The 136,299-nt window shown below is 35.2% G+C and overlaps 8 protein-coding genes and 3 long non-coding RNA genes across 11 annotated transcripts; 5 read left to right on the forward strand and 6 right to left on the reverse strand.

Annotated features, from left to right (window-relative positions):
- Positions 1-289: 289 nt before the first annotated feature.
- Positions 290-3,889, reverse strand: LOC136808219 (luciferin sulfotransferase-like). Its single transcript, XM_067064755.1, has 6 exons — positions 3,640-3,889; positions 3,351-3,450; positions 3,047-3,188; positions 2,642-2,821; positions 2,077-2,256; positions 290-713 (listed from the first exon to the last, which is right to left on the reverse strand). The coding sequence occupies exons 1-6, from the start codon at positions 3,848-3,850 to the stop codon at positions 546-548; spliced, it is 981 nt and encodes a 326-aa protein (XP_066920856.1). The 5' UTR covers positions 3,851-3,889; the 3' UTR covers positions 290-545.
- An 8,336-nt stretch (positions 3,890-12,225) lies between these two features.
- On the forward strand, positions 12,226-12,938 carry LOC136808273 (uncharacterized). Its single transcript, XR_010846852.1, has 2 exons — positions 12,226-12,303; positions 12,616-12,938. It is a non-coding gene; the product is annotated as an uncharacterized lncRNA (long non-coding RNA).
- Positions 12,939-15,504: 2,566 nt separating this feature from the next.
- LOC136808218 (luciferin sulfotransferase-like) lies at positions 15,505-19,848 on the reverse strand. Its single transcript, XM_067064754.1, has 6 exons — positions 19,538-19,848; positions 19,246-19,345; positions 18,138-18,279; positions 17,139-17,318; positions 16,401-16,580; positions 15,505-15,831 (listed from the first exon to the last, which is right to left on the reverse strand). The coding sequence occupies exons 1-6, from the start codon at positions 19,746-19,748 to the stop codon at positions 15,664-15,666; spliced, it is 981 nt and encodes a 326-aa protein (XP_066920855.1). The 5' UTR covers positions 19,749-19,848; the 3' UTR covers positions 15,505-15,663.
- A 4,273-nt stretch (positions 19,849-24,121) lies between these two features.
- LOC136808220 (collagen triple helix repeat-containing protein 1-like) lies at positions 24,122-26,448 on the forward strand. The gene is made up of 3 exons (XM_067064756.1): positions 24,122-24,270; positions 25,480-25,896; positions 26,021-26,448. Exons 1-3 carry the CDS (start codon positions 24,202-24,204, stop codon positions 26,378-26,380), a joined length of 846 nt encoding a protein of 281 aa, XP_066920857.1. The 5' UTR covers positions 24,122-24,201; the 3' UTR covers positions 26,381-26,448.
- Positions 26,449-28,888: 2,440 nt separating this feature from the next.
- On the forward strand, positions 28,889-64,012 carry LOC136808223 (progesterone-induced-blocking factor 1-like). Its single transcript, XM_067064759.1, has 15 exons — positions 28,889-28,952; positions 41,256-41,928; positions 42,552-42,671; positions 43,516-43,649; positions 44,451-44,559; positions 45,508-45,689; positions 45,906-46,130; positions 46,396-46,561; positions 52,146-52,296; positions 53,008-53,098; positions 53,460-53,562; positions 54,696-54,826; positions 55,343-55,427; positions 55,634-55,819; positions 63,870-64,012. The coding sequence occupies exons 2-15, from the start codon at positions 41,260-41,262 to the stop codon at positions 63,951-63,953; spliced, it is 2,436 nt and encodes an 811-aa protein (XP_066920860.1). The 5' UTR covers positions 28,889-28,952; positions 41,256-41,259; the 3' UTR covers positions 63,954-64,012.
- LOC136808224 (uncharacterized) lies at positions 46,953-49,589 on the reverse strand. Its single transcript, XM_067064760.1, has 2 exons — positions 47,956-49,589; positions 46,953-47,753 (listed from the first exon to the last, which is right to left on the reverse strand). The coding sequence occupies exons 1-2, from the start codon at positions 49,525-49,527 to the stop codon at positions 47,031-47,033; spliced, it is 2,295 nt and encodes a 764-aa protein (XP_066920861.1). The 5' UTR covers positions 49,528-49,589; the 3' UTR covers positions 46,953-47,030.
- Positions 56,201-57,704, reverse strand: LOC136808221 (succinate receptor 1-like). Its single transcript, XM_067064758.1, has one exon. It carries the CDS (start codon positions 57,381-57,383, stop codon positions 56,247-56,249), a length of 1,137 nt encoding a protein of 378 aa, XP_066920859.1. The 5' UTR covers positions 57,384-57,704; the 3' UTR covers positions 56,201-56,246.
- Positions 58,654-62,209, reverse strand: LOC136808222 (uncharacterized). Its single transcript, XR_010846844.1, has 3 exons — positions 61,872-62,209; positions 60,045-60,107; positions 58,654-59,495 (listed from the first exon to the last, which is right to left on the reverse strand). It is a non-coding gene; the product is annotated as an uncharacterized lncRNA (long non-coding RNA).
- A 23,720-nt stretch (positions 64,013-87,732) lies between the features above and the next one.
- LOC136808225 (uncharacterized) lies at positions 87,733-90,195 on the reverse strand. The gene is made up of 2 exons (XM_067064761.1): positions 89,044-90,195; positions 87,733-88,740 (listed from the first exon to the last, which is right to left on the reverse strand). The coding sequence occupies exons 1-2, from the start codon at positions 90,157-90,159 to the stop codon at positions 87,841-87,843; spliced, it is 2,016 nt and encodes a 671-aa protein (XP_066920862.1). The 5' UTR covers positions 90,160-90,195; the 3' UTR covers positions 87,733-87,840.
- A 26,899-nt stretch (positions 90,196-117,094) lies between these two features.
- LOC136808274 (uncharacterized) lies at positions 117,095-121,302 on the forward strand. Its single transcript, XM_067064815.1, has 4 exons — positions 117,095-117,205; positions 118,385-118,738; positions 119,105-119,278; positions 120,684-121,302. The coding sequence occupies exons 1-4, from the start codon at positions 117,160-117,162 to the stop codon at positions 121,139-121,141; spliced, it is 1,032 nt and encodes a 343-aa protein (XP_066920916.1). The 5' UTR covers positions 117,095-117,159; the 3' UTR covers positions 121,142-121,302.
- Positions 121,303-130,765: 9,463 nt separating this feature from the next.
- LOC136808226 (uncharacterized) lies at positions 130,766-135,605 on the forward strand. Its single transcript, XR_010846845.1, has 3 exons — positions 130,766-131,553; positions 134,101-134,197; positions 135,007-135,605. It is a non-coding gene; the product is annotated as an uncharacterized lncRNA (long non-coding RNA).
- Positions 135,606-136,299: the final 694 nt, after the last annotated feature.

A 136,299-nucleotide genomic window follows, 5' to 3' on the forward strand; every position in this document is an offset into this window, starting at 1 on the left:
TATCAAAAAATATCAAAAGCTTATCTGTTTTGGGAACAACTCGGAACAACTTGGATTAAGTCTTCATTGTGTAAATTCAGCTTATTTGTATATTATGTCCAAGTATCGTGAACAATGACTGAGATTAAATTAAAGTAAAGTGTTTCAAATTTTTTTTCAAGTATCCTCGATAAAAGTCGAGTTACAAAGAAGACAAATTCGGAGAAAGTATATTATTAGATAAAAAATTTTCGATTTTTTCTGAAATTACAAAACTACGAAGCTCGAAATTACAAAACTGCATAGAAAAATTCCAAAACTGCGCAATAAAATACAAAACTGCGCGGAAAATATTAAACTGCACAAAAATTACAAAACTGCGCACAACAGTATCTTATTTAATAGACGATATCGGCTTTCCGAATTCTCCCCGAATGATTACCCATGATGCATGCGCAAAAAAATTCACGGAAAGTCGATATCGTCTATTAAATTATACAGTTTGTTCAAACGAACAAGAATTGATGATGATGCTTGAGGGCGTTACCTTCTTTCATACCCATTTTTTATAATTCGTAAATGAAGGAGAGTCCAGTTCCTTCTAAATGTTTCTTTTCCCATTCTTCAAATCTTTGAATAGTTTCTTGAGTGAAAGCAGTCTTCCAACCACCTGTTTTGCCTTTGTTGATGAATGTCCCTTTTTCTTCTGTGTTGTTTTGTGAACGTTTGATCATCTGAAAGATTCAAAAGTAGATATTATTAGGGCAGATTCTAGACAATCCTATCATTTACACAAGATCACTAAAAAGGGAATAGTTTAGTAGGCGGGAAAATTTACGAATGAGTTGTTAGCCCGGGGCGGAGTAAACAGTGGCGGAGGTGTTAACAGTGCTCCAAACTCTACTGCCACTATATTTTCTGTTAACCCCTCTGACGCCCTGATGCCCTGACTCTACTGCGCATATATATATATTTTTAAATTCTCATTCTTTCACCACTCTTTCCATCTTATTCTTTGAACTGTAAAATGTGTGTGAGAGCCACAGGGTTGGAAAGTGGCAATCCAATCCCAGTTCTTTCTCTTCTAGTATGCTTTCTTCAACGCTGTGGCAGAAACGTGTCAAAGGTGTGGCAGCTTTGTCTAGTAGTACTTCTTTTCTCAATGTTATTTTAGTTTCTTCGGCTGGTTCCGTGGTTTTTACGTTTTAGTTTATTCTATATTGTTGCGCGCGTTTTATACTTTCACTAAACACATCTTTTTACTATCTTTTATCTGTGGTGATGTCTAATTAACACTGCTTGGCCTACCTACACAACCCTATTTCCATCATATAGGAGGATATTTTCGTTAAAGGCCGAAATCCTGTGTAGGTCGAAAACTGAGGAACATATTATTAGGTTTCTTGAAATATTTTTTGACTCATATTGAGTTACTTCTTTCCATCTTAACTCATATTGAGCTGCTTTCTTCCTTATAGTCATTTTAGATCACTAGTTTTACATTGACGGATTTCTATGTCATTACATGTTTCTTTTCAACTCCAACCTGATCGATTTTCTGTGAATGTTCATTCTAGATTTTTGTTGCAATTCGTATTGTCTTTTTTTTGTGGGTTTTGTCTTTAGTGTTTCCACTTTGAGTAGTTGAAGGTTTTATACTTCTATAAACTATATATTTTTTTTCTTCCTGCGATTACTATCCCTCTATCGTATAAGCAGATCCCTGAATCAATTAAATAGATCTGGTTGAAGACAAGACACAGTTTGAAAAGCTCTTGAGCTTTCTTCCTCCATATATTGAAACTGCACGGTATATTGGGTTCATTAGCGTGGTAGGCAGACCAGATATGTGTCACACTGCGGAGGCAATATGCGAAAATTCTGACTTTGGCGCCTCCTTCTAAGAGTAAATTATCTTGTTTTTTTGTCTCACGGATTGTAATATCAGATAAAAATCCTTTTAAATGAAAAACAGAATTTCAAAGATCCAAGCAAATAAATCTGAATCACTCTTTTAAAGTAATCATTATATAATCCTTTCCAACATGGACAGTTCGGAATCAAAAGTATATAATAAAGAAATATTAACACTCTTACATTGATTCGTTCTTCCAGGTTACTCATGGGATTTTTCTTCATATTTTCAATGTTGGTGAAATCGACAATCTTTGCTACATCCTCATCTGTTATTTCTTTACCAAGAAAGTCGGCAATCTTTCTGATCACTGACGCCAAATCTTTCTTCATTTCTTCATAGGAAACGATCAGAATGTTATCCTAAAGAAAAGAATGAAGGGACTAATTTGGTTAAATTCTGATTGAAACGTCAAACTCTAGTAGTTTTTCCAGTTATTCATAATCAAGTTTGTTGCACTATTCACATCCAGTTGGATTGGGTGATGATCCCTACTGGTTATTCACTACCTGTTATCTCCGGTTCAAATAAATCAAATAAAGTTCGTGAAATGAGATCCTTGGAAAAAATACTCCGAAAATGAGAACTTGTATTTTTTCCTTTTTGATTTTCTCTAGCACCTACAAACTGACTTTAACCTTCATTCGAAAAGCTGATAAAATTATCTTTCCAACGATGTATAGAAACCTTTTGAATATTCCTATTAGGTTCACCTAATTTTTGATGAGGTTCGACTCAAATATATACCTGTTCTCGACGGCTCCAATAGCTTAAGACGTTGGTGAAATGAGGTCCATAGAAAAGTCCAACATCACGCATATAAACATCAGCCAGAAGTTCAACACCTCCTGTGTATTTGTCGGTCAGTTTGAAGTGATGACAGAATGAAGCACAAATGTCACGAGGATTCCGAATAACTGAAACGATCTGAGGAAAAAAAAGTGGAATTATGGACTCGTTAAATTGTAAATTCCCGAATGAGTCTCCGGGAAAGGTCTATTCGATAGACCAGGGTACTAAAATTGCGAAAAATCATGAGTTTAAATCTAATTCCAATCCTCATATGATGTTGATATGTCCTTGTAATTTTCATCTTCAGTCTAAGAAAAGCCTAGAAATCAAAGATATGATAAAAGGGTTATTTTGTCTTACTTTTCCTTTTTGGTCTTCGTGAAGAGATTTGGGTAACATATCATAACAAAAATGTGTATTGATAGTTCTTGGTCCTTCCATCTTTGAGATTCTTTCAAAAAAATTTTCTGTAAAGGCTCCAACCGGTAAAACTGCTTTCGCGCTGAAATTAAAACAACCGTAAAATGGATTGGCTGTGATTTTGTTTATTGGCCCAATAATTTAACAAAATAGTTTTGGAAAGACACGAGGACTCATATGTAAGCCGGTATATTTTTATAGGCAAGGTAACGAAGCCCCAACGAGGTATTTTAGTTTCACGTACTCTAAAAAGGGTGTCCTAACTTGTAAGGAAACCTTGTTGGCTTTCTCGAAGTCACAATCATTCCGTAAACACCACAAGACTTCTTGCATCCAACGCGTACCTGAAATTATAACACAAACTTATATATACATCTTTATGATACTGTCAGCATGATATTTGAAAACTATCTGATATGAGTAATCATATCATTTATTATAGGAAGCAAATGAAAATTTTTCCTTATAATACAGTATACGTCTTCGTTAGAAATTATAACCCTTTCCACTTTGAAGTAGTATTAAGAATTCACCTGATTTGGGAGCAGTGCATATGAATACGTCATCCTCTCTTGTTTCGAAATTCTGTATATCATCGTGTATCTCCATATAACCTTTACGAAGGACTTGATTGTAAGGTTTGATCATTCGCAACTCGTCCTCGCCTATACTGTACATGTGTTCAACCCATGCTTTGACTTTCTCGTCTTCAATTGGTACTGCTGTTACTTTTTCATTTGTCATTTTGATTTTATATTACTTTTACACGTGAATCTTCTATCTATCTATATACTAAAAGTCTAATTTTCTATGAGCCGTGGGGGAGCCATTATGGATTTTTGAGATGGGGGTTCGAGAGTTACGTGACCGACTGTTTGGATGGGTGTGGGTGGGTGGTTGAAAACGAAAGCAAAAGTGGTCAGGGGAAGAGTGTGAAAATTAGCGTTTTTGTGAAGAAGTCGTTGCAGTGTCAATCTTTCGCAAATTTAAAAACCCACTTTCCCGTGGAAATAATTGACGTTTTTTGGTTTTTTGGGACCCTTGGGGCATAAGCTACCCGTTGGCCGCAAAAATTTCAAAATTCGCGAATTGACCGTTGACAACATTAGGGGTAAAGGGACCCAATGACGTCACAGATTTGGGAAAAACTTCAAAATGCGATATCTCGAGTTTGAAAAGGAGTTGGGAGGTCGGTGACCCCTCATTGGATCGATAATTTTATGGAGAATAAGATGGGAGGGGTTATAAGGCTTGAGTGCGACTTTAAAATTTGGCTGAATTTTTAGGCGTTTTCAGTTCATGACGTCATCAAAACAGAAAAAATGCGATATCTCGAGATTGGAAAAGAGTTATGAGATGGTTGACCCCTCATTGGATCGGAAATTTAATGGAGAACAAGTTGGGAGGGGTAAGAGTGGGTATATAGAGACTTTCGAAAATAAATATATTCAAACTGAGGCATTTTGGGTCCGATGACGTCATCAAAACCTGAAAATCTGATATCTTGAGTTTGAGAAGGATTTAAGCAATGATCGACCCCTCACTGGATCGGAAATCATCTAGATAATCTTTTGGGTAAATAATCAATTCATTTCAAAGAAGTGAACAATTCATCAGTTTTCGATGACGTCATTTACGGCCCAAATGACGTCACCAAACATTAAATATGCGATTTCTCGAGCTTCAATCAGTCATAGGTGGTAATATTTCGTTCTTTGGACTTAGAATTCAAGCCTATTACCCTCCCTCACCATCCAAAGGGCTTTTGATGTGTTCAACAACACTCTACTCGGCGGGTGCGACGCCGGGTGACGGCTAGTCTATATACTAAAAGTCTAATTCTCTATGAGCCGTGGGGGAGCCATTATGGATTTATTTTCCAAGTCTCTTTTTAAATCGAGCTCCGAGCGGGAAAACAGTAGAGTGTTCTTTTTTCGAGGCGGAGTACATTTCTTTTGAGACACGTCACCGGAAAACAACCCTACGGTTCCTTGCCGATCGGGAAACGTCGCCCGGTTCGGAAGCGTATCTCCGTTTTCGAAATTCTACTTTACTGGTAATTTTCGTAAAAGTAAATAAAACATTGAATAGCAAGAAGTTCGACAGCTATTTTGCTTTTTCTTTCTTTGGTTTCTTAATATTGATTGATTGATCTGGTCTCTCTGCTCTGGTCACTGGTGCCATCGTTTGTACATGGATAGGGAATGGTTTAATGGTTATGGTATCCTGTTTCTTATAAATAGAGAACATTTTGTTATGGATTTGTACAGTTGTTCTTCAGAAATTATTATGGGGCTTATCGCAACCAACAATCTTAACAAAATAAACAAAGACCAAAGACCGACCAATGAAAACATTTACTTTAGCCCTCTTGAAAATTGAGAGTGGCATATTTTTGCTGCATGGTAATACATCCAAGTAATTTGGTAGTCTTTTCTTTGTAGGCGGCAATCACAAATATGTTCGTATCCACGACCGACCGGCCGACTCACTTTGTAGACCAACGGACCGCCTCACTTTGTATACCGACCGACCGCCTCACTTTGTAGACCAACCGACCGCCTCACTTTGTGGACCGACCGACCGACTCACTTTTTAGACCGAGCGACCGACTCACTTTTTAGACCGACCGACCGACTCACTTTTTAGACGGAGCGACCGACTCACTTTTTAGAACGACTGACCGACTCACGTTTTAGACCGACCGACCGACTCACGTTTTAGACCGACCGACCGACTCACTTTTTAGACCGACCGACCGACTCACTTTTTAGACCGACCGACCGACTCACTTTTTAGACGGAGCGACCGACTCACTTTTTAGAACGACTGACCGACTCACGTTTTAGACCGACCGACCGACTCACGTTTTAGACCGACGGACCGACTCACTTTTTAGACCGACCGACCGACTCACTTTTAGACCGACCGACCGACTCACTTTTTAGACCGACCACGAACCGACTCACTTTTTAGACCGACCGACCGACTCACTTTTTAGACCGACCGACCGACTCACTTTTGTAGACCGACCGACCGCCTCACTTCTAAGACCGAGCGACCGACTCACTTTTATTTTAGACCGAGCGACCGACTCACTTTTTAGACTGATCGACCGACTCACTTTTTAGACCGATGGACCGACTCACTTTTTAGACCGATGGACCGACTTACTTTTTAGACCGACTGACCGACTCAATTTTTAGACCGACCGACTCACTTTTTTAGACCGACCGACCCACTCACTTTTTAGACCGACCGACCAACTCACTTTTTAGACCGACCGACCGACTCACTTTTAGACCGACCAACCGACTCACTTTTTTAGACCGACTCACTTTTTAGACAAACCGACTCTTTATTTTATAAGAACACTTTATGTTCCATAATTTTTATTATGTTGTAAATAGGAAAAGGTTATTGTTATTGACACCATCATATGATAAAATGAATCATTCTAATTTCATTCAGATTTATATACATTAAATTTATCACTAGCACCTCTTCAATTAACACTAAACCTCATTATAAAAATATTGACATTATCCTATCTTCCATTTCTTTGGGTTCCTTTAATATTGAGCGGCTGATGTTTTCATTTTATACCGTACCAGTTTTTTGTCCTCACTAAATTCATGTTTTCTGTCTAAATGATTTTGGCCTTCGAGCTTAGCTTCTTGCTTTTAAAGTATTCAGTTATTTATATGTCTATATAAAAAGTAAAATGGTTAATCGGGAGGGAAAAATTGGAAAAATAAACTTTTTCTAATTTGTGACACATTTTTGTTCCTTGTGTTTTGTTTATATCGGGAATCCGCCATTTTTCTTTAAATCCGTTCACATGGCAACGTGATAGACCGTATATTTTATAGCCCGGGCTTTTACGGAAGAGAGCTAAGAAACTTAACAAGTCGATATCTCGAGATTGGAAAGGAGTTAAGAGATGGTTGACCCCTCATTGGATCGGGAATTTAATAGAGAATAAGTTAGGAAAGGTAAGAGTGGGTATAAACGTCTCTGGCTTTATGGGTCCGATGACGTCATCAAAAACGGAAAAATACAATATCTTGAGTTTGAGTAGGATTTAAGCAATGGTTGACCCCTCATTGGATCGGAAATCATCAAGAGAATCTTTTTGATAAATGACAAATTGATTTCAGTGAAGTGAAAAGTTTATTACCCTTTCGATGACGTCACTTAGGGCCAAAATGACGTCACCAAACATGAAATATGCGGTTTTCCGGGTTTTGATCAGTGAAAAGTGGTAATATTTTGTTCTTTGGGCTTACAATAAAAAATTTTTACCCTCCTCCACCATCCAAAGGGCTTTTGATGTGTTCAACAACACTCTACTCGGCGGGTGCGACGCCGGGTGACGGCTAGTATATGCTAAAAGTCTAATGTGAGTGAGCCGTGGAGGAGCCACTATGGATTTTTGAGGTCGGAACAGGTGAACCAATCCAGAAACCGCTTGTCATGAGCAAGTACAATAAATACATGAGTGGTGTAGACGCTAACGATCAGTTATTGAAATATTCTCATTTATCAAAGAGAACAATGAAATGGTGGAAAAAGGTTGTTTTCAGACTTCTAAATGTATGTATGGTAAACTCGTACATATTATATAAAGAACATAAAATCAGACATGGTGTACCGATCAAAATTATACAGTCTGCTATCTCATACTGATTTTCGATTGTCAGTAATTCGTCAGCTTGTAAATCAATCAGTTTTGCATAAAGTCAGAAATAACTTGAACAATACAACAGCAGAGGATTATGAGAGACTGACATGCAGACACTTTTTAACCAAAATACCTATGTTCCTGAAATAAGCACAAGAAAAAGTTTTTACAACGCGTTTGTAAAGTTTGTTCAACCACAGAGCTGGAGTTTCGAAGGTGTAATGATGAACCTAAACGTAAACGGAATGGCCATGAAACGATCTATGAATGCAAAACATGCAAATTATCTTTATATACCAGAGAACTGTCATGAAACTTGGGAAGATATGGGACCCGAAATACCCCCTGCTAGCACTTTTCTGTGAAATATTGAAAATCTAAATTTTTACTGAAACCGGGGGTTATGTTATCTTTTTTTGAACAGTGCAATTAAAAATTGGAAAGTGTTAAGTGTTGATGCATTGGTATCATTGATTATTTCGAAACGAATTGAAATCACAATTTGATTGTTTTTATTGAAATTTTAAGCATATTGAACTTGTATTGCCTTTGTTATTTTTAAGTAATTAAAGAACTCTGAAACTTCCCAAAACACTAAGCACAGTTTTGGCTATGAGGTCATTATCGTAAAAAGATCGTAAAATGTGTTATGATTGAAAAACGGTTTTATCATCACTACCCCCGTTTTTATTAAAAAGATGGAGATTTGATGTTTCACACGAAAGCGCTAACAAGGGGTATTTTGGGTCCCATATCTTCCGAAGGACTTTTCCGTTTGCCTTCCAATTTGACAACCTTCTTAACCTAAGGTTGAACTACCACTGGTGTAAAAATGAACGTGGTAGCATAAGTAAAAACAAAAGCTCAATTTTTGCAATCGCAAATTTAACCGCTAAAAATCGTGAATTTTCCAACCAAAAATACATTCAAATATAGAGCTTTTTATTCTCTAAACCAAGCAAAAGAATTTTTCGCAATTATATCGGACTATCAAAAGTTACAGGCATTCTTGTTTCCACTGCCAATTATATCTATACACTTTAGTTCAAGTTTTCCAAGCTTTGACATATTTTTAAAGCTAGTTTATTTTCTAATTCGTAAACTCAAACGAAAATAACTTTATTTATCATTTTACTTTCATCTCTTCTTATCACGTTAGTGGGTCGTCTAGAAAGCCCGAAATGTGCAAGATAATAAAGTAAATATAAATGTATATTTATAAATACTATTGACAATAACACTTCTTTATAGATCAATATCATATAATCCAATATATGTAGTAATATATTAATACTATGGCACTAAAGCGGTCAAAGACTAGACTCTTTGAAATCAGAGAGACTGTAACGACGTAATAGCTTAACAAGTGGGCGGGCGGGCGGTTTCGTAACAATCTAACAACCTGTGAATAGCTTCGGACAGCCGCCCTTTTTAAAGTCTAACATCACGTGACTATGAAGCGCCAAAAGAACAATAATAAATTCATTTATTTTCTAATTCGTAAACTCAAACGTGTCATGTGAACACTTGAATACAGAAAGTGTTCCTACAAAAAAAATGTAAAAACTTAAAAATCAATTAAAAATTTCATTTGTTTGTTTAATTTTACTGTCAATTAATTTATATGTCATTCACACTTTAGATTTATTTTCTTTTGTTTTATAATTACTCCAGATACTTTTTCTCACTTTAATGAATTTATATAATTAGGGAGCAATTTTCTCTTTTCAGTTTTTTTAATTTATTCAATTTTTCATTTTTTTCATTCAATGTTTGAGCTTTTTTTACAGTAAGGTTTCAAGAGAAGTTTCTTGTTGTGAACAGAACTTTCATTTTTTCTATTTTGCATGTTGGTTGAGTGTTGAGATTTCACTCAGAATTTTCAGTCATTTTCATGTGTTTAACCCAGTTGGTTATACACAACCTGGTCACTCATCACAGTGATTCACATTGGGCCAGCCGGTAAGCTTTTGTCCTTTTCTGTTTTCTTTTGTGGACTTCAGTTGGCTCAACTTTGCTAGATTTCACATCTGCCCTTTTGGCACAGGCTTCTCACTTCTTTGTCAGTGACCACTAAGGTTAGGATAGTTTAGGCTAGTTTTATCTAAATTATGTTTATTTCTGATTTTCATCTTCTAAAAATACGATTAATTTAAGTTAGGTCAATTCATTCAAGTCTTATTGTCATCCATTTTAATTTCTACTTTAATTTTGTCAATCAAATATTTATTACTCTTAATTTATTTTCATTCAGTTTGAACGCTAAAGACATTCACGTAAATCGAATTCATTCTTCGTTCCAAACCTTGTCAAGTGTGTTGCACTAAGACCACAAAACGAAAATAACTTTATTTATCATTTTACTTTCATCTCTTCTTATCACGTTAGTGGGTCGTCTAGAAAACCCTGTAAATAGTTGTAACAGAAGAACACGATTGAAAAATATAAGAAATAACACCAGAGGCCTAGCCTCGCAGAATTAGACATCAAATGCTCTAAATAATCATTATATACTGTAAAACTTTTAGAGGCCTAGCCCCAAAGAAACAGACATCAGTTGTTCCAGATTATCATCTAACAGATTTCCATCTAACCGTGTTTCTGGAAAAGACGATCCTTTACCCCGTTGTTGGCGGCACATGTGGCTCCTCCACGACAAATGCTGTGGGTCCCAAATAGCTTTTCATTGACCTCAATTCGTTTCATAAGACTTGGGACTGCTGATCCTCCTCAATAATGGATTCGTACACTCGTTTCAGGCTTAGAACAAGTACGTTTTGCTGCCTCTAAGGCATAACTGGCCAATACTGAATCAGTTGGGTCAGGTTGGTTATTGACATTATGAGTGTGTTTGATTGCGTAAAAGCAGCTTTCGAACACTGAGAATGATATTCCTGACTGTATGAGGCTGACAAAAAACAGCACCACGTGTACGTGTCTTTGGCAGGGAATTCAACAACTTCATCGAACTTTGCACTCCAGTTTGACCAACACTTGAAGTAGGTAGCATATTTTCTAATCGTGTTATTCGCTCTTGATTTCGACAGCACGTCTTGTAAACCGTGTGCTAGTTACTTCAGGTGGTCATCCTGTACCTGGTTAACGATTTGAAGCGAGCTGGATCCTAAAAATGCAGAATTAGTCAGCTTGGGTTAAATAACCTGATAAGGCCAATTTTTCTTACAAAACCTTCTGAGCAAGTGGCCCAGCCACGGTGTAACCCAGTTACACTTTTTATTTCTCTCAACCCGGTTGAGCATAGGAGGACCCCATCTAGTTTCTAAAATCTAAGGAATAATGGGTTACCTCTAAGGCTAACCCTGCCCAACTGGGCGAAAGTACTTGGGAAGGTGGGGCAGCTTATCAAATAGGCCCAGAACCCAAAACTCGACTCTTTATTAAAAATGCCACAATTCTCCACGATAATGTGGAGAACCGAGAAGGGAATACTTGTAGTTGCCCAACTTCAGGATACCAGCAGTAGCTTTGAAAACCATATGATCGACTACAAAACTTCAAAATATCGGTCCGTTTTGAAGCAGTCACCAAAATGGAGCGGAACGCAAATACGGAATTATCAAAACTACTCTAATACCATACGTAGATATGATAGTTCTCAGCACCCGGGTGATTAAATTAGCCGGGGGAACCCAACGGTTGTTTTCAAAACGCCAATCCTGCGTAAATGTATCCACCGCTTCCGTCCCAGGAACGTAGAATTTCGAGTTGAATCGCTCACATTTAGTGTTATTATAACTAGCAAATCTATCAATATTCAGGGGACCCCATAAACTATCTATAAGTTCAAAGAATTCGTCTGTGATCTCCCAATCATCGGTGTCTACTAACTTAGAAATGTAGTCAGCAGAGACATTGAAACGTCTAGATGATATCCAGCGTACTTCTAAGTCTATATTGAAAAGACTTGATAGATCGTTAATATTTATAGCTAGAGACTGCTACTACCACTCGAGCAAATAAATTTTTTGCTGCCATATTTTCGGTTTGCCAAGAAATAGACTTCCCTGATATCTTAGGTTTGCCAAGAAATAGACTTTCCTGATATTTTAGGTGCAAAGGATTGAAGACTAAATCGAATAGCTTCAAGTTCGCGCCAAGTCGAGTTTTTAGATACTTCTCCTTCGTCAAACATACGAAAACATTCTTTTCGTCCACTTGCTTCAAATAAAAATAGCACCTATACCATGATCGCTTGCATCAGACTTTATAACAATTTTGTTTTGACAAATGCTAATTGTGCTCCTTTTGTTTAACATAGACATATTATCTCTCCAAAATATAATCTCAAAATGTTCAGTTTACCATCCCAAGAGGTTACCGCAATACATCTGTAAATGCTTCTAGTTTGCAATCTAATTAGGTTTGACAAAACAAATTTCATTGAAACTACTTTTCCAGCAACACGAGAAAGAATTCAAGCAGTTTTAAGAGGATTATTTAATAACTTAGCAATCGAAGAGAGGAGAGAGGAGACACGCTCCTCTGTAACTTTGTAAGTATTTTCAAAAGTATTTAGCTCTATTCCTAGCCAGGTCATTCTTTGGGTGGGCTCCCATTCCGATTTTTCTTCATTTACTAGTAGACTAGTATTATCTAAGAGGCTTTTCACTAACTTCGAAGGTTGAACGGCAGATTCGTACGGGTAGTTTATACAAGCTCCGTCATCCAGGTAAACAGATAATTTTACGCCTTGTGAATGCCATGTAGAAACGAGTGGTCTTAAAAGTTTCGTAAAAAAGGCTGGGGCCGTAGATAACCCAAATGGTAACACTGTAAGTACAAAAAATCTTGGCTTCTTTTCCAGTTCCCAAGAAAATCCCAAGAAAATTTGGAAAGAAAACCGTCAGGACGTACAAAATGTTGGAATTCGCGCCAATCGTCAAACTTAATATGCTCCTTGATCAAAAATCTATTGACATGTCGAATGTCGAGAATAATGCTTGCCAGAAGGACGAGTATCTCAGTAACTAATCCAGATTGATGAAATTCATTTATCGACGACGTCACAAAAGCAGTGTTGTCGAAAGCAGAATGATTATTTGAACGAAAACTTTCGGTCGGAGAGGATAGAAAAGGCAATTTTGTAACCTTCTTTTATAACGCTCAGAATAAATTTATTAGCTCCTATCTATAATGTTGTTTCTTAAGCCTTCCTTTAACAGCCCCTGAATCTAATTCAGTGCTATCAAATGCATCAAATGCATTTCTTAAAAACTTTAGTTTAAAATCAAAAGAAAAACACTTATCTTTTGTGTCATCTGAGCTGTCGTCTGCCACGCTATCTGAATCGTACTCCCTAACAGTGGCCCAGCCAGCTGGAGACTTATCAGCAATCTTTATCAGCTAATTTCGATGATCTGCTTGGCCAAAGTGGAAGATCTCTTCTTTGAACCAGCCTCAATCAGCCCCAATAAACCCTCGACGTCCTCTTTAATGTTGTTATTAAACTCAACTTGTTTTTGCTTCGACTTGAATTTGAATTCTGATTCACGTTCTCGCCAACCTTAAGATCCTTATGTAAGGACCTAAATTTCACGTCAAAGTACTCTTTGTGCTCTTTCCTGTTCATCTTGCACTTCGTAACAATCTAACAACCTGTGAATAGCTTCGGACAGCCGCCCTTTTTAAAGTCTAACATCACGTGACTATGAAGCGCCAAAAGAACAATAATAAATTCATTTTTTTTTGAATCGATGAAAAAAATAAATTAAATTTTTTGGTAAAATTAGAACACTTATCGCAAGAAAAACCAAATTATCATTATCTGGCAGGTTGGAAACTTAACTCGCAGCAAAAGTATTACATATGATTTTGACATTGATCGTATCATGTACAAATACAAAATTAAAATGTAGTGTTAGAATTAAGAATGGAAGAAGTTATAAAACTACCCCCTACCAGAAGGGCGTTTTCTCATGAGCAAAATAATATTATAATGTATTATAATGAAAAAGTGGACTTTCTTGGAATTGTTTTGGTAATTTCATGTGACTATTTCATGTTTTCTAATAGAGTCAGGGTAAATATCTGGTAGAATCTTGATTAGTGAATTCAAATACAGAAAATATTGTCTTTACCAAAACTATCAGACACTTGAACTTTCTTCAACATCTTCAACAGTAAAATAGGTTTTCTATCTGAGAAAGGCAAGTGTTACATGTATATGTAGGGTTAAATCTTGAAAGTACAAATGGGGAAACAGCCTTGATTACTTGTATTGTGACATTAGCGGATGCTTATACCAAAGATTTATTATACACTGGATAAACGACTCATAAAACGATGGAGAGCGATCATTGTATTTTTATTGTTTCAGAAAACAATTGATGTTCAAGCTTTGTCCGCAAAGGACAACTGTCATGGTGGCTCGAAGATGTCTGATTTAAAAAAATGTTTATCAGTCTTATTTTAAAAAAGTTCTCTAGCTCTTTCTTTTTGTACATTTACAGAAAAAAAGTTTGAAAGTAAGGCTAACATACCAAGCTGGATACATTTGTGAAATCTGGTGTGAGAAAATCATCATTAGACAAGAAATTCAGACAAAATGCTTATAGTGACACGAAATTTTCAATAGCGCTCCGCAACGCATACGTCATATTATTACTTTTCACTTTTTTTGACATTTGTACGAGTTACAATCCCATAATTCAATGCGGCTCAATTAAAAATACGTGCAAGCTGTTATATATCTTTTGTCAAACGATGCAATTAACGTGCAAAAGAGATCAACGCAAAGGTTGATGGGATTGAAACTCGTACAAACACATCGAGAGTAATGATTATGTCAAAAATGAGATCTATATTTAGATTCAGCGCGGTGCGCTATTGGAAATATCTTTCCAAGACTGTCCCCAGAAGAGCTGAAATTAGCATACATAAGACTTGAGTGTCTTGGCTCCACTGTGGTATGAAAATCCTTTGGAGGCACGTGGTGGCAAGGTGGTTTTTATGAGGTTGAAGTTTGAAAATTTCCGGTGTTAACATTCAATTTCTTATACACAACACGTCTTTTGCATCTTTCTCACAGCTTGAAACGTCACAACGACTTATAATTATCAATTAAGTGGAAGAATCTGACTCTCACAGGAAAGTTTTAAGTCTCTTTTGGGAATTGGATGAGTGGTTTTCGATAAGAAATGCAATAAAAATCCTTCGAAAAAACATTTAATGAGGGAAGGAGAGTGAACAATAATATCATTACTGCGGACATAGCTAGTACACGAGAAATCGGCAAAAATCTGTTACTTGTATATCCAGTGTATAATAAATCCTTGCTTATACTACTTTAATTCTGATAGCATGTCACTGGTGATAATTAATAACCTTTGTACCCAAATGATCACTCGCTCCAAAGTTATAGAAAGCCACGAATGGGTTATTCAGGCAAAATTGGGTAAGTAGACGTGCCGCTGGTCAGGGTATTTTTCAGGTTCTGAAGATATCTGTCAGGGTCCCAACTTTAATAATCGTAAAGATGTGTATCTGACAGGGTCAACTTTTGGTGGTGACTTTAGGACAATTATTAGGGTTGAAATCTTAGATTTTGTCGTTTACTTTTCAAAATTACCAAACATTCATATCTGAAAGGGTTTACTTTTCAAACTTTAGGTATAAAGGGAGAAGGACATATTTTTTACTATGTGCACTTCAATTTTGTTATTGCAAAAATTATTTTATTCTGTGTTATCAAATATTATTTTAACAATATTCATTTTATTATTATTCAAAATTGATGAATTGTATCTTATTTATTCAAATTATACTGTTTGTTCCAACGAACAAGAGTTCTTCTCTTTATATAATGTGATTTTTCTTAAGGCCGTTACCTTCTTCATTTGCTATACCCACTTTTCTATAATTCGTAAATGAAGGCTAGTCCAGTTCCTTCTAAATGTTTCTTTTCCCATTCTTCAAACCTTTGAATAGTTTCTTGAGTGAAAGCAGTCTTCCAACCACCTGTTTTGCCTTTGTTGATGAATGTTCCTTTTTCTTCTGTATTGTTTTGTGAACGTTTAATCATCTGAAAGATTTAGAAGTAGATATTATTAGAGCATATCCTAGACGATCCTATGGTCTACACAAGATTACTAAAAAGGCAATAGTTTAGGAGGCGGGAAAAATTTTGGAATTAGTGGTTAGCCCGGGGCGGAGTAAACAGTGGCGGAGGTGTTAACAATGCTCCAAACTCTACTGCCACTATATTTTTCGTTAACCCCTCTGACGCCCTGACTCTACTGCGCATATTATTTTTAAGACGCAGTTTGAACAACTCTTAAGCCTTCTTCCTCCATATATTGAAACTACAATCACGGGTATTGGGTTCATTAGCGTGGTAGGCAGACCAGATTTGTGTCAAACTGCGGATGCAATTCTCAAAAATTCTGACTTTGGCCCCTCCTTTTAAGAGTAAAATATCTTGTTTTCTTGTCCCACGGATTGTACTATCCGATAGAAATCCTTCTAAAAGAATTTCAAATATCCAAGCAAATAAATCTGAAAAACTCTTTTTAAGTAATCATTATATAATCCTTTCAAACATAGACAATTCGGGATCAAAAGTATATAATAAAGAAATATTAACACTCTTACATTGATTCGTTCTTCCAGGTTACTCATGGGATTCTTCTTCATATTTTCGATGTCAGTAAAATCGACAATCTTTGCAACATTCTCATTTGTTATTTCTTTACCAAGAAAGTTGGCAATCTTTCTGATCACTGACGCCAAATCTTTCTTCATTTCTTCATAGAAAACGATCAGAATGTTATCCTAAAGCATGAAGTATGAAGGGATTAAGTTTTTTTTAATTCTAATAGACGATATCGGATTTAGATAAATGCAATGCACTCTGGTTTCTAGGGACTCTCAAAGGAATTATAATAGATCAATTACAATAGATTATAATTCCTTTGAGAGTCCCTAGAAACCAGAATGCATTGCATTTATCTAAATCCGATATCGTCTATTGAAACGTCAAACTCAAGTAGTTTTTCCAGTTATTCATAATCAAGTTTGTTGCGCTATTCCCATCAGTTGGATTGGGTGATAATCCCTACTGATTTTTCACTACCTGTTATCTCCGGTTCAAATAAATCAACTAAAGTTTGTGAAATGAGATTCATGGAAAAATACTCCGAAAATGAGAACTTGTATTTTGTCCTTTTTGATGACGTCACCTACCACAACTTTTTTCTTCAGCACCTACAAATTGACTTACCCCTCATTCGAAAAGCTGATAAAATTATCTTTCCAGCGATGTATAGAAACCTTTTAAATATTTTTACTAGGTTCACCTAATTTTTGATCAGGTTCGACTCAAATATATACCTGTTCTCGACGGCTCCAATAGCTTAACACGTTGGTAAAATGAGGTCCATAGAAAGGTCCGACATCACGCATATAAACATCAGCCAGTAGTTCAACACCTCCTGTGTATTTGTCGGTGAGTTTGAAGTGATGACAGAATGAAGCACAAATGTCACGAGGATTACGAATGACTGAAACGATCTAAAAAAAGAGTGGAATTATTAGCTCATTAAATTGTCAATCCCCGAATGAGTTTCCGGTAAAGGTTTAGTCGATAGAGCAGACTACTAAGATTACGAAAAATCATGAGTTTGAATCACCATTTCTCACAGACTTGGGAAGATTGTTTCGGCCTATAGGGGTTAAAAATAAGGACCAAAACTCGATCAGGATTGATATTTCCGCGCTTTTTATGGCTGGGAATTTGAATCCCATTTTTTTCGAGCCAGAAAATTCAGTGTGGAAATATCGGACAATATTTTGCAGTGAGGATTTGCTTATCTGATCATCTTCAGTGGAGACAAAAATTAGAGCTTAATTTTCCACTGAGGGCGACATTTTGGTAAATTTTTTCAGTAGGGGTCCCAGTGGGACTGTGAGAAGGGGGTACTACGTTTAGGTCATTGCGCTGTTGATAAGTCCTCGTTGATGACATGAATTACGTATCATAGTAATGTTGTCTGAATCGCTACAAAAAACCACAAAAGTATATAGGAGCACAAATCCGTTAGAGGATGCAAGTGTGAGAGAGAAGTGAGAGAATGAGAGAGAGATTCCTACACATTCATTACTAACCAAAGTAAAGACAAGAACAAAGGAGATCTTGCCGGAATTAAACCTCTTAAATTAGTTTCCTTTCCCTATAATTGCTGCAATTCTCTTACTAAGATAACCTAACAGTGAAGATTTTCAGTATCATTTTCTTCAGGTCAAATTAATTTGTTTCAATTTGCTTTCTAAATTGAGTCTCATTAGAACCTAGAAATAAAAGATATGATAAAAGGGTGTGTTTTGTTATACTTTTCCTATTTGGTCTTCGCGGAGAGATTTTGGTAACATGTCATAAGACAAATGTGTCTTGATGGATCTTGGTCCTTCCATCTTTGAGATTTTTTCGACGAGATTTTCTGTAAAGGTCCCATCCGGTGCAACTGCCTTGGCGCTGAAATTAAAACAAATCATAAAATAGATTGGTTGTGATTTTGTTTATTGCCCAAGAATGTAACAAAATAATATTTTTTAAGACACGAGGACTCACCTATGTATCGAAACTGAGCTACTTATGTACCTTTACAATATTGGTACCAGATTTGTCATTTTATTGGATTCGTCTTATATACTTTGTAAGTCGGATGGACATAGTTACTAAGGTTTGTGGCATTGGCTGGATGGGTGTGTACTAAGTGGCAGTTTTTACACTAGGCTCGGATAGTGGCATAATTCGAGTATTGTTTTGAACTATTACCATCATTTTATTTTTACCATTGGTTTTGCCGTATTATTTTTTTTCCTTGGATTGTTTTTGCTAGTTATTTTGGGTTCAGCTGTCATACATTTTCTTTAGGAAAAGTGGAATTTGGACTACATCAACAGATCTGTATTGCTTTTTCCTTATCCTGTATATCAGCTTTATTCTTGTAGACAAGGTACCGAAGCATACTGCATTATATTTTTTTTTGCCTGCGAGACAGTATAAAATATTTGAATCAGATTTTTTTTGAGCGGGAATTAAGTGATTCTATTTCCCATTGGCGATAGTCTTTCAGTTATTCTTTGTTGTTTGTGGTGCCAATAATCCATACTTGGTATTCTTTATTAGACTATCAAGGGTGCTCAAAGCATTGAGTGCTGAGCTAGCGTCAACTTGAAATAAACTATTACATACATACATACATACATATATATTCGCTTATGATGAGCTGGAGAAAAAGGGTCTGTGCTCAACAACAAAGTCTATGAATTGCTTATAAGATTATAAAGGTAACTATTTTTGAGTATCATTACAGTGAAGTGTGAAGTCCCTGTAACTCTAATCTCTATAATTTGAACAAGTCGGCGACTCCATTGTACGTGTTCGATCTAAGGAGACTTCACTGTGGAGATAAAAAGATATTTTAGTTTCACATACTCTATGTAGGGTGTCCTGAAATCTAAGGGAACCTTGTTGGCTTTCTCGAAGTCGCAATCATTACGTAAACACCACATGACTTCTTGCATCCAACGCGTACCTGAAAAGGTATACATCTTTATGATAATATACATCTTTATGATACTTTCAGCAGGTTATCTGCACATCATCTGATATGAGTAATCATATCATATATTATATGAAACAGATGAGCAATTTTCCTTATTATATAGTATACGTTTTCGTTAGAAATTATAACCCTTTCTACTTTGAAGTAGTATTAAGAATTCACCTGATTTGGGAGCAGTGCATATGAATACGTCATCCTCTCTTGTTTGGAAATTCTGTATATCATCGTGTATCTCCATATAACGTTTACGAAGGACTTGATTATAAGGTTTGATCATTCGCAACTCGTCCTCGCCTATACTGTACATGTGTTCAACCCATTCTTTGACTTTCTCGTCTTCAATTGGTACTGCTGTTACTTTTTCATTTGTCATTTTGAACTTTATATTACTTTTTTTGTACACGTGAATTCAACTCTTAAGGTTTTGTTTATTTTTCGGGCCCTCTGAAACTTATCAATAAATGAGCTCACATAAGGGAGTGCTCAGAAAGTATCAACTATAGGGGGGGGGTGGAGGATTTCAGGGGGTGTTCAAAAATTTCTTTGAGGGTGTAGGGGGGGGGTTCCAAAATATTTTCAATGGAAAAGGGAGGGTGCGAAATATTTTTGGGCAACTCAAGAGATAAGTCAAAACGTCAAATATCATGATTTTCAAGATTTGAAGATTTACACCTTACATCCTACATTATTCATATTTCGTATTATTGTTAATTCTGTATTCATGAAATATAATCTTGATAGCCTCACCATTTCGGTTCCTATAGATCTTAACATTGTGTAAAAATCGGTTCAGTGGACTATAAGAGAATGTTTGTTAAGGGTACCCCCTCTTACAATTTCATATTTCAGCATAGTCTAGATTAAAAAGAGCTTAAAATACAGTGCTTTTAGCGAACAAAGTGAACAAATTGAAATTGTTCTCCAGTCGTCGCAAACCATGATTGCGCCTCCTTAATCTTTGATAACATTATTACTTTTAAATACAACTCAAAATATTACTCATGAGATATTAAGATACTGTATATGCAAAAAAACAACTTTACTTTTAAATTCCATATGATACAGACATTGAAATGAAAGACTCATTTCTGAGCAGAATCAGTCCAAAAAAGAGCTTTGTTTGAAGGAAATCAAAATTTTCTCTTGTCGCTTTCAACAAATTTGCGGTAATCTTTTTCCCTTTTTGCTATACTTGAAGATAAACCAATTTACTTTTCATTACTACAAATTGTACAAAGCTGCACTATAATACAGTCACAAAAATGTACTAATTGATAAAAGTCTTAGTTCGTCCTTATCAAACAAACACACGCTGAGAATTGATCCACAAAAGATTAGCCTTTTGATGAGCAACGTTTGACATCACAAATTATACCAGAACTTTGCACGAAAATTTGATATTTCGATACAAGTTCATAAAACGAATCCCAGTTATTCATCAACTTTTTGTTTAAGATGTCTATAATATTGAATTTCATGAACGTTTGTACAAATACGCTTTGTAATTTGATCGACTTGATTAGATTTATGAATTTTCTGACCTTTTTGTCAGTTCCATGAGTATCATATGTTTCTTTATTTGAATTAGGATGGAAGTTGGCAACCTTCACGTGTTCCATCCTGCCAGTACTATCGTCTGATCACTATTGCAATCGTCAGGGGAAACCAATGCCAGTACCTTAGAAGTCGGCATAAACATATGTCAATCCTACACGAGCCAAATTCAACTAATCAACCGCATCCCTCTAAAACTGTATGAGCAACTAATTTACAACAGGATTTAACCAATTACAGAATCTTTCCTTCCAAATGAATAGGCTGGCTTTCATCCGCAACGATCAAGCCTCAATAGGTTACACTGCTTACTGGGGATATCGAACATTTTTTCAGGCAGAAACTTAAGGCTGGTATTGTGTTTGTCGATCTTTCTGTAGCATATGATACAGTTTGGCATCGTGGTCTGACACTCAAGTTGCTTAAAATCATCCGAAGCCACCACATGGTCCATGTCATTATGCCATTGATATCACAGCGCCGCTTCTAGTTGCACATTGTTGGCAAGAAGTCCCATTGTCGTACCCTGATCAACGGTGTTCCACAAGGCTCCGTCCTACTCCACTGTACACACACGACCTGCAACCCACAACCAGCAAGAAGTACATATACGCAGATGTTCTTGACATTCTTGACATAAAATCTACCCACAAGGATTTCCCTGAGATAGAAATGTTCTCTTCCAAGATATTGATTCCTTGAGGACTATTTTACTAACTGGAGGCTTAATTTAAACACAGGAAAAAACTGTCTCGAGTATGTTTTATCCATCGATCGGAAAGCTACTTACGAACTCAACGTTACGACCAACGGCGAGAAACTACGCTTTGAGATGAATTCTGTCTACCTTGGCGTGACGCTAGATCGTACCCTCTCCTTCAACCAGCACCTTACAAACGATTTTTCGAAGGTTACGAAATACGCTGCAATCTTCTTCGAAATCTTGCTGATAGCCGCTGGGGTGCAGACTTTACCACCCTCCGCACAACTGCACTAGCTCTATGCTATTCAACGGCAGAATTTTGCTTGCCAATCTGGAGTTACAACAGGTCATTGTAAAAAGGTTGACCTTTCTCTAAACAGCGGATCCATCAAACCCACACCTGCTTATATCCTTCCGGTTCTTTGTGGCTTTGATGTATTTATTCGTCTTGCTAGGACTCGTCAGCACTGCATACTGCATATATTCTTTCCTATTTTTTACGCCGACTGTCAGCAAAAAAACAGTTTATGGCGTTTATCAAGAGAAACTTTGAAAACGAATCTCAGAAGAAAGACCTTTTTACAAGTAAAGATCATCACAAATATTATTGATAACTTTGATCGGTGTCATCTCATTTTCAAAAATCTGAAACTTTTTGGTCAAAACGAGGAAAACTACCAAAATTTTAAGAATTTTGGGATCCTTTGGAGGGCTTTTTCTTTTGAGGGACGAAAATCGTGATTTTTTATGAGGTTTTCCCTTTTTTCGTATCTCTTTAAGGGGGAAAAAGATAAAGCATTGCCTTCATACCTATTGATAGTAATTTGATGTCGGTACTATGCTTTTTGATTAAGATATTTCGAAAAGCTTCCATTTGGGGGGCCATTAGAAAAATGTGACTCAACTTTGACTGAAAAAAAATCATACAAAAACCTTTATTCTAAGAAAATAATATTTTGGGAAAGAAACTAGACATGAAGCTTAATTCACAAGAAAAACTTTTAACTTTCCAATTATTAGATTTTGTACAATGGCTTTTCTATGAAAAATACTGATGTATACGATAAGCTCTCATATGAGTTTATCCTGGAAATTGACATCAGTTTCTAGTCATCTTTAGATATGAATTCAGATCTTACAGTATGTGGCCCCCAAAACGTCGATCAAATTTAAAATTTCTCTCAAATCTAGAGGAAAAGAGGTTTTACAAAAGTTTTTGCTACATGAAAAACTTTAATATCTCTACTTTATTTCCCGGAAGTTCTTTTTCAAGATTTTCAATTTCAACAATATTTTTCAATCGCTTTAAAAATAGGTAGCTTTTTTCTAATTGCCCCCAAAACGGAGGTTTGCAATTTTAGCGATTTCTGGAGATATCTTTAAGATATGAATACAAAGTTTTGTACAAATTTTGTACAAAATACAAAATGTGATTTAGAGGATTTTGGGCATAAATTTGTTTGATAAAATTTTTACAGTATACCCCTGGTTGTCAAAACGCAGGTTTAGGGCCCCCAAAACTTAGGTGTAGTGAAAACCAAATTATTAAGCTCAGTGATAATATGGGAAGAAATTTTGAATATATTTGTGTTTTCCCTTAAACTTACGACCCGATGGATGTAAAATTTATGATTTTTATAAAATATTTCAAGATTTTCGATGATGCAAAGTCCAAACTGAAAATTTATAAATTTTCAAAATGACAATTTCGATCCAACGACTTTTTGATCAAGTTTCTGAAAACCAATTTCTTTTGAAAATAGTTCCATTCATGTATAGAATATGCTGTGAAAATTTTAGAAAAACAGCTTAACTGAAACTGAAAATATTAACTTTTAAAGGTATTTTTTTCCTATATTTTGCAAAATATGACAGAATTTGCCGTTTTTGCTGATTCAACAAAAAATTTTATATATAGTGTTAATTTTTTGTTATAAACTATTAACTCAAGCTGATAGGAATGGAATTCCAAGATTTTTTGCTGTTTCTCATATTTAGAATAAAAATATGCTCATTTTTAAGTATGACAATCATTCTTTCAAAATAAACAAAAATCGTCTAATTCCGATAAATCTACAGGTCAGAATCCTCATTTTAATGACGACCTACGTTTTGGGGGCCGTCTCCATTTTCGGGGCCATATACTGTATATAAGTTAGAAATTCTTGGAAAAACACAAACATGCTTATGCTTTGCATGACAAAATAATCAATTGTAAATACCCTTATATTTCCTTCTCTTGCAGTTTCCAAAAAATAAAAGATCAAAAAACTTTATAAAGATTTGGTATCAGCACGATATAAAATATAATCGGATGATAAAATTCATCAAATTTTCAGGAAGTGTAATTCTTTTTCGTGAGCAAAAATTTGTCATTTTTCTATTGCTAAGTATGGGGCGTAATAAAAGATCTTTTAAAGCAATGATGTAGAATAAAGGAAAGAAAGATAATACTTGATAATATCAAAATGATTGCTATAAAAGAACATGTTCACTAGCCTACTTTCAAAAATATATCAAAATCATTGTGGTCCTGAAAGGATATCGAGCAATAAAGCAATCAATTTGGATGACCATGAAGACTGTTGTCTTTATTCTATTAGTGACAGTGCTAGCATGTACACAAGCAATGAAAAATGTAGGCTAACTATTTATTCAATGCAATACTGCAATACTCCTTTTCTTTTGGGAAGATGAAATGTGATTCGCAGGTGGCAGGGGATGCTTACTCTATAGGTACCGCACCTGATCTGAGACTTCGGTCTTCATCTTTCCATATTTTTTCCATTTTTTTTTAGACCAGCAAAAAAGGCCTAAAAATGGTTTTCGTAGGGCACCCCTTAGATCAGGGCAAGTTTTTGATATTATGCTCCTAATAGGTATGGGTATATCCAAAAATGGTATGGTTTGTCAACTTTCGATGTCTAGATCTCGAGATAATTTATTTTTAAAATGGATAGATATGCTGAAAAACTGCTGACTCAGCAAAAAATATCGATAATTTTCAATATTTGAACCAAAATATCTCGAGATCGAAAGTTAACAAACCATACCATTTTTGGATACTACTAATTCAGGGCTATCCAGCTGTGATTTTTTCTGATAATGCTCCTTGGAAAATCCTGACATCATTGGAAAACGCCCAAAATGTCGTTTTTTCGGCACCAAAATTCCATTTCTCGGCACCAGGTGGTCGAAACTTAACAATTAACCCCATTTTCTTTATCTACTTTTCACGCTGAATCCGTTGGTAGCCTCAAATATTTNTCTGAAGGGATTTGATTAAAAAGCAATTTATAAAGGTAATTCTTTGTTGAAAGTGTTAAAGAACCTAAAACATAACTTTTATGTTCAAATACTAAAATCATTTTCCGACTATGGTCAGAGCCCTTAAGGGGTGCTCTACGGAATTCACTGCCTCGGCCGCTGGTCTATTTGGTTTAAATCTCTTTTCATTTTAATAATTGGGAACCTATTCGCTAGAAATTTGTTTTTAAATTATTCTAGTAATGTGTCTCTAGTGAAATTTGGTTTGTTTTGACTTTTGTCTTTTAGGATTTTGGGTTCTTAAAATTCATTAGTTAAATTTATTGTTGTCATATGATGTGGGAAAAGTTTAGTGTTTTCTGATACTTGATTAGCTTTTTCAGATATCAGTGGTAGCGGGCGGTTCTAATAATTTTGATGATGTTACATAGTTTGGCATAGCTGGCCACTCTAGAGTCGTTTTTGTAGCGTTTTTTTTTCATTGCCGCTAACGATTTGAACGGATTTAAACTGTTTCGACATCTGGGATCACTAGTCTAAAAACGTCTCAAAAAGCTTGTTTTTTTTTTTAACTCAAAAGGACAACAATGGTTTATGTAAAGATGGGCGTGACGGGCGTGATGGAAAAGATGGAAAAGATGGAATCGGTTTAAACGGAAAAGACGGAAAGGATGGCAGAGATGGTCGGAACGGAATCAATGGAAAGGATGGGAAAGATGGAAAGCAAGGATTGAATGGAAAACCGGGAAAAGACGGATTGAATGGGAAAAATGGAAAAGACGGACTGAATGGAAAACCTGGCGAAGACGGAAAGAATGGAATTGATGGAAGAGATGGAAGTAATGGGGCACCAGGAAAAGACGGCTTAAATGGAAAAGATGGAAAGGACGGAATTGATGGAAAAGATGGAAACAACGGGAACGAACCGTCAAAGAAGAACTGGAAAGAATGCGCTTGGAACCATATCAATGACGGTAAAGATAGTGGCGAGATCAAGGTAGGTACAAGGATTTCGGTGTCAAAGCGGTAGACCAATTCTTTCTTCTAGAGGGTTAAAATTCCTACAAAAAGGCTGACGTTTTCCCAAAGAAAGAAAAGTAAATAAATTCTTCTATTTTTAGCATTGCTTATTCAAAAAGAATTCAATCAAATCATACTTGAAAGTCGTGGCATCTTCAAATATGAGAATAGTTAACTGTAACAGTTGCTGTAAACGTTGGTTTGTCACTTTTGATGGACATGAATGTGCATCTGTGCCGATAGACGGTGTAGTCTACATGGATTTGGGTACTGGAAGTCGTCAAAAAAACTTACATCGACCACGAGTTGTTCGTGGACATTGTAAAATTTCGAAAAATCATCAAGTCAAAGTGGCTCTCAATGTTGGTAATTGTCATGGTTACGGGAATGCCGACGCATACACAGGGTGGAATTCAGCAACAAGAATTTACATCGAAGAAGTTGACGAACCCCAATCTTAAAACGATGGTGTCTTTTTTTATCTTAAAATTGTTTTGTTTTTCTCGGGTAAGTTATGGCATGTCTCAAAAACTGAAAATTACCATAATTTTTAGATCGCATTAGTCGACAGAAAATGACCAAACAAATGACTGAACATGAAGGGTACTATGATGAAGTTTCTAACCTGATGTGTAACCTAATAGTTTTTTCGCTGATTTTCGCGAAAAACCTCAAAAACTGATTATTACGTCATAATTGATGACGTCATAGAAACTAAAAATTGAATTTCTCAAGAATGGTTTATCCAATTGTCTTTAAACTTTTACCAAAGATGTATCTCACCAAAGTCAATCATTTGAGAAAAATATTTTTTCGAAATTTTGATGACGTCAGCAGAAATTAGTAAAAAACGAAAAATCCTATTTGTTGCTGACGTAATCAAAATTTCGAAAAATTTTTTTTTCAAACGATCGACTTTAGTAAGATACATCTTTGGTAAAAGTTTGAAGACAATTGGATAAATAATCCTTGAGAAATTCAATTTTTAGTTTTGATGACGTCATCGATTATGACGTAATAATCAGTTTTTGCGGTTTTTCACGAAAATCAGCGAAAAAACAATTAGGTTACACATCAGGTTAGAAACTACATCATATTACCCTTCATGTTCAGTCATTTGTTTGGTCGTTTTCTGTCGACTAATGCGATCTAAAAATTATGGTAATTTTAAGACATGCCATAACTTACCCGAGTTTAAGAACTATCCTTAAATTTCTTATAACAGTTTTTTTTAGATAGTGTGGTAGAATAAGCTCCCAAAAAGCTCTAACCTTCTTTTTATCTAGAAGATCACGATGATGAAAAAATTAGGGATGTTTAGGCCCCCTGTGGTCTATCTGCATTGGCCTACAATCCGTCATATTTCCTTTAGACGTCATCAGCTATCCACTGAAATGATGGACATTAAAGCGTATTAACTAAGAATGACAAGCTAAAGGATTTCAACGGCGCAATCAAGAGATATTCAGCTCATTTTACGATATTTTAGCTTATTGAGCAAAACTTTAAATCTGAATAAATATCACACGGTCTAGCCATTGAAACCCTGTAAACTCAGCTTTTTGTACTACAAGATCCATTTTTGTGTCACCTTTGAAAATTTAAGTTTTACTAAATATCTGATGACGTCACGAGAGAATACGCCCGGTTTCGAACCATTTCGGACATTTTAGGGAGAATAACATACGAATCTTTAAAAACGATCCCTTCTACTGTTATCTACTTTACGAGATTAGAGTTGAATTGAAATTTACTTTTTTGTCAAATATTTTAAATTCTGTTAGCTTTAATTTGTAGTCTTGATAATATTGAACTTTGATAATTTCTTATGTTGTCGTTATTAACATTAAAAACAAAGAAAATTGTCAGATCAGGTGTTTTTAATTGTTAGATTAGAATAGATTCCAAAAAAATACAACTTATCCTCTATCGATCTTGGTCTAAAATCAACACCTGTGAGCAGGCTATGAAATTTATTGCCTATTTGATAAATATGTCTCAATTACGTTAAAATAGGCCTTTTTCATGAATTACGTAACGATCAACTCGAGCCTCGTTTTGGAAATAATGCAATGCCAACTTACCGTTCTTACCTATAAAATTCCAAAAGCCTTAACAATCAAAAGCACCATAAAACCTTAAAAATTCTGGTATTTGCTACCACTTTTTGCGTTTTATTACACGTTTCGTTAATTCTGTTAGCTTAAGTCGTCAGTGGAAAAACATCCTAATATTGTGAATTGAGTTTCTTTCCAAAAAGAAATCTTCCCTATTTGACTCCCATATGTTTAATTAACAGTGATTACCAAGTCATTGTTAAATTTTAAATCCTAGTCATCCTTTAATATTAATACACCGTAATACTGACGATACTGATCCAATAAATCAGTTGGGCTTGGGGTGAATCCGGGGGGGGGTACTAGGGTTGCGAGCTGACAGGGGGTGCCGCCCGACTTTCGACCCTCGGGGGACCCTTACCGGGACTAAAAAGGAGAAAACAAAGGAAAATCTTTGTGAATTTTACGACCCTTAATTTGACCAATTTTGACCAAATTTCGATCTTTCTGGGGGTAAAAAGTTGAAATTTTCCTATTTCTCCTCTACCCTTAGTCCTAACATAGATATAGTCCTAAAATTTGATTTTCTGATTTTTCTGACGCTTAGCGGGACTTTGGAAATCCAAAAAAGATACCCGTAAGAGCGGCACATACCGTACCCTCCATTTGCCTAAGTATACCCTCCCCCGGGGGTGAATTCACACTGTTGCTTGAAAGTTGCTTGAAATAATATGGGAACAAAGAATTGCACGATCTTCTCCTTTGTCTCTTATTTTATTATTTAACGTGGGCGGCCGCCAATCCGCCATCGGAATATCAGATAAGACAAGGCAAGGCAAGTAGAAAGTACGCCAAAGCGCCAAAATTTAAAAATGGACGAATGGACACACAAGTTCAGAGACACACTTCTTTCTTTTTTATACAGATAGGCACTAGATATATACAGATTATAAACTGAAGGCAATCTAATTTGCTTGTAAGTATGAATTAATTGTATCTGAACTGCTAGAAAGTATTTGAATACCTACATCTTATGTTAATTTTTACTTTGATTTTATAATAAATGATTTTTTTCCTTGCTTTCCTTGTATATACCTTGATGATTGGCCCCCGGGGGGGGGGGGGTACTAGGGCAAAATGGGTTACAGGGATGCTCCGCTGGTCAGGGTACCTTTTTGAACCTCCACGAGTCCCTGGTAGGGTCGCAAAAACACCAAAATAGAAAAACCAGTCCCTCGTAGGGTGCCTATTTTTGGAAAATTTGGGGAAAAAGTAGAAAATTTGAGAAAATTTTGGACTTTCAGTCCCATTCAGGGTCACTTTTTTCGCAAATTTCGAGTCCCACGTAGGGTCCATTTTTCGAACCTCGGCGGAGCACCCCCGTCGGTCGACAAGGTAGTACCCCCCCCCCGGGGATTGGCCAAGGAATCAACAAATGCTTTTGCGGTTAGACCTTTTTTCAAAGAGGACGTCCTGTTGAATAATTATGTAGTCCAGCCATAAAAACAATGATAGAGCCATGCATAATTACTGTATCATGCATATTGTAATAATTATGCATGGTTTTATCATTGTTTTTCTGCTGGACTACAAAATTATTCAACAGGGTGGCCTCTTTGAAAAAAGGTCTACTTAAAATTTTTTCTAGCCTCGGAAATATATTTTTTTTCCAGTGGTGGTCGAAAATTCCGATGAAAATCCATGTATATATTTCTTCAAAATGCGTCGGAAATTCCACTCTTTTTTGCCTTTTTTAATTCAATCTGATTCAATTGCTGTGGAAATTCATACATTTTCCTCTCTCGCCTTGGAAATTTTGAATTTTGGTGAAAACTTTTGCCCTGGAAATCCTGTGCGTGTCGTCCCCCCCCCTGTTTCAGACAAATTCTGGAATGGCCCATTGCAGTATTGGAACACAATTTAATAATACTCTGACTGTTCAATCGAGATTCTATTGTATTATAATTTTTGTTTCAAACTTGTTCAATATATAATTGTTTTTTTTGTTTTTTGTGATTTTATTTGCTATTTTATATATCCAGACGTCCGCGCTCGATAGGATCGATCATCGGAACGGCTCGATGACGGATCGATATGTGATTGATGGATTACTTAACGATCCGGATGAGGGATCGATGGAAGATTCAGCCATTAAAAAGTCTTTAGTATCGATTCTTCGTTGATCCATTATCGAGCTAGTATTTCAATCGAGTATATCGATTCGTCATCGATCATTAATTGATTCGTCATCGATCGTTAATTGATTCGTCATCGATCGTTAATTGATTCGTCATCGATCGTTAATCAATTGGTCATCGATCGTTAATTGATTTGTTATCGATCGTTAATCGATTTGTTATCGTAAATCGAGATCGATAAATAATCGATAACTCATCATAAGCTTAAACAAATCTTGAGTATCGATCCTCTATCAATCTCCTATCCGGATCGTTAAGTAATCCATCGATCACATATCGATCCGTCATCGAGCCGTTCCGATGATCGATCCTATCGAGCGCGGACGTCGTCTGGATATATATAAGTGGATAAATTTTTGTGGACAGGTATTTTTGCAAAACAGTTAAAAATAAAAAGATTAATCTTTGCAGGGTTATAAACCTTGACGGTTTTTTGGCAAAACTACTGGCCTTAAAATTTTGGCTACTTTTATTAGCATTAAATTTCACAAAACTTGTGAAAGTGTCAAAAAACTCCCGGTTTTCTGATTTTCCGATTTTCCAAAATTGGAAATCGGGGAAACTTTTTTCTGAAAATCAAATAATCTGGGAAACTTTTTCCCAAAAACCGAGATATCGTGGAAACATTTTTCCCAAAATTAGAAAATTATGGAACTATTTTTTTAGAAACCGGGAAATCAGAAAATCAGGGAGACTTTTTGCCACAATTCAGGAAATTGGAGAAAGTGTTTAAAAAAATTGAAATGTGTGAGATTGCGTGAGAAATCAAGTTTTTCAAAAATTGCTTGAGACAATGTTGTAATGCATGATTGTCACGCTCAATGCGTGAGAGTTGGCAGGTCTGCATTCGTCATCTTGTTTTGAAGCCTCTTTGAAAAAAGCACTCTCCTAAGTTCATTAAGTCAAATTCCGTATGTTTGGAAAAATTAAAATGGGTACTAACTGGGTTTTAGGCTGAATTTGAATGAAATTGCACCACTGGCTATATCGTTGCTGTACAGTAGAATAAGAAAGCCATATCTCTATTTTCATAATTTTCAGAAAGATCCAAAAACTTCAAAGCTGTGAGTCTATTTCTTGGAGTTACGGTTTTCTTCCTCTACAAATGTATTCTTGATGCATCGCGACAGCCTTTTTTAGAAAAAGAAAGCCGTAACTCCAAGAAATGGAGTCACAGCTTTGCAGTTTTTGAAACTTTCTCAAAATTATGAAAATGGAGATATGGCTTTCTTATTCTACCAGTGGATACCCCTTAAAACCTACAACAAAAAAAGTTACCCTCTATATCCTGATAAAGAAAACAGTAAGGGCTGAAACTTTTTCTGGTGAGTCTAGGCTATCTATGAATTTCTTCCCTGGGTATGGTTTTTTTAAAAGCTGCTATAAAGAAAATTTTTATTGCTTTGTGTAATTGTGAAAAAATACAATTTTAGCTATTTACCCCTACCCTATTAGCCCCAGGGGGGGGGGTAGAATCTACCACGCTGGAGTTCTTTTGTTTATATCTCCGAGAAAAATTTTTCAAATGAGTTGAAACTTTCTGACTTTTAATAAAATCTTATTAAGAGTACTTGTACAAAATTTTAGGGTCATAGGTTGTCCAGATCAGGTTTTATGACTTTATTGTGAGAAACATGACATAAAACCCAGCTAAAATCCTTAAAACTCAAAATTTTAAAGTGCTGATAACTTCTAAACTATTTATTCAATCATTTTCAAATTTTGACACGTGATAGGCATTGATAATACAAATTTAAAAAATCTAAAGAAAATTTTTGAAAATGATGAATTTATGACGTCATCAAATTTTGAAAATTTTACTCATCTTCAACATAGATTTTGAGAAAAAATCTTCATGGAAATTGCAAAACCGGCAATTATGTTAAAGAACAGTCTTATACCTTTCAGAATCTTCAAACAGAATTGAAATATCTTTATTGGTTCAACTGTAATAGACATTTTTGTAAACCATATATTTGGGCTTTTTTCCGACAGGTGGAAATTTTGTGATGACGTCATCAGTTTTTGAATGACGTCATCAATTTTTTTTTTCTTCCTGGAAAATTGTATCATGATGGAGAACATCTGTATCAAATTTCATGGCCATAGCTCTTCTAGATCGAAAATAATCGAGGGTGGTAGATTCTACCCCCCCTGGGGATACAAAAGTCAAAAAAGCTCGGGGCTAATAGGGTTAAAACCTACAAAATGGTTTTCTTGAATAACTTTTTATAGATAGTCCTTTTGGTCTCAAATTTTGAACAGTGATTCACTGCAAAGTTAGTAATGTAACAATTAGATCAATGGTACCTAAAAAATTTTGAAACTACGTTAGAATCAAATTACACCTTAAAACCTACACTATCATGGTTTCTGCCCCCCCCTCCTTAAAATAAGGGGGGAGCAAAAAAATTTTAAAAAAGGGGGGATTTTTGTAATTATTTTAAGATAAGGGGGGATCCTTTATCAAGGGCTGCAAGAATCTATTAAAACAAGAACAAAGGGGGGACTAAAATTTGAAAATTGTTGATTGAATTTCAGATGTCATGTCTTTGGTTTTATTGATAATAATTTTCTTTATCTAATAATATCTTCTTTCCTGTTTTCGTGCTCACAATTTCATGCCCACTTTTTTGCAGACCATGCTAAATTGAAAATTATGTACATTAGAACAACTTTTAACAGCCCAAATAAAACCATAAACCCATTATAATGTTGATGGCATTGATATCAAACCAATCGTTGTACTTTGTTATTGTCAAACTCTGAAGATAAAAATCTGAGGGGGGGGACTCGACTCTTTATTTTTTATTTGAAGGGGGGGACATTCTAACAAGGGGTACTGGTAATTTCTGTTCGATTTAAGGGGGGAGTTAGCTTAAGGGCAAAATTGCATTTTAAGGGGGGGGGACTGAAAAAGTAGGCAGAAACCATGACTATTACTCTTAGGTTCCAAATAAACAGGCCCCCCCCGCTTGTTAATTTTTTGATTTTTTGTTCCCCCCCCCGGACCTTATTAGGACCCCCCCCGTTTATTAATCTCTAAGAATATTTTCAACTGTCAAAGAGAAGGCCCCTTATTTTGGTCTAAATAGCCTGATTTTAGCCTATTTTTACCTTATTTTTGGGTTTTAGAAGTACAATTTCCAACCCCCCCGGCAAATAGGTCCCCCCCCCGTTTATTAAAATCTAGAAAATTTTCCACCCCCCCCCCCCGTTTATTTGGAACCTAAGAGCACACCTTAATTAAAACCTACAAATATTAACCCCTTGCTCACAACTTACTGAAACTGTGAAATTGCAATTCAGGTGCTGAACCGTGATTCAATTGATCAAATACTTGCTAGATTCCATTCCCAAAACAATATTTGTATTTTTCAGGATTTCATGCCCATAATGCAATTGCACCTGTTTTTTGTGTCAAAAAAGGGCTTTGAAGGGTTAAAACTTTTATTCACTTCATTTTTAACGTGTTACTAATGTTTTTCTAAATCTCCATCAAATTTGTGACATTTTGGTATGCAATGACCAAGTTTTGAGAAAGTCTATTTTTAGATTTTATTAGCCACTACCATAAATCAAAAAGAGCTTTAAAATAGAATTTTGAGGGCCTTACGATTTCTTTGGGGTGAAATCATGGAGAAGAAAATGATTTTTCCGTATCTACCATTTAAGTATAGGTACCTAAAAAGTATACGTTTTATGACCTTAAATTGATTTGTGTGATTTGTAGGTCAGAAAAACTTTTTTGAAGGGATTTTGATAAAGTTTTAATAACTTCGAATTTTACGACATTTTACAATAATTGAAATTAGATATTTTATGAAAGTACATAGGAATTAGAGATTGTAAAAAAGTGAATTATACAATATTAAATTAGATTTGGTGATTAAGAGAGCCCAAAACATAACTTTTTAGGTTTTAAGGGGTATCCACTGGTACAGCGACGATATTGCCTAGAGTTTGTAAACGGCGGAGAGTGATGGTGAAACACCATGATAAACACCAGATCAGCTTCCCGATCCTCCGATTCCTAGGGTCAGTCGTGGTCAGTTGGGTGATGGGAACCAAGCTATGTTTATGAACGGCCTATCTTGGAGGAGTCTTTTTTTAAGGCTCTGGTTCAGAGTGAGGCAAGGGGCACTAACTGTGACAGCTGACAGAGACCCTATTATCAAATTAAAATTTAACAGTGATAGACCTTTTGGCCTTTCAATCCGCCATCTTGAATTGTATGCAAAAAAATCATGGTGAATTTGCCGTGGTTAGATCTCATTGAAAAATATGCAAAACCTATGCAACAATATTATCATTAAATAAAACTTGCATGAATCATATTAACATTATATTAAAGTGTAATCTTGTTGAAGAAAGATTAAATTTTTTCTCTTGAAAAGCTAGAAATAATTACATTTGCTAATCTCTTAGAACAAGTACTTCAAAAAACCATAACATTAGACATAAACTCAAGCTGAAAAATCGTCTGCAAAGGTACAAGAACAATCCTTATTCAGCTGACAGTAAATTATTCTCCTGGGAATAGCATCGCAAAATGATCAAATCAAAACATTGATCTGAACCCCCGATTTTACAGCGGCTTTTACTAACATGTAATAATTTATTTATTTATTTACAGTAATATATTTCCCAGGTCTATCGACCTCTATGAAATAATCATGCTTAACATTTTACAATTTATGGAGATCTTTTTCCCATTCTGTGAGCAATTTTTCTTTGAAGTTGGCGACAGATGTTGCAGCTACAACATCAACTCCAAGACCATTCCATATGTCAATACTTCTGTAGAACAACGAATTTGTTTGATACCCTCTGACACCATCATTTGCAAAGTTTCTTTGTAGTTCGTAATCGTGCTGACGTTTCGGGCGTTCGCAAAGGACAAACTTTTGACAGGCTGATGATTTATCATAAACGTGAAGATGTTTATATACTTCAACCATATCGCCAATTTTACGTCTGATTTTCAGTGTCGGAAGGTTAATCTTACGGAGACTGTATTCGTAAGATTTGTTCTTGTACCCGCTAACCAGTCTCGTGGCCCTTGGCTGAACACTCTCGATGGCATCGATGTGTTTGATGAGTCGTGGAGACTAAACGGCTTGAGCGTACTCAAGATGAGGTCGGACGAACGCTATAAAAAGAGTGCGGAGCATTTCTGGTGAAATAAAGTCAAAACTTCTGCTGATCAGACCAACGATTGAGTTAGCTTTCTTGATTTTACCAAAGATGTGTTCTTCAAAATTCAGTTCCCCGACGATAATCACTCCGAGATCTTTTTCTTGATCCACGTGCTCCAGGATTAACCCGTCTATGTTGTATGGATGGGCATGTTTGATGTTCCAAAATTTTCCCAGTGTTAGCACGTGGCATTTATCTGGGTGGAATCTGAGTAGCCAGTCCTTTGACCATCTTTCCATTGCATTGATATCATGTTGCAATCGAATGGCATCTTCAGCACTATTTATCTCCTCAACAAGCTTAGTGTCGTCTGCAAAGAGGTACATATCAGAGCTTGTAACCTCAGGTAGATCGTTGATATATAACACAAAAAGTAATGGACCAAGAACACTTCCCTGTGGGACATCGCTGAGTACTTTACCTTCCTTGGATAGTTTACCATTTACCTTGACATACTGATATCGATCCGACAGAAAGGATTTGATCCAGTCTAACGTGAATCCTTTGATACCGTATGCGTCGAGTTTCTTGAGTAATCTGCGGTGTGGAACTGTATCGAAGGCCTTGGCAAAGTCGAAATAGATAACATCTACCACTTTACTTTCTGATATTGAGTCTGAACATTTATCAAGATAACTCAATAATTGTGTGACTGTTGATCTTTTCCCCAAGAATCCGTGTTGCTTGTCAGAAAGTAACTTTTTGTCTACTAGGAACTTCATTATTTTGATCTTTAACAATTCTTTCCATCAATCTACAAGCAATAGAAGTCAAGCTAACTGGCCTGTAATTTTCTGCCAAGTTCTTTTTTCCTTTCTTATAGATCGGGGATACGTGCGCAATTTTCCAATCATCCGGCAGTGTACTTTCTGCGAAGGATTTGGACATAACAATGTATAGGGGGACAGCAATATAGAAAGCTAACGCCTTCAACATAGTAATTAATAATAAATAAATAATAATTCTAAATGATACAATTCTATATTAATTAAGATTTGTTTTCTTGCTAAAGGCCGGCATGCCTTTTTCTGATGTTGGATGAAATGTTGGACTGGTTTGCGTCAATTCAAATTTTTGGAAAAAAATGAAAATTAAAAAAAAGAAGAAAAAAATTGTGTTGGACGGTGTTAGATAAAGGTGTTAGATGAAGTTTGATCGCCATCAAACATTTCATCCAACATTTGCGGCAAGATCAAAGAAGCTCTCTCATTGAATTGTGTAATTTTTCGTGTTCGATTGTTTATGGTGGTACTTTTCTTCTTCCAACATGTCTCAAAGAGCTGTGAATTTGGAACAATGAAACGTTCAAATTTGATAATTGAATGTTTTAAAAATGTTTGAAATTGAGAATGGAATGTTTTAAAAACTTTCGAATTTGACAATGGGATATTTTGATGTGTTCGTAATCGATCAAAACGTTACAGCAGACTAGAGCAGTATTCTGGGCTAAATTCCCTACACATTCATTGAAACTTTTCTCTGAAGCCAAGTCTGTCCTCGATTTTTAGCTCCATGGGAATATTGTGGAAATATCCCTTTTGGATTATTAAATATTTCCTATCTATATTGGAAATATTTGTTAAAACGGTAATATTTCTTCTCCTTCTTCTCCTTCAAGTCTAACGCTCGGTTTTGGTCAATTTCGTGAGTTTGTTCATGAGTCCCTTTTTAAATCATGCTCCGGTGGTAAAAATAGTAGAATGTTCTTTTCTCGAGCCGGGAGACGTCATTTCTTCGAGAAACGTCTCATAGTGTCCTCCCCCCCTGGATTCATGTTCTGAGGTCAAAAAGACGTATACGGGGGAAAGAATTTTTTTTGAAGCCAGGGGGGGGGAATGGAAAATTTTCATTCTAGGCATGGGGGGGAACTCACCAAAATCAATTCAAAATTGAAAAACATCTGGTTTTATTAGATGATATAGCATAATGCTTAGTTTTATTAATATTATGGTTTAAAAACAACCATCCTTTCCATATATTCTTGAATTAGAACTATCTTAGGGAAAACAATAAGCGTTAAGTTCATCAAATTACAGCTTTTTAATTTTATGCTTGAGGGGGGGGGGACAGAAAAATTTTTGGAGGCAGGGTGGGGAAAAATGAGGGGGGGGGGGGAATGGAAAATTTTCATTCTAGGCATGGGGGAAGAGACCCTGAAGGACACTATGCGTCTGTGGTAAATATCCGTACGGCGCTCTATTCTCCTTATCGATCGGGCAACGTCGGCCGTTTCAGAGGCGTATTGTTGATTGGACCATACTGCTTTGTTTCTAACTGTCAAAGCAAAGATGGCAGAAAACAGACAACAACTTTTGCTCTTTCGCTACTATTTTATATTGGATCATGATTTTTGTACGATTGTCACAAGGAATGGTCGATAGTGAACTTTTCTTAATATTCCTTTCTGGATTTGATGTTTCGTTTACATTCTGTTGGTTTGGAATGAGCTGGAATGAGAGATGATACAATCTCTTGGTCTTGGAAAAACATCAACTTTCACAACAAACTAACTTCAATTTTGTTTGTATATTTACATAAATCGTACGAAGGCAAGTGACTGTGAATAAATCTGACCATGTTATACCTCAAAAATTACATACTTGCAATATGAAAAAAGTTTGCGCCCAACGAATTAATAATGCCGACAATGCAACAATGGCATGGGAATGGTTGTTGATGAACTTTAACTGGTTAATGATTGAATTTCCCTTGGTTTCTTTTATCTACAACAATGAATTAAACTGCTGGTTAGTGACAGTTAGTGAATTATAAATTTCGAATTTTAAAAGCTGATAACCGGATCCGGAACACCACGGCCCAAATATGAAGAATGTTATGTTATACTTTCTTAAAAGGTTTATTGCATTGAATATGGATGTAAATAATTTGAAATCACCTCACATGTAAAGTAAAATTTTTCTTGAACTTGGAGATTTTCTTCCCCGCGTGCATTTTGAAACGTGGAAAACTTTAGTTGTTAATTTAGAGATCTTTTACAACGTGTGTTTTAAACGTGGAAACTTTTGTCGTGAATTTGGAGATTTTCTTACCGTCAACTGCTCCAACTTGGGACTATCCTAACAAAACATGGGACGGCAATTTGGCCACCATTTCACCGAACCTCCAAAGTCATTTGATTTGATTTAATGAATGGCATATTAAAAAAATGGCAAAACGATGGAGCTTTTGATGCACTCGCGCGTTATTTGTTAATCCCATCGGGCGATAAGCGGTTATTATCATCGGCGCTATCAGTGAAAGTTATCGTGACATGTTATGAAAAAAAGTATGATTGATAAACTTGGTGGAGTTATCAAAACAAATTTGTTGTCAAAGAGATTTAACAGTGAAAATACAGACCAGATATCAAACAGTCCCATGTTTCGACCAATCGTCCCAAGTTAAAGCAGTTGACGGTATGTACATTTAAAACGTGGAAACTTTTGTGATAAATTTGGAGATTTTCTTACACATGCATTCAAAACATGGAAAACTTTTGTCCTGAACTTGACATTTTCTTCCACATGCATTTAAAAAATGAAGAAAACTCAAGTGATTTCCTGGCATGACAATTTATTTGATTTTCTGACATTTTTTTGGAAATTTTGATTGGGCGAACCCTAAAAATATTTTTGTTTCTGCTGACGAAAAAAACACTCACCCGGCCGGCCTCAAAAAATTTTTTTTTGCTTAATTTCGATCCCAAAACTCGATTTTTTAAAGCGCTCGTAGAAGTTAAAATGATGCTCTTCTTTACCTTAAATCTGTAGTAACTTGACACCGCTACAGGCTTCGGCATAAGAAAAATTCACGTGTGATCATCGCACGCCTAGATTTTGATTTATAGTGGTCTAGGCGTGCGATTATTCAAATACTTAATTTTCATCGTTTATATTTTCAATTGTGTTACAATATCTCTAAGAACTGGACACTCTCTTTCATTTCAAATATTTATCTTCAATTGCTAAAGGCTCCAAACTGTGATAACGAAGTTAACTTTTTTGAGAAAAAAGTAGAGTGAGAGAAACATTTCCCCAATTTTTTAAATCCTCACTTTATGAATGTTTCTTTTTATTTTACTTACGAGTCAGCATGATTCCTTTTATAATAAAACAAAGCTGTTTACTTACTGAAAAGTCCCCACTTTGTGAATGTTTCTATTTATTTTACTCACAAATCAGCATGATTCTTTTATAAAAACCAAGTTGTATATAAAAAAAAAACATTCTTAAAAGTTGAGTTGCAAGCAAGAATTAACAAAAACAATGCAGGGTTTAGTTTGAGATGAATAAAATTTCATTTCTATAACAATGATCAGGATAAAACCTTCATCCCAAGTGATTTCTAGGCGTGCATTTTACAGTAGAATATAAAATATCACGATCACGTGCGATAAATCACACGCCTCAAAAACTGATTCACGAAAGTTTTCCAAACAAACAAACTAACCCTAACCCTAACCCTAACGATGATGTACGAAAAAAATGCGGCCGGGTGATGACAAAATAAATTTTCACCCGGCCGGTGGACCGGAAACAAAAAATTTTTTCGGGTTCGCCTTGTTTCCAAGTATGTGACATTTTTTGCTCTTGCAGCATGCTTTTGGAAATCATAAAATGGCTTCTGTTAGGGGAATATTTTCCTATCAACATTCTTTCAGATTATGAAATGTTTTCCAGTATATAAAAATGAGATTTTTTATTTTTTTTGCATTCTGTCGGAAAATATGAAATTGTTTCCCTGTTTTGAAAGATTTTTACTTTTTAGCACGTACCCTACATTATTTCAAAAAACTCCAAAAGTTACTTTACATTTTTACATTTTTTTACAATATTTTATATATGAAAGTATAATGCAAAATATTTCATCTCATTTTGAAATAAAATTTTCTTTGGTTTTCTTACTGTGAAATTTTTTTATCATTTTTTCATTTTAAGTATTTGCCCTTTTTGGCTATATAATATTTCTGGAAATCAGCGCTTGAAATAATAATTATATTATCAGGTCTTTTGATGTGTTCAACAACACTCTACTTGGCGGTGCGACGCCGGGTGACCGCTAGTATAATACTAAAATCCATTCTAAGTCCACCTAACAAAAATTAAAGTTCCAGCCAATTTGATTACTGCATTGTTGTTCTCAGTCGGGTTCAGCTTGGATATATTCCGTGATCCGTAGCTTTGAACCTACAGTCATCTTATGAATAATCCTGTAAATACTGGCAATAACATAAATGGAATTTTGAAATTCTTAGGGACTTGTGTTGATTGATGTTATCTGAGATTTAAAGCACTTTGAACCAACAGATCTATATATGTCACTAGCTCAACCTTTTATAGGTACTGGGTGGACTTTGATATTGGATGTTCTGTCTAAATTTGGCACAAGTTATGTAACTGTTGGTTTGAATGACCAGATAATGCCTTTCGTTTGCTAGGGCCATTAGCAGGTTACAAAAAGTTGATTATAGATTAAAATGGTCATTGCATATGATCTCAATCTCCCATGTTGACAGGCCATTTTTCATGCCCTTTAAGCGTCCGGCTATTGGATGCTGCCCCTCTTGAAATTACTGAAATACTGGTAAAAAAAGCCTTTTTAGTGGAAAAACACTGGAAAAAGTGCCTTTTTGGCCACCAACAGGCGCTGCCTTGCCTTTCTAAAATATGGCCTGGTTGAATCAATTATTTATACCCAATATATGAGATGACCTAGGATCAGGTCCTCATGACAATATCTGAGGTGTTTTCATTTTTTCAAAATTCTCCTAAAATCAAGCACAATTAGGCACGATTCTTAACTTTTTGATTTTCTAGTCAATCTTCTACACAATTGACTGAATCGACTGAAAGATTTTGATTTTTTACATGTTTTTGTTTTAGTAAAATGGATTCTGACTCAAAATTAACAGTTGATGCTCTAAGCAGCACAAATAAAACAAACGATATGGATGATGATAGCACATTGTTAACCACAAACATCACAACAACTATTGGTCAATCAACCAATGGACTCTCCAATATTACCGAATTGGAATCGACAAATATTTCTGGTACTTTAACAGATACTGCTACTGGTTTACTGTCCTCTTTAAATCTCTCCGAATCTGACATGGAAAGGTCAAGAAATGTTACCAAAGATTTGCTGTTCAGAAAACAACTCCTCCATGATATTCAGAAATTGAAGATCGAACTCAGCCAAAAGAATCTGATGATTGACACCTTAAAAGCAGAGCATTTGAACCAACTTGATGATTTGGAGGAGAAGCTTGCAGATGCAATTCATGGTAGACAATTGATGCAAGCCAAGTATGAAACGCAGTCTAGGTCTACCAAAAGTGAGCTTGACAAACATGTTCAGTCTCTGAAAAAAGATCTTCAAGAGGCTATGAAGTCACAGAAATACTACCAGAGAAAATACGAGGATGAAATGAATAACCAGCAAGAACTGAATACCTTTAGAGAGGGATATATTCCGAGAGTGCTGGATGAAGATGCGTATCTGGAATTGAAAAGTGAATGTGAAAATACACTATCAATAAAGAATTTGTTTGATGTAAGTTTTGATATGAATGTTTGCGTTCCACATTTTTATCCCTAAGTGGTAGACTTTCATCCTCTTATTTTTAGAATTTTTACCCAAAATATTTTTTTAAACGAGGTCATGAATTGATGTGGTTTATACAGTGGAGTCTCCACAGCTCGAACACGCACGAAGAGCACAAATTTGTTCGAGTTAAGGAAACTTCGAGTTATATGAAGTAAGGTTTATAAAGCATTGTTAACTGAAGGGACCATAAAACTTGTTTGATTTAAAGAAATATGTATTTAAACTGTATTTAAAAAAGGTTACATGAATTGATTTTAGGCTAATTTGGTTACTGTTGAGGCTCAGAATAATTGGGAAACTTTTTAACAGAAAACTTTTTTTTAAAGTTTTTTTCTATTAAAATAAACAGGAATCAAATACTGAACTTTTATCTATTTAGCGCCGGTCTCTATAGCACCACTCTTAAAGCTTTAAAGATTTAAAGAGCTCGCAGCGCTTGAAGAAATTCGTTATGAAAGTATTTTAAAAAAATATACGTTACTCGTTTGATAAGAGCGACGACAGAATTTTCAATACTAGCTTCCTTTGGAGATTCAATTTTGTCACTTTCTTTATAATTTATTTTTCAGGTGAAATTGTACGAGGCAACAAGACCTTTGAGGGTGGAAGTGGACTCATTACAACAGAGACTGGATCTTTTTACTAGTGATTTTCATGACAAGGAACAGGAATTAGAAGCCGAAAGAAATGTAAGCTTTTTCCCTTTGTTGTTGCAGTTCTCAAAATTTACATAGAGCCATGGCGTTCTAAATTCAAGGCCTAGCAAGCGTGCTTTGACTTCAAAATCATGTGGACCTAATTAATGATGTCATTGCAGTGTTGACGTCAAAAGAAAGAAAAAAATCTAACGTTCACACCCATTTTTGACGTCGTGCAAGAAAAACAGCACCGAAAAAATGGGTAGAAAATGCATTGCGCGTGGCTGCAAATCTAATTATAACAAAAGTAAAGCGTCGCAAAATGAAAATATACGAATCAGGAATGAAGAAAAATTAGCCGTTGGGAATTTGTATTTATAATTCACTCATAGGCCCATAAGATATTATCGAACATCTTTCTGAACAATTTCTGCAAATCGCAGACGCCTCGCTCCTCGAAGGAGACGAGCCAGAAAGTTCTAAAGCTAAAAGAAAAATGAAACATCTTTTTCTATCATCACACTCTGAGTGCATCCAGTTCTTTCAATTTTCTATAGATTATTTTTTTAAATAAAGTGTTCAGATTTCATTGTACTTAGGATATCGTAGTGAAAATAACAGAAATGATAAACTAACTTATTCCTAAATCATATGGTCTAGATAAACATTTTCCGTAGCTATCTCTCTGAAAGATTTGAAGTTTCATCATAAAACCTTGAGTTTTTTTCTTTCTTTTGACGTCAACACTGCAATGACATCATTAATTAGGTCCACAGGATTTTGACGTCAAAGCACGCTTGCTAGGCCTTGAATTTAGAACGCCATGCATAGAGCTAAAGAAGTATCTTAGCCACAAATGAAGCAGTCCTGGTACAAAGTATTCTTTTAACTGTAGGAGCGAGAAGAAGAAAGACATCTTCGAGCCGAACTGGATCTTCGTTGTCAACGATATCAAGTACAATTGGAGCAGCTACGTGGCCAAGTAGATCAAAAGTCTTACAAGCATCAAAATTATGATTTAGTTCAAAGGTACGTGGAATGGCTGTAGCTTACTGTAGTAAAGTTAAAATTCAGAATATATTAAATTTAAAAGCATTTCGGAGGCTACTCTCATAACAGATCATCCATTCTGTGCATACCACCTTCTGTTCTAAAGGGGTATTACTCAAAACATTCAGAATCGGGCTGACTTTTGCTTTTATAAAAACGTCAATTTTGGTGCCATTTATTTCGTTTTTAATCACTCAAAAGCTCATTTTAATATTCATTCCAAAATCTTGATGAACAAGATCAAAGCAGTGGGTCAAACTGGGTAGATTATTTTACAGAGCCATGGTCTTTAGGACAAATGCATGTCATGCAAATTAAATTAAAACTACTAATAGGAATTTATAAATTCAGATTATCTTTTAAACTCTGCCTTAATCTCGAGGGGGGGGCTCTATTTGACATATTTTATTGTGCTGTATTGTATATTACGTACTAGCATAAAATACTCTTACAAAATTGTCATAGAACCAAATATTATTTTGCTTGTTGTCTTTTTCAGGGACCAAATTTCAGCCGAATAGAACGAACTATTCGGTCAATATGTATTAAATAAATTTACATACTGGTCTGTAAAATACCAACCAGAAAGGTGGCGAAACCTGAAAATCATCCTCAAATATCTACCATTTGTCAAAATTTCTAGTTCCACTCTTGTCAATCTTGAGATTTAAGCCCCAACCCCTGAGATTCATTCTCTACTAAAAAATAGAGAGATGCATGGTAATCGGTTTTAAAATCCAATATTCTTTCCTATTATTGAATGGTCATTCTCTTTTACAGTGAAAGGGATGCATTGGAGAGACAGATAGTAGACTTGGAACGAGCGTGTACAGTTTACAAAGCAGAACTCGAAGGAAGGATGGAACAAAATGAAATCATTAGAAACCAGGTATTTATATCCGTTAAATCGATTCCATCATTCTATCAATCTTCATAACCTAAAATATTCGAACCTTTTATTAACAGATGTCTTTTTAAAAAGGATGATTTTGTTTCGACAGAAAATTGGGCTAGTAGCACAGATCTGTAAAGCCCGAAGGGCTAGATTTGCGGCTTTTATCGAAAAGTGAAGCTTAGATTTCCTACCAAAGTCACGTGACTAAAATATGCAATTTCACCGGTTTGAGAGATGTGAAATAGCGTTTGCCGCCTACTTTTTTTGATCTCGCGCTCCGAAAACAATTAAAATGCTAGATCCTATCCATCGGCACGAAATTTAAACAGTCAAAGTTTTACTTCACTTTTTTTTGCTGGAGTAAGCTTAAAGTTGCCTATCTAGCCCTTCGGGCTTTACAGATATATGTGGCTAGTAGTAGTATACTTTAACTTCGGAAATGTCTTAGCGGGTCTCATTATAAAAACACAATTATTCAAGGAATGGCTCTAAAACATGACATGGGTACATAATGTTTAGCACTTTACTTTCAACTGCAGTAGAGTCTCTTAAACTGGAACCTCTAGTCTATAACTCTGAATGTCTTCTTAACTCAAACAAGTTTTATATTCCCTTCAGTTGACAGAATGCCTATATAAACCTTAATACAATAATGACCGGTTACTGTATACTGAGGTCTGTACTGAGAAATATTGCCCGAGGTCAAGTAACGACTGAGCTTTGCCCGTCGTCAGGCGGAAAGAACCAATTGCAATGCGCAAAAAGCCGTGTAGCCCGCTTTGAAAAAGTAACCGGTTAACAATACTCTATAACTCTATCAATTTCCTCGAACTAACTCGAACAAATTTGTGTTCCCCTTGTGGGTTTGGGTGATACCTGTAGTTAAGTTTATTCATTTTTTTTTGTGGGGAATTGCAATTATCTATTATTCATTACCATTAGGTGTTGGAGCAGAATCAAACAGTAGCACTACTGAAGCAGGACAAAGAGTATCTAAGTAAACAACTGAATGAGTTGGAACCACGTCACAAAATGGTGGAAGAGAAACTGCACCACACAATGCAACAACTTGATGAAACCAAACAAGCAAGGGAATCGCTGTACGAAAAATATTTGAATTCAAGGTATGTTCGAAAATTTCCATAACGCTTTTCTAATGAAGCATGATTAATTTAGGTCCATGAAGAACTAAATAAAAGTTGCTGCGATTATATAAATTACCAAAAAAGTGCTCCGCGAAGATGATCAATTTTTTATATGGATGAGATGAAAATCATGTCGAGTCTGGCTGAGTACCAAAATATCGAATCTAGTATCGAAGTATCTGTTAATATTTACAGGGAACGCTATAAGCAAGAGTACGAAGAACGAATGAAAAGAGAAATAGACGAACTATCGAATAAAACGAATACAGAACTAGATCGAATCAAGGAAAACATGAAGGCGATGTACGAACGAGAAAACAGGGGATTAGTTGAAGCAAGAAACACTGCTCTTTTGGAGCAAGAACGTCTCCTCAACAACGAAAAGAACAATCAAATCAAATACAATGAACTTCTAGGAGAGTAAGTGATTTATTTAAACTTTTAATAACATATTTTTATATTACATTTTGTGCTCGGAAAGGAGATCTGACCCCTCCTTTCATACCACCATGACATCAAATGGGATTTGACTGCTACAGTTGCAAGTACGTTCTCGTGGACTAATTTGCTTAGGCATCTTTAATTCAAGATAACTTCATACTTTTCATTCTTTGCCAAAAATGGAGTTTCTAATTCTCAAAATTTGACCAAATTATTGACGGTGAACCGTTTAACTATTTTTTAGATTTCGCCAGTTGCAAATCAGTTCTGACAGTAAAGTATCAGACGTCCACAACGACTTCAAAATGAAAGCTTTCGAGCATGATCGCGTGCAACTGTTGTATGAGGAATCACTGAACAATAACAAAGCCTTGATGCAACAGAATGATGCTCTTTCGCAGAAAATCGAAGTAAGTTGTGTACCCAACTACTGATAACTTCTTGTCAAAAAGTGGACTGATTTTTTTGAGGATGTTGGCTTTTTTAATTTAAATTCCTGTGGATTTTCTCAAAAATACTTAAAATAATTACATTGCCTTCTTTACACACGACTAATTTCAAAATATACAGCATACTTAACTTATCATAAAAAAATCGATATTGATATCATCCCCATTAAAATGTATAGATGATACTCTCTAATCCGATCTTCAAGGGGATTTTCAATGAATCGAATAGTAGAGCGTAGTTAATAAGAGTTCCTTGTTGACGGTGACTTTCAATATTATCGAATAATGGAGCGTATCGAGTAGTAGAGCTTCGAATTAAAGAGCATCAACTGTATCTATAACATAATGGCGATTTACAACAAAATGGTACTGTGAAAATATTATTGTGTAGATTTTATTTTTAAATTATTCCAGTTCGTTGAATTTGTTTTCAATCACTGTCCTCGTCGCCATCGTAAGTTCTCTTAACAATGATGAGATTCGTGGTACATCTCAATGCGTAGTTACAATCGTGTAACGCTATACTGCCTCCTGCTCTTATAGTTTCAACCACAATCACTGTCGGCCACTCGAAGCCAAAAGACGTGAATTCAGAAACAATCAGTACGTTGCCTTCTTGGAGAAACTTGTATGGATTTCCTCCGTTTTTAAAATCGTATCTCCACTCGTGATATCCTTTCCACGTTTCGTTCAACTGGTCTAGAATGTTGGAATTTGCTTCGTCTGGTTTATCGTCTATCACCAGGATTCCTTCACTCGTTCGTTTTCGTGCTTCCCTTAAACCCTCTTCGAAGGTTTCCGCAAAGATCGGTGTGCAGCCGCTAGGGAAGTTCTCAGGTGGCATAATGATGCCTTGGTTATATCGATATTCGCTTGATTCGGCGATTGATTTGGCTGATTTGACGATTTCTCGACTGTTTCTAAAGTTCTGCGACAGATCTAGGACCTGGAAGCCAGTCAAATTATCTTGTTTGTGAAAATCTTTCAAAGAATCTGTAGAAGGGGCTATCCACAGATATTCAACGATTACCGTCACTTTATCTAACCAAGATGAGAGACTTGACAACAAATCGCATTCGTCTATAAATACTGCTTTGATGTCGCGGTCTTTGATTTTATCCAAGATAGCCTGGCGATCCTGACAAGCCTTTGCCTTAAAAATAAAAACAATAATTAAGTTAGTTATCAAGTCTGAGGGAATCAGAAGGTATTTTATTGCCACTTTTTAAAAATACCTCTAAGAATAAAAAGACCTTAGTCAAAGTCAAAGCCATTAGTCGAAGGTTGCAAAACTCTAGAACACTCTAGTCTGGTTTAAAATTGTTTTGTTGAGACGAATTTATTGTCGCACTTACCGAAAATTTGGGTGTAAGAACTCCTACGAATATTCCATATTTGTCTTGAAGTTCGACCTTTAAACGCTGGAGAAGCATGGGCTTCAGGGGTACGTATCCTTGACGACAAACCAGATACAGTAACTTGCCACGATATTTTGTTTTTTCATGTAATTGTAGGGCTTTCTGCTGGAGCAAGAGGCTCTTGCCCACACCAAATGGGCCGCGGATCACCACTTTGTTGTAGCGTGGATCGTCGTTGTTCATTATAGCTAACTGTTGATTCGAGTAGAACAGGATATTGTGGCTAGTCGAAACGTTTTCGATGGCGTTGCTTGTGTATTTAACCCACGATGATGTGGTAATGGGTGCAGCCAAATCCTTCTTTGAAACGTGGATTGCGAATATCAGGATCTTTAAGAGATCTTTGACTTCATCCAAAGGCGCTGGTTTTATATCGGTCTGGCAGGATGAGAAGCTATCGAAGATATTCTTCAACCATGGTTTAATCTCGGTATCCATTGTGATAAAATGATCGCTTTTGATTGAGAGAGTATCTATTTCAACACAGACTGTTGGAAAGAATGTCCAACCAGATCTCAACAGGTCACCAAGACTCTCTTCGAATATCTGATGGTTCGAATCTAACTGTTTGAACACTTTCTCGTCTGCAAGTGACCTTTTCATCTCAACCGAAATGACGAGTTTCTTCGGCCATGAAAAAATGAGAAAGTCTGTCTCTTTGTGATTTTTACTTTCCATATTGGTTAAGAAGTCGAGGGACGAGAGTACAACCGTGTCCTTAAGAATACCATCGCCCTTTAAAGATAAAAGCTGATCGTAGAACCAATGTTCAAGTCTTTCTCCAAGATTTACCAACTCCAATCCAAAAAGCCAACGAAGGTTCGAATCTTCACAAGGCGCGTTGTCAATTTTTCGTTTTATTAACTTTCGGAAGGTCTTTTTCGTATGGCTCTCTCTTAGAAACTTTTCGATGGGCGTGTTCTGGATAAGCTTTTCTGTACAGGCTTGGACGAAAACGACTAGCTCTGTAGTTGTCGCCGGCGGTAAAACCACGTGATCAGTTTTCAGCTCTCTGACGACCAGATACATCACTTGAATATTCAAAGCCCATTGGTCAAATGTCCTTTTATCAATACATTCGGCATCGTTTTGCGTTTCTAACAATGCTTGTATCTCTCTGGTCAGCCAATGGTCAGGCGAATGTTCTTTCAAGTTCTCTGCCAGGCGTTCAATGTCTTTTTTAACTTCATAATCGAGAATGGCGACGTCCGACTTTTTCGTGTATTGATTTGAAACGAACGTGGGTGGAATGAAAACACAAGCGTGCTCATCTTGACGAAACAGTGAACTGTCTCCGTATTCTCTCTCAAGGATGAATTCTGCTGCTTCTATCGGATTTTCAGTATGGTGAGTGTTCCCCAAGTTGAACATTCTCGACTGTCTTTCTGACGTTGCTTGGTTGTTCTTGATGATCTGCTGGTACAGTGATGTGCTTGTATTGCATTTTGTAGGGTCGATCAGCTTCGGCTGCAATAGCAATAATTTTTGAGTGATATTATCATTCATCATTCTTCCAAATCACAACAAACATAAAAACATAAACTTTTCTTTCTCGTGTAGAAATGATCGAATAAAACAACTAATTTTCTTAGATGATTGAACTGCGTCGATTAAATTTCCGGTTCAGACGAACGTTTCGAATTTCTCAAACCGTTTTAACAACTTTTTAGAACAAATCATTTAAATGTTGATGCATTCTGATGTTTTCATCCATCATAAAGATATAACATCAACAAGTCATTGTGTTTTGTTAATCCATACGCTTATAATAAACATGTCAAAAGTGAGATAATATTCAAAGTAAATTACGTCATCTACACACAATTACATGTAACTTGAAAAAGACACGTAAGGTGGTCGAAATATCGTGAAAGAAAAATGTGTTATGTTTTATCAGGTTTTATTTCAATTACATGTAAAAGTATAGATGAAAAAGAATTCCTTTATAAGCTTAATTTTATAATCACTCTCAATTATTAATAAGCCTTGACTATTAGAAAGAATTTTCTTTCTATCAAAGATTAATAAGAAGTAGCTCCAATTCCAAAGGAATCTTTAGAAAATAATTAATTAAGTGCGTCTTTTCTTAGCTGCAATCTTGCTCGAAGTATATTGAGACTTTAGTGTATTTTACCGTTTTTCAGAATTTAAAGTTCGGGCGAGAATTACTTTTTGAGGGTTCGGTGGTTTCTAGGCTATTATTCCAAGCCTTTATATTGAAACAATTTTGAGCTTTTAAATCCTGAGATCCTAAGGTCCTAAGGCTTAAGTCTCATGTTAAAACTCTACTTTCCAACTCTACTTTAACGCGCTTAAAAATCATTTGTGGTGTTTAAAATTTCACAGGGAAATCCCCTTTGTCTCAAATATTTTGTGTGGGATTGTAGCACCGACTTTGATAAGTGGCGCCAGTCCGTCACTTCAAAATATCAGATACGGGTAACTCTTGCTAATTCGAACTCAAACGGAACGAGTAGATTTGTTCGAATCGAAGAAATATTTAAAATATAGAGATAATTTTAAAATGTGTGCACTCACCCAATATGGTGATCTCTTAATGAGGTCCGGGACACTTTTTAAAAGGTTAAAGGTTTTATTTTTTCATAAGTTAAGTGTGCCCGTTTCATATCAGACACTTATTGCCGACCCAAAAAAATATCAGCGTTTTGATTGGTCGAGAGCATCGAGATATTTGCGATATTTCATATTTCTTTAGTCTGGAAATATGACCGCGTTGACTTTTGGGGGACTGGGTAAGCGGCGGGAGAAAAATCAAAACAAAACAGCCGAAAAGAACTGACTTTCGGAGAAACTGACTTGGGAATCAAAAGGGAGAAACGCAACAAAAATATGTTCAGATTAATTTTTACTTTGGAGTTCTTCCATAAAAGACACTAAAATCAAATCTGATGAACTAAGAATTTATTATAAAACAACTTTTGGCAAACTTGTCCGTGTGATAACCAAACAGTTTTTTATCAATGCATACAAAAAATTTGAGATTCTTGAATGTTTGCCAATAAAATTTCTCATAACATAACAAGGAAAGTGTAATGTCTTGTATTTAACCAAATGACGAGTGATTTTTATAAAAGTTCTCTCCTAATTCTCGTTCTCGACAACAACGTAGTCTACGTCCTTGACTTTTCAACTCAACAATCATTATACATCTTCCTTCTAAAATTCGAAACATTTAGAGCTTGACGATAATCAAGAAAGTATCCAAATTGTTTTGCTGTTGAAAAAATGTTGTTCTTTAACCATTTTTACAAGCATACATTACCATCATGGGACTCCTTTCCTCTGCTATTCTTTCCCATGGCCATGTCACCGAAACAAAAACATAGAAAAAGACTGAATGTTATCAATCTGATTAATCCATTGATGGAGGGTTTCTTCTCTATCGAAACCATACTGTACATCATCTGCATTTTGAATTATCAATCTAGAAACTTTCAAATACATCTCTAAAAAATCTGCAACTCTTCAAAACAAAACTTCTGGATCGAAAATGATCGAAAAATGTTTCTCTATTTTGTTTTTGTGTGAATATTTTTAGCGGGAAGTTATCGAATGTTATTTTGTTCGAATCTAACGTTCGAATTAGATTTTCGAATAAAAACATTCGAAAGTACACAGAAGCAGAAGAAGGCGGAAGTAAGTTTAAAAACAAAAAGAGGACAATTTTCTTGAGTCGACAATAAATTAGTTATCACATGACTTCTCGTGCAATACTCGATATTTTACTCGTTCCGAGATTTTACCGATATTTTTCCTCGCCTAAAGGCTCGGAAAAATATTACGGAAAAATCTCGGAACTCGTAAAATATTTCTCGTATTGCACTCGAAGTCATGCGATAACTAGTACATATTTCATATCAGGACAGTGTCTGCCTATTGTTATTATTGTGCTGATATAAGCAAAAAATATTTTTCTTTTCCTCTTTCTGACAAATCATGCTCCATATCTGTGTCAATCCAACGTGAAAAGGCTTGAAAATCAAAATTGATGAGTAAGCAAATGATATCACTCTTATTTAAAAAACAAAACCTTTAAATAAAGGAAGTCATTTTAGTTCGCCTTGAATAAGCTTCAAACACGCTAAAATTTTTGATATTATTTTAAGGCGGTGAACAAAGGATATTACGATTTGAAAACGTCTTCTCAGAAGTCTGTGACAGAATTGACATCGAAGAATGAAGATTTGAAAAACAAGTTAACTATTTACGAAAAGCTTGAACAAGAACTCGATGATGTCGTCATGCAGGCTGCGGAAAGTAAGGATAAAAATGCAGTTTTTCCTCTAAGTTCTTTCTCTATCATAAAACATGATAAGGTTGTGCTTTTTGTGCTCCCATAGTTAGGTATGAAAGCGCTATTTATATGATACTTTGCATACTTTTGCAATTTTTGCTTTAATGATCAAATTGAAATTGGGTTGTTAATCACATTGGGTGTAGTCTTTTCGGAGTGTCATCTCGTCCGAAATTGTAAAATAGATACTACAGTAAACACTAGTGTGGTGTGAAATACCGAGTGTTTCCAGCTTCCTATCGACATTATGTAGATTTTCTATATATAGCTTTGTTTGCTCATTTACACGTTTTTCATAAGAACAAGCTATATAAGAAACATAAGACTTCGATGGCCAAAATTTTAAGAAAATTTTAAGGCTTTGGGGACTCTATAACACCCGATTTCTTAGAAAAACGCACAAAAATACCCACAAAATGGCGGAACTAAGAACATGTTAAGAACATTTAACATCTGAAGGCTTCAAAAATTTTGGATGTTCTTATAAAAAAAACGTGTACAAGGTTCTAAAAAAGCAATGCATTGTGGGATTGTTTTGGGGGTATTACAATAGAACTCCCTCGAGGAATTACTAAGAGATTTCTCTTGTAATACTCCCGAACCAATCCCACAATGCATCGCTTTTTTAGAAAAATTAAAAACTCCGATAAGCTATTCCTACGCTCTTTTTATAGTGACGGATGAAGGAGATAGTGAAAGAGTGTTATTTGCTTATGGTTATGGTGCAAATGTCCCAAGTACTGCTAAAAGGCGAATGCAGCAAAGGTAACCCCTTTCCTTCCTCACTGAAAATACTTTATACCACACGACTGTAAGCCAAATCTGGGAATGTATGTGTTAATCTAGCCTGTAACAAACCCTTCTTCGCTGAATGAAAGGATAACGCGAAGTTCAAAATATAAAAAACGACTGTGGGTGGGGTGATACAGGCTAGTGTTAGTCCGTATAAATATGCTTTAGTCTACACCTGGAAACTTATGAAGTGTTTTGTGCCGATAGCATTCAGTATGCTTGTTCCTTCGGTAACACCGTTGTACTTGATGAATGACTACTGGACTTGAATGCAATTTATTTTACTGGTACTTGATGAATACCTGGGTTTATTGAGGTATTTTGTTCATTTTAGTGTGCAACTTGCGAGACGTGTTTTGCACTTGGAAAGGACTAACACTTCGTTACGTCATGAAGTCGAAAGGGAATCCAAAAAGAGCAAACAAGTATCCGAGGAGGTATCAGTAAAATGTTTTTTTATTAACATCGCTTGGTGATGCATTCATGAGCAGAACTTCCCATAAACTACAAACTATATTGAGAAGGGATTTTAGGGCGTCAAAAATTTTGCTGAATCTTGGAAATTGAAAAAATAATAAAACAGTCACACATGTTTTTATTAAGGTTTAAAATACCAGAATACTGACAAAAAATAAGGCTAATCACCGTCACCGTGGTCTGGTTTTAAAATACTGTTTTCTCGTCTCTTTTCTTGTCAAATCTCGTAATACCGTAAAAATACAAATCTATCTGGTTCGAATTTGCATACTGATTTTTTGGACCTACCTTAAGGTAGTGTCCTATAAATTAACCCGTGTTCGTTAGTTAGTTCGTTAGTACGTTAGTTACCAACTTTTCTCGAGATTGGCTCATTCAAATTTTCTGATTTTTTGCACAAAGGTGCATTACTATAAACCCTCGAATGTGACGGAGCCCAATTTTCGAAAAAAAAATTTTTCCGGCCGGTAGAACCGGAAATGTCCCGAAAAAAACGGTTTTTTGAGATTTTCTAGAGATTTTCTCATTAGTTTTTTGCGATTTTTTGCACATAGATGCACATTAGTACTGCCGAAAAGGTGTTTCTTAATTGCTTTCTCCGTTCCAATAGATATATAAATCGAAATTTAAAATTATACATTACTTCCATTAAATTCTAATTATTCGTTTTATAAATAGGTAGGTCCATTAAAGTATTACTTGTTATTATCATTATCATCAGATTTTAGGTATAATGCGAGAATGAGTAATTTACAATAATTCAGTCCAAAGAACTTCAATATTTTACTAAATCTCCTTGTTAAGGCAGAGTCAACCACTCTTTTTTCAAACTTAAAACAAACGTTAGCAAGATGTGGTAAATATTTGCAGAGTGGTAAAAATGAAAAGAAAGAGCCTTTGATTTATTGTATAGAACTTTAAGTTTCATGCCGCCCGTATGGACGACAATCATCAGCTAAAATCTGTTTTAAATTTGAACAAGCTCTGATATCATCGAGCACTCTCGGCAGATAGAAGAAATTAGACTACAGAGTGGTATAGATGAGGGTCATATAAACGTACGTCTAAAAGCATTGTCTTTTCATCATTTCAGCTTCACAATGCAAACAACTTATTGAACGAAGCACAGCAGCCATACAATTATTTGATCGAAAGTATTCGCACTCGAGATGAACAAAATAAAACACTGAAAAATACAATCGAAACATTAGAGGGTGATATGAGGTACCCGCTTTTTTTATAAGAATGGTGTAAATCCATTTCATCATAGATATTCTTAAACTTTTTTGGGAAAAATCATCCTTAAAATATTCTTACAGCATTCTTATGTTAGGATCCTAATTCAGACTAGATTGAACATTTAGTACGTACGTCTGAAGCATAAAATGGTATTTTTGTGTAAGGAGTGAGCCTTATTTGGGGGTAATTGACAATTTAAATTGAAAATGCTCTAAAAATGGCATTCTTAGCTTGAGTAGCAAAATTCAATGATGGTGATATTATTAATTTTTTGGCCATTTTCATCCTGGACATTCTTATAAAGTGTATTCTTATAAGATAAAAGAAAAAAAGCGTGTACCCGACTTCTGAAGTTAGCACTTATTCCGAGACAGGAGACACCTGTATAGTTTGAACTCTTCATTATTTGAGAGGGTGATTGGCATAGGAATTTGACATTTTATTAGCTGTATTTTAATCAGAGTCGCTTGCAATCTGTAAGTAAAGGATCTTTCTGCGCAGGACTTGCAAGAAAGAGAATCAAGCATTGAAAACTTCGAACGACCAAATCAGTGCTGACCTGGAACGGTTATTGAACCAGCGAGAGGTAGGAAGGAACATTCGTATCTTTAACTTATTGCACTAAAAATTATGAGATGGTAATACCAACAACCATTCAATATGGGATAAAAAAATTTTTCACTGTAGTTTACAAGTTTTACTCGTGATTTTAGATGTTTGCTTTTTTAGAAGGATCATTTTCTGACTTTATTTCATGTCAATACGTTTTGTGAAAATCATTTTCTTTTATAGGAGCTTGGCGTTTTGAAGCAGGTCGTTCTTGGTTTGAAGTCTTCCGGTCGCGAATCTCTCACTGACCATTCGCTTAGCAACATCGCCAAAACATCGTCGACAGTTTATGGTCCGCACGTTTCAAAAAGAACCACGTCACAAAATGAAAATAATCGAGAAGGGACAGCTCCAAAACCTATAGTCTTTGTAAGTGTGGCTTTTAAAGTTCTCTTTTTGATGGGTTTTTCATATAACTATATAGCCTATTCATGTAAATCTGGCAGCGTAAGGTTTATTTCGAGCCAGATGTATTAGTCTTGGGTCGAGCTAAACAACGTTATCATTAAACAACGTTTGCTAAATGAAAATTATACTCGAATCGAGACAAAATATTTGTCTTTGTGGTGACTTTGGAAATCGCCATAAACTATTGAAAAAATGTTGTAATTTCCATGACTAGGGGATATTTCGAGGGCCTTGAATGGGACTTGGAATCTTAGCATATTAACATCATTCTTGTTATGACGGGCTTCGGATGTATTAAATTATGAAACAATGAAAGAAAAAACATACACGCAAAATATTTTACTTGGCAACCGGATCATATTATTTCCTCCCAATCTTCAATTACACATCATACATGAGATGTAGAAAAAGAGGCGTTTCGAATATTGCTTATAGTCCATCTCCTCGTCGCGTCTCTGCGCGTTTCACCTTGGATGGCGCTTTTCACTGACTCCACTAGCCGTCTTCTGAAATTTTCGTCTGAGATGGAATAAATGAGTACGTTGCCCACTGAATTGCTTACTTGTAGCACAACTAACATCGTATTAATCGGGTTCAGGTAGGCAGGGAAAGAAGACAAGAAGTAAGATAGTGCCAAGTGGAGCAAGTCGTACGGTAGAACCAGCATACTAAAAACGACAACCATTTTGATAAGTGTTCTGTACACTCTCATATTGTTTCTGTGTTCTTGTGAAAGGTCTTTATTACTTGACGTTTTGATTATCAGATTATTGTTTTTACAACGATAGCTTTGTCCAATTTTGTAGTTGAAATAGCACATTGCTAGAATAGCGATGAAGTCGCGTAGAGCGTTCATGAGGTTAGTCGCCTTTCTGAGCCTGGGATCTTTGACGTAACATTTGTCCGTTAGTGTTGACGCGTATGGCGAAACAATAATTGCTGCAAGTACAAGGACAGCGATAAAGTAAAGGCGTATTTTCAACGGCTTTTTGAATGGGTTTTGGATTCGATAGTAACGTTCGAATGAAATGAAAAGAAGAACTCCCTGTGAAACACTTATCGAAAAGGGGAAAGAGCTGATCCATACTATACAAACAGGCTCAGTGAGAATAGATCCTTGAAATGAAGTCAATGTTCCATAAATGAATAACGGTGGCACACAGATGGACGACATCAAATCGATCATAGCCAATAACACCAATCGCTTCTCGAATAACGTTCGATTCTTACATCTGACAAATGTGAAGATGACAATCGAGTTGCCAAGGATACCGAAAACGAATAAAGAATACAATAGGATGACTGCGATTTTATTGGTAGCATCCAGATGATGAAAACTAATATTAGTACGAGCCTCGTTATCAAAAATTTCTTTCGAACAGTTTCTCTGGATAGTCAAGTTCAACAATTCATTAGCAAGTCTTTCCACACTTATTGTTGTTTTGCTTCCATCGACCATCCGGTACTTCTCCAAGTGTGTACAATTGTTCGTGAGGTTGTTGTTTGAAATTGAATATCGTTGCATTTCCGATCAGTCAATGTCTTCAATGATTCTCTTGAAAAAAATAAAAAATTCTTGACCTTTTATTTGGAAAGTCATAAATGACATTGCATATTAAATAGTCTGTACAATGAGTTCAAAACAGGGTGCGTAGAGTTCTTCATGAATTATCGGTGTTTTTTTTAGATAGTCTATTTACAACATCTCCTGATCTTTATCTCTCTCCAATCGTTCTTTTTTTTTGAGATCTCTGACTTCTTTCTTCTTTACATCACGAGTCCATTCACAGTACACGAAAGAACATATCTGCCCCACAACACAACAAATCCAAACTTCTTTCTCAAAACTGTTTAAAAAGCATGCTTTCTTTCAAAACAAAATCTGTTTAGTTTTCGTAAGTGGTCGAATGTGAATCAACCACAAAACATGACATTATGGTAATGCCTTGTTTATTATGTCTTGATGATACTATTATGACTTTTTTAATTTTTTTAATTTCGAATATTGTTACATACGGTTCCACACACAGAAGAAAAGTTGCTCGCGTTTAAATATACCCTCACCACAACATTTTTTTAAATAATCGTAGAGGAAGCGGAAAAGTAATCTTTTTTGCTAACTAATAGCATGGGCGGTCGCTTTCATTGACCCCACAACTGTGCTGGTTAATGTGACTCTTAAACATAATTCATGACTGCGAATCTTTAGTGCACAGTAAAATCCTGGACTCTTAAAATAAGAAAAAAAATCTCAAAATAAGAGCACTTCTCTTAAAATAAGAGAAACACACTTGGGAGACTTTTAAGAGCACTGGCACTTACCAAGTGTATAGACAAGTGCAGAAAACTTACCAAGTGCTCACTTTTTAAGTGCATATCTCTTATAATAAGTGTGATATTTCAAGTGAATTTTTCTTTGATTCCCTTAAACTAAGTGCAAAAATCTTGATTAGTTCAAAACTCTAATGTTTATTTTTTGCCTTAACGGACGTCCGAAACGTAGAACGATTAAAAGTAAACATTGTCTGTTTTGAAAGTAATGCTGTTATTCAGCAAACGTAGTCTTCTTGAAAATATAACTGTTATGAAAATTTAAAAAATTACAAGTCCTACCATTAAAAAAATCGGAAAAAGTAAATTACAATTGCTTGAAATATTCTTTTTAGTATACCATGTAAATTATAAACGGATTACAAAGTATCGAAATAATGAGTATTAAAGTCCATTTAGTGCCAAAAGGGAGAAAAACCTTTTTGAAAATCAAGAAAGGAACAAAAATTAGGCGCTTACAAAGATTTCTAGGTGGAAACCGTAAAGATTTTCAAGTTTTATATTCACTAAAATATAGTTCATGCATTTATTTAGAAAAATATTTTAAAACATCCCTGTAGTTGACAAATAACTTTTTCAAATATTCCAATTTTAGGTCAAAACGCATGAGATTGAGGACTCTTAGATTGATTTCGGTAATGTTTTTGAAAAGGTATGGGGGCAATAAAAAAGGTTTCCAAACTCTGAGGGGGGGGGTGGTTAAAATTGAGCAACCAAAAGACTCATAGGACACCATGTCTCAATCTAACACAGACAACTTAATGAATTTACATCGAGGGGTAAATAACTCGAAAAAATCTTGTTCACTTGTCCAAAATAACCCCAAAAAGTCTAGAAAAAACTAAATCTTAAACCTCAGAAGTTTCCAGGTAATTCCAAAAAATACCAAAAACCCTAAAAAATACCAAAAATCATTCGATCTCTCTTAAGCTTTACTAGTCTAATCTAAAAGACTGGCTCTTATGCAGACAAATCATTACATTATTGATAAAAACAAGAAATATTCACTGCATATTGACCAAAACGACTATCAAATTGTGTCTCAAATTACACATTATTAAACCCAGATAATTATCAATTACTTAAATTCGATGTAGTGATTGTCATCATTGCTCGTGATATTTAGTGTACTGTTTTGAGTTTCATTGATTTCCAAAGGGTGTTTGTTTCATTTTCATGATTGTGTCTAGTATCTCTTGAGAACAAAACTGTGACTTAGAAATCCAGGAGAGGGTCGATAAGGATAATCATGCGTCATTTCATAGTATAAGGTGTCTTGAGGAAAAGGTCAACCATATAGTTTTTCCTGAAAATGGAAGTAAAACATTTATTATAATTGAAACATTTTACTTACAGCCTAATGATTGGCTAGTTTATATGATTGGCGAAGTTAGGTTTAAAATGTCTTGTACAGTCATGGACAAAAGGTTTGTAGACTTCTGCAATATTTGCAAAATACTTCAATATCCATCAAAAACAAGTTCCCAAGAGGTTCTGGGTGCTTTCCTAACCCATCAAGTCTTTCAAAGTCACCCACTGCAGTCTAACCACAAGGGCTAACCACAAGGGCTTGATTAACTGGCTTACACCAGTATCAAAACGCTGATTTTTTGCTTGTGGTTCCCTCAAAAGCAATTCAAAAGTAATGTAACGACTTCAAAAGTATTTTTCTTAACTTCCCTCCCCTTTCAGACTCATTGAAGTGTCATTTTGCTCTATTTCTCATAATTTTTCACTGAAATTTCATTTGTCTACAACCTTTTGCCCATGATTGTAGTGTACTGTACAGATGGGACATAAAATTTGACAGCCCAGATCCAAGATACAAAATAGGAAAAGAGTTTCTTTTGCTTACCATTAGTTCTTTCTGCCTGAAAGTAGAATCCATTATAGTAAGTTTTCTCTTGAGCATCCCAACCTGAAGAAATGAAATAAAAACTTGTTTTCAGATTTTTGAAATTTTGAGTAAAAATTCACATCTATATCTATACTGTCCTTTTGCTTTCTTTTTAATGCAAAGAAACAATTTCCCAAGTGGTTAGCACACACTTTAAAACAAACAGAAATGAGCCAGAAATAGATAATAAATAGATTTAAAGAAGTCATTAAATTTAATGGCAATGGAGAACCATGTTGAGTCTTTCATCTCTTACCATAACGACGGTCAGAGATAAGCAAGTACTTCCCATAAAACACGGTCAGTATTATATGCATGAGAGATCAACAATGATAGAAATCAATTTGACTTTCCTCTTAACTAATATATTTAAATATTTTGACTAAAAGTTCATCATTTTTCTTTAACTTCTGATAAAAGAGAATCATGTTGAACCTTTCATCTCTTACCATAACCACGGTCAGAGATAAGCAAGTACTTCCCATAAAACACGGTCAGTATTATATGCATGAGAGATCAACAATGATAGAAATCAATTTGACTTTCCTCTTAACTAATATATTTAAATATTTTGACTAAAAGTTCATAATTTTTCTTTAACTTCTGATAAAAGAGAATCATGTTGAACCTTTCATCTCTTACCATAACCACGGTCAGAGATAAGCAAGTACTTCCCATAAAACACGGTCAGTATTATATGCATGAGAGATCAACAATGATAGAAATCAATTTGACTTTCCTCTTAACTAATATATTTAAATATTTTGACTAAAAGTTCATAATTTTTCTTTAACTTCTGATAAAAGAGAATCATGTTGAACCTTTCATCTCTTACCATAACCACGGTCAGAGATAAGCAAGTACTTCCCATAAAACACGGTCAGTATTATATGCATGAGAGATCAACAATGATAGAAATTAATTTGACTTTCCTCTTAACTAATATATTTAAATATTTTGACTAAAAGTTCATAATTTTTCTTTAACTTCTGATAAAAGAGAATCATGTTGAACCTTTCATCTCTTACCATAACCACGGTCAGAGATAAGCAAGTACTTCCCATAAAACACGGTCAGTATTATATGCATGAGAGATCAACAATGATAGAAATCAATTTGACTTTCCTCTTAACTAATATATTTAAATATTTTGACTAAAAGTTCATCATTTGTCTTTAACTTCTGATAAAAGTGAATCATGTTGAACCTTTCATCTCTTACCATGACCACGGTCAGAGATAAGCAAGTACTTCCCATAAAACACGGTCAGTATTATATGCATGAGAGATCAACAATGATAGAAATCAATTTGACTTTCCTCTTAACTAATATATTTAAATATTTTGATTAAAAGTTCATCATTTGTCTTTAACTTCTGATAAAAGAGAATCATGTTGAACCTAATTCATCTCTTACCATAACCACGGTCAAAAATAAACAAATACTTCCCATAAAACACGGTCAGAGATAAGCAAATACTTCCCATAAAAAACGGTCAGTATTGTTTGCTAGAAAGGATATTTTCCAAATTTAAGAAGTGGAAAAAATTAAGAATTTCATTTCCCTTCCCCCAAATACAAATAAAGACCCAAGCTGGCCTGTGCACCTCATTAGAACAGAGACTGATTTTTTTGGGGCTTTTCTTAGCTACATTCGACATAGCTTTTAAAACAAAAACAAACAGACAAATCTGTGAAAAACTCTTCATGACTGAAAGCATCTCAAAGCAAAAAACCTTAGAACAATAAAAGCAACAGAAAAAAAAAACATTACATTTATACTTGCCTTTTAAAGTTGTTGCTTGTCAAGATTATTTATCATGGCTTCCTTCCAAGATGGCGACTGAATCTTTTCCCTCGTGTTTTTGACTTCGGTTTTCCAATGTTTGCAAGTGGCGGATAATGGGCGGGAATTTTTACATTTATTGTTTGAAAATTTTGGTCAAAAAAGCTTGCAACTTACTTCCTAGATTCAAAGTATTGTTGATTAAGATATTCAGTAAGTTTTAAAAATGTTTTTAAAGAAATTTTGCTTTTGAAATCTTTTTGTCTTCTTTCCAAACATTTCCACCCTTGCTCAAAGTTTTGCAATATATCTTTTCTCTCTCTCTTTTTCAACGGTTCAACACGAAGAGAGCAAAATTGAATTTTTTTTTTTTTTGTTAACAAAGCTAACTTACTCAATAGGAGCAATTATGAGTAAACAAGACTCTTTGTTTCTATTGTGAGATTTTTTTATCATTATAAGAACATATCACTTAATTTAAGAGCATTTTTACTTGGTTCTTCGACTTATGCTTATATTGTACATAATCTCTTTATCTCTCCGCGTATTTTTTTTGCATAAAATGTCTTTTCCTTGTTTTAAGAAAACTTCACTTATTTCCAGAGTGCGCAAATTTTAGTTTTTATGTCTTTTCCTGATCAAGAGTGTTTCACTTGGAATAAGAAAGTTTCTCTTGAAAACTCTTAAATCTAGATGTATTCACTTATCAAGAAAACAGGATTTTACTGTGTGCTGTTGTGTTATCAAAGAACAGTTTTTTCAAACCTTGTGTTTTGTGAGAGGCTTAAGACCATGTTCACAATATACCGGATAGCTTTTCGAAACGGTTCGATAGCCCATCCGACATAATGTGACACAAATTACGTGTGAAAGTGGAAGGCCCAATTAAGCTCACAATCGAGCCTTCCTTTATACCAAGTTCCCATCACGCAGGCTTTATAATGGAGCTTGTCTTAATCCCTGAGTTTGTAATCGAGTCTTCTCTAACCCGAGTTCACATAACTCTAGATTTACAACTAAACTGTTCCTTATCCCCAAGTACCCATCACCCTGGATTTACAATTTTATTGTTTTTTGTTTTTTTTTAATTATGAAGGAAGTGCTTATAATAAAAAAGATACCCATTGAGGCAAAAATGAAAAGATGTAGTGTTTCCAGAATGCGGCTGGCCGGAAAATTTTTTTTGTTGCTATTTTTGATAACTTGAGATCATTGAAATAAAACTTTAAAGATAACTTTTATGTACAAACAGTATGAAGTAAGAATCATCTAAATTATCTGAATTATCTGAATACTAATGCATCAACTACTAACGAAAATCTGCGGCCGGGTCTGCAGTCGTTGCTATTCGTTTTGTTTAATTATGAAGGGAGTGCTTATAAAAAAAATACCCATTGACTTGTTTTTTTTTCTTCATGACAAAAGTTATCCTAAAAATTATCCTTTGTTCGAGAGCAATAACAGCACCAACGTCCATAAATTGGTTTATAAAACTCTCATCAAAATGATAGTGATCTTTTCAGTCTTGGTTCTACCGTATGATTGTTTTCACATGGCGCTAAAGTTAGTGTCGATCTCTCCACCAAATCAACACTTGGCTGTAGTTTTACAAACAAGCAATTCAGTCTGCAATGTCTTTCATTTATTCCATCGCGGACAAAAATTTCAGCTGGTTTTTGGAGTCTATTAAAAGTACTTTGAACTGTAGACGAACGATAGATACAAGAAAGTTAAGTTTTATAACTGTTACACAGGTCCCTCAGTCGCAAAACACAGCTATTTGAAGTGACATTAATTATGATGGAGTTTGGACATGATATTTTTTGTTTCTCGCCGAGAGGGAGATCGCACGAAAAATCAAAAAACCTCAAAATTTCCTACCTTTTGAAAACTGCAAAATTATTTTCATCCCTCACATTTATTTGGGAGACTTTGCCTAAACCTTAAGAATATTGAATATTTACTAATCTAATATTTTTGTTTATTTTATCACTGTAGGAAAAAAGTGTTCCACCGTCTTGGTACACTCGTCTAAAGAGCAAGAACAACCAGTCAAGTTTACGGAGGCCCAAACCAACTTGATCAAGTTTCCGACCTAGGTCCATTCGGACCTAGGTCGAAGGATGATGATGATGATGATGAACTTGATCAAATACCTTGTTGGTTGTTTCTATGTGCGATTTGAAAAAGTTGAAAAATAATGTTTGTGGTTTGTTGGTATGAAAGTTTAATTATAATTTTAGTTTAATTATTTTGCCTCTTCAATGCTTTCATGTTTTAATAACTTTATTCGAATGTTTGACTGACTCCGTTACTGATAAGGTTCATCATCTAGATTCGTTTTTAACACTAGGGGATTGAATTAACTAGTCATCAATAATGGGCTACCTCAAAACAAATTCAAAGTTCAATTATCACGTGCATCTCATCAGCGAAGCGAGCCTTTTGTGTAGTCCTTACTAAAAATGTCATTATACTCCCCTGATTTGGAAATTGATTTCGTTCGTTTTTCCAAGTAGAAAATTTCTACAGAATCTTTAATGCGAAAATATTTTTTTGAAATGACTAAGCCGACTGCCATTATTAACAATTCCATAAATATTAATACCAGAATACAATAAGTGCCTCGTAAGTAAGATAAATTCACTACATTGCTCCTCATTGTTCGTAGTTAAACTACGACTTTGTGCGCTTCTCCCTCTTTAATTGGGTGTTAACCTGTGTCCACGAGGGTGAAATTAATTATTTGGCCGTTCTTTCAATTAATGTTGATTTTAGTAAAAATAAACCTTTCTAAATTTTAAAATTGAATTAAAATTGTAACATATTAAATCCATGTAATATACGGTATAAACAATTAAAAATATAAAATTAAGTATATCTTTTCTATAAAATTAAAGTAATTATTTTATCCTTAAAACTTTCCTTGTGTAAGAAATTAACCGTGGTTTTGTGCTCATCTGTTCAAGGGGTTTTGTCTTGAAAAACTGGTTGAATTAGGATAGTTGTCCAAAGACAAAGGAAATTGTTAGTCTCTTAACCGGATTCATTACATACCACAGGGGAAGATAAAAAAAAGACCTTTATAATTTAAACTTTTCCCACCTTTCACTGCACACAGCATAACACCAAGAGATTTTGTTTTGCTACTACCAGATCCAAAATTAATGAAAAATATGACTCCAAAGGCCTGAAGGGGCTGAATTTGAATTCTTTCAATGTTAGCATTAATTATCTCTAGCCTATCTCTTATAGATCATATTGAGAGAACACTCCTGCCAGATCTGTAAAAATAATGAAAACTTGTGCATAATTAGAGCCTTAAAATATAAACGTTGGAAGGTGAATTGAGATGATTTTGGATATGCTATAAGTCAGCTACTACGGGAACAAGTATTTTTTGTCGTTTTTTGTGTCTGGTCTACTAAATGAAATTTTTGCCAAAGAATTTATGTGGAAACCACTACAATCAAAATTATAATTTGCAACTGGAAAAATTAGTTTTCATCGATCAAGGAAATTATCTAACAAGAGAGATCCATCAATCTTTCAAATATTGTGTGCAGAATTTCTGTGTTACTGGTTGCCATTATTCAAATCTAATTCGACGAGAAGGTCATTCAACGCCATTTTGATTATTCTCTTATCATCCTCACCAGTCTTCATTATGATCATAGTCTATAGAGAGGCAAATTGTTACTCATAAATGTTAACATAAAATTCTAGATTCTTTGCAGACTCTTGTAAGAGAGCGAACATTCTTAGTGGGCTTGAAATTGAGTTTTCCGTTTTCCTTTCCTTCTTTTTCTTTTCTGCTTTCCTTTCCATCCAATTTGTAAGAAATGACATTAATAAAAAACGTGTAAGTGACGTGTCTCACTTGGTCATTCGATATCAATTTACAAGTAAATATGTGTCTCTCGTTATTGATTTGGCATATATATCTCCCCTGACACTTGCTAGAAGAACGCACTGGTCCGGGGCTATAATAATCCTGCTCGCCATTTCCACGGTCATAAATGCGTCTACCTTCAACCTCTGTATATCTGTAAGAAGAACTGGAACTTTATTCTCCCTTCGGCACTCTTGTGTATTTCAACTGTTTCATGCTAAAAAAAGTGCTTAAGTGACATAATAACCAGTTTTACATAAAATGCATTCTGCCGTCATTTTAGTAATAGTTACAGGTACTTCTGGCTAATTATTGGAAAACTATTTTATGGCTCTCCAGAAAAAGGCCAAATGGTCTTGCCATTTTGATAGAATTTGATAAACTTAACGTTGATAACCTTACTGACGATATGTGTCATTCCGTTGCTTCACTGATTTATAAAATTGAAGAAAAAAATAACGTTTTTCCAGAAAAAGGCCAAGGGTTCTTGCGGTATTGCTCTTGCCATGATAAAGTTATTTGACGTTGAAAAAGTTACTGACGATAATATAACAGAGTGCTGCTTCACTGTTTTATAAAATAGGGAAAAAACTTCCGTCTCTCAAGAAGTAGGCCAAAGGTTCTCGTGGTAGTGCTGTAGTATTTTCGCGCAGTAGTATTTTGAGGGAGATCTCTTCTTTTTTGGGTTTGCTATATTTCGGTGTTTATTCTCTTTTGGGAAGATTAATTAGATTACTTGATTAAACAGGTTGAGATTGCATATAATCTTGGTAGTTTGTTTCGAATAGTACTGAATCAGCGTACTCACGTTGGAGGAGTTGATCAAAACAGTCCAAAGGAGGGACTAACTTGAAATCGTAGTGTTTTTTTTGTACAATGATACTTGATTAATCATGTTGAGATTGCATATAATCTTGGTAGTTTGTTTCGAATAGTACTGAATCAGCTTACTCACGTTGGAGAAGTTGATCAAAACAGTCCAAAGGAGGGACTAACTTGAAATCGTAGTTTTTTTCTTTTACAATGATACTCGATTAATCAGGTTGAGATTGCATATAATCTTGGTAGTTTGTTTCGAATAGTACTGAATCAGCGTACTCACGTTGGAGAAGTTGATCAAAACAGTCCAAAGGAGGGACTAACTTGAAATGGTAGTTTTTTTCTTGTACAATGATACCTGATCAATCATGTTGAGATTGCATATAATCTTGGTAGTTTGTTTCGAATAGTACTGAATCAGCATACTCTCTTTGGAGAAGTTGATCAAAACATTCCAACGGAGGGACTAACTTGAAATCGTAATTTTTTTCTCTTACAATGATACACTTGATTAATCATGTTGAGATTGCATATAATCTTGGTAGTTTGTTTCGAATAGTACTGAATCAGCATACTCACGTTGGAGAAGTTGATCAAAACAGTCGAAAGTAGGGACTAAATTGGAATTGTAGTGTTTTTCTTGTACAATCATACTCGATTAATCAGGTTGAGATTGCGTATAATCTTGGTAGTTTGTTTCGAATAGTACTGAATCAGCGTACTCACGTTGGAGAAGTTGATCAAAACAGTCCAAAGGAGGGAGTAACTTGAAATCGTAGTGTTTTTCTTATACAATGATACTTGATTAATCATGTTGAGATTGCATATAATTTTGGTAGTTTGTTTCGAATAGTACTGAATCAGCATACTCTCTTTGGAGAAGTTGATCAAAACATTCCAACGGAGGGACTAACTTGAAATCGTAATTTTTTTCTCTTACAATGATACTTGATTAATCAGGTTGAGATTGTATTTAATCTTGGTAGTTTGTTTCGAATAATACTGAATCAGCATACTCTCTTTGGAGAAGTTGATCAAAATAGTCCAAAGGAGGGACTTACTTGAAATCGTAAGTTTTTTCTCGGACAATGATATAATTCCTTGTTGGTAGTTTGTTTCGAATAGTACTGAATCAGCATACTCACGTTGGAGAAGTAAATCAAAACAGTTCAACTGAGGTACTAACTTGAAATCGTAGTTTTTCTTGTACAATGACATTCGATTAATCAGGTTGAGATTGCATATAATCTTGGCAGTTTGTTTCGAATAGTACTGAATCAGCATACTCACGTTGGAGAAGTAGATCAAAACAGTCCAAAGGAGGGACTAACTTGAAATCGTAGTTTTTTTTCTTTTACAATGATACTTGATTAATCAGGTTGAGATTGTATTTAATCTTGGTAGTTTGTTTCGAATAATACTGAATCAGCATACTCTCTTTGGAGAAGTTGATCAAAATAGTCCAAAGGAGGGACTTACTTGAAATCGTAAGTTTTTTCTCGGACAATGATATAATTCCTTGTTGGTAGTTTGTTTCGAATAGTACTGAATCAGCATACTCACGTTGGAGAAGTAGATCAAAACAGTTCAACTGAGGTACTAGCTTGAAATCGTAGTTTTTCTTGTATAATGACATTCGATTAATCAGGTTGAGATTGCATATTCTCTTTGGAGAAGTTGATTAGAACAGTCCAATCAGAACTGTCCAACGCAGGGATTTTCCTGCAATCACAATTTTATTTTTATACAATGCTGCTTGGATATTGCACATAATCTGGTTAGTTTGTTTCGAATAGGGCTAAATCAGCATATTCACGTTTGAGAAGTTCATCAGAACAATCCATAGAATGGAGTTTTTGTACTGAATCAGCATATTCTCTTTGGAGAAGTTGATTAGAACAGTCCAATCAGAACTGTCCAACGCAGGAATGTTCCTGTAATCACGATTTTATTTTTGTACAATAATACTTGATTTATCAGGTTTGGTTGCACAGAATCTTAAAGCAGCCTGATAAGTCTTTGTTTGTGTCACTTTCATTAATTTCACTAAATGACATTGTGCATACCCGAGAAATCCACAATTGAAGACTCGATATGATTATGTTTTGTCTCCCAATGAAAAAAACGTTGGTCTTTCTCTGGCAAATCCACTATTGAAAACTTGGTATTATGTTTTGTCTCCCAATGAAATAAGCGTTGGTCTTTCTCTGGCAAAATCCAAAATTTAGAACTTGGTATTATGTTTTGTCGCTCGATGAAATAAGCGCTTGTCTTTCTCCGGCGAAATCCACTATTGAAAACTTGGTATTATGTTTTGTCTCCCAATGAAATGAGCGTTGTTCTTTCTCTTGCAAAATCCACAATTTAGAAATTGGTATTATGTTTTGTCGCCCTTTGAAATAAGCGTTGGTCTTTCTCTGGCGAAATCCACAACTGAGAACTTGTTATTATGTTTTGTCTCCCAATGAAATCAGCGTTGGTCTTTCTTTGGCAAAATCCACAATTGAGAACTCGATATTATGTTTTGTCTCCTAATGAAATCAGCGTTGGTCTTTCTTTGGCAAAATCCACAATTGAGAACTCGATATTATGTTTTGTCTCCCAATGAAATAACCGTTGGTCTTTCTCTGGCAAATCCACAAGACAGAACTTAACATTATGTTTTTTCTCCCAATGAAATAAACGCTTGTCTTTCTCTGGCGAAATCCACAATTGAGAACTTGGTATTATGTTTTGTCTCCCCATGACATAAGCGCTGGTTTTTCTCTGGCAAATCCACTATTGAAAGTTTGCTCGGCTTTCAGAAGTTTACTGCATATTATAAAATATGAACAAAATTTTCATTTGATATAACTTAGACATATATCTGCCGGGGGTCATACCTAGCTTCTCCAAAATCAAGGATAGCTTTTGCAACCAATTTTAAAATTGGAAATGGCATCATACGTGCCGAACGGTATTGTTGCAAAGAGACGTACTTTGCTTTCGGAATGCGCTCCCAGATCAAAGCGTGAAACGCTTCATTTTGATTCCGAGTCGAAATCTTTCCAAGAGTTTTGAAGCACATGTGTCAATAAAATGTCCATTGGTAGTCCTTTACCTGGCTTATAAGTGTTCAGTCCTGTTACTTTGTCCGATTCATACTGGCACCAACTATCTAGTCCTTTTGAAAATGAGACAGCAACTAAAATTTCTAATGTGTTGTGATGTTTGTAGGTCTTCCACGTTAAACGTTGAACCATGAGGCCTTTAGGTGAGTTCTGTTGCGTCGATGATGGAATGATGATTTGAAATTGGTTTAAAAACAGGTAGCTTAGTTACATTAAGTGTACCTTGATCAAGAATAAAAACAAATGACAGCATTGAGGTGAGCAGAAATAACTTCATGTGACAAAGTGTCAGGAAAACTGTCGTGAATTCAACAATCGTTCAGTGTGTCTAGCATTTCGTCTTTCGGCCGGCTGTACCGAAAGTTTTCTAAGAATTTACAATATTCTTCATCTGCACGGAACTGATGAATTATTCTGAAGTGACTGCGAAGACCCTCATTATCAAAAATTGATTTTGATATAATAGTTTTACCGTCACGCGTTGTCAAAGGTCTTAGCTGGCAGCCGTCAACTGCAAGAACAAGGAGCGGCCCGTTTGGCATGCTATCCCGAGTGTTCATAATGTGACTTAGGTAGTCAGTTTGAATTTGGGTGACCTCGCCTACGAGTAAAACGTGGTACTTGCTCAAGGCCCAGTTTATAGATGGCGCAGTTTCACTACATACCGAAATGTGATATGTTGAATGTACAGTATCACATTAGGAAAGGCGCTGGCGTAACTTGCAGCCAACTTACCAGTCAGTAGGGCAGGCAATGCGAACATTCAAATTATATCCCAGGCAAAACTGAATGATTGCTTTCAGCATATAACTCTTACCACTGCCTGCCTCTCCGTGGACCAAGTACCGCATATCATTCTCATTGTAGACATGTTGGTCTCCCATGGTTGCCAACGTAAATCGGTCAAAAAGACCATTTCGATAATAGTCTAACGTTTGTCTTTGCGAGCGCACATACATACGACTCTAGAGAAATGTTTCTGTTTCCCTTGGACGATAGATGAGCAGAAATGCTATCATCGTTTGACCAAAACTCTCCATTAACAGTACTAGCAGAGGCAAAGTACCTGAAATATTCAGGAAGTTCTCTGTCTTCCGGAAGAAGAAGATCGTCTAGAGAACGAAAAGGCATAGTACACATTAGCAAGTGAAACGGATATACCGGATTGAAATATGAACATAATTTTTTCCCGAGAAGAACAAGTGCTTTTCGTTTATAGAGCTCAAACTTTTCCGTACGGCTTCGTAAGAATTCAAGAATTGTCAGATGTTCTTCACTGTCAGGTCTCTGAGTATATTCGGTCACTTGTTTTGACTCCTCAAAGTTTTCGACATACAGAAGACGGAATTTTTTAGTAATTCCGTTAACAGAAGCAACCTTTATATCAGCAAATTGCATCACCATTTCTGACACGTTTACATCAAGAGTAGCCATGTATTTATTCCCTACGTCGTACCCGCTAACGTCTTTCATGATTGTATCTTAGAGAGCGTCATGATCCTTCATTTTTGCAACATAGGATGTTGCGTACTGCAATAGCATATCCTTTCCGCCAGTGCCCTGGACGTCCATATGGCACTCCAATTTTGCAACGATCGTGTCTATATAGGCACGGCGGAAGGTTTCCCTATCTTCATTTTGATGCTTAAACTTTATTTCATCTTTTTCAAACTTAATTTCTTCCTCTCTCACCCCGATCGACTGGCTAGACTAGGCTTGCTGCCATTTTGGTACTTCAATACGTACATCAGTGGAAGCAATTCTCTTCGGATCTAAATTTTTCATCGATTTAAGCCATAGCAACATGTGTGCACATGAGGCGTACGTCGATATTGAAACTCAAACCTATAGAAAGTCACAGTGACATTCCCATTTTTAGGCGACCTTTTGTCCGCAAACACATGAGTACTCCACCTATTGCTGTTGCACCCCGAAATCAATCCTCGAGCAATATTTTCTAGAGTGTGTAATATGTGCACAGTCAAATGGTAAGGCAACGACTTGTGATCTATCCCGGGATACTTTTGTCCTTCTGCAAACCATCAGGTTTTGGAAAAGTCCACTCCGACGGCGATATTGTCAAAAATATACTAGGATATCCGTATTGCCTTACCGCATCTTTCAGATAGAGATGTTGCCAACGCCAATAAGAGGCTGTAAATGTTTTGCCCTCTAGCGCTCTTAGTGGAGAACACCCAAATTTTTTCCCGCTTTCAATGGCACCCGTCACCGACTTAAAGACATATCGGTCGTACTGGAATTGAAGTAAAGAGTAGTCCAAACCATAGTCTACAACACCCGACATGGCTTTATAATGGAATGTTCTTTAGTTTCTACATAGAATATGCGTAATGCATCCTTAATCTCTTTCGAAAACTTTTGATCAAAATCATCTGCAGGTCAAAATCGGGGAAATAATAGTAAGAGTGATGGTTGATGATGTTTTTGGGGTTAGTTTGGGCTGACGTAACCCATTTTTTTTGATAATGCGTGTTTCCTGTCATAAACTTTTGTTACTTTTGCTTGCGTTCTTAGATCGTTTGTGTGTTCAAAGTGGTATTTCTTTTAGTAAAGTTCTTAAGCAGTTGTTTTGGCACACTTCAATTTTGTTTTGTAGTGATAAATTTAATAAAGCTGGGCTTCCATACTCTAGGAGGCTTCTGCTCATGGACAGATAGATTTTGTGTTTCGTAGAGATGGTGATGTTTTTTTCGAGTTTTTTTAGTATGCGTGAGATGTTGCGCCTTCCTTGAGCTTTGTTGGTAGATTTTTCTATGTGTGAGTTAAATGTTAAGTGTTTGTCAAAAGTGAGTCCTAGAAAATACATTTCTTTTACTTGTTCTATGTTTTGGTTTTTGGACTTACCCCGGTTGGGTGGAGGTCCTATAAATTGACCAGTGTTCGTTCGTTCGTTCGTTCGTTCGTTCGTTCGTTCGTTCGTTCGTTCGTTCGTTCGTTCGTCTGTTACCAACTTTTCTCAGGATTGAATCATAGGAATCTTTTGATTTTTGGTACAAAGGTGCAAAATGGTGGTGGCCGAAATGTGACGGAGCCCGATTTTCGAGAAATAATTTTTTGGGGCAAATTTGGGCCAAAAACGGCTAAAAACGGGTTTTTTGGACTTTATGAAAAGTTGGATCATTAATTTGTTTTTTTGCATGAAAGTAGGGTACCATCATAGGTGAAAATTGGTTTAAGCAGATTTTTGCAAAAAAATTTGTTGGCTCAAAAAACGCATGTTTATCTATAAGAATCACTATTAATAAGCATAGATCGACGTTCTTAGCCATTAGTTTTTTTTTAAGATGAAAATGTCACGGTGGAGGGCAATTGTTTGAGTTTTCTAGAAACACTTAATATTTTGAATCATCTAGTTGTGCTGGAGTTGTGTTTTTTTGTTCTCTAATAGCACGTTTGTATTCTGCAGAGTAGTTTCAAAAAATAGGCCTCTGTATTGCAAAGCCTTGCTGCATTTCCTTTACATTTCTTCCAATTCTCCTCTATTCTTTCTGAATCACTTTCTTGAAGAATTAAGTCTTCGGTCTTCATATGTGACTTGAAAAGATGAAACAGCAAAAAAAAATGGTAACCACTTTTATACGATGCATCTTTCTTGATTTATATTTTAAACTTACTTCTTGTGTCTTTTTGGAGAATAAGGAATGAGTTCAACCAATCTTTTTATTATTTATTGTTAAATCAAGCTGGTTGGAAGTTTAAAAGTTTTTGCTCTAAAAAACTCATGTCCTGTGTAAGGACGGGAGGGCACTCGATTCTAAACGACGGCATGTGTCACCAAAAAATTTCGGACCCTTACAGTGAGGCTCTTGAGCAGTGAAAGGTTCTCTTGCAGTCCATTTTACCCTTAAAGTGTAGTTTGATCTTATTTCGCTGGAGCCACCCAAAAATGAGCCTGAGATGTCGACATAATGTGCATAAATTTCAAAATAGGTGTGAATCAAAACTATGAAAGTACATCAGATATTTACTGTCAGACTTGCGATTCAGTAGTCCCCAACCGTGTGAGGATGTGTAGTCCACAGTGTATATTGCTAAAAGAAGACCCTTGAAGTGCTAAACCTACCCTATCCACATGTCGTGAATCGGACCATATGAGTATCCCCTCCCCTCACGGGGAACATGTTTATGGTGCAACTGATGCCCTCCTTTACGCCCGTTCAAAATGGTCCGTTGCCATTACGAATTAATTTTCTGTTCCCTTCAAGAGGGACTGTATCTTTTGATATTAGTAGGGGGCCATTCCTTAGGATCCGTGACAACAATTTCCGGAGTGGAATTTTATGATTTCATTTCAAAGAACAATGTATTGCGAAACTTTTTTGAGAGGGAGTAAATTTTTTAGGTCCAGCAAAAACTTTTAGGTCCAGCAAAAATTTTTATGGGCCAAAATCGGAAATTACCCCTTTTGGGCCCATGTCAGAAATTCACTTAAGAGCGATATCTCGGCATATCAGCATATTATATACCATTCGATCGGAAATTCTATCCTGATTTCAAATCAACTCACAACTATGGTTCGAAAATTAACCTACGGCGAGTTATATCGATTCGTAGTAGGGTAGGTGAAATAGGTCGAACCTATAAATTTGACGTTAAAAGAGAAAAAAATAAAACACAATGGAATATCAAAGGATGTTTTCGATATCCTCAATAGTAAACATCTTCAAAGTTTTCAAATTTCACAATGCTTATAATATAAACACAGTGCCGTAGGAAGCATTTTCATATTGGGGGGGGGCTGAAGTTTAGTGACACCGCGAACCATGGTTTGGCCCGAGGGGGGGAAATTTTGAAAATTTGAGCTCTAGATTGCTTAAAAATACACTCAAAACATGCACATAAAGACAATTATGACAAATTAAAAAAGAAAAACTTTGCATTTTGCAAAATAGCCATTTTTGAAAAAATTATTGGGGGGCATAGCCCCCCCCCTTGCCCCCCCAGTTGCTACGGCACTGAAACAAGAGCTTGAAAGTCTTTAAACTTCTGAATCAGATTCTTCTTCGTCAGCCAAATTTTCAACTCCAATGTGTGGTCACCAAGTCTGCTTGGAAGTGCTGCTTTATTACTTGCCTGTGGAACACACACCCCATTCACCATAACATATCCATTACATAATAGATTTTCTGTTTCATTTGGATTTGGATTTGGATTTGGATTCGATTACACTGATTTGAGCTTAAAGTTGATTTACATACCATTGCCCATTTGCAGTTTTTGTTCCAACAGACTTGCCTGTGGAACACACACCCCATTCACCATAACATATCCATTACATAATGGATTTTCTGTTTCATTTGGATTTGGATTTGGATTCGATTACACTGATTTGAGCTTAAAGTTGATTTACTGACCATTGCCCATTTGCAGTTTTTGTTCCAACAGACTTGCCTGTGGAACACAAACCCCATTCACCATAACATATCCATTACATAATGGATTTTCTGTTTCATTTGGATTTGGATTTGGATTTGGATTCGATTACACTGATTTGAGCTTAAAGTTGATTTACTGACCATTGCCCATTTGCAGTTTTTGTTCCAACAGACTGCATTTCTCCAACAAACTCAATCAAATACCTCTTTATATTATCCACTTATATCTTTCCATTTTTTCGCGACTATTTCAAAATTACTCCATGTTTCGTCGGATGGATTTTTCTGTTTTTCTGTACACTTTTTTTCGCAAACAAAACAAACTTTGCTATAATCAGCGCTTGATTTCTTCATCCCAAACGAACTTGACGCACCCTCTTCGCATTTTTTGCCGCGATCGTTATAAAAAGAAAAGAAGCTGTTGCATTGAAATCCAATGCATAGACTTCTTTTTTAACACCTTGCTTGGATATATGAAAGATATGAAACACATGAAAATATGTTTAATAGTCTGCTACATTATCAAAAATATCCAATCCCCCCAATGTTTCAAAGCCAGACTGTCAATTTTTTTTGGGAATACCTTTATATGTACTAACACACTTTGTAATAAACGCCACACTTCTTAATACCTGACTCACTTTGTAATACACCTTGACGCACTTTGTAATACCTGACGCACTTTGTAATACACCTTGACGCACTTTGTAATAAAAATTTACGCACTTTGTAATACTAAAATTTAGAGAATTTTAAACGTTTTTACCACCTGATAATGTCATCCATTTTGCCACCGCTTAAAAAAAGGAATCCTCCTCTAACTTTCTACCACTTTAATATTTTGAGCTCAAATTTTGTATGAATTGGTTAATCGGTGAGACCTTTTTTCCAAAATCAGAAAATCGGGGATACTTTTTCCCAAATTCTATAAGAATTGCTCAAGGACCAGGCTACAAGCTAATATAATGAAATAAAGTTTTAAACACAATTAGCTTACAACCTACAATGGTGGTCAAAATATAATGGGATCTCTGGGTATTTTGTCGTTTTTCGGAATTTCATGTTGAGGCGAAAAAGGCGATTGTAGCCTTTCGACTTTATTCCCTTGGATATTTCGATTGAGGAGGATTTTATTGGCTTCCTGGTTATATTAAGTAAGTCGCTTGCGGTTTTCAAATTTTCTTGGGAATTTTCCGTTTGAGCTCAATATATTAAAGTGGTAAAAATTAGAGGAGGATTCCTTTTTTTAAGCGGTGGCAAAATGGATGACATTATCAGGTGGTAAAAAACGTTTAAAATTCTCTAAATTATTCTCTAAAGTGTGTCAGATGTTATTAAAAAGTGCGTCAGCTCTTTTGTATTACATAGTGCGTCAGGCGTTATTACAAAGTGCGTCAGCTTTTAGTATTACAAAGTGCGTTAATTTTTATTACAAAGTGCGCTAGGTCGTTTATTACAAAGTGCGTCAGTTTTTCGACCGCCGAAGGCGGTTAATTTTCCGAGCTGTATACGGGTAAAAAAGTTGGATTCAAAATTTGTCACAACTGTGCTATCCTTTTGAATATTTTAAAATTTGACTCGCCCATTCATGCCTATTCTGCACGTTTTGCAGAATTTTGTCGGTTAAAGGTTTGAGCAGTTGAGACAAATTTGAGATATTTGTAGAATCGCTGGTTTTCTGAAATGTGTGGCGTTTTACTACGGAGATAAAAAAAGCATTCTTTTGGAGATAACGACGTTAATCATGAATAGATGAAAAACATGCTGTGGCGCCCCGCTAGGGAGATAAATGTTAAGTAAATAAAAAAACTTAAAGTATTTATCAGCTTCTGATTCAAACCACAAGTGATTAAACAACTCAAAATATACTAGCTGATCAAAATCACTGATCTCGTCAAGCAACATAACCGAACTGCCACAGTGGGTTAGCTTATACGTGTATTTTTTTTATAAGCATGCAAAAATCCGAAAACAGGCCCTGAGATGCTTAGGATCAAAGTTTAATAAGGCTGAAAATGCTTGAATGAGGGGATGCTTAAATCTAAAACACAAATTTAGGGAAATACTGAAAATCCGCAAAATTCCAGCCTAAATCAGGAAAAATCATTTTTCGTAGGCTCAAGTAATGTTTGCCATATGCCTAATTTTTCCCATATCTGAGCCTAGATATGCTTATAAAAAATATCCATATTTTCAAGTTAAATCACGCAAACGAAGTGGATCATTGTCTAAACCGATGAATTCTTCATCAAATTTAAGGCGGTCGTTATCCAGTGATGTGAGCACTGTTCTAGTATTACAAAGTGCGTCAGGTATTACAAAGTGCGTCAGGTATTACAATATGTACCAACCATGAATTTCAGCATTATCCCCCCAATTGAAGAAGTGACCTTTAGAAAATAAGTGTCATAGTTCACTTTGTATTAAATATTTGGATTTAAAAGCGAAATAAGTCGAACAATTATTGATTACAATTTACAATTACAATCCCATCACCGACCTCTAAACATAAATAATGAATAATGTCCTTTCAAATTTGCTTCACATATTCAGCTTTTTTACTGCTGTCCTTGTTTTTCTTTAATATATCAGTTTTGTCTTTAAATCATTAGCTGATCAACTTAGACATACTTGGAGTCTCATTTCAACGGTCACACAATCACCATGCCAACACACATCAACGAACCGTGAGACCTCACGCTCTATACATCCACCCATTCCATATCGGTTTGTACCCGTTTTGGTGCATCTCTCGATTATGGATTGCCAACATTCAAGGTATTCTTCGAATGATCCATTGGCAAAATCACAAAATCGCTCTGCATGACTTTTGCATATTCTAGTTAAAGATCGAACTCTCCTCCATTCTATCTGATTGCTTGAGCTGTCTCCTCCCTCAGAATCACAACCACTTATTAAAAGTGTGGCAACTATAGAAATGATAATGGTTGAATACTTCAGCTCCATTTTTATATATTTTTTATCTAAAACTCTGTTGTTGAATCTACGATTGGTGTAACTTGAATAAAGTTAAATGATGTTTTGGGTAGTCTTGTTGTCATTTTTTTCAAGGGAATTTCTCCGTCTGTCTTAGGACAATAGTGTGACAATATTTAAAATTCATCCTTAAAAGAGAAACCATATGTACATTTTATCAATCAATTTAAAGATAACGATTATCTAAATGTTTGTGGACGGGGCTATAAATTTTGAGAAATTATTGAAATGTTTCTTCGGATGATATATTCACTCTAAAAAAAAATCTTGTCACTTTTCCCCATGAAAAATTATTTAAGATATAAATTGTTATGGTATCGAATCAATATAACATTGAGAAAACAGCTGTTGATTTTCCTCAAATTTCGAAGCTCATCTCATAAAATCAGTATATGAAAAAAAACTACAAAGTTACAATCAGATAAACTTCATCAAAATATGGTATCATTGTTTCAATTTGTTTACTTACTCGTTAGTTTTTGTGTATCAGAAAGACTTGTTCCAAATGAAAGCGATTTAGAGCGGATTCAAAAGCGCATCAATCTATTTAAAGAACTCGCTACAAAATTTTGTGAGAGATACCTTTCTTACTAGGAAAGTTTCTTTAAATGTTGGCAAAATATTGTGCAGGAATCGTTACGTTACAGAGCTAAAAACAGAGAGTTCCCTGGTACATATAGATGCATTGAAGGCGAGGTTTCGCGGCTCGTTGACGTGTGCTGGCTTGGTACGTGCTTAACCATTGAATTAAAGTTCAAAGCATGTTTTCACTATGAATGATTTAACCGGAATAGTGTAACATTATTATTAAGTAATAGTTTTGCAAGTGTAGTTGACGCTCTTCAATTCGACGCTCTACCACTTGATACATTTGATACTATTCAGTGATATGGAAAGTCACAGTCAGCAAGAAACCTTCATAAACGACGCTCAGCTATTCGATGAAAATCCAATCAAAATTCGAATCAGAGTGCGTCAACACTGTATTTATTAGGAAATTGTATTTAGTAACCTATGTAAATTTAGGTAAATTTATTTTTAATATAAATTATGTGACCTGCCTAATGAACCTAAATCTCCATTAAACACGTTTCTTATAAATAAAATCCAAAATTCTTTTTTCACATTGACATCTTCCTTCTCTCACTTGGTGCATTCGCCGCCTGTTACAAATTCATTTTTTCGATTTGATCAAAGCATTGGCGTTATGCAGGATAGGGCAAAGATTACATCACAGTAATATATTGCTGTTCTCCCTTGAGAACGAACCGAGTCCGAAACATGTCGGGAAAAATGAAAATATAATAGCCGCATTCTTTTTCACCGTTCAACACATTAACCCTTTAAGTGCCAATGTCGTATATATCAGACATGGGCTATCTAGGAGGGCGAAGCCCTCCTGTAATGCCCAGTTTTAGTTAGAAATCGTCATTTTTGGTCTAACTCGTGGGAAATGAATTGGGCGTCATGGTCAAGCAAAAAAAATCAAAAGTCTTTTCAGCGAGACTTAAAGCTAACAAGTCAAAAAAATTGCACTTTTTTTAGATTTTGACCGTTTTTTTGACCATTTTTGGTCAACGAGTGAGCCAAAAACCTCCAAATTTGGCCCCGATTTACTTGATTCTGTCCTCCAACGAATTAATTTGACGTTTTACCATTTTACCACTGGGCAGGCACCTTTCTATCATTCAGGCAGATTGCTGTTATATATTGAAACAATAATCGGTCCGCGCAGCGGATTTAAAAGAAAGAGGCGAAGAATAATAAAAAATGACTCTCGAAAATGACTTTCCAGTTTTGAGGGCAATGTTTTAACAGAATTTACCGGTTTGCATACAATTTAGCCCTCAAAAATTTTTATCCCATGAGAAAGATAATCCTCTGAATATACCTCATTAAATCTTTTCTTACATTCTTAACATTATAATTCTAAAACTTTATTTACAGTACAATACATTCCCAATAACCATTTTGATACATTTGAAACTATCAATTGCAAATATCTCATAAGATTCTTTACAATGTTAAAATAAAATTTGAAAGAAGATGAAAATATTTTTTAGTTAGTCCCTGTATTTCCTTCCACATTTTCATACTTTATCTTTTTGGCTTTACCCGTGATACTATTGGTCAAAAATTATTCGGCTAAAAGTGATGAATAATTGGATGGACGAAATTTTAACCAATGGTATCTCAGTAATTAAGTTTTACTTTTCATAACATGCTTGAAGCTTTAATTCAACAGACATGCAATCACCATGCCAGCACACATTGAGACGTGTCTTTGCGCTGTCGAATACGTTTCTCAAATAAAGTTTGAATGATTTACTGAGTAAGCCTCATTCTTATTTTCAAGAAACTTTACACCTAAAACTGGCCTAAAATCCCGAAATTACCACGACCATTATTTATTTTACTTATATTCACACATCATCTGCCACCAGCTTCAAGGTTTTCTCTAAAGGCTGGACAAAAGACAGATCTTCTTTCTTCTAAGACGACTTGAAACAATCAATATTTTGACCCACAAAATCTCGTCTCTACTGCAGGAAAAACTTGCCATTGCTTCATGAAAGAAGGTAATATAAATTTTCCTGTTGCCGCGAAAATTTTTATACGGTCGTGAGTGTACCAGTTACCTTGTCCACATACAAATCATAGAAAACTTGGATTGAATTGTCTCATGATCAATATTTAATACATTGGATAACAGTAAACACGACATTTACACGGTGACTCAGGAAACAAATGTTTGCAGTCCTGGTAAATTTCATCCTTGTACACTTTGCGCTGTGTAGAACTTTTGCTTCGAGTGATAGTGATAGTGATAGTGATTTTTATACACTTTCTCTATTGTCTTTAGGTGTGAAAAAGACTGGGACGGTTTTAGGGAGGTAAAACGGACAAAAAAATGCCCGTGCGGCAATTAGCGGCTATGGTCGAAAAGGTATATTCCTCTCTGGTCAAGTTCTTTCTCGTCATAATATATTTGAAAGAGTGCAGTCCCTAAATTTTCTCACTTTTCTTGCATATTGTCACTTGTAAAACCTATCTATTTTATTTCTCGAGATTGTCATAGGAAAGATTATTGGTCAAAATATTTTCACAGAAATTTCGCACCAATTTTAAAAATTAAGAAACTTCTCACGTCGCCCCTCCCTCATTTTGCTTTCTAGCATTTTTCTACCTTATTACATTACATTAATAGGCCTATGAAAATCCCCCATAGCATAGAATATGGAGGAGGTCAGTGGTAGTAGACAGAGAAAATTCATGAACGCGTGAGTTTCGATAGAGGTCCTCATTATAACAGGACTCTAACACCAAATTATTTTAGTAAAATTTTTAAAAACCTTAGCTCAACTCACTCTTTTGTTTTTAAGGTTCACGGTCAAAATTTTACCAGTGTTATTCTTATCAAAGGTTTTTCTTTCGAAAAGTTTGAAAAACGTTACAGTATACTAAGAACTAATAGCTGATACATAGAGTGCATTTTATTTGGTTTGGATAATAATATCCACATGACCCACATTTACATTGAGGTTAACACTACAAAATACTAAAATTATTGACGAGTTTGTTTTTGGTTTCCAATCCTTTTATGTCAATTAACTCACAACGCACTCTTTGAAAGTGAATTCTATCTTGACGGAAACAACTCCAAAACAAACATTCGCAGATCGTTCCACGTCTTGCAAAACGCAACCAGTTGTCCGTAACTTCTTGATAGGAGAGAGACAATTCTCGATGACAGATTTCCAGGACCATTTTCTTTGCCTCCACTATCTATCCACATTAATACATAAAAGAGTTGATACTTCATTGATTTTAGTAGGGGGCCAAGCCTTGGGTCCCGTGACATCTTTTCTCCGACCTAGCCATTTTTAGTCTATTCAAAAGAACAGTATATTACAAGATATTTTTGAGAGGGAGGACGCGGATTAGGCCCGGGAAAACTTTTTATGACAAAAATAGTGACGACATAAGCAAAACTGCAAGAGAAAATAGGGGTAGAGAAATAGCTGATTTTTAAAAGTCAAAATAAACGAAAATGATTGGTACTATCTGAAAGAGCACGAAATTCTGAGCAAAAAATGTATTACAACAACTCTCTGACTAAAACACACAAAGAAATACAGCCACTTGAAGTTCAAAATCATACCGACGTCAGTAGCACGATCAAGACAAGATTTGACGTCAAATCACAGTAGAGCTGACAGTTAATTGGTCTTAAAGCGGCTGTATTCCTTTGTCTGTTTTAGTCAGAGAGTTGTTGTAATACAATTTTTTGGACCTACCCCGGTGGGGTGGAGGTCCTATAAATTAACCTTTGTCCGTTCGTCCGTTCGTTCGTTCGTTATTAGCTTTCCTCGTAATTGGCTCATTATTTTTTTCTGATTTTTTGCACAAAGATGTGTAACTATAAACCCTCGAATGTGACGGAGCCCGATTTTCGAAAAAAAAAAAAATTGGGCAAATTTGGGCCAAAAAACGGCTAAAAAACGGGTTTTTTGGACTTTCTGAAAAATTGGATCATTAACTTTTTCTGATTTTTTGCATTAAAGTAGGGTACAATCATAGGTAAAAGATGGCTCAAGCAGATCTTTTCAAAAAAATTTTGTTGGCTCAAAAAACGCATGTTTATCCATAAGAATCACTATTAATAAGCATGCATCAATGTTCTTAGCCAAATTACTCAATTTTTTGATGAGATGGATGTTGATTTTGCTCACGAAGTCTTTGATATTAAAGAATATTTCAAGAGCATGAAACTTTGGTTTCTAAAAGTTTTTTTTTATAAGAAACAAACGACTAATTTTAATAGATCGTTGATTGATGATTGTTTAATTGTCACGCTCACGTAGATATCAATTATAAATGTGTTAAATGCATAAACAGGTAGGCCCATAAAAGTATCACTTGTTTATTTTGTATTTTCTGTTGTAGTTAACTGGACTTTTTGTAAATGACATTGATTTGGTTTTTTTAACATTGATTTTCAGTTTCCATTTATCACACCATTCTATGATTTTTGTTAAATGCTTTTGTAGTTGTATGTTTTGATGGTAGTTGTGGTTTGAAGTGCGCGTGTACAATGCTAGATCGTCAGCAAATTGTGAAAGTATAGTTTTGAAGTCAGTTGGTATATCACTTGCAAATAAAATAAATAATAACGGACTGAGGCAACTGCCTTGTGGTAGGCCCTCCTTTGGAATGAAGGAATTTGATTTTTTGTTTTCAATCTGTATGAAGATGCATATAATGTAAATATGTAGTGCTTATAGTGATATATTGCTTAGTAGCCTAATATATACTGAATATGTTAAGTATATAGGTCCGCTACTTTGGTTTCGTCCATGTCCGCTGACGGTAATTTGTAAAAAAAAAATTCTAATTTGGAATTATATAAAAGTGGATTCTGAAAAAGTCTTTGTTTGAAAGAGAAATCCACAATTGAAGACTCTATATTACGTTTTGTCTCCCAATGAAGTAAGTGCTGGTCTTTCTCTGGCAAAATCCACAATTGAAACTTGGTATTATGTTTTGTTTCACAATGAAATAAGCGCTTGTCTTTCTTTGGCAAATCCACAATTGAGAACTTGGTATTATGTTTTGTCTCTCAATGAAATAAGCGTTGGTTTTTCTCTGGCAAATCCACTATTGAGAACTTGATATTATGTTTTGTCTCCAAATGAAATAAGCGTTGGTCTTTATCTGGCGAAATCCACAATTGAGAACCTGATATTATGTTTTGTCTCCCAATGAAATAAGCGTTGTTTTTTCTCTGGCAAATCCACAATAGAGAACTTGGTATTATGTTTTGTCTCCCAATGAAATAAGTGCAAGTCTTTCTCTGACAAATCCACAATTGAGAACCTGATATTATGTTTTGTCTCCCAATGAAATAAGCGTTGTTTTTTCTCTGGCAAATCCACAATAGAGAACTTGGTATTATGTTTTGTCTCCCAATGAAATAAGTGCAAGTCTTTCTCTGACAAATCCACAATTGAGAACCTGATATTATGTTTTGTCTCCCAATGAAATAAGCGTTGTTCTTTCTCTGGCAAATCCACTATTGAAAACTTGGTATTATGTTTTGTCTCCAAATGAAATAAGCGTTGGTCTTTCTCTGGCGAAATCCACAATTGAGAACTTGATATTATGTTTTGTCTCCAAATGAAATAAGCGTTGGTCTTTCTCTGGCGAAATCCACAATTGAGAACCTGATATTATGTTTTGTCTCCCAATGAAATAAGCGTTGTTTTTTCTCTGGCAAATCCACAATAGAGAACTTGGTATTATGTTTTGTCTCCCAATGAAATAAGCGTTGTTTTTTCTCTGGCAAATCCACAATAGAGAACTTGGTATTATGTTTTGTCTCCCAATGAAATAAGTGCAAGTCTTTCTCTGGCAAATCCACAATTGAGAACCTGATATTATGTTTTGTCTCCCAATGAAATAAGCGTTGTTCTTTCTCTGGCAAATCCACTATTGAAAACTTGGTATTATGTTTTGTCTCCCAATGAAATAAGCGTTGTTCTTTCTCTGGCAAATCCACAATTGAGAACCTGATATTATGTTCTGTCTCCCAATGAAATATGCGTTGTTCTTTCTTTGGCAAATCCACTATTGAAAACTTGGCATTATGTTTTGTCTCCCAATGAAATAAGCGCTGGTTTTTCTCTGGCAAATCCACTATTGAAAGTTTGCTCGACTTTCAGAAATTACTGCATATTACTAAATATGAACAAAATTTTCATTTGACGTAACTTAGACATATATCTGCCTGGGGTCATACCTAGCTTCTCCAAAATCAAGGATAGCTTTTGTAACCAATTTTAAAATGGGAAATGGCATCATATGTGCCGAACGGTAATTGTTGCAAAGAGACGTACTTTGATTTCGGAATGCGCTCCCAAATCAAAGCGTGAAACGCTTCATTTTGATTCCGAAATTTTTTCAAGAGTTTTGAAGCACATGTGTCAATAAAATGTCCATTGGTAGTCCTTTACCTGGCTTATAAGTGTTCAGTCCTGTTACTTTGTCCGATTCATACTGGCACCAACTATCTAGTCGTTTTGAAAATGAGACAGCAACTAAAATTTCTAATGTGTTGTGATGTTTGTAGTTCCTCCATGTAAAACGTTGAACGATGAGGCCTTTAGGTGTTTTTATAAAGAGTTCTGTTGCGTCGATGATGGAATGAAGATTTAAAATTGGTTTAAAAACAGGTGGCTTAGTTACATTAAGTGTACCTTGATCAAGAATAAAACAAATGACTTTAAAATTGAGGATGTGACTTTCAACCAGGTTTGAACGATGCGACTGGTGGTTGTCAATGAAACTTTAAAACGGTTAGCCAAATGCTTCTCCAATAAAGCAAGTCTCAACTTCATCAACAACATTAAAAATTCATCTTTTCCACGCAATTTTCGTTCAGAAACCATTCTCTTTGGAATTTTTGAAAATTTGCGCTTTAAAATGGTCGAAGTAAATTTAAATCCAACCCATCTGCGTTTAACAAATGAAATGGAAAAATAAAGTCAAAAAGTTTATTAAAAGTGAAAACCTCCTCAATCCCAATGTAAAAAGATAAGTTTTATCATCTTTAATTGTAATTTCATGCATTGGTAATTTGCAAATGCAATTTTTCTTCAGTTTCTGATTTTCGAGCCGTAAAACCTTGCAATTTGAACGATATCTTGTCAGCAGCAGCTCCTTGTTGTGAAGATCATTTTTGAGTTTATTAATTTCTCTCAAAGCAGCAAAATATTTAGATTTAAGTATCCAACCAAAACAAAGTAAGCTAGCTACAGTGACCATGCAAGAAAAAACATATTACGGTACGTACCATGACGGAAAACAAAGAAAGAAGGGAGAAAAAGACATTGACGGTTTGCATTATTAATTATGGGTTCACTATTAGGAGATTCATCACGTGTAGATGGAGTGTGTCCAGGTGAAACATCAAAATCAATAGCTAATGAATCATTAACAACAGGGTTTAGGACATCAATAGGGTCTGGAACAACGATAGACTCATGAACAGCAACAGTGTCTGGAACAACAGCATCATCATCATTATTATTATAGTTAGACGTCTTCTAGTAGTTTTGTTTTTATTTCTCATATAGGGTGAGGGGTTGGGTTTTGTGGACATACCGTCAGGAAAATGGACAGAACACACTCTCGACTGTTTGTGCCTGCTAGGTGACCACAACAAATTTTTATTTTTTTTTATTTTTAATCAGTTCTCACCAAATCATTCGTGCTTCCGGATTTTCTCTCTCAGTGGGAAATGTGAACAACCTGTGGAGAAAAAATTGGATTTTTGATATTCAATTAACCAATCAAGCAGAAAAATTATATAACACGCCTAGCTATTCTTTTTTTTTTTACCATGGGTATTGACAAACCTGAAGATTTAGCCGCATCTTCAAAGCCCCAATTGTGATTTTACAATGATTTTTATGTTATTCTATTAAAATGTGATCAAAATGTTAAATATCACTATCAAACAAGTTGATTAGAATTTCTCTATGGCGTTTTACAGCCTCTTTTGCTTGATTGAGCTTGAACATAAGCTCCTTGTTACGAGCTTTCAATATCCTATTTTCCTCACAAGTAGCTCCAAATCCTTCATGTTGTCCTAAAGCCTTTGCCTTTTCCCGGCTAACAATTACTTATATATGTGAACCTTTTCATCCACCCCTTGAGAGGGGCTTTGGTGGAGAAGTTTTTTTAGTGGTGGCGACTGGTAGTAGTGTTGTAGTGTTAATGCCCTTTTGGTTTTGAGTGTCTTTTTTGTATGTAATGTCATTATCACTGGCTGTTATATCGTTGTCCGTTGCTTGTCCTTGAAGGTTTTCTTTGCCTTCCCTTTTAACATTGCATTTTCAATTAACAGTTTGTCCATTTTTAACTTGCGTTCTCTATTTATTACATTCTGCCTTCGATTACGGTTTCTTTCCGTTTTTGCTTGCTACTTTTCATCTAATATATGGCGCTGTTTTTTAATTGAAAATTCTGTCGGATGCACAATCGATACTTCTGACAGAGTTGAATAAAAATTAGTTATTAGTTAGGTTCAAAGCTTATTATTATAAATAAGGACTAATGGGTTCTTTTTAATAGTGAACTTTCCAAGAATCAAGCTCTTTACAGCTTTTTTCAGTGAAGTCAAATTCAAGTCTGTCGGACGCACGCGATAGAAAATGGACTTCAAAATTTTTGAGGGCAAATCCTAATTCTATCGAAAGTACTAGGCCTACAAACTTGAACTTTTGAACTGAATTAGAATTATGACTCGTCATTTCTCCAAAAGGAAAATTAAATTACCTAAAGTTAAGGCAGAGTTTTTATTCCTCCATACAACAGAACAATTTTTTCTGTCGGATGCACATGTCGGGCGCACAAAAATGATGCTTGTCAGGCAAACTTTGTATTTTAATGAAAACTTTTGGCCTTTCAAACCTTTAAACGGTTACAATTATCAGTCCATAAAATTTGTTTAAAGATCTCTTCCCATTACATTGTAAACTGAAGATTAAGAAAGTTGTGCGTCCGACAGAATTTTTAGAAAAGTTGGTGGAGCCAAACTCCAAGAAATTTTCATTGCTAGAGTCAAAAAAACGATTGATAGTGGATAGTTGTGTATTATAATACTTTATTTTCGGAATTTCTTTCGCAAATGCTCAAAAGTACTATCTACATCGAAATAAAAATGTGCGTCCGACAGAAAAAAGCCCGGACCTTTAAACTGAAAAGCACTCATCAGTACAGTACCACTGTTTGCAGGAGGGACACTCCATCCATTCTTCACCATCACTGTACTTCTTTGAACATTGGGCACAGATGTTTGGACCATCAGCAGATGTTTTATGACCACAGACTACGGGATCGTTGGCCTTCCTGTAGTATTGGGTAAAAAATGGTTGTTCGTCGGACGATAGACGATAAAATTCCAAGAATGCGATCCCTTGAGGATTTACTTTACGGATGGTCTTGTGGATCGTTAGAGTCCCGTTTATGTATGGTGCTTCTCCGATTTCCTGGGGCTCTTCAAAAAAATCACTTTTTGGCAGGTACACTGTAGTCACCGACTCACAGAGGCGATTTGCATGATCGGCGAAGTCTCGTGGCGAGTTGACAACAATTCGTAACGATTTGACCTCTCGAAAGACTTTATTTTTTATCGTTCCACCAACTCCATCCATAGGGCCTTTGCCATGAGAGGCCTCGTTGTAGTGCCACTCTATCAGCTTATCAGGATGCAGTTTAGGTAGCAGTGCGAATGTGAACCGCGAGCGAAATTGCGACGAACACCCATCACTCCACAAATACACCTTCTTCAAAGTGTATCGAAGTGGCAGCCGTTCCTCGACACAATCGATGACCTTTGAAACGCAAGTGAATGATGCAATGCGTGAGTGATCGTTTGTTTCACTGACAATTGTCAGTGGAACCTTCTCGAGGTCAGAAGTATTGTTGGGACGGAAGTATCCACACGCCGTGAAAATGCTGAAAGTCTCGTGGCCGAAGTACGCAGACTGTATTTCGTCTTGGTTTCTATTCTTGTATCCTTCGCTGTAATCGACCTGAATAATGGCTTCATTTGGTTTCAGATTTTGCTTCAAGTCATTGTAGAACTCAACCTAAAAAAATCAAATATGACAATAATCGTCATTAATCAACCAGTCCACAGTCTCGGCACTTCACCAATCTGAATAATCCGCTCCAGGGATATCTGGGTCAGCACTCAAATATCAATTCTCTTAAATTTTTACAGACAGAAACGACATGAAATAATTTCTTCGGAGAGCAAACGATGACTTGGAATGAATGGATTTCTTTTTTTTTGTCCTTCTGTAACACACAAAAACTTAGTGTGTTACAGAATGAAAGCCTTTACAATTATGTCTTTAGTTTTGATTTGAAAATAAAATTAGCTTAGGTACCTGCTTTCTTTTTCGGTAAATGTGGCCTTTCAGATCTTTAATGACCATACACCATGTTTCCCAAGCTTCGTCTTTGTCCATCGTGACTTGAATCTTCTGAGTTCGCCCAGTCTTTCCCCAGCGGTAAAAAGTGATGGTTTTGTCTGAGTCGTCTTCGCTGCTGGAACTATCAGCCGAGGTATCCGATTCGTCATTGTCTGATCCAATATCACTTGATTCATCACATTCCCAATGGGGGACATCACAATTTTTACATTGGTTGTTCATACAGTTAGATTCTCTACCACAGGAGTACTTCTCGACAAGATCATGAGGGTTTGTTGGAAGCTTCAATTTCAAACTTTTATTGACTCCTTTTGCAAGTAAGCAAGCATTCTCGCAAACCTCACACAGGCAGGAGGACTCGGGAATATCTCTGTTCCAAACATATTGCTTATGAACTTTAAAAAAGTTGTACAGTCTTGCAAAAGAAAGTTTTTTCCCAAACATGTCCTGGAAGCTATTCTCATTCCTCTTTTCCCTTCTTATTTCGTCATTACCATTGATAATGTCCAGAGTGTCTCGAAGTGTCCACAAAAGATATTGCTTTTGCACATATTGGGACACACCATCGATCTTACCAATGTAAACATGGTCTTTTTTCCCTGGATTGATATAGGTCATGTCTGAACGTTCAAGGAAGTCCTTCAACCATTCGACCTGTTCTTCACTTAGATCCTCGTACTTTCTCCCTTTCTTTTTCGATAAAGCAATGCGCAGCTTGTACTTCTTAGCAAGTGACCCGATGACCTCCATTTTTTTGTTTGGTGAATTTGGCAAGTTTACTTCTGCACGCTTCAGACTGCGATACTTTGATTGTTTTGATGAAAAAGCGCTCTCAGGTTCAGGGTCGGGCGCAGGTTCTTGAGCAGCACGCTTCTTTAATTCCCGGGATAACCGCATCCTGTCTCGGTTCTTTTTCTTAAGCTCAGCATACAGCTCGGGGTTATTCACTTTCTTTAAATACCGTTGGTAACGTTTACGATCTGCATCATCTTTACGGTATTTTTCTGGATCCTTTTGGCGGTACCGTTTGCAGTAGCTTTTGTTATCGTACGATTTCTTTGTTCGACCCATTCTTTACCTAAAATTCAACCAAAAAAGCAGGATGTTCATTTCAGTTAAAATGTTTTAGTATGAGTAACAATGCTTTTTTTTAAATCTACCCATTATAAAGCCTCAGTTTGCAAATTTTTTAAGCACAACCAAGCATATTGAAGGAAATAAGCATACACTAATTTAAGCATATTTCGAGTATATGGATGTCTTCCAGACCTAAGCATAGACAATTCTTATAAAAAAATATGTAAATTTACACAAGAATTTGAGATTAAAATATAATCTTACCTGAATCCAACTGCAACCAACAACTCAGATTCAAAATTGGTGAACTACTGTAAAACTTAGTTGTTATGTTTTGGAATTGTATTTTTTACATTCGAATCTCAAAACATTCGAATGTTCGAATCAAAAATTCGAATGTTCGAATCACAATTTCGAATGTTCGAATGACAAAATTCGAATGTTTGAATCACAACGTCGACACTTGACACATACTCAAAGATCTGAACCAAAGTTTTGAGTGTATTTTGTTGTTTAAAATTCCAAGAATGCGATCCCTTGAGGATTTACTTTACGGATGGTCTTGTGGATCGTTAGAGTCCCGTTTATGTATGGTGCTTCTCCGATTTCCTGGGGCTCTTCAAAAAAATCACTTTTTGGCAGGTACACTGTAGTCACCGACTCAAACCCGATGACCTCCATTTTTTTGTTTGGTGAATTTGGCAAGTTTACTTCTGCACGCTTCAGACTGCGATACTTTGATTGTTTTGATGAAAAAGCGCTCTCAGGTTCAGGGTCGGGCGCAGGTTCTTGAGCAGCACGCTTCTTTAATTCCCGGGATAACCGCATCCTGTCTCGGTTCTTTTTCTTAAGCTCAGCATACAGCTCGGGGTTATTCACTTTCTTTAAATACCGTTGGTAACGTTTACGATCTGCATCATCTTTACGGTATTTTTCTGGATCCTTTTGGCGGTACCGTTTGCAGTAGCTTTTGTTATCGTACGATTTCTTTGTTCGACCCATTCTTTACCTAAAATTCAACCAAAAAAGCAGGATGTTCATTTCAGTTAAAATGTTTTACCTGTTGTGTTGAGTAACAATGCTTTTTTTTAAATCTACCCATTATAAAGCCTCAGTTTGCAAATTTTTTAAGCACAACCAAGCATATTGAAGGAAATAAGCATACACTAATTTAAGCATATTTCGAGTATATGGATGTCTTCCAGACCTAAGCATAGACAATTCTTATAAAAAAATATGTAAATTTACACAAGAATTTGAGATTAAAATATAATCTTACCTGAATCCAACTGCAACCAACAACTCAGATTCAAAATTGGTGAACTACTGTAAAACTTAGTTGTTATGTTTTGGAATTGTATTTTTTACATTCGAATCTCAAAACATTCGAATGTTCGAATCAAAAATTCGAATGTTCGAATCACAATTTCGAATGTTCGAATGACAAAATTCGAATGTTTGAATCACAACGTCGACACTTGACACATACTCAAAGATCTGAACCAAAGTTTTGAGTGTATTTTGTTGTTAATTAACTTATCTGTCGGACGCACAAATATATTTTTTCAGATTCGCAAAAAAAAAAAAAGTCATTCTCCTGAAGAGTTATAATAGTTTAAAATTAATAATAGAAAGTACCTAAAGCCTTAAACAAATTCGGTGATCCAAATATTGGTTAAATTTAATTTTCCTCTTGTTTTAATTATATTGAACTTATCTGTCGGACGCACAGCTAAAATGGATAGAGCTAGTACTTCCATCTCGGAAGCAAGAGCTTCATAATTTTATCGGTTTACGATAAGACTCCCTAAAAGTCGATAGTTTACAGGCTATCGTCAATAGCATTGTCATTGTTTTTCTAAAAAAGAAAAAATGCTATCATAAATCTGTCGGACGCGCAAAATAAAGTTTATGAAGTTGTCAAAGTAGCTATTGAGATCTAATAAGCTTATTTTGCTATTTTATCAAAACCTCATATGAAGTTTGCATAGTTTCTGCAATTGAAACGACTTTTTAACCATGCGAGGGGGCATTATTGCATAAAATGTTTGTGCGTCCGACAGACAGATTTTCAATGATCTCCTCGTTCAAATCGTTGATAAGAATACTGAAAAATAAAAATTTTAAGCAATCTTTGTAGACATCAAACAAATTAGGTGTTAAGGAACGACTTTAGCTCGGAAATTGCTGCATTATCTTGATTTTAAAAATTGACGTTGATGGTTACCAATTAAAAAACAGCGCCATATGCCTGGCATCATTTTCAGCCAATTCTACTTCAAATCAAATGCATCGTCTTTATACGAAATTCCAATCATTTTTCACTTAAAAAAAAAAGTAACAGATAAGTACATCAAAGAAAAATTAACAAAGGTAAAAAAATGTATTAACAAAATTTCACAAAAAACGACAAAAATGAACGGCAAATTTCATCTTTTGCCGTCCACAACCCCGACCGAAAGTGACTATACCAAGACACTTCCCTCGCAAAATAATCTAATTTTCGCGGGACTTATTTTCGCGACTAACTTCGACTGTAATATTTCGCGATGATTTAATTTCGCGAATTGGCGAATTTTTTCAGATTTTCACATTTTTCGTTAGTTTGATTACGAGATTTTATGTGTAAAGTAGAGTCTCCATAACTCGAACGATCACGAGAAATGAAAATTTATTCAAATTGTAGAGACATACTAGTAATGAAGACTCATTTAAGAGAGTTTCTGAATTCGTTCAAAAAACTTAAATTTCGCGAATTTAGCCAGAGATAAGAGTTTGAAATTTTTTTGCGAGGGATTATCACAGGAAAAAAAATTCAAATTCCTAGGTGGTGAAGAAATAACTTTACCATCTAGGGATTGTTTGTCAAGGGAAATTTTAAAATGATGAACTGAATTTTTTTCCTATCTAGGAATTCTTTAAAATTACCGTCTCATTCTGACAATAAAGTATTACCATATAAAAATTTCTCTTGGATATTTTCATGGTAAAAATAACCATGTAAATTCTTAATTTTTGGATATGAATTTTCCCATCTAGGAAAAGTCTGAATTTAGGATCGGAAATTGTTTTGCCAACTTCAACTAGAAAAAAAATTATCAGGTAGAGAATACCTTAAATTTCCTAGTTGAATTTTCCATTTGTTGTAAATTGTTATCTCACTTCATCTACAGTATTTTTTTCTTTTATAACAGCAACAATGAGCCTCAAAATCGTCAAAAGACTAGAACGATGCGGAGCCTGAAATTACTCAATTACACGCTATAAATAAGAACTGGATGAGAACAATTTAAGGCTCATGTGCCAAAAAAAGAATAGCCAAGCCTCATCAACATTTTGCTGGTTCTTTTAAAAAAGGTGTAAAGTCAACAAACGAAATGATTATGAAGAAATTTTCTATTACCGTATATCAGATGATTAGACCTCAACAAATTTGGAAATAGAGAGACATTCATCCCGTAGTGCAATATATCTGTATTTAAATTTGGGCATCGAAAAAAAAAGTAAAGGCTCAGCAGACTTGGTTCTTTTTTATTGTACTTATGCCATTAGAAAAAGTTTTCAAACTCAAAAGAACGAGCGAACCAAAGAAAATAACACTTATGATATGACAATTGATATTAACAAGTTTTTATTTGTTATCTTTCTAGCAAACAAGGGTCAACTAATTAAAAAGACAAAATCAATGCAAATTACCACATCGCTTGTATCAGAATGTTAATAGGCAAGAGCCTCTCTTGAGATTAGAGATGCAAGTGTTATTAATTCTTGCTGTTCTGACAAAGAGTACAACTTAAAGTCTCTCACACCATCTTCCTCGATCAATTTCAGCACACTTAGTCGAGCAAATTTCAAACAAACATCATTGCTCAAATCTTTTAAAGGCATCAATTCTTGTATTTTTCCAAAATGTCCATCTTTTAACATGACATACTCTCCAACTTTCACACGATGCCTTGAATTCGCAATGTAACATGCATTAAAACTTATGTATATTTCTTCTGTGATGCTATTTTCTCGTAAAAACTTATTGAAAGCATGACCAGCAATTTGAGTGTTTGATTTTGCACCTCTGCCAATAAACACCACTAAATCGACATGTTCGTCCTCGAAAAGATCTTTGTAACAGAGTTGCTTGAAGTTTGCGAGCTCCATTGCACCTTGTAACCTGGAAGCAGTCTGAAATAATAATTATGAATTGTTTATAAATTAAAAAAAAATATCGTTGGAAAATAATAGTGAAATACCATTGAAACCTGTACATCTAGTTTTACCCTGTAGACCCTGTATTTGTTATTAGGGCCAAAATTACCTCCAAACGATACACTTTTGCGACTTTTTACCTTGGACAAATATTAGATGTAATTTATAAGCGTTTGAGTGCAGTCAGGGGGTCAGAAAAAAGTACAAAAAAGGGTACGTACGTACCATGTGTGGGAGGAAATAAAATATGCTGTTGTCTAGAGCATGGAACTATTTAGGGGGGAACTTGCAGTCAACTATATATATATTTAGCGAAAAAGGCGAAATTCACGAAAATTCGCGAAATATTATAATCCCCGTGATAATTTATCCCTTAAGGTAGTCCATGAAGGCATTATTATTGTCTTCTTATAGGACCCTCTGGTATAGCCTGTTTTAGTAGGAATAATATGACGTTGCACACGAAGAGCATTTGCATTGTACCTGAACTGAAAAAGATTTGGTGAGTTGTTGAAACCAGTCATGCTTCACTGTCTACCGAAATACTCCTCTAAAATATCTTGACAAAACCTTTCAGTCAGAACAAATTCTAGACCACTTTTTAAAAGATTTTTCACTGATTCTACGAGAGATTTCACATTTATACATAAATCTTCAAAGGTCTGATTGATATGGTATGAACATCCTCTCCTTTTCTTTGTCGGTTTTATCAGTTCTTGCCTCAACTTTGGCTTTCCAGTTATTGAAATAGGCAAGAAAAACATTTTGCAGCCAATCGAACCTCCAATCAATATTTCCCTCTTCAATGTTCCCTCTTGACACCTAATATTGAAGCAGTCAAAAAGCAATTCATATATCGACTCAAGTCGACTCAAGTAGATAACATTTGCCATTTTTGAGCTTAGAACTTGAGTTGCCAAACTAACAGTCATTGTAGAATAGGATGTCAAACTGATGCGAGCCAGAGTCAGCTTGAGAAGTAACTTCAGATGCGATTCATGTCATCTTGAACAATGTGAACAATCTGATTCCATAATATAACAAATCCCTTGTTCCTACCCCATCCCTCTGAGAATGGTACATCGCATTGCATGAATAGCTTCAGATTACATTTTCAACAGTAATTAGGCTTGGGTCTGAAACTGGCAGTACCTATATTTTACATTCTGTCTGTGTCTTCGATTACGGTTTCTTTCCGTTTTTGCTCGCTACTTTTCATTTAACATATGCCTGGCATCATTTTCAGCCAATTCTTCTTCAAATCTAATGCGTTGTCTTTGTACGAAATTTCAATCATTTTTCACTTAAAAAATAAAAAAGTAACAGATAAGTACATCAGAGAAAAATTAGTTCCTACCCCATCTTTCCGAGAATGTTACATCGCATTGCGCATGGTCTTCATATTTACCAGCATTAATAATAATTAAATACATTTACAAAGGTTTTCAAGCAATAAATTATGGGGAATGCTGGCCAGGAGTCCATCCGATAGACCGGTCGATAGTACCGTCTAATCAAATGGAATGAACACCTGGTCGCGTGAGCTGGTGTTGAATATCATTATGGGAGGTATCTTAAGGTTATTAAAACTATTTAAAATTTAACAATCAATAACAATCATAATATAAATAAATAATTAATAATATAAATAATATATATGAAATAAACAATCATATGATGAGGGGAATCAGATATGAAATAAATAGACCTGCGTTCAGGAGAAAAATATTAATCGTTCTGTAGATGAAACTTGAATTGATCGAGACAATTCTTTGTGACATTTAAAAGAGAGCTCTATTGAAGGAACCTCCATCAGATACGGTTACAACAACTTTTAGTTTACAAGTCAGCTCTAATATGGAGACAGCTTTCCCAAACAGTAGCATCAACTGGGCTCCTGTTGTACCTACTGAAGCAAAATATGCAAAGCTGAATTTTAGATCAGTTGAAATGCCACATAAAACACGAGATGATGTGTTACTATGGTATCTACTTCCTTGAATGTAGAAGAGTTCAGGTCAGAATCCCCCAAGGTCAACAAAACCAATCAATTCACATGTATGTTTGTCAAATACAAGGTTATATTTCTTTGATAACATTTGAGATCCTTAGTCAACTCAGCTATTTCTTCAACAACCTTGTGATTGAAACCCACTTCAGGACGAGTAGCATTTTATGTGGTCATCAGGCAAGTACCATCCATAAAGTCGGACCTTCAATTCCAAAAAACCATTAACAATAATTTCAAATTCGGGAATAGAAAATTTTAAATTTTCAAGGCTGCAAGTTATAAAAGACTTACCCCCAGTGCAGAACACTTTCCAGTTTGGAAGTTTCCATTTTGAACAGTGAGACACACAAACTCATTAAAACTTTCATATACAAAAGATTTTTGTTATACACTGTACTGCGTGAAACAAATCAAGCTTTACTTCGGTATCTGGTCCAAAAATTTCCTTGTAAAGTTCTCCATCTTTGCAACAATTGTCAATGATAATTTGATTTAAACCTGGGGCGTGCTCCTGTAAACTTTTAAGTAATCCTTTGAACTCGTTATGTTTTGAAGTGTCTGTCAAAGTCCAATCAACAACTGCACCTGTTGCGTCCAAGATAATGAATAGCTTCAGATTACATTTTCAACAGTAATTAGGCTTGGGTCTGAAACTGGCAGTACCTATATTTTACATTCTGTCTGTGTCTTCGATTACGGTTTCTTTCCGTTTTTGCTCGCTACTTTTCATTTGATATATGCCTGGCATCATTTTCAGCCAAATCTTCATCAAATCTAATGCGTCGTCTTTGTACGAAATTTCAATAATTTTTCACTTAAAAAAAAAAAGTAACAGATAAGTACATCAGAGAAAAATTAGTTCCTACCCCATCTTTCCGAGAATGGTACATCGCATTGCGCATGGTCTTCATATTTACCAGCCTTAATAATAATTAAATACATTTACAAAGGTTTTCAAGCAATAAATTATGGGGAATGCTGGCCAGGAGTCCACCCAATAGACCGGTCGATAGTATCGTCTAATCAAATGGAATGAACACCTGGTCGCATGAGCTGGTGTTGAATATCATTATGGGAGGTATCTTAAGGTTATTAAAACTTTTTAAAATTTAACAATCAATAACAATCATAATATAAATAAATAATTAATGATATAAATAATGTATATGAAATAAACAATCATATGATGAGGGGAATCAGATATGAAATAAATAGACCTGCGTTCAGGAGAAAAATATTAATCGTTCTGTAGATGAAACTTGAATTGATCGAGACAATTCTTTGTGACATTTAAAAGAGAGCTCTATTGAAGGAAGCTCCATCAGATACGGTTACAACAACTTTTAGTTTACAAGTCAGCTCTAATATGGAGACAGCTTTACCAAACAGTAGCATCAACTGGGCGCCTGTTGTACCTACTGAAGCAAAATATGCTAAGCTGAATTTTAGATCAGTTGAAATGCCACATAAAACACAAGATGATGTGTTGCTATGGTATCTACTTCCTTGAATGTAGAAGAGTTCAGGTCAGAATCCCCCAAGGTCAACAAAACCAATCAATTCACATGTATGTTTGTCAAATACAAGGTTATATTTCTTTGATAACATTTGAGATCCTTAGTCAACTCAGCTATTTCTTCAACAACCTTGTGATTGAAACCCACTTCAGGACGAGTAGCATTTTATGTGGTCATCAGGCAAGTACCATCCATAAAGTCGGACCTTCAATTCCAAAAAACCATTAACAATAATTTCAAATTCGGGAATAGAAAATTTTAAATTTTCAAGGCTGCAAGTTATAAAAGACTTACCCCCAGTGCAGAGCACTTTCCAGTTTGGAAGTTTCCATTTTGAACAGTGAGACACACAAACTCATTAAAACTTTCATATACAAAAGATTTTTGTTATACACTGTACTGCGTGAAACAAATCAAGCTTTACTTCGGTATCTGGTCCAAAAATTTCCTTGTAAAGTTCTCCATCTTTGCAACAATTGTCAATGATAATTTGATTTAAACCTGGGGCGTGCTCCTGTAAACTTTTAAGTAATCCTTTGAACTCGTTATGTTTTGAAGTGTCTGTCAAAGTCCAATCAACAACTGCACCTGTTGCGTCCAAGATAATGAATAGCTTCAGATTACATTTTCAACAGTAATTAGGCTTGGGTCTGAAACTGGCAGTACCTATATTTTACATTCTGTCTGTGTCTTCGATTACGGTTTCTTTCCGTTTTTGCTCGCTACTTTTCATTTGATATATGCCTGGCATCATTTTCAGCCAATTCTTCTTCAAATCTAATGCGTCGTCTTTGTACGAAATTTCAATAATTTTTCACTTAAAAAAAAAAAGTAACAGATAAGTACATCAGAGAAAAATTAGTTCCTACCCCATCTTTCCGAGAATGGTACATCGCATTGCGCATGGTCTTCATATTTACCAGCATTAATAATAATTAAATACATTTACAAAGGTTTTCAAGCAATAAATTATGGGGAATGCTGGCCAGGAGTCCATCCAATAGACCGGTCGATAGTATCGTCTAATCAAATGGAATGAACACCTGGTCGCATGAGCTGGTGTTGAATATCATTATGGGAGGTATCTTAAGGTTATTAAAACTTTTTAAAATTTAACAATCAATAACAATCATAATATAAATAAATAATTAATGATATAAATAATGTATATGAAATAAACAATCATATGATGAGGGGAATCAGATATGAAATAAATAGACCTGCGTTCAGGAGAAAAATATTAATCGTTCTGTAGATGAAACTTGAATTGATTGAGACAATTCTTTGTGACATTTAAAAGAGAGCTCTATTGAAGGAAGCTCCATCAGATACGGTTACAACAACTTTTAGTTTACAAGTCAGCTCTAATATGGAGACAGCTTTACCAAACAGTAGCATCAACTGGGCGCCTGTTGTACCTACTGAAGCAAAATATGCTAAGCTGAATTTTAGATCAGTTGAAATGCCACATAAAACACAAGATGATGTGTTGCTATGGTATCTACTTCCTTGAATGTAGAAGAGTTCAGGTCAGAATCCCCCAAGGTCAACAAAACCAATCAATTCACATGTATGTTTGTCAAATACAAGGTTATATTTCTTTGATAACATTTGAGATCCTTAGTCAACTCAGCTATTTCTTCAACAACCTTTTGATTGGAACCCACTTCAGGACGAGTAGCATTTTATGTGGTCATCAGGCAAGTACCATCCATAAAGTCGGACCTTAAATTCCAAAAAACCATTAACAATAATTTCAAATTCGGGAATAGAAAATTTTGAATTTTCAAGGCTGCAAGTTATAAAAGACTGACCCCCAGTGTAGAGCACTTTCCAGTTTGGAAGTTTCCATTTTGAACAGTGAGACACACAAACTCATTAAAACTTTCATATACAAAAGATTTTTGTTATACACTGTACTGCGTGAAACAAATCAAGCTTTACTTCGGTATCTGGTCCAAAAATTTCCTTGTAAAGTTCTCCATCTTTGCAACAATTGTCGATGATAATTTGATTTAAACCTGGGGCGTGCTCCTGTAAACTTTTAAGTAATCCTTTGAACTCGTTATGTTTTGTAGTGTCTGTCAAAGTCCAATCAACAACTGCACCTGTTGCGTCCAAGATAATGAATAGCTTCAGATTACATTTTCAACAGTAATTATTGTTGTACCTACTGTAGCAAAATATGCAAAGCTGAATTTTAGATCAGTTGAAATGCCACATAAAACATAAGGCAATGTGTTGCTATGGTATCTACTTCCTTGAATGTAGAAGAGTTCAGGTCAGAATCCCCCAAGGTCAACAAAACCAATCAATTCACATGTATGTTTGTCAAATACAAGGTTAGTTTTCTTTGATGACCTTTGAGATCCTTAGTCAGCTCCGCTATTTTTTCAACAAAACCTTGTGATTGAAACCCACTTCAGGACGAGTAGCATTTTTGTAGTCCCGAAGTGTTCTTCTGCTTGGCAAAATTAACACTTTGGAATTCCGTAGCACATCGTATGCCTTGGCTGACTACGAGGATAAAGACAAACAAAAAGAATTAACATAGGACGGTAAACAAAGTTTCCTTGAGCTGACATTTTCTTCTCTTATAGTATGTCAAAGTCCAATCAACAACTGCGCATGTTGCGTCTAAGACAATGAAAAGCTTCAGATTACATTTATGAACTTATTATCCAAAGAACAGAATCCTCCTGCCCTTTTGGAAACTTTAAATGTGTGATCTGCAGAGATAAAAATTACTGGAGAACTGCTTTCAATGGCGTCTTCATAGAAATGTTTCTTTTGGTAAAAAAATTCTTAAAGGGTTATCAACTTATCACAGCTAGGAAATTTCGTAAGGAAACTTGAAAGCGCATCCTTTTTCTCCATAAAGTGAAAAGTGTTTCTTGAATTTGTTAAAACTTGCGTTATTTGGCGAAAGTTATTGCCTGAAGCGATCATCTCAAACAAAAGTCGACTCATGCGAACGAAAACCCCGATTGATGGTAAATCGCAAAAGGAAACCATTCGATCGTTTCTTGAGATAAATGGTTGAAGAACTCTTTTGATGCAGAGTACATTTTGCAGGGTTTATCTCCAGTACATCTATAGATCCTTTGTATCAATAAAACATTATATCTGATGCAAAACATCAGTCGTGGGTTCAAATAGTTCTCTGTCTCAACATAAGCCGTCATTTGGCATGGGTGAAACATACAACCATGCGTAAAGCATTGAGTATCGATTTCGTATTGCTCGACGGGAGACCATATAAAGACATTTACCGGTTCAAAATACTCTTCTTTTACCAACGAAAACGGACCTTTGTAACGCGGGTTTTTTGGGTTACATTCAAAGCCATCGAGGATATTGTTAATTGCATTTTCAAATTCTTTGTCGGCTAAAAAAACATCACCAACCAAATGCAATATTGATAATATCGATATTAGTTTTTTTTCATGTACATTTTATTTAAACTTTGGTCTAAACGAAAATAAAGTAAAAAACAATTCATTGACACAAATACATATAATCGTAATCATATTTTCTGTTTTTGTTCAAGTCTGCAGGAAAAGTATGTGAACCAACAAGTATGTTACCTTAGGTGGATTAAGGTACTTTTTTAAAAATCTGCCCGGAACGCATTTATGCTCCCACTGAAACAGCGGTTCACAAGCCTGTGAAGGCTTTCGTTCTGCTCAGAACGCCGTACCGCGTGAAACAAATAAAGCTTTACTTCGGTATCTAGTCCAAAAATTTCTCTGTAAAGTTCTCCATCTTTGCAACAATTGTCGATGACAATTTGATTTAAACCCGGGGTTCGCTTCTGTCAACTTTCAAGTAATCCTTTGAGCTCGTTGTGTTTCGTAGTGTCTGTGAAAGTCCAATCAACAACTGCACCTGTTGCGTCCAAGAAAATGAATAGCTTCAGATTCCATTTTCAACAGCAGTTGGGTTTGGGTCTGAAACTTCTTCAGCCTCTTCACCCCTTGTTCTTTTGCGTGTTTTCGTGCTGGTCGTCTGTGTCCTTTTGCTTTAGGCCTCTTTCCGGGGCTATGGTTCCAAAATTTTGCGATGTAAAATCAGTCTTTAGCCAATATCTCCAATATCAATATAGATATGAATATTCTAAAATGTTGACCCATTCTTTTCCGTCAATGATCTCGCATCACTAGGTCATCATTTTGTTACCGATAAGAAAACTGACAGCTTCGTCTAGTATTGCCATAACCCTGCCAACATTGCGGGCTATGATGCTGCCATATTTTTCCTTAGAGTTTTCGATGTTTAACAGTATTGGAAGTTATTGCCAACCCCCAAAAATATGAGCGTTTTGATTGGTCGAGAGCATCGAGATATTTGCATTATTTCATATTTCTCTATTATGGAAATATGACCGCGTTGACTTTTGGGGGTTTGGGTAAGCGGCGGGAGAAAATCAAAACAAAACAGCCGAAAAAATCTGACTTCGAAGAACCTGACTTGGGAGTCAAAGGGAAAAAAGCAACAAAAATATTTTCAGATTAACTTTTACCGAAAGCAGCCGGCGAGGCGACCTTTTTTTCCGATGTGTTCTGAGAGCATATTTCAGCTAGAAATTTTGATCTGTTCTGATCAGAACTTCGAAAATTAATCAGCTAGAAATAATGATGTGTTCTGACGAGACAGGGGTATAATCAAATTCATCTAACGTGCTCTTGTTGTCTAGGTAACCCTAGAAAGCTTCAGAACACGTCTTTTAAGGAGACAGGGGTATAATCAAGAGAAAATTGATGTAATCTTGTTACCTAGTAACCCTAGAAATTTTCAGAACACATCTTTCGTGGAAAAAAACAAATATCTTTCAAGTTTATCTTGCCAACTGTTTTTCCTATATTTGAGAACACATCAAACCATGATGTAGTGACAATTTTAGGAAGACAAATAGTGCGATAAAAGTTTCCTAGAAATCAGAACACATCATTTGCATAAAAAAATTGAAAGGTCATAACATTTGGTCTCCTAGAAGACAAGAACACATATTTCTAAAAAATATCTCCGCCGGCTGCTTCTGTTTTACTTTGGAGTTCTTCCATAAGACACCAAAATCAAATCTGATGAACTAAGAAATAATTATAAATCTACTTGACACGACCCAAATATTTTCAGCTTTTTGTAAATTCGTCCGTGTGATAACCAAACAGTTTTTATCAATGCATACGAAAAAAGTTGAGATTCTTGAATGTTTGCCAATAAGATCTCTCATAAGATAATAACAAGGGAAATGTAATGTCTTGTATTACAGTCAGTTCAATGCAAAATCTCGTATTACCATATTTGGAAGAAACCATTGCGTAATGTTATATAAATGTACTACATCACATATAATGCGCATGCGTAAACTTTAACCACAAGCGATTATTACACGCGATGATATACCAAAAAATGAAGACGAAGGGGTGGACACTCTTAACGGTCGGGGATGTGGAGGTTCCTTATAAGAAACATTTTTTATAGGAATATCGACTTTTTATAAGAAACATTTCTTATAAATATCGATGTTTTATAAGAAACATTTTTTATAAGAATATCGATCATTCCAGTTAGGGTTAGGGTTGGAGACCCAAACAATAGCATAATTATACTAATTATGCTATTAATGATGTAATCTTTACTATACGAGATTTCTCATTGACCGCCCTCATTAAACCAAATGACGAGCGATTTTTATAAAATTTTCTCTCCTTCTCTCCTAATTCTCGTATTTTCGTTCTCGACAAAGGTACGTCCTTGACTTTTTAAGTATCTCAACAATCATTACTTCTTCCTTCTAAAATTCGAAACATTTGACGATAATCAAGAAATTATCCAAATTGTTTTGCTGTTGAAAAATTTCCATCATGGAACTCCTTTCCCCTCTGCTATTCTTTTCCATGCATCGAAAAAAAAAACATATAAAAAGACTGAATGTTATCAATCTGATTAATCAAATGATGAAGGGGTTCTTTTTTATCGAAACAATACTCTACATCATCTGCATTTTGAATTTATCAATCTAGTGCCTTTCAAATACATCTCTGAGAAATCTGCAGCTCCTCAAAACAAAACTGTTTTGTTTTTGTGTGAATATTTTCGGCGGGAACATATCGAATGTTTTTGTTCGAATCTAACGTTCGAATTAGATTCTCGAATAAAAACATTCGAAACTACACAGAAGAAAGGCGGAAGTAAGTTTGAGAATAAAAACGAAGAAATTTATATCAGGACAATTTTTTTGAGTCGACAATAAATTAATTATCACATGACTTCTCGTGCAATACTCGATATTTTACTCGCCTAAAGGCTCGGAAAAATATTACGGAAAAATCTCGGAACTCATGAAATATTTCTCTTATGACGTATTGCACTCGAAGTCATGCGATAACTAGTACGTATTTTTATAACATACCAAAAGGATGCAAGACCTCTGAGATCTAAGAATTTATTCTACCCAGGAAGGTATAGGAATCAGTGTTGTCAAGCATCGCAGTCCTGCAGTCGCAACCTGTGTTAGCTTTGTCAGTTACTATGACACTCAAACACTCAACTGTTGTTCTAGCAGATATAGAACCCATGTCGCAGTGCTTAGCTATCCATTCTCACTCTTTTATCATAATTTGGTGTCAAATACTGTAATTGGATGAATTTTCAGAGGTGGTTGAATTTGTGCATTTTTTAGATTCAGGATTCATCCACAAAATTAAGTCCCAATGGAAATTTTGTCTTATCTGTGAAATCTTTTTAAACAAAACTCATAAAATGTCAAATAAATAATTTTAAAATGTTAACTGGCATCAAAGAAGCGCTGTATTTCAACATGTATATGTAAAATTTGGTATGCTGATGAAGTCACGAAAGATGACGAAAATTTCAACTTAAGCAGTCGCTTCATTTTTCTGTTTTCTAAAATTTGGTAGATTTGTAGATGTCCATAATCATAGTCTTGAAATAGTTATATCCAATGGATTTTCCTCCACCTAAAACAATAAGTTAAAGTATTGCATAAAATATCAAGAATATGAAATTGCTTGAGTTTACCAAGCTTGTATACCTCTGAATAAACTAAGGAAACTTCGGAATTCTTTTCCGTCAATGGTGTTCCATTACTAGGTCATCATTTTGTTCCCGATTAAAAACTATGATGACAATATGACCCTGATCCTACCAACATTATGGGCAATAATCTGGCCAAATTTTTCCTAAAAGTTTTTTGATGTTTAACAGTTTTGAGAGGTATTTTTTATAACAGACCAAAAACTTACCTGGGCATTTTCTTCCTTCGACGCAGGTGTCTGAGTACATCTTTGTCTTCTGCGAGAAAACACTATTCTGAGCCTCCAGAGATGTAGTGATGAAATTCACTCATTTTGTTTTATAAGCATAACGTTTATAAGCATACTGAAGCTCAAATTTCCAGAAAAATTAAGCATATGCTAAGCATACCTTGAGGCTCAGCCAAAGAAATTTTAATATCAAAAAGCACCAAGCCAAGAGAGAAAGTGTAGCAGTCTGTTTTTGAAACATGAATACAATAGAATAGAATAGAATAGAATGTCTTCATTTCTCTCAAGATTAAAGATAGCTCAAAATTGAGCTTTACTTAAGCATAGTGAGCTTCAGCCGAAATTTACCGTATGCTTATAAAACAAAATGAGTGTATTAATTAGCTCTTACCCCTGAAGGACTAATAGACACTTTATTCTTTCACTGTAAATGGTGCACATGATAATTGAACTATTTTAATCAAATCTTCTTGGATGAACAAATTTAAAGATATAAAGTCTTGGATTGTTAATTGTTTCGTTTGAATTTTAGAATTTTCGATTCCGAAAGCTTTTAAACTTTGTAACCAAATTATAGTTTCATAAATTTATACAGTGAATATATTATGACAATTTCTATTTAAGACGACATATTGTAAATTGTATCATATTTGCCATTTTTGCTTGCTTAAACCCTTGACTTGTAGTTCAGTATAATTATGTATCTAATAGTAGAGGGCATTTTATAAAATCGCTTGACTGTTTTGTTAGAAGCACTTGTTATACATTTTTGGAAAGCTAAGGGGTAGGGGAATCGAAATTACTATGTTTCCAATTTTTTTTCGGACACTTTGGTGTGATTTTCGGACAAATATGACGGTCTCAGATAAAAATCATAGGGTTAAAAATTAATGAAAATTTTAGCTCGAGAAAACGGAGACCTGTTGTATTAGTCCGGGAGCCAAGCCCAAAAAATGGCATTTTGCTTAACCCAAGATTCTACAGGATAAACTATACATTTTTGGAATCCTCAACTATCCTAGTTTTGGAAATGGACGGTCCCCAAAGCTAACTCCTGGTCAATTTTTCATACTGGGCCCGAGTTTAGGGGGTACTTTTTACCCTTTGTAAGGATTTGTTAAGGAAAATGCCATTCCAGGGATGATATAATTTGCTGTATCTAGTCAATCAGTTGACCAATTGCTTTGAAACTTTGCAAAAAGTTTCAAGGTAGGCTGATGATTATTTTCGGCAAAAAATCTTTGTCAAAAATTATTTTTATAGGTTTGCCTGGGGAAAAAAAAGGAATTTGGGTATTTTAACTAAATTTTGACCCTTTTTAAGTCTGGGACCTACCCAAACAACTTTTAATGAGACACAAACTAGGTGTTATGATAGACCTTGATGCAATACATCAGAAAAATTTCAAACAGACAGTAATTTAGTATATTCAGGGCTGCAGGGGGTAAAATTGCCCATTTTTATGGGTTTTTACCTTATTTGAGCAATTTTCACCACTAATCTTGGTTAAAACGTCATCAAAAATAGTTTTAACTTGATTTTCGTGTAATATATCCTGAAAGATTCCAATTCTGACTTAAAACTAACAAAGCCAGGGTGCAAATGGACAAACCAGTTGGTAAAAATGCCCATTTTAGGCGATTTTTATCGTTTTTGGACCTATTTCACCCATAAAGCGGTTTTATGGTGTACCAATTTTATTTCTGACCACTGAAACAAGGATAATTTTGTAGTAGGAGAAATCGGAAAGTTATTTTGTGGTTTTCATTGTCTGTAATCAGGGTCACTGTGGGCAAATCAGGGTGTAAATACACCACTTCTTGGTAGTTGTTGCCTGAATTTGGATGTTTTTATTGTATGGTAGCCTCAAATTTACGAAATTTTGAGATGGAAACCAGTTATATACCCTTCAGTCATTTCTTAGTACAACCTACACAAAATAATGACGGATTTAACTTAAGTTATGGCCAAATTATAACATTTTTTGACGTAATTTTGTCAGTTTTTGCTTTGAAATTCCACTATATTGCTATTCAGAGCTTCCCAAAATGGTCCCAGATACTTCAGAATTATTACTATCAAAGTCTATCCTAACACCTAGTTTGTGTCTCATTAAAAGTTGTTTGGGTAGGTCCCAGACTTAAAAAGGGTCAAAATTTAGTTAAAATACCCAAATTTTCCCCTTTTTTCCCCAGGCAAACCTATAAAAATAATTTTTCACAAAAATTTTTTGCCGAAAATAATCATCAGCCTACCTTGAAACTTTTTGCAAAGTTTCAAAGCAATAGCGCACCGCGCTGAATCTAAAAATAGATTTCATTTTTGACATAATCATTACTCTCGATGTGTTTGTACGAGTTCCAATCCTATCAACCTTTGCGCTAATCTCTTTTGCACGTTAATTGCATCGTTTGACAAAAGATATATAACAACTTGCACGTATCTTTAATTGAGCCGCGTTGAATTGTGGGATTGCAACTCGTACAAATGTCAAAAAAGTGAAAAGTAATAATTATGACGTATGGATTGCGGTGCGCTATTAGTCAACTGATTGACTAGATACAGCAAATTATATCATCCCTGGAATGGCATTTTCCTTAACAAATCCTTACAAAGGGTAAAAAGTACCCCCTAAACTCGGGCCCAGTATGAAAAATTGACCAGGAGTTAGCTTTGGGGACCGACCATTTCCAAAACTAGGATAGTTGAGGATTCCAAAAATGTATAGTTTATCCTGTAGAATCTTGGGTTAAGCAAAAGTGCTTATTTAAGGAGATATAGGATTTGGCTCCCGGACTATATATTTTTGGAAAGCTCTCAAAAAATTAGGATTAGAGATATATTGCAAGTATAGGTGATTTAAGAACCTAACTCGAGATATTGAGCTTCAAAAAGCGCAAAAACTGGACAAAATAGCTGTTTTTGGCTGAAAACACGGTTTTCAAGGGTTAATATCTCGAGTTAGGTACAGAAATCACCTATACTTGCAATATATCTCTAATCTTAATTTTCTGAGAGCTTTCCAAAAATATACAACAGGTCTCCGTTTTCTCGAGCTAAAATTTTCATTAATTTTTAACCCTATGATTTTTGCCTGAGACCGTCATATTTGTCCGAAAATCACACCAAAGTGTCCGAAAAAAAATTGAAAACATAGTAATTTCGATTCCCCTACCCCTTAGCTTTCCAAAAATGTATAACAAGTGCTTCTAACAAAACAGTCGAGCGATTCCAAAAAATCGAACAAAATTCCCCCTACTATAACAGACACAAATAAATATCATGTAAAAGCTTACTCCAATACATTTTGAATACGATTTATTAGAGGATCTCCAGCAACCATTACTTGGTGATTTGATATTTTTGTTGGTTTTTTAGTATTTTAAATAAAAACACTCCTGGAACATTCTGACATATAAATTTTTTTTCAAGTGCATAGTACTTTTTCACGATGCAATCTTTTCTCCAAGCTGAAAGGATTGAAGCCATTAAGATGATCGCAGCGCAGACAATGAAGAGACGTGCCTTCAGAAAGCTGGATTTTTTGAGTTTATAGCTATTTGAACAAAAATATCAAATGTACATTTGAAAACTTGAGCAAATTTCTTTAAAGATTCCAGAAAAAGAATGAAATCATGATTGCTGAAGTGAACTTCTGACTAAATTTCAGTAGTTAGTATTCAGTTTCAAAGACAAAAAACAAAATTTGACATACAAAACACTTTTTCCAGTCAATTAGTCAGCTCATCATCGTAACCAGTCTGCCATTTTGTTTGTTTCGATTTGCACAAGTAATACTTCAGGCGTACAAACTTTTGCGAGCAGAAACTTTCGCGATTTTCGCGAATTTTCGCCTTTTTTGCGAAAGTAATTGTCTAAGAAAATTCTTGACAGGGCAATTCGTGAAAAATTATGCTCGCGAAAAATTCTCAAAAAAATGAAATCTATAAAACCACGAAATCGTAATAAATATCAAATTTTCGGTATAGTTCTATCCTTTAATGCCTTTTTAAAGTCCAAGAGCAAAGGGGGGGGCGTACGGTATTTCGAAATTGCGGAAATCGACCCTTTTTTCTTCGGAATTTCGGAAATCAGGCAAAATTCCTTCGTTTTTTTGGAATTCTGAAGTTGTTTCGGTATCGGAAATCCATATATTTTTGCCCACCCTCGCGAGCCAGGGCCGATAAACGATTCTGCGACTTAAAGAGGCCAGTACCGTATAATTGGAGGAATCGTTTAGGGCCCTGGTACTTTAGAAGAGAAAATATCAAGAATCTTGATATTTTTCGACCTTTGGACTCTGGCAGCTTGAGTGTGGGCAATATGTTGCGAAGACAAGTACAGCCGAGCTGCGAGCACACTTACTAAAATAATTTATATCAAAATGCTGTAAATAGTTCTTCTCCGTATGACCATTTGGCATGGGAAAAGAAAATAATGTTGATTTGGACATTTGGAAGCGAAATGCAAGTAGAAAATGACTGTGTTTGTTGTTTTGAAATGAGAATGGCTTTCCTCTGTATTTTAATGGTTTTTTACTGGCTCAAAATAAATTAGTAGCCTTGCAATAAGTCTCAACTTCCAATTACTGTTTTTTAAATTTGGCTCTCTGATATGGATATTTTTTTGTGGTGAAGTTTTAGGGTTGGTAGAAATTTCAATCTTGAAATTATTGCTTTCTTTCTCACTTTTAGATATGTGAAAAATAAATAAAACATTTTCAACAGCTCTAATGCTTTGCTGCTGACTCTGGCTGATGCTGCTCATCCAAAAAGTAGCTGATAGAATTTTTATATCCAGCCTCAAGAACGTAAACTCCAATTATCCACCCATATCATGTCACCACAGCTGGGAACGATGAACGACACTGACAGTAGCAGTAGGATGAATTCAATCAGATTTTTGTACAACAACATAATGTTTTTGTGTGTAAAAACATGAAAAGTATCATGTCCTCAACATCATCATTGCATCTTGCTTTTGTGACTAATTGGCTGATTGGAATAAGCATGAGCTATAAAAACATAAAGATTGCACTATTTGTTAGCCCTGGTTTTCCAGGATGCTACATAACTAAATGCATTGCTCAGTCATCAGTGTCAGTTGAAGTTAATTTTAAACATTTGGCCACTGTATGATGTTTAACTGGTTTAAATAATAAGAAAGAAAAGATTGATGGACACTTTATGGACTGTGTAACAATTAAGAGTGAAAATGCTTGATCTTTGTTACTTTCACTTCACTGAAAAACAATTATTTAACGAAAAGGGACAATTGGAGATAAAATGGTGAAATCAGCAAGAGGCAAAAATTGCGAAAAAATAAGAATTTGGGGAATACAATTACTTTGGAGAGAACTTATTTTGGCAAGGAGCTAAATAAAATAGAATTTTTTATAAATGTGGTTTTGAAGAGAAATCCAATTTTTAATTTATGGCAAAAACTAATTTGGGCAAATAGCACGTAGTATATAAAGTGGTTCTTTTATGCTAAAAAATTAGTGTTTCAAATAGAACTTTGTTGTTACTAGGGGCCGTCCATATAGTACGTACCCACTAAAATGTCAAAAATTGAGTATATACCCCTCCCCCTATAGGCAAGCAGATGCAAATAGCTATACCCCCTGGTGAGTACGTACTTTTTTCATTCACACCCCCCCCCCTGGCTGAAAAAAAAATCAAATTCAAAAGGCTTGGGTTTTCCCCTTTTTCTATGAGAGAGAAACAGCTGATATTTTGTAAGGAACAAGCGAATAATAATTCTCTTTTTATTCTCTTTCAACCAATTTTACAAGCAAAAAAAGGGCTGTGAATTTTTTTTTTCTGCGTACTTACTTTTTCTTTCGACCCCTTCCCCTCTGTACGCAAGCATATGCTTTTGAGAAGACACCCTCTCTCCCCCTTAGTGTGTACGTACTATGTGGACGGCCCCTTGGGAAAATCACTGGAAATTTTAATTCTGGCAAGAACTTATTAGGGGCCCTTATTATGGTGAGGCAGGGTGAGGAAGCAATTCCTTCAATTTTGGCGATAACTAATTTTGGTGAATTTTGTTCTGTTACTATATCATCATTCATTAAGAACTTATTTATTTATTTAGAGAACACATTGAATTATGTAAAATACCCATTTGAAATTTTATGAAAATTTTAATGCTGGACATGTTCATTAAAAAAGGCAAGTCCTGTGACATGTCAAAAAGTTGGAAAAATCGTTTTTTGTTAATAAATCAATTAATATTGTCTCAAAGTCTATGAAATTTGCTGGATAATTAGGTAACATGGTAACAAAGCCCCTGAAAGGACAAAATTTCACTTTTTGTTGTTAGTTTACCAAGAATGGATAATAATGTAACTTTTTAATTCACCTTGACCTGGAAAATGACTTTTTGAAGAATGCATGAAAATTGATTTAAATTTTCAAAGCTTAGTATGTTAACTATCACCTGTTGTTATTCGGACAGGTTTTGTTGAATGGTAACAAAGATATGGGATAATGAAGTAACATAGTCAGAAAATCATAATCTTTCAATAACTTCAATATTATAGAACATAGAAAGTCAAAACTTGAACATTATATAATAAACAAGGAATATAAGATATTGAAATCCCTAAATGACGCTAACATTTTCATTAATTGGGGCTTTTTGGATAATTTGTAACAAAACTGTCACCTATCATTACTAGCACTTTTGGTTGCAAAAACTAGAAATTTAGGTTTGCTATCATTTAAAGCATAGACAAATATTAAACAGATATAAGTGCTTTCAAATTTTTGATTTTTATCAGTTTTTATTAATGGGACATGGTCTGGATAACATGATAACATAGATAAAAGAAAACAGAACTTCCACTCAAACACTATGATACACGAAATACATACTAGTAATATAAAATTATGAATAACATTAGAGAATTATAAATTGTACTATAAATTCTGAAAGCCCATTCTTAAATTAGTACTGTTTGGATAACAAAGTAACAAGCAGCTAGTGATAAAAGTGAAAATTTAACGAAGTTTTATCATATCGCGTTCCTCTTGCTAATCAAAAATCACCCATCACCCATCACGTTACAAAATTATCCAAAAAGTGCCTATTATATCAATTTTTTGTACCTTTTCTTTTGCGAAACTTAAGGTTTCTACTTTTAAAACTTCTCTCTGAAGGAAACCTATGAGCTTTTAAAAGTATTATAGATATGGTGAGACATGTGAAGAGGTATGAATGACAGTTAATTATGTAAGCTTTTTCAAGGTAGCTTTTGAAAATGTTACATTATTATCCAATTCTTACCAAACAGTACTCCTTACTCTGCTAATTAATTTAAAAACATTAGGTACAATAAAAACATCAGGTTTTAACTCAAATGAAATGTTTTTTGATATCAATATCTGGATATTATGAAACAGCATATTGTGACCTTTAAGCTGTGTTACATCATTATCCAGTGGGTATTTCAACAAACTTTTCGTGTCAAAATGATATCTATTATACCCTAAATAAGTTCTATAACTCAAGATATCTATAGGTTAAGCTGCTTAGTAGATCTAGAAATCATTATCCAGCTTAACTGAAAAAGTTGGTGTTACATCATTATCCAGCACTGTAAAAAGTTCAAACTAACATATCTTTTGTTCTTTTAAAGGGGAAAAAATTCTGTTACCAAATTATCCAAGAAGAACATTTCACCTTAACCATCAGAATAATCTGACCTTTGATAAGAAATGGTAAACCACTAAAATGGATAATCTTGTAACATAGACATCAAATGTCACAGAAACCTCAAAAACTTGCCTTTTTTAATGAACATGTCCTGCTAGCTATGAATCATTGTATAGAGTTTGGAGTTAAATTCTAATTACAGTAATATGAGTTTTCTGACTAGTAAAATGAATTTGATATTCTTGTGTGAATCTTTATACGTGCCATTTTTAAGATTTTTCTTGTGAATCTTTAAACGATTTTCAACTCAGGGTTTTGATAATAAAAACATGGCGTAATAAGTTTTTTAGAGATTTGACAGATGATCAAAAGAAATCTGCAGGAATACATTTTACATGAAACTTTAATAAACTTGGAACATTTCGTTTTATTCAATTAACAAAAAAAGTTAGAAATATTTACTGGTCCAATGAAAAATGTTCATGGGAAAGGCTTGAAAATAATATTAGATTTTGTTGAATTTCAATATTAAAAATAGGTCGGTTGTAATCAAGGACTACCTTAAAGGAATAAATTATGACGGAAATAAAATTTGGCGGATTTACCAGGAATTCCGCCATACGTCAAATTAAATTCCCGCCAAATTTAATTTATCTCGTGTATTCTCCAAATTTGTGCTATTTAGGCCTTAAAAACAGGTTTTTGCTTATTTGGTAACAATTTTTGGCCAAAAATTTCCTTCAACCGCCAAATTAAGTTCTCGCCTAATTTCTTTTTTCTAGGAATCCGTCAAATTAAATTCCTCTGAAAAAACTTTTTCAACCACCCGCCAAATTGAATTCCTGCCAAAATTTCTTCCTTCAAGGTATTATTATCAATTTTGTCAAGTCTCGAGAACAGTGAAGGTAAAGTACAATAATTCCAAATTTTATTTTTGCCTTTAATGGTTCCTAATTTTTGATTGAAAAAAGTTCCAAAAATTAATCTTGTTTTATCAGTCCTTTCAGCTTCAAAGTATCAGATGCTTTAAAATGAAACAGCTTTGCTCCAAAGAAAATGTGACATTTACAAAAAAAAACAGAGATATATTCAATTTTTTGTAGTAAATTTCTCAATCATTTTGTATCAAAATAACAGAGCTTGAACTGAAAAGACATATATAATCTTAAAGTTCTATTCTGGAATTTTGACCAAAATGTAGTTGATTGCTATCTTTTGAAACAATGTCCAAAAATATTCATCTATAAAAGATAAAATAATAAAATTTGACACTTAATACAGCTTATGAAAAAAAATCTGTTAATGTTACTTTAGACTGTATTCCTATTTGATTTTATCCTCAAAATAGGTTAAAAACTGAAGACTCTATGGAAAACTTTCCAAAAATTTTGTTATGTAGCAAATCAGCACATGATGACGACAGTGAAACATAATCTTTAGGTCAGAATAAATTCAACTGAAATCCAAAAAAGTCTAACATGTCATAATTGATATTGAAAATCTAGATGACAGATTTGTTATTTATATGTTTGCATAAATTTTATCCCGATAAAAAAACTACTTCCAGCTTCAACATTTTTTGTCAAATTCAGTCCAATATACACACTGTACCATACTAGTTTGTATACTTTTTGACTTTTACGGTCAATATAAATAAATTTTCAGTCTGGTAATAGGATATGTTTAAAGAATTGTTTCATGGTAAACATTAAAGAAACAGATTTATTTATTTTTCAATACTTGAAGTTTCTTGCTTTTACACATTCATCAATTGATTAGAATTGTTCACATAATTGTATAAACCATAACCAGAACATTTTGTGAACATTGCAGTGAGTTTGTATTGTACGTAAAGTCTCAAGTTTTCTGAAAAAGCTTCTTCACGATCAGTTCATTTTGACTACCAGTCAAGCAATCACTGGAGATGTATGCTTTTTTCTTTTTCATACTCCTGATGCCCATGGTCATGGACAAGATAGATGCCAAAATGTATAAACATCAGTCATTCATCACGAGTGATCAGATTATAAAGAAACATGCAAGATTGCTGTTGGAAATCAGTTCAAGCAAAACAATTATATGTGGACAGCAGAGGGTCTTCTCGAGTGAATCTTTAAACTATTTTCCATAGTCATTTTGTCTTTCTGTAAAAAATCGTTTTACAAGCAGTTCCAGTTCGCTCAGTGCAGGGATAGACCAGGATAGACTGCTTATCAAGGTCTTGTAGTATCTTTCTCTGCCAATCAAGTTTCATTTAAAGGTTTAAATGACATTTTGCAATTTTGTCAATTGATTGGTTTGCCAAGAGTTCTTCATACTTCAACTTCTTCATGTTGAGAATCTGTCTTTGACTTTTAAATTTACTATTTACATCAGCCATTCATTACATATTTAGCTTGTTTTGATCTTTTCAAATTCTCGGAATTTGTAAAATGGCGGGATTATGCTAATCGACATACGTTTCGCGTACATGCCTAAAAGTACTTTCGTTTTTAAAGTGCACCAGGGCTTATATCCCCCGTCAACGCGTCCATCAGAATCATCAATAGCGTAAGGGGGTTAGATAAGCCATGGAGTCGAGGGTGATTTTTGCCTTCGAAATTTCGGTATTATAAAGTTTTTATCCCGCCCTTTCGGAATTCATACATGAAAAATCAAATTTGATGAATAATTAGTCAAAAAGAGGAAAAATACCCATAAAAATTGGTATCGGAATTGCAAGTATTTTTTTACGGAATTTCGGAAATTTGGCAAAATCATTCGGTATTTCGGAAATCGCTAACCTCGTACGCCCAAAACGACGGCAAATCTCGGTTATAAAATTCCTCGAAAAAAAAATAGGGGCGAATGCCGACGATTTTTGCGAAGCGAATTTATGAGCGAAGCAGTTTTGCTATATTGTGTGCACGTACCTTTAACTTCTATCCCAAGCAAAAATTTGCTATAAAATTTGCTATATAAATCACATCTTCAAACCGATGATTTTATCAAAATAACCTCGAATGGTTTGGCTTGAAGCCACTTTCTCGGTTTGGTAGCTAGGACTGCGAAAAAAGCCGTTTTGAAATGGTGTACCCTAGCAGTGAGGGTGAAGGCTTCTTCATAAAGACGAAAGACATGTATCTATTTTTCAGATCTGGCATGCGGGAATAGTGTCAGGACATGCAGGCGACCTGGTAGGGTTGGGTATGGGTGTGGTTTGGGTGTGGTTTGGGTGTGGTTACGTATCAGATTGGCTAGGAGTTGGGTTATTATCAGTTAGGGTTAGAGTTGGAGCTCGAAACAAGCACTCTTTTGTGATTTTCTCTTAATACAGTCTGGTCTGCAGTTTGTACAATATAAATAGCCGTCAGAAACACTCTCAACTGTTATCTCCGTGGTCGAATTGCTATAAGACTGGGTACACACCTTACATAGGAATTTTTTCAGTGCAAGGGATTCAGTGCAAATTATTTTCAGCATTCATTTACTACACAAGCGAACTAAATTGATTAAAGTTCATGCTTCAGTTGAGATTGTGGGGCCATATTTCATATAATCTATTTGAGTATCATAGGTTAAGAATTTACAGACTATGCTAAGACAAATCACCATCTAAGAAAAAAACACAAAGACAAAAAAATTTCGCAAACGGATTTTTTGCCAAAAAAGAGTTTACAGCCGGTAGAGTTTGCCAGTAGTTTCTTTGAAACTCTCTCGCCGATTTTTTCGTATACCACCATTACGGCTGCAAACTGCTTTGCGCATGTATATTTTCCCGCCTTTCCTATCCCTGTAACTGTAACGATAACATTGTCTAGAATTTACACTGTGGTGACAAATCTGAATTCTATTGAGCGCGCATTCAGCGAAAACAAAAGTAACCATAGCAATAGTTTAGGATATTTGGTGAAAGCTGTACCAATACACCTTTTCGATCGTACTAACTAAACTCGATCCAATCCTTTCTTGACACATTTTTCTATTGTCTTTGGGTGCGAACTGCGAAGGACTGGGACGGTTTTAGTGGGATAAAGTGGACAAAAAAATGCCCGCGCGGCAATTGGCGGCTACGGTAAGGTGTATCGAATCACAAGTAAGAAACCTAGAAAAGAGAGCCATCACAAAACATACAAATTTTTAAAAAAGACTCGAAAAGGAAACCACAGTCAATTTCCTGAAAGGAAATTGAAATTAAAGGTTTTGAGTACCTCTTAAAATATCCTTGTCATCATTTCTATGAATAAGATATCATGACAGAGGAACAATCTCCTATCCATGAGGACATGTAAAAAACTATTCAAAGCTCATTGAAAGTTTAAAGGCTGAAAAAATGTGGAGCTTTATGCTAGTCGTTTGCAGAGTGTTTTTCTCGACAGGTATGTGAAATATTTTCCAATTACAAATTATGTTTGTGTATTAAGAAAATAGTATTAGCATTTGTTTTGGGGCTGGGCATTTGGGACTGCATTTTTTAAACATTTTAAAACCCTTTCTCTATCACTTTTTCGTATCAAATAAAGAAGCTTGAAAATGATAAATTATGATAAGTTCACGTTTTCTGGCTTACATAATTTTTTTATTCAATTACTCGCAATCTTGCATATTAAAAGGGGGATCCCTGTTAAAGAGATCACCAGATAGTTTGCAATATTTGGCCAACAGAAACCTCCAATGGTCCTGAGTAGAGCCTTCTAATATTTTGGTTTAACTACTTTCCAATGTTGAGATTTGAAATCTCTAAAAATACACCCCCTTCTCACAGACCCACTGGGACCCCTTCCCACTAGAAAAATCAGCCAAAATATAGTCCACGGTGAAAAATTATACTCCAATTTTTGTCCCACTGAAAATAGTCAATTAAATCAATCTCCACTGCCAGATATTGTGCTATTTTCTCCATCTTCACTGAATTTTTAGACTTGAAAATAAAAGAATTGAAATCTCCAGCCATAAAACCCGGGGGGGGGGGGGGTACTAGGGCAAGATGGGTTACGGGGATGCTCCGCTGGTCAGGGTACCTTTTCTAACCTCCACGAGTCCCAGGTAGGGTCGCAAAAACACCAAAATAGAAAAATCAGTCCCTCGTAGGGTGCCTTTTTGGGGAAAATTTGGGGAAAAAGTAGAAAATTTGAGAAAATTTAGGAATTTCAGTCCCATTCAGGGTCACTTTTTTCGCAAATTTCGAGTCCCACGTAGGGTCCATTTTTCGAACCTAAGCAGAGCACCCCTGTCGGTCGACAAGGGTAGAACCCCCCCCCCCCCCGGGCATAGAAAATATAAGAATGTCAATCCCCATCGAGTTTCAGTCCGTTATTTTTATCCCCACTGGTATAAAAAATCCTATCGGGTCTGTGAAAAGGGGGTGTAAAAATTGGTTACTTATGTTAAAATTTGTAACTTGAATACCTCAGCTTTGGAAAATAGTTGGAAAAAAAGATTTGACGTTTTGTTCAGGATTAGGAAAGGATCTATATGCCGAATATCTCAAATCATCCAGAATCATCTGAATCCTTTTAAAACAAAGGACAAATATAATCGTTATCGTTTTATTTTAGTTTCAGGTGGACAAATATATCCTTCAAATGAAGTACAAAGTGTAGCTTTGAATTCAGATTTCCACAAAAATTGGACAATTCAACCAGCACCAAATGAAGAAGCTAAATCAATTATTCTTTATTATCACAGCGGCGAGAAGGATCCTAAAGTAGCTTGGCATGGAAGTGTCACCAAATTGGGAAAATCAACATTCAACGGATCATTAAATGTCAATATTATAGAAAATACTGAAGTTGTAGTTGAATTCTCAAACATTCAAGAAGCCATGGTTTTATATTTGATGGTTCATTTTGTAGATGACAAGAGCGGGGAAATGCATGCTTTTTACTCAAACGTCAAGATTGTTCTAAAAGGTTTATTTAAAGCATACTCACAACTTTTGGAAGTGAACAGCACCTGGGGGACACTCGATTTCTAAACGACGACATATGTGCCGCCAAAAAATGGCTTTAAATAAAATCGACTACCTCAAAAGGTCATAAACTTTTGAAATCTGGACTAAAATTTGAAAACTTTGGCTGAAATTTTGGGTGACATCAAAAAATGGACAAAATTTTCGAAATTTAGTCTCTCTAATCTAAGGGTCGATTTCAAACTTTGGCTTGGACATACCCGTCATCTCCTAAACCTAGTAACCACGGATCGATTTAGAGAGCTCCATGTACAACACTTTCGCATTTCATAAGCCAGCATATTTTATTTGCTCTCTTTTGTTTTAGTCAATGGGGAATGGGCAAATTGGGGAAGTTGGAATGCATGTAGTTTGACTTGTAATACCGGAAAACAAACTCGTAGAAGAAGATGTACTGATCCATCTCCTGAAAATGGTGGAATTGATTGTAGAGGATTGAAAATTGAAACTAAAAACTGTTTTATAAGACGCTGTGTCCCAGGTATGTTAAATCTAAATTTCAATGATGATTTTCCTGAATACCCAGGAGGGGGCAATGACATTGACGTGCTACTTGAGTTTGAAAAGTGGATCCTGTCAGATATAAATGTTTGGTAATTTGGGACCCTGAAAAGAGGCTAAAATGACGAAATGTAGACAAAAAATTGAACAACTTTCTAGTTTCCACCCTGACAATTCTGTCCAAAAAAGTCGACCCTGCCAGATACGCATCTTGAAAATTAGTAAATTTGGGACCCTGTTAAATATCGCCAGAATAATAAAAAGGGACCTTGACCAGCGGCACCTCCTCGTTTCCTATTTTGTCTGAGTGCCCCCCCCCCGGATATGGATAGTCCTGAAAAATGACCAATTAAAATGTTTTGATATCTTGTTTTCGTGATACCCAAAAAAAAACTATGTAAGAAAACGAAATTGAAAGTATTTTAAATCTTAAGCACAAATTAAGAACAATCTAAGGCTCAGTTATAGTGAATATTTAAGAGCAAACGTATAACGACCAAGACTGAATGAATTATATAGAGAAATAAACACCGTCAAAGACAGGAGTTTAACCAAACTTTCTAACACGGGAATTTCGATTCTTGAATTAAATCTGGAGAAGTTTTGTATTGCGTATTATTTATGTCACTTTCTCATTGGGCCTAATCCAAGCTCATGGGCCGACTAATGAAAAGCCGCTGATTTTCTACATAAGTAGTGCAGCCCGCGTGGTTTGCACACAGCAAAGGTTAGATTGAAAGAAACATTTTTTTAAATGTGCCACGAAAAAACAAAGAAAGTACTAAAAAATAAAAAAGTCTGTCCAGATATAATTGGCAGCGGAAACAAGAATGCCTGTAACTTTTGATAGTCAAATATAATTAAGGAATTTTTTTTTGCTTGTTTTAGAGAATCAAAAGAGCTATATTTGAATGTATTTTTGGTTGAAAAATTTGCGATTTATAGCGGTTAAATTTGCGATTGTAAAAATTGAGCTTTTTTTCTACTTATGCTATAACGTTCATTTTTACACCAGTGGTAGTGCAACCTTAGGTTAAGAAGTTTTTCAAATTTCAAGGCAAACAAAAAAGTCATTCGGAAGATATGGAACCCGAAATACCCCTTGGTAGCACTTTTCTGTGAAATATCAAATCTCCAACTTATTACTAAAAACGGGGGTTATGTTATCTTTTTTGAACGAAGCAATTAAAAGTTGGAAAATATTATTGGTATCATTGATTATTTCGAAACGAAGTGAAATCGAAATCACAATATAATTGTTTTTATATTCCAATTAATGTCATAGGTATTGATTATTTAATTGTTAGCTTCTTCTATACCGGGATATCTCCACTGTCCAAGGGAATCACAATTATTACTTCAAAATTTACGTTTTTAATTTTTAGTTGGATACGCCAAAGTAACCGTTCAACCAATATGTTACAAACCTTCGTATAGATCACCTGCTTTGTTTAGACTGCCAATGACCGGAAAGATAAGTTCCATCAAACTTGAGCATGTTTCTGGCTATATAAGTTGCAGCATCAGAAAAGAGAAAAGTTACTGGGCTTGTGGATGCTGTTACCATTCAACTTCAGTCCTAACTCTTATAACTGACGCAAAGGACAACCCGCAATTCCCGGTTCAAAATTACGAAACCAGAGTCGGTCATAAGGAATTTACTGTACCTGGGTTTAATCAAATGTCTAAATTTCTTGTTCTACCTGCTCCTAAGGAGGATCCATTGTATTATGGTAGAAAAGATGAAGTGCTGAAAGTTTGGTTCGGTGAAGATTTTGTTTCATGGGCAACGACCGATAACAGTGGAGAACATTGTGTCCATGTATGGGTAAATTATCAATGAAAAAAACAAGTAAATAGAAACCTAAGACTCTGTAACTTTCATAATTCACGGACTCAATTGTGAATAATGAGCTTTCTATCGTTGTTTTAGACCAGCTGCTGAGCTGCTGGTTTGTTAAGTCGAACCAAATTGAAAACTTCAATATGTTCAAAAACTCCTTGAAAAAATCTCAGTTTGTTACGTCATCGTTGCTACTTTTAGGGTTTCAGGGGGTAAAAATGTTTGCCCATTTTTCACCTAACAAAACAAAAATTCAAAAGTTCATTTTTTGTAGTACTTTAAGTTTCTTGCATGCAATCATCAGCTACATACTAACCTAGAGATCAGATTGTGAATGTTTTCTGCACACCACACTGAAGCTCGAAAGGGATGTGTAAAAACATAACAATCTGACGAATATCCAATCTCGAAATCGTAAGGACCGCGTTCGTCAAAAAGGACAAGAACGACAACAAAGTTGTGTCATTGTGTTTATGAATAGGGCGCCGTATCAGTTTTTAACATTTCGGCGCACAACAAGATTCTTGTTGTAGAATTTTCCGCGGGAGGACTATTTTCCTCAGATGTATAATTTTCAAGCGCCTTCAAAGGTTTACCGTGTGCGATAAGAAAATTACGAACAGCTGTTATCAGGTTACTACATAAAAAATGTAGAAAATAACTCACAAAGAACCAGAAAGTCAGAAAAACTACGAACAAGAGACTGGAAAGTACGAAACAAGTCCAGATCTGTCTTCGTCTTTATGAAGAAGTCACGACCTAGCAGTGAACAGCAACAAAATTACCGGAAGCCGAAACACGGACTGGGCGGCACGCATCTAAGCAATCTAAGCAGTGGTTCTTCGGTTTTAAATGTTTATTTTGCTGTTAAATGGAAAAAAATAGTTTGAACGGTGACAGAAAGGATCTTCATCATCCCTTGACTTTTAACAGCAAGTATCAAGTATCAAATAAGCTCAATCAATGAGAGGTTTTAGCAAGTCACGCAGGGCGGGAGGAGTGCTCTTTTAGTGAACGAAACTTACCTTGCAAAACCAAGTGAATATTCAATGATAAAGAGGAACGGAGGTAATAAAATCTGTCGAATTTGTCAAGAAATAAATCAAAACTGCCCAAGAACCAACAAGCCATCTTTATTTGTACATTTTTGTTTTTGTTTTATTTTTATGTTTTGATGATTTCGACAGACGATTCGTGATTCGAATAAAAATGTTCGATCGTTCGACGAATATCGTTCGATTTTATTAAGGCACCATTTACACTAGAATAACTAGAAGGAAAAAAAGAGCGATGCACGGGCGGCGGCGGCGGCGGATGTTGTGCCGCCGTGGATTATGTGATGTGTTTGGGGCATTAAGGCTATTACGAACCTGTCTCTATAGCGGCTTTATTAGAGGGATTTTTAGAGTGTCTCTTATTTTGCTTGCAACTTGCGAATTGAGGTGAAGTCTGGATTGCTTCACAACCCTTATACAATAAGGTTAGTCTTATTAGCAAAAATGATGGTAGACCAAGTTGTGTAGATAGAGTGGTACTTTCGCTTTAGCCTGGATATCCAAGCTCAAAATTTTAGAAAAAATTAGTTTTACCTCAGCCAGACAAAGTTCTAAAATTATAGAGCTTGGTTCACCTAGAAATCAGGTGAACCCCTGTTGACAGATTTTCCTGCATGAACCTCATGGCTGCAAATAAATATATGCACATAATGATATGCATAATTTCAAGATGGTATCCCAGCAGTGATAAACCAATTTAGAATGGCAGCCTTGACCATAAAATATAGACAGTGTGGTGGAAAGTCTGTTAGACAGAAAGTGCAAAGTGAATTTTGGGGAGACAAAAAATTATCAAAACAAAACTTCCAACCCAAAACAGCACTACAAAATTGGCAAACAGAAAAGAAGAATTGAAGCAAAATAAAAAATAATACCTTTAGTTCTTTACACGATGCAACCAAGTCATTAAGAAGATTTAAACAAGAATATCTAAGCAAGTATAAAAAGAAAACAACCAGAACATCTAAAAATTCCCATGTTTTGATCTTCCCACTTCTTCCCTACCATTATTGTTATTTTTATTTGGATGCGTGGTCAATCACCCAAGGGAGATATAATTAGGCATTCTATTGTTATTTGCTTCGAAGAAGAAAAATCAGGTGATTTGCAAAGCAGCATACGCGCCTTGCTGATCGCCCGCGCGATCCATCCAAATACTTAGGCGGACACTTCAAGTTGGCTCGCATAATTTCTCATACACGCTCCACCATTCAGATCTCTGATTCGCTTAGGCTGCTGGCATTCACTAACAGATTCGTGCTCCTTATAGAGGATGCTTAATAAGCTATATTTCCTTTGTCCAGAGATTTGCCGCCTTTAGCCGATATACGGCTAAAGACATTTTTAGCTAGCGAGTGTCTACAAATATAACATTACGTAATGTTTAAATTTTCTGTGAGGCACCGAATCATAGATTGGAAAATATATTTGGATTTCGAAAAAAAAGTAGGCGGAAAGAAGTCTTCCTCCTTTCTTGTTTAATATGGAGATTTTGTAAAAGATTAGAAATTAAATTTATTGAATTTAAGTGCCCTGGTGTATCTTCTGTGTGCACCAACAAAATTTTTATTCATAAAACTACATTTTGATGCTTGAATTTGGACTAGTATGAGTGTATAATTTTTTACCACACTGGATTCGTTGATCACTTTGGCTCCAGATAATTGTTTTGTCAGTTCTACAGATATGTTGCAGATTATTTCAAGGTATTTTAGTTATGTTTATACAGTACATTTTGGGGGTTATATTGAATATTTCTGACATTACTTCTTTATGATTCTACAAAAGGGAGTGTTGTTGTTGTTTCCTTGTTAAATGTTAAACAAAAAACTTTCACTCTTCGATACTGTGTGGCCTTTGTGTTTATCTTTTTCATGTACTTAGCTTCAATCCTTTTGAAGAGATTGGAGTGTTTTTGGTTGTTTTCTTTCACTTTTTTGTTCATATTTGTATTTTTGAGCTTCGACCAAAGTGCTGTATAATGTATAATGAGTACTAAAGTCTATTCACGATAAGTGTGCACTTTTTTTTCATTTACCTATAACTTTTGAAGGAATTCTTCAATCTTTATAAATTTGGTATCATTGGAAAGATATTAGTGAGTGGAACAATTTGAAATAAAAAAATCTTTAAAAAAATTCTAAAAATGAAGATGAAAATGAAGAAGAAAAAAATAAAGATCTTGTAGAAAAGTGCTATAACTTTCATTTTCACTGGAGAGATTCTTTGATTTTAGGAGATAATCACTGTGAAGAAATTTTATTAAAATATTTATTCAATATAAAGTTATGATACAAAGTTCATAAGTGATTGACCCCAAAAAACAGCAAAAAACTGCAGAAAACAGCGTTTTTAGACTTCAATCAGCTTATAACTTTGTTTGATATCTTTTGACTGAATGATTATTTTAGAGAATTTTTTTCACAGTGATGACGTTCGATGATTAAGGATTCACTTCAGTGAAAATGATAGTTATAGCACTTTTCTACAAAATCTTCATTTTTTTCTTCTTCATTTTCATCTTCATTTTTAGAAATTTTTAAATATTTTTTATTTCAAATTGTTCCACTCACTAATATCTTTCCAATGATACCAAATTTATAAAGATTGAAGAATTCCTTCAAAAGTTATAGGTAAATGAAAAAAGAGTGCACACTTATCGTGAATAGACTTTAATCTTTCAAAAGATAAAACATGTGACTATGTATAAAGTGCGCCGAGTTGGCTACTAGCACAAAATATATACACCGGGTATAGATTATACTACACTCCCCCACATAAGTGAGAGACCCAAAATAAAAGAAATATCGTTTAAAACCTATCAAAAATAGGATTGTTTAATATCTTGCAATGCGTTTGGCACAAAAGTGATGCCCGCATAGTCTATATCATCAGTTTTGTTACTATGAATAATAACCAGTTTATTCACGGGACGTTTTAATTGTCCATTTGTAGTCTTGATTAGCGTACCCCGTACTTTGCTGTCTTTTCCTTTGATTAATTCTACAATTTTGCCCATTTTCCATTTTACTCTGGGCCCTTGATCATCGATAAGACAAACGTCTCCAACATTAAGAGTTTCAGTTTTCATGTTCGTTTGGGTTTTACATCTCTTTCGCGAAGACTTGTGAGATATCTGTGTTCCACTGTTCCCAAAAATACGACAAGGCACGCTTTATAGCGCCACAGTTTATTTCGTTGTCATTCTCATTTTCATTTGGTCTCAATCTTCCTTCAGTATATAAGATGATTGGGTTTTAACGGCTGTGCGCTTTCGTTGTCGTAAAGGTGCGTTGACGGACGATTGTTTAAGATGTTTTCGATACGTTTAAAGAAGTGTGTAAACGTCAGAATCTCTTTTCGTAGAGATTTTCGTAAAATACGTCTGGTTGACTGTATCAGTCTTTCGAATACTCCGCCACTCCACGGAGCAGCCTCAATGTTAAATTTCCAACGGATGAATCTAGATTTTGCAAAGTCTTGTGTTGCATTATATGTGAAATTCGATCCGTTGTCCGAGTTAATGACTTTTGGTGCGTTGTATCGATTGAAAAAGCGTTCCAAAATCCGTATGGGCACTTCTGAATCATAACTTGTAGCGAGATCCAAGTAAACGGCTCTCGTAGAGTAACATGTAATCAAGGCAATCCATGAAAGTTTGTTAATCACCAAAATTGTTTCTAACGAATACTGGTCTATTCCGATATTTTCAAAGGCGAAACTCATATCAACACGTTCACGTGGTAGTTTTGGAGGTTGGGGATAGATATATCTTTTTCCTTCAAATAATCGACAAATCAAGCATGAATTTATCAGTTTTTTGATGAGTTGTCTACCTTTCGGGATCCAATATTGTGATCGAAGTTCGTTCAGTGTATCTTTCGTTTTGTTGTGACCGACATTTTTGTGACTTTCGAGCACAATTAGTTCAGCAAGTCGGCTATTTCGTGGTATTAGAATAGAAAATTTCGTGTCGAACGGAAGAGGTGCATTTCCTAATCTTCCTTTGCATCGTAGAATACCGTGAGCGTCTGTGAAAACGTTGAGATTTCTCTTCAGTTGGTTGTGCTCGGATGAGCTAAATTCTTTCTGGACTTCAAGGATTCATAGCTTCTTGGCGTCCCTATATGATCGATTGATTCTTCGGCATCATGCCTCTTATTTAGTTTAGTGTTTTGAACACTCTGTTTCAAGTTTCTCACGAACCTTAAAACCTTGGCCGTAACCCGAAGTAAACGGGTTAACGAACCGAATCTTCTTGGATCGAGGATGCCCAGTAAATTCGGGACCTCGACCCCATCACTAGAAATTGTATGACTTTCATCAGATTGTGGTATTTCACACGAATCTGGATCAGGATACTCACGAACAATATTATATAGCTGTCAAAAAGAACGAGATTAAACTCAGGATTAGCAGCTAAACAAGTAACTTTCTCTTCATCATTAAGGTCAGAGAATTCAAATTCAGTCCCAAAAAATAAATTAACAGCCTTAACAGTTTCTGTAGAATGTTCTCATTGTTTTGAAAATTTATCACCTGGCTTGAGATCTGGCCAATGTTCTTTGGAGAAGGATAAAAATTCGGGACCGTTCAACCACCTCTTATTTTGCACAATTTGGGATAATAACAAACCCCTAGTAACATCGTCAGCAGAATTTTGTAAAGTGTAAATTAGTTTCCAAACAAAAGTTTTTGAATTCACTCTAATTTCGTTTACTCGATTTTGAACAAATTGTTTGTAAACTTTATTTTCGTTTTTGAGCCAACAGTAAACAACGGTGGAGTCTATCCAAGCATAGAGATTATCAATCAATAAAGTATCTTTCAATTCAGATTTGACTTGATTTAGAACGAGTGTTAAGATTTGAGCCCTGGAGAGTTCTAATTTGGGGACTGTACTACCCTTCATGGGACCAATTCGAGATTTGCCTGTAGCTAATGAAGTGCTAACAAGGCCGGAATCAAATTCAGTTCTTAAGTAAACACAACAGCCATATGCTCTTTTTGAAGCGTCACTAAACACATGAAGTTCACGTGAAACTACACGATCATCAGTTGTAGTATAGCAATATGGTCTCAGAAAACTTATTTCTTTAATTTCTTTCAAATCAAGGAAAATTTGCTGCCACGTAGAAATCAGCTCAGGAGGGATCATTTCATCCCAATCAATTTTGGCATTGCAAATGTCTTGAAACAAAACTTTTTGCTTAACGATTAGTGAATTTATAAGTCAGATAGGATCGAAAATGGATGATGTAAATTGTATACATGTTTTTTTTTAAGCAAGTGTATCATGCCCCTTGCTTGGTCAGGCTCGTGTATGCTTAAGTTCTCAAAGCATCCAGGCATAGTTTATGCTTATTATATGCTTAAGAAGTATGCTTATGATTCACCCCAAGCCAAGTTTTTTAATGAAATTTCAGAAATTTTTTCTTAATTCTGCTGTATTAGCCTCCTTTTCAAACATTTTCCACCCAGGACATTTTTATTCCAACCCCCCCCCCTTATTAAATTTTGAGATTTTTTCCTGCTCATTCCAACCCCCCGGCTATTAGGTACCCGAGAGTAGTATCGTTTTAAATGTGATAGTATCGTTTTAAACTAAAGATAGTATTCGTTTTAAACGAGATGGTGTTGTTTTAAAAAGATCGTATTTAATGGCGCTTCCGCCGCCATAGGTTCGGCCTGATTTGGCCAGCTTTCAGCGTATTAATTACTTATAGCTACTTTCGCGCGCATTTTGATAATTTATGGAAAAAGTTGACTCTGCAGAAAAAAGGAAAACAAATGAAAATGAAAACATAAATCCATTAGAAACAAAATGGCTGTTGGCTGGAAGTCTAAATACATGTGGCTGATGTTTTGATGTTGTTTTTAGCAGTTTTGAAAGTCTTTTAGAGCTTGTGAAAAAGTTTTTATGGTAAGTTGAATATGTGTGTTTCCCTGGGTTTCCAAAGTTCAGAAAGTCTGTCAACAAGGGTTCACACGCACACAGACTGTTTATAACATTCTGTATCAGACAGTCAGACTAATCTACCTGCACCAAGCTCTATAATAGACCTTTTCGCCTTTCCATCCAGATATCTTCATTTTGACTGCAGACTTTTATCAAATTCTTTTTGTAATGGCTTGCCAACACTTCAAGGAAGAAATGAAAAGACATTTTTTTGAAAAAGAAGACATTGCATTGCAAAAAAACAATAAAAACGTTATAAAGCGGAAGCTAAAATTGCTGAACCTACCTATCTTTGTAATCATGGCATATAAATAACTGTTTTAGGCTAAAAAAGGGTCAAATTTTACAGTGGTATCACTCTCTATAATTCTAGTCCTCATTTTCAGGCTGAAAATGCTTGCCAAAGTATGAAAAGTAAAAAATAATACCTTTAATGAAAGAATTAATTTCAGAGAGTAGCACCATTGGATTTCTCAGGTATTTTCTGATAAATATGGAAAGTTTCACTGTCTGAACATTTTTTCCTCCGCAGCGCTTTGTTTTGAAATCAAAGATGAGTTGTGAAATTTTTTGTGTCCCGCAGATCTAATTTTTCTAAAAATGGCCTTAGTTGAAACAAATTTTTAGACAAAAGTGTAGAATATTACACCTACATATTATATATGGTTGGAAAGCTAAAAGAAAGCTCTAAATTACTCAAAAATAATTAATTTTATAGCTCAACTACACAAAGAACAATTGCTTGTCAAAGTTTGACCTAAAATTGAAGATTTTGATAAGCGTCAAATAAAAAACAAGCAAACCCGGAATGGCTATACAAGGCTCTTGACAGAATATTGTTTGTTTTATTGTCAATGAATGATGACAGTGCCGTTATAAATTTTGTTAGATCTGACAAATTGATGTTTGTAAGTGCACTTTATAGTTTTGATTCCCATTGAAGAATCATATTCTGGTTTTCATGTTATTAGATGCTGTTTTAGAGCTTTAGAGCTACACTGTAAGAATACACCTTATCGGAAATTCCACATCCTCGCGTTGTTGCTACGCAACACTTTTTGGGAGGTAAACAAGCTCGATATTGCGGTTTTCAGGCAAAAAGCCTTACAAAACACCCAAAATGTTGATGCCAAAAGAGCCTCCAAATCAACTGAAGAACCACCGAAGTTGTTGTTTTTCTCTTTCTAATAGCTTCTGCTAGCATCTTGAAAGCTTTGTTTTGTTTGTTTTTTTCAAATTCAGTGTATTTTTAGGAACATAAACAAGCCAGATATAAGCAAATGAGTTCTTGTTTTACGCGGGAACTTTTATACAGGTCTAGAATTCATGTAGTATATTTACATGACGGAAATGTACTGTTGAAGGTGGGCCGTACCACGCGAACGTACTCCATGGATTGCTGACCATACCGTCGCTACTCACGCTACCATTTATGTTTACCTCCCAATTTCAACGGATCCATTTTAGCGCAATTGTTTTTGTGGAATTTCCGATAAGGTGTATTGAAGCGGGCAAAGATTACCGCGCGGCTGATAGCGGACGAAGGTTTTTTTGAAGATATTTTCAGTTATAATCCAAGGTAGAACAAACTTAACATAGAAAAGGAGTATTTTTTAGTGCTCTATACGATGATCGGTATTTTTTTTGAATTCTATGTTTAGATTTTTCTACCCAGCCCCGTTGCTATGTACGCGCGCCCTGTTGCTAAGCTAAGACCTTTGCTTGATTTCGAAAGCGAAACCAAGATTATTTAGCGCACACTGCCGTTTGTGTAATATCGATAAAGTGAAATGAGGTCCTGACTGGGCACGTGTAATGATAAACAAAGTTAAAATGCTGCGAATGCGCTAGAAATCGCTCACAAAAATCGGCAAAGATAAAATTTTTGAGCAAAGAAAACGTCATCAAAACAAAAAGTCCGAAAAATTTACCGACTCTCCGACTCAATTTTACTCAATTTTCAGGAGTCGGTCGGGCGACGCGAAAGGAAGATATTTGTGATTGCTGCCCAATAAAAGATGGAATTTTTTAATCCAAAAAGAAATATTTACAGAATAACAAAAGCCTTTTAGAAATTTGTTCTTAAAGACATAGCATATTTTGTTTTCATGCCATTAAAAAACTCCACAAAGACGGAGTACACACATCAAACTTTCAAAGCACGCAAACTAACTGAAAGCAGTAATTATGACGTCACACATCATCAATGTTTTGATTAGTTTTGATTTGATCATTTGGCAGCTCTATAATTCTCAGGAGAATAACCAGACAATCTCAATCGAACGGAATCGACGATCGAACCAGTCGAACCAAATCGAACGTAATCGATCGATTGAAATTCGATTGTCGAACGCAATCGAATCTCAATCGAACGTCAAAATTCTGGGTAATATTCGATGGGTTCGATTGTTGTTCGACTGGTTCGATCGTTGATTCCGTTCGATTGATATCGTCTGGCTTAATAGACCTTTTCGCCTTTCCGTCCGCCATCTTGAATTGTATGCAAAAATACAGGAACGAAAATGCCATGGTTGGATTTAGTTGGAAAGTATGCAAAACATATGCAAGTTTACATAAAGATTATAAAAAGACAACAAAGCATCTTATAAATAAATATTATAATCATTAGAACAATAAAAGATGGAATTTCTTAATCCAAAAGGAAATATTTACAGAACAACAAAAGCCTTTTAGGAATTTGTTCTTAAAGACATTGCATATTCTGTTTTCATGCCATTAAAAAATTCCACGAAGACGGAGTACACACATCAAACTTTCAAAACACGCAAACTGAAAGCAGTAATTATGACAACACACTTTATCAATGTTTTGATTTGATCATTTGGCGGCTCTATTCCCAGGAGAATAATTTGCCGTCAGCCGATAAGGATTATTTTTTACCTTCCCGGGTGATTTTTCAGTTTGAGTTTCTGTCTAATGTTATGGTCTTTTGAAGTGCTTGTTCTAAGAGATGAGTGAATATAATTGTTTTTGGCCCAGCAGCGCAGCGTAGTGGGCCTTTCATCTGCACAGTGCCCGTACGTTTGTTAGTTACGCAAAGCAATTAGGCGGTGTTCCGCGAGAGTACATATATTTTCCAGGCTAAACTCAGTGCTATAATGTAGAGGGATCGACAGGGATCGTCTGTCGGCTAGCATACAATTATCTATCCTCTAGCAAAGCCGAGCAAAGCCATATGTTGATATATGGTTGAAGACCGTATCTTGTTATTGTCTGTATTTCGTATAGTCTACCACCTACATAGACTATCTTCAACTCAACTGAACGTGGAGTGTTCATCCTCTTTTTCTCTCAAAGACTGAGAATTAAAGAGTTCAAGCAGTAAAGAGGATAAATCAAGATTTAACTGTCACTGACTGCTGCTGCCATTCATAAAGGTAAATCTCTATTGTGTGTGCTCCAGTAGTATCATAAGAATATTGCTATTGGCCTTTATAGCAACAAGACACTCTGCGAAATACAAAAAATCTGCAAGGTTAATTCTCAAATTAAGGGCTATGCTAGGTAGAAAAAATGCAGCGCAGATCACTATCAGGTTGTTTGGCATCTGATTTTGAAAACAGCTATTCTATCTATTACTTCCGTCTCCCAATAATAGGGCCGGTCAGTCGATACTCGAAACCAGACGATCTCAATCGAACAGAACCGATGATCGAACCAAGCGAACGATTAAAATTTTATTGTTGAACGCAATTGAATCTCAATAGAATATTAGGCCGATGGAATTTAATGTTATATTTACCGTAAGCCGCCCGCATGTCAAAAAACTGCTGCAACCAAGTTGCCATTATTTTGTTATTTTGGCGCTTCATCAAGATTTTGAAAGATCAAAACAAACGGTCCGGCAAATATCCGGTTAAAAACGAACCCGTACGGCCCTACCATCTCTTTAAAAGTGCGCTTCTTTGATTTTTATAATTATGGAGATGATTTTTTTGCTCACAACTTATTGAGAATTTTCTCCCTAAAATAATGAATAATGAAAACTTGGCCGCATCGAATTCTGAAGATCGTCATTACGATAAACATATCATTAAATTCCATCAGCCTTACCCCAATTTTCGGATTCGTTTGTTGTTCGATTGAGATTCGATTGCGTTCGATTGGGTTCGATTGCATCGATTCAATCACTCGAACGAAAATCTCAATCAAACGAATCAAATATTACCCAGAATTTGGTCGTTGGATTGAGATTCAATTGCGTTTGACAATCGAATTTCAATTCCGTTCGATTAAGATCGTCTGGTCGAAATGGAGAAAAAATTTTTACTTGACAGTTAGCCACACTAGCGTCCCGCCAAAATACGTATCAAAGATTAATGCTGCGAAACGCGATATCATTTACATTGACTCTCAAGCAAAAAAATGCGCCGCAAAACTTCTAAAGGAATTCATGAAAAAATAACCCGGCGCTTTTTAATGAAAAGAACATTTTCAAATTGCCTAAAATTTGAGCCATAGATGAAAAAATTTGAGCCAAGCCAACCTTGAAAACTAATTTGAAGAGCAACTTCCCAAGAAAAAGATCTACGGGGGAGGCGGAACCCACCTAGATCCGCGCACTGCCTGATAGGCTATCTCCCGGAAATTTTGCTGGACCTCAAACAATGACCCATTTACATGTGCGTAATTGTTTTACTTTAGCGTATAAACAAGGCCTTAAAAATCGAAGTGCTGTCTCGGGAATTGAATGACAAATTTTAGTTGGTTGATTTTGGCTGCTGCACGTTTTATTTTGCTTCCAACTTTTAGTTTTAATTATTATTGTCTTGCGAACTTGATTCAGTTAACTCTCATCCTTGTTGTTGAAATGTATCCTGTAGATAACTGATGTTATTTTTTCTGAAAGCTAGATCTAGTGTGACTAACTGCTTGAGGTAGCAAAAACTTAAAATTCACCAATTTCAGTTCTAACCAAAATTGATTCTTGCCGTCAATCATTAAAAAAAGGTAAAAAAAGGGGAGATTTACCTGGCCATTCACCATGTCCACTATACCAAAACGCCATTAAAAAGTATAAGTATAATGACTGTAAATGAGTAATCAGTATAAATGACTTTGAAGTTTGTTTATTTTGGACTTTTTCGATATTTTCAAGTATTATTTTTGATCAAGCCTGAAGCAAAAACATTTTTTCTGTGATAGCATTTGGTAATGAGTGAATCTATTCTGTTCTAAAATTATGTACTAATAATAGCTTCTCCTAGTTTTTGCACATCAATTATTATATTCAGATAATATTGATTCAGATTGATTTTGCTAGCTTCATTGGGTTTGTTTTTATTATATTGTCAGTTTTCAGTTTTCTATTTTAGCAAGAAAGAGTATTTCAAAAATGAGTTTTTTTGAAGTTTCTCTTAGTACCGTGTTTGTGTGGGAGGGGGTGGGTTCCCTTTAAACAGCTTTAAACTCAAATTTGTCAGATTGGTATTGGTACTAAATTAGGGGGTGGGTCCCATGATATTTTGTCAAATTCAAAAAGTCATGTTGGTATCGATACCAAATTAAGGGGGTGGGTCCCCCCTTTTTCTGAAAATTATGATTTTCAAGCTGGTATCAATACCAAAATAAGGGGGTGGGTCCCCCCTTTTTCCGAAAATTATGATTTTCAAGTTGGTATCAATACCAATTTTGGGGTGGTGGTGTTAACTTAGCTCAAAAGGTCAAAAGTCAGGTTTTTGGGCTATGGGTTGGTATTATAAATGTTGACCCCCCCCTGCACCAAAATAAGTTCTTGTCAAAATTTAAAATATATTCATTCACCAAAATTCGTTCTCACGAAGATAAAAATTTTTGCTGACTTTAGTTGTTTGCCAAAATAAGTTCTCGCCAAAAAATTTTCCCTTAAAGGTATTACTCCAGGCCATGCCTTATGATTTTACTTTTTGTTAATAAGAATCATATTTATTTTTCTTTTTGTACAGTTTTGGACCATCTATCATCCATATACATCAAGACTGTTATCGTACATCATATCCAGACTGATTGGTTCCCACTGATTGATTGATACCCAATCTTAAGGTGAGTTTGAATTTGATTTTCTTCAGGATTTATCATTAAAAGGCTTGGTAACCTAATGACTTAAGTGAAAAATCAAGCTGTGTATTACCATTTACTGCAAAATCTTTGTGAGGTTGGGGGAAGCGTGGTAAAGAGAAGCTCATTGTTGGTTATAGTCTAGAGAAGGATTTCTTTTTTTGATTCGTAATTTTTTGTCCTTTTTGTTTGAAACTTTTAAAGGGATAACCAGATAAAATATGAAAATTGGCTAAAAGATTCTTTACACGGTCCTTAGTAAGCCCTCCAAATATTTTTGAGAAATAACATTCCAGATTCAAGATATGACAATTAGAAATCTCAGTTTTTCGTACCTCATACGTACCTCATGTTGAAATTCTATTGTCTTCCAGCAGAAATTAAAAATTACCTAAATATTTCGACTTTGAAAAACAAGTAGCCTGTAAAATTTGGAGGTTTTGCTAAGGACTATGGAAGGAATCTTTGGGCTGAATTTTATTTTTTATCTCCTTATCCCTTTAAAGTTGCTGCCCTAGAAATGAGATTTTCACTTGTATTTGTAAAACATCATGATCAGATTTCATCTCGGGTTCTTTATGTTGTGCGAAAAAATTGTGACCTATAATTGCTTGCACGCCTCAATTTTCAACAAAAAGCAAGTATCTTCCTAACAGGTGGACATAATTATGAAAGTCTTCCAGAACTTGGAACAAGCTTACGCTGCACTTGAGCTTTACGATTTATGAACATGGTAGTATACTCCAGTTGAACGCGACTGTTTGGGTAATTTCGTTTTTGTTTTTATTTTTCAGGGTTCATCAAGTCCACATCATTCAGTGTATAGCTACTCTGGTCAATCTGGATTTACATTAGATAGCTTGGTTATACAAAGCTAACTTGGATTCACACAGTTAACTCAGATTTAAAGGATTCCCCTCGATTCACTTGGCTCACCAGAATACACTTGGAGTACTTTGTTTTACTCAGTTTATTTGGTTTTACACGGCTCAATTGATATTACTCATCGGCTCAATTGATACTACTCGGCTCACTTGATATTACTTAGCTCACTTGATATTACTCGGCTCACTTGATATTACTCGGCTAACTTGATAATGTTCGGCTAACTTGATAATGTTCGGCTCACTTGATACTACTCAGCTAACTTGAAATTACTCAGCTAACTTGACACTACTCAGCTAACTTGATATTACTCGGCTAACTTGATAGTACTCGGCTCACTTGATTCAATTAACTTGTGTTTCATTTGGGTAACTCAGATTTCCGAGGCTAAACCAGAATTTATGATTTTTTTTAACATTTCATTGTTTACCACTTACTTGCTCAGCTTTTTTAACTTGTTAAAAAACAATAGGTTATTAAAATAAATATACATTATATTTGAAACTGACGTATTTATCATTTTTTTTACATTCCCCTTTTCAAAACATGATATCGATCGAAGCATCCCGTAGTTCAATCGGCAACTTTAACGGGACAAGGCAATATGATCTCCGCTCAATTTATCGTCATTTAGTAGTCAACTCTTCTATTTCAAGCAAAACTTCAAAACTTTCTTTGTCTGTGGTCATGGAAGAACTCTCCATATCAGACGACTTGTGAAATAGTGACGGGAGATTTTTTTACTATCTTTACAAAGTGACAATCAATTTTGCAAACGAAGGGTACAATATTCCCTTCAAAAAAAAAGGGGGGGTGGGGTAAAATAGTGAAGGGAGAATTTTTTAGTACCTTTAAAAGTGACAATGTCTAGATATATTACATGTTAAAAACTGCTATTGATTTTTACATATTCAGGAACTCTTGCTCCTTACACAACCCCTTAGGAATGCAAATTGGGTCGTCCAGTTGTTTGATCATCGATCCCTACAATGAGAAAAAAACAGTAGACTCCCGGTTATTCGAAGCTCCAAGGGGGATGAGAATTTACTTTGAATAACTGAAAAATTCGTTTTAAGATTAATCAATCAATTCATTTTAATCAATCTACTGTAAGTCATAAGATAAAACAAAAGCGGAAATTATAGAAAAATCAATTTTGCGGATTATTTTTCAAATTAACCCTGTAGCAAGTATCCTTGTAT

Source organism: Clytia hemisphaerica, unplaced genomic scaffold, assembly GCF_902728285.1.
Source record: "Clytia hemisphaerica strain Z4C2 unplaced genomic scaffold, Clytia hemisphaerica genome assembly, whole genome shotgun sequence".
Lineage (NCBI taxonomy): Eukaryota > Metazoa > Cnidaria > Hydrozoa > Leptothecata > Clytiidae > Clytia > Clytia hemisphaerica.

Excerpts from the sequence above, each read along its gene's own strand:
- LOC136808220 (XM_067064756.1), top strand. The coding sequence starts at position 24,202 with ATGACCATGAAGACTGTTGTCTTTATTCTATTAGTGACAGTGCTAGCA. Across the intron at positions 24,271-25,479 it reads GTACACAAGCAATGAAAAAT|GACAACAATGGTTTATGTAA; the intron begins GTAGGCTAACTA and ends TTAACTCAAAAG. Across the intron at positions 25,897-26,020 it reads AAGATAGTGGCGAGATCAAG|CATTGCTTATTCAAAAAGAA; the intron begins GTAGGTACAAGG and ends TTCTATTTTTAG.
- LOC136808225 (XM_067064761.1), bottom strand. The coding sequence starts at position 90,159 with ATGGGTCGAACAAAGAAATCGTACGATAACAAAAGCTACTGCAAACGG. Across the intron at positions 88,741-89,043 it reads TTTACCGAAAAAGAAAGCAG|GTTGAGTTCTACAATGACTT; the intron begins GTACCTAAGCTA and ends TGATTTTTTTAG.
- LOC136808274 (XM_067064815.1), top strand. The coding sequence starts at position 117,160 with ATGTGGAGCTTTATGCTAGTCGTTTGCAGAGTGTTTTTCTCGACAG. Across the intron at positions 118,739-119,104 it reads CGTCAAGATTGTTCTAAAAG|TCAATGGGGAATGGGCAAAT; the intron begins GTTTATTTAAAG and ends CTTTTGTTTTAG. Across the intron at positions 119,279-120,683 it reads TATAAGACGCTGTGTCCCAG|TTGGATACGCCAAAGTAACC; the intron begins GTATGTTAAATC and ends TTTAATTTTTAG.
- LOC136808224 (XM_067064760.1), bottom strand. The coding sequence starts at position 49,527 with ATGATGAATGATAATATCACTCAAAAATTATTGCTATTGCAGCCGAAG. Across the intron at positions 47,754-47,955 it reads TTCTTACACCCAAATTTTCG|GCAAAGGCTTGTCAGGATCG; the intron begins GTAAGTGCGACA and ends TTTATTTTTAAG.
- LOC136808221 (XM_067064758.1), bottom strand. The coding sequence starts at position 57,383 with ATGCAACGATATTCAATTTCAAACAACAACCTCACGAACAATTGTACA.
- LOC136808219 (XM_067064755.1), bottom strand. The coding sequence starts at position 3,850 with ATGACAAATGAAAAAGTAACAGCAGTACCAATTGAAGACGAGAAAGTC. Across the intron at positions 3,451-3,639 it reads ATGCACTGCTCCCAAATCAG|GTACGCGTTGGATGCAAGAA; the intron begins GTGAATTCTTAA and ends TTATAATTTCAG. Across the intron at positions 3,189-3,350 it reads GTTAGGACACCCTTTTTAGA|CGCGAAAGCAGTTTTACCGG; the intron begins GTACGTGAAACT and ends TTTTAATTTCAG.
- LOC136808218 (XM_067064754.1), bottom strand. The coding sequence starts at position 19,748 with ATGACAAATGAAAAAGTAACAGCAGTACCAATTGAAGACGAGAAAGTC. Across the intron at positions 19,346-19,537 it reads ATGCACTGCTCCCAAATCAG|GTACGCGTTGGATGCAAGAA; the intron begins GTGAATTCTTAA and ends ATACCTTTTCAG. Across the intron at positions 16,581-17,138 it reads ATTGGAGCCGTCGAGAACAG|GATAACATTCTGATCGTTTT; the intron begins GTATATATTTGA and ends TTCATGCTTTAG.
- LOC136808223 (XM_067064759.1), top strand. The coding sequence starts at position 41,260 with ATGGATTCTGACTCAAAATTAACAGTTGATGCTCTAAGCAGCACAAAT. Across the intron at positions 41,929-42,551 it reads CAATAAAGAATTTGTTTGAT|GTGAAATTGTACGAGGCAAC; the intron begins GTAAGTTTTGAT and ends TTTATTTTTCAG. Across the intron at positions 55,428-55,633 it reads GGTTATTGAACCAGCGAGAG|GAGCTTGGCGTTTTGAAGCA; the intron begins GTAGGAAGGAAC and ends TTTCTTTTATAG.